This window comes from Ixodes scapularis, unplaced genomic scaffold (assembly GCF_016920785.2).
Source record: "Ixodes scapularis isolate PalLabHiFi unplaced genomic scaffold, ASM1692078v2 PGA_scaffold2__306_contigs__length_199485367, whole genome shotgun sequence".
Taxonomy (NCBI): domain Eukaryota; kingdom Metazoa; phylum Arthropoda; class Arachnida; order Ixodida; family Ixodidae; genus Ixodes; species Ixodes scapularis.
Window position 1 is genome coordinate 177,647,047 of NW_024609857.1, and position 144,179 is coordinate 177,791,225.

Consider the following 144,179-nt stretch of genomic DNA (forward strand, 5'->3'; position numbering starts at 1 on the left):
AAAAAGAGGCTATCATACCCGCAATCTTCTTTGTCACTCGCTGTTCTCCCTCATTTGAGTACAGCGTGCCCTCCTTTGTGAAGCACCTGGGATTTAGTACCGGCTCCATGTCCAGGAAACGTGCCTTGATCCTTACGCACATTACCCGTATCCGTGCACCAGCTTGCATCTCCTTACCCCGGCTAGACACCTCTGGTATCGAGCAAATGACCAGCTCAGCCCCCCGTCCTTTCCATGTTTCTTCCAACTTAGCCGTCAGGTCTTCAACTGTGCCCTGCAATACCTCGTTGAGGCCCAAGTGGAGCACATATTTCCTAGGGAGTTTTCGGGCCTGTCCCTCATACTCCCGGATAGCCTCGTGAGCCTGGTCCACGGTCGCTGCCCTTTGGTAGAGAAATTCAACACTGTCCTTCACCCCCACTTCCTGGACCAGCGCCGACGCAAATCTTCCCACATTTCCATCTCCTGCCACAATGACTTCTCTCTTGACCCCCTTTGGTGGTCTCATTGGTGTCGACCCTGCCCTCTTCTGCTCTGTGGGCTGGGTAGGGACTCGAGTCCGTCTTGGTTCTGTGAGGTGGACAGGGACTCCGGCTGATCTCTGCTCTCCGTTGTTACTCGACTTTGCCGAGTGCTCCTGGCTATCTTTTGCCTTCCTTTCCCTGTCCCTCTTATTCCAGCTGCCGACAAGCTCGACCCCGTCTCTCCCCTTGCACCCTGGTGATGTCGCCTTGTCCTCCTGGCGCCCTGGTGATATCATGTTGTCCTGGGCTTGTTCTTGGCCGGCTGTCGTTGGCACTATGCTTTCTCCCTTCACCTCCGGCACCGTGTCCTCTTCCTCAATTTCTGTCGGTTCTTTAACTTGCATCTCCATCCTCCTCTCCAATCTCGTGTACCTCGCTGCCTCGATCTGCCTCTCGTTCTCTAGACTCTCTATCCGCTGCGCGAGGAGGCTAATCACAGTCCTGTCTGCCTCCGATTGCCTCACTAACTCAGCTAGCTGAGCATGCACCCCCTCAAATCGCTCCTGTTGTCCTTGCCCCAGGGTTGTTCGTCTGTCTGTGTCCATGCTTGTCACTTCCTCAGTGTCTGTCGTTCCTTCATTTTCTACCCTGATTGCCTTCTCCCCGTTCTGGACTGTCGCTTCGCTGTCCTCGTCTACCCTTTTTGGGGTTCCGTTTCCGACCTGGGGGTTTCGTTGATCTGTCAGGGGTGCCATCCATCCCTTTTGCTTGACCCGGTCTGTCTCCTGTATCCTCCCCTCCCCTTCTTGCGTCATGTGCGGGCTCGGAGGCCTCCTTTCCTTCCTCGTCTCACCTTGCATTGCCTCTAGTGTGTTGATGAGCTCCGCAACTTGTTTTTCCAGCTTCTCTCTTTTAGCTTGTTCTGCTGTCCTCAATGTTTTCTCCTCTTCAAAAAGCGTCTTGAGACACTCCTCTCGTTCTCTCCATTCTTCTTTTGCGTTCATCAGTGCATTCTCTAAAATCTCCTGTAGTACCTCGACCAGCGGTGGTGGAAAGGCCGCCCGTGTTTATGAGAATCAGCTTGAACACTAAACATTTACACGGAGACAGGACAGGACATACACAGAGCTGTCTAACAACGAGTGGTTAGCCAGTGTTTGTTTTTAAAAATCCACGTGCTCCGAACTATGCCTAGCTCTCTAATTGGTTGTTCGTTTTGCCGAAGACACCGTTGCCATAGCAACAGCACCGGAAGTCATCGTTTCTCCGTAAGAGGTCGTAACTTTGCTCCTCTCACTTAAGAACGCGTTTGTGAATACCGTTCTTGCCTCATCTTACGAATGATCGTAACTTTACGAACTTCGTAGCTAAGTTGTCGTAGGTAAGAGGTGTAAACTAGGAAGCTCACAAAGAGCTTCTTAGTTTACGACAACTTAGCTAACAAGTTCGTAAGTTAAGAATATAGTAAGAAGAGGAGAAATCGGTATTCTCGAACGCGTTCTTAAGTTAGAGGAGGGAAGCGACGTTCTCGTACGGAAAAACTAGAACTTACCGGTGCTGTTGCTATGGTGACGGCGTCTTCGGCAGTACGAACAACCAATTGGAGAGCTCGGCATGTCGGAGCCGTTCGGAGCACGTGGATTTTATTAACAAACACAGGCGGCCTTTCTGCCACCGCTTGTCTGGGGTTCATGTCCGTGCAGTGATATATACACGATTTAAACACGCCCGAATGCCGAGGCCGGGATGCATAACCGCCTCCTGCTACGAACTCAATTGCTACGAAGTCAACGCAACTGTCGTCGTTGGTAAAAAGTCGTTTGCAATGCGACGTAGATGGAAACAAATTGCCGTGGCATTTTTCGCAGCCTCGGAGAAGCGGGAGCGAGCTGACGTTAAAACAGGTACGTTTGAATTACGAGAGTGTCAGCAAGAGCCACGTAATACCTGTTCACACTCTGAGCGGAAGCGTGCGTTTGATCGAAGTGCTGGATTCGCGACGTGTCAGAATACAAATGGCATACTAATAACAAAGTGTACATACCGTGTTGCGAAGATAATCCATACGTCATTTATTTGAGCTCTATATCACACAAAACGAGGAGATAGAATAGATGAGAGTCCCTTTTCGACGACAGCGTTCCTCACCGCTGCATCGGCAAGCAGATGACAAAAGGAAGAGATTGACCTCTTTATCTAAAATTGAGGTCAGCGATCAAAGGAAGGGTTCACAAGGGTCGCGGGGGCATATTCTATTCAGCACGCCAGCCGGTCGTGGGCAGACGGTCTTGGCCAAGGACCGCCGGAGCACCGCTGCGCCGAGTCGGAGTGCCTGCAAGGCCTATCTGCCGAACTCGCTTGGTCAATCGTGGCCGTTGGAGCTTTTCCCGGGTGTTTGTGGATCCAGCGTTCTTGTTCGTCGTGGTCTGTTTCAAGTACTTTTGACTTTTTTCTTGGACGCGTGAGAAGCGCACATAGAAAAATAAACGTCTGTTGGTTGTCGCGACGAAGTAACCGAGCGGCGCTGTCGGCCATGCTGATTTGATCGTAAGAAGTGCGCCAGACAGCTTCGGAGCTGTCGTAGGATTTCGTTGTAACCTGCGCAAAACTTACGAAAATTTCGTTTCGGAAATACGAATTTGTTCTTAAGTTTTGTTTTACGCACATTTTTGGCGTAAGAACCATTTGAACTGGACCACTTTGACCACTTAGGATAAAGTGAGACCACTTGCAATAGCACTGTAAATTTTCATTTGGGTTAAAATATCCAACGAAAGACAACTGAAGGTACAATTGTACAGTTTGAGTTGGGATAATCAAGTGGACATTTTCGTCCCAATTGAATTCAACTAGTTACAATCGGTGCCAACTGAACTTGTAATTGGTACCAATTGGCACAACCAATTGTTTACTTAATGCCAATTGGATCCAACAAGCTACAATATGCATCAATTGAACTTCAAATTGGAACCAACTGGCACAACCAGTTGTTTACCTACTGCGCATGCCAATAGGATCCAACTATAGCCCGTTGCAACCTAAGAATGAAGTGCGAGGGTAAGACGGGCCGGGCAGAAGGAAGCAGACGGAACGCTGGAGAAGAGAGAGGGAAGCCTCCTTCTCTTTTTAGCGTTCCGTCTGCTCCCTCCTCTTCGTCCCGTCTTACCCTCGCCGTTCGTTCTTAGGTTGCAACGCACTGTAGTTGCAATCGGCATCAATAGAACTTTCAATTGTAATCAACTGGCACAACCAATTGCTTACTTATTGCTAATTGGATCCAACTAGTTACAATTGGCATCAATTGAACTTCCGATTGGGACCAGTTGGAAACAACTGGTTCTTAATGGTTATTTTTAACTGAAGCGCAAGCAAGTGGCTAAGCTCGGAAGCGTGTACGTCACCGAACTTATTGTTTATTTGTATTTTCCAAGTTTTTGACAATAAATAGTTGTCAACCTTCCATTTTGTGCCGTGCTTTGTCGTTGGTGGAGTTAGTACTAGCGGTAGCTGGGACAGATTCCAGCTGGGACCAACTCCAACTGGGGCCAGTTGCAACCGAGACCCGCTTGAACTGGGACCAGTTGCAACTGGGACCAGGTTCTATAAACCAGTTGCAGTTGGTCCCAGCTAGAAATTTTCGCCTGGGATAGTGCGGGGCCATGGGACTTGTACTACACAGACATTCTATCGCCCGCCACCGGACGGCGTCGTGATCAGGGTGTCGAACCGAAATGTTTTTTATTCCGGTTTTCGTTCGGGTTCAGAGAAAACGGTTAAGCTCCGGTTCAACTCCGGAGTGAAAAAATAAAGGTTCAAACCGGTTCATACTCATATGCTACAAAAACAATTGACGGCAGCAAAAGATAAACTATGCATATTTTATAAAAGTGTTACATATAAAAAGCAAAGGCTCACATTACAGTGCGGAACGAACAAGTTAGTGCTGGGGCACCTCGGGACGTGGATGAAAGCGCAGTTCAATGTCAGGCAGCTGACCGAAGCAGGATGTCGTCAAGCATATCCGGGGAAAGACGACACCTCTGAGACGATAAAATGAACTTCAGTGCATAAAGGGCTCGCTCCACGCTCACCTGGGTCGCAGGCACTCCCAGGGCTACTTGCGCCAATGTTCTGGATGGCGTTACCTTCTCTCCGCCCAAAACTGCAACACGTTAGCGTCCTTTGACACCCTCGTCAACCTACAATAACCCAGGCCCATGAAACGTGCCCACCGTGAGTGAGGCAAATGTCACGTCTGGCAAACAACACAACCAACCAACCAACCAAAGCCGCGGCCCCTTGTCTAGCATTTCCAGGAGGCACGCTATATCATGTCGGTTACTGGTACCTCGAACGTGCCCGCCAGCCTCAACTTCTCTTTCATTGAGGAGTGCTTCCTGAGCGTCTTCCGAATCATCTGGAGCCGCCGTAAGTTCAAAAGGAAGGGTAGAGACTTGCTCGGAATGCAGAGCTGTGATCCGCCTCAGTCTTTGTAAAATGCAATCTGTCTCGGTACTTTTGCTCAGGGGTGAGAAGAAGGCGGTAGCGGGGATCCATGTACACTGCTGCACAGAAGACAACCGTGTTACGAAGTTGTCGCTCCCTTTTTTTCATTGACTAGACCAATACCTTTGCTAACGGCGACATTATATTGGAAGTGTTCATGGAACATCTCAGCCATGCTCCGTAGAAATCTTCTACAGTAAGCTGTTCCTTCTGCAATGTCTTCGTCGCCACTTCTGACGGGCGAAGCGATACTACGAGCATTTTGACTTCCGCCCATATACGCCTTCAGTCAACCTGGAGCTTTCTTATTTTAAGAGGAACCCTCCAGCGAAGCCTCTTAGTTCAAGTAGCCTGGTGAGCATATGCTGCGTGGACATCCACTGCGCTGGACAATCAAGCACTAGTTTCTTCAACCCTAGTTTCAACCCGAACCAGCCGAACCGCCGAGCTGAGGGCCTCGCGGGAAAGCAAGTAAGAAAAAACACTGGCACAGAGTTTGACGCTAACGTGGACTGCAGCGAACGTTAGCAGCTCGCCTAGCATATCCAGTGGTAAGAGCCTATATTCCCGGTTGAGCAGCGACGCGTGGAACGTGAAGTTTCTTTGTACTATTATAGCGCTGAATTTTGAGGATGACTCGTAGGATTGGCCGCGGTCCATCATAGGTTGGAGCTGAGCATAAAGGCCCGTTCACACCCTTGCGATCTCTTAAACCTGAGTTCCTTAAAACTTCTTAAACCAAAGAAAACACTGGCGCCATCTATTGGGAAGCAGTGTAAATTCGGCGGTCCGGCATATTTTTCTTTATTTCTCGCGCATTATCCTTTCTTTCTTGGCTCGAAAAACTTTTGTCAATGTTATAAACGAGCCTTTCTATGGGTATTACGCACATTTGACCTCAGAAATCCCGCAAAACTTTCGCTCTTGTGAAATGCAGTTCCAGAGTCATCGCATAGATGGCGCCACAATGCCAGTGTGTTCCCTCATTCTAAAAACATTTAAGAAGTTTTAAGAGATCTCGCCTCTCTCAGTCGTACTCGGTCGCAGGAGTGTGAACGGGCCTTAAGCAACAAGAGTCTGAATGCGCCTGAAGGCCCGTTCACACTCTTGCGACCGAGTACGACTGAGAGAGACGAGATCTCTTACAACTTCTTAAATGTTTCTAGAATGAGGGAACACACTGACATTGTGGCGCCATCTATGCGGTGACCCTAGAACTGCATTTCACAAAAGCGAAGGTTTTGCGGGATTTCCGAGGTCAAATATGCGTAATACCCATAGAAAGGCTCGTTTATAACATTGACAAAAGTTTTTCGAGCCATAAAAGAAAGGATATTGCGCGAGAAATAAAAAAAAATATGCCGGACCGCCGAGTTTACACTGCTTCCCATTAGATGGCGCCAGTGTGTTCTCTGGTTTAAGAAGTTTTAAGGAACCCAGGTTTAAGAGGTCGCAAGCAGTCGCAAGAGTGTGAACGGGCCTTGAGAGTCTGGACAGAGCACCGGCAACTCCCGAGACGCGCCGGCCGCCCGCCGTTAATTAAAAAAAAAAAAAAAATAAGAACACGAGAACGCATTTTGAGGGTGGAAAGGAAGGGGTCCATATCACATGAGCGAATGACATTTTAGCGAACGGCGACATTTGAGCGAATCGACGTTTTAGCGAAAAACGGGGGCGCGCATTAACCCATCTGCCGCGCTGCGCTTACGCCGCTTTGCGGCAACAGTCTGCGGCGGCTCATTACAAAATGGTGAACCCATTTGGCCCACCCAAAAACGCCGCATTGCGGCATCCGACTATTCGCTAAAGTGTCCTTCGGTGAAACGTGGGCATTCGCTAAAACGTCATTCGATCAAGTGAGTGCCTCCCAGTAAGGACAGAAACACCAATAAAATCTCAAACTAAACGCGAAAAAACCCCCCAAAAAACAAGGACAAAGAAGTATAGATAACGCTAGGCGTGTTGTCTATATCTCTCTTTGTCTTTTTTTTCTATTTTTTTACGTTCAGTTTGAGATGAGAAATCAACTAGCCAACTCACCGTTTTACCACCAAACAGGCTCATTAATTGGTCACTTTTGCTAACGTACGATTTGGGTATGTTCTAGTGATAAATTTTCTTTGATAAACCATTTCCGGTCCCCAAGAAAAGGTTGGGAGGAATGAGGGCATTTGTTAAAGAAATACGCTAAGACCGGAAATCCCAGAGAATTTATAGTTGCTCTGCTTATTTCATTTGAGTTCTCGAGACAAACTTAATAAATTATGAGCACGACCGTTATGTAAAAACCTGATAATGGAAAGCTACAGAGCTTTTCGCTATCTATTTTTCTTGCTTTTCGAATTCCCACATGATCGAAACACCAGAAAAATAATTTATCAGTTTTGCCCAGGAACGAAAAAAGAATTATTTCGATCCAGTTCAACTCCAGTTTGCGCGAAAATAATTTTTGTTGTTGCATTATCTGGTTTATTGTTTAGGTTGCTGTGCTTTTTGCCACACACTTTTCACGAGACCCGACTTCGCGTATGAACCGAAAACCGCATGGAAAATATAGCAGTTCCGCTCCGAAGCGAAAAAAATTATTTCGTTCCGGTTCAACTCCGGTTCGCGCGGAAATAACGGTTTTCACCGGTTTTCGGTTCACGGTTTAGGTTCGGTTCAATACCCTGGTCGCGATACGTTCAAAGCTCCAGCCAACGTTACTAGATTAGCTCAGTTACGGAACTGCTCATAGACGCTGCATGCACGAACAGTACCCCCCCTCACTCGCCACGACTCGCCAAGCGTCGCTCGACGCGCCGCCGGACGGCTGCTTTGGTAACTGCAGCGTATTCTATGCATTCTATGGGAATCGGGCACGGTGAAATTGAGTCGGGATCGCTACGTACGTTTCGAAGCACGGCGTCTAGATGGCGCTTCATCTCTGCTCTTTGGAACGCACAGTTATGAAACGAAAATCTAGATGGCGCTTCGAACGACACTTGGCGGATTGAAGTGAGTGAGGGGGTACCCCCTTCCGCTTGAGTTCCACAACTGAAGTAATCTAGCAACGTTGGCTCCAGCGCAGGAGGCCTATGATCATCGGTTTCCGACAATGCGGCTCCAGACCATTGATTTATTACAATAAACGCTAGAGGCTCAGCTGGCACTACTGTCTACAACACTTCTGCGTTGCAAATTGAAGCAGACAACAACCAGTCTACTTGTCCATATTTTTCTTTTCGCGAGAAAATAATAGAAATTAGCGTAGTTTGATTACTCGTAACAGGTACTATGTAGCTTCATTCACATTACAAAAGTCTAATTTATTTAGTTAATAATTTTGTTTATAACTGAGCGATGTTTAAGTTAGCAAAAATTGAGGCCCAGGTCTATGGGGTACTTCATGATATGTTAAAACAATTTATTGTTATTTTTTTTATAGCAACATTCATATTTACTTCAGAACAACAACACAAGAGCAAACAACTCTATGCAGTCTAGAGGTTTTTGCGCGACACAAGGAACAATCACAAGCGAGTAGACACGGACAAGCGCTTGTCCGTGTCTACTCGCTTGTGATTGTCCCTTGTGTCGCGTAAAAACCTCTAGACTGCATCATGAACCAACTAGGCCAACAACAAGTTTTAAATAAACAACTCTGTTTCGTTCTTGTCATCTGGTTTGATTTGCCATATATTAGCATCCTTTTGATGTTTTGTCAAGCTGATTCACTCTGTGTGCTTCATAGCATTGACCATGTGCGTAAATACGTGCCCTATATTATCAGTCTGCAACGTCAAACACGTACGACACATACGTATTGGGCTAATTTAGCGCAGTGTTCGACCTCATAAATTCTAAAGAAAAAAGTTAAAAAACAAATGATCCATTTTACTATTTGAAGGTGAACAACCGGCGAAGCTGTTTAGCACACGACACAGTCCACCTTAGGAAGAGACAAAGGGCCGACTGAGAAAAGTCAACACCTTTATTGACATGGTTGTCCAACTATATTAGTTACATAGTGACTTAGGTTGATCAGGAGGACTGGGGCAATCCCTTCTTCGGCGACAACTGTCTCCTCCAACAGTGGCTGCGGGAGAGAGCTGCCACCAGGGGGACCTCGCTCAGTTTGTGGGCAGTTGTTAGAGAGCCTGCTGGAAGCCAGAAGGCAAACATCATTCTTTGGCAATACACTGCTAGGCTTTCTTTCCAGACGAATAATTACTCAATGCCAACCTTACTGCGGTTCTGAGTCCCTGGCAATGCCAAAGACAGAAGCTGCACGGACCAAATGCTCCAAGGAGTTCCGAAGCCCTGCTGCCACGAAACCCGTGGTTGAGCAGCAAAACGCACAGGGAAAAGTTCAGCTCCTGAGAGTGCCACACAACCCTCCTTAGAAAGAAGATAAACTGATAAAATATAAAACGAGCGCACAGAGCATCATAATCGTGACACGCCAAGGAGGATATGATGATCGGAACACAAATGATTCCTGCCATGGCTCCCTCTGCCATTCGTCTGTCTGACAGAACGGGAGTAACGGCAGAAGGGGGACCCTAAAGAGGCAGGAGGCAACCTTCTCCCAAGTCAAAGTTCCTTGCCCTCAACAAAGACTCCTCTTCCAGTGGGCAAAGGCTCCAGCAATATGCAAGAACCAGCATGTACAGACATAAAAAAATGAACTAGTGTTGTAACTAAAATGTGATCCATGCTTTCAGGCAGTATGCAATCACGAGCCCCGCGCGACATAATGAGGTAAACCGAGCAAACACGACACTTGTTCCACGTGCTCCGGGATATAGAAACAGAGAATGCCAACCAGATAGAAAAGCAAGCTGCCAGAGCCACACACCGTAAGTTTAAGTTATCACCCCACTACAAACTTGAGTGGCCAAAGTCTTACACAAGACACGCTCCAGGAAAGGTTAGAAGAGAAAGGAAAGGAAGCGCCTGCAGCTGCCACAGCCAAGAACTAGCAAAGCCATTCGAGGCACATACAGCGGAAAAACCAAAGGCACCCAACACTCTGGCAGTAACCAAGAAGTCCTCCACTAACAAAGCTGCACCAGGCATTCGAGGAGATGAAGGATGGTGGGAGAAGCACCCTCCGTGGCAAGGTGTGCCAGAAAGTCAGTTCCAGCAGAAGTTGCACCCGGCACTTCGTTGTCTGGGAGTGGAGAATAGGAGAAGGGTTGTTGGGGGGGAATAATGTCTGGGGGCTCGGAGGCTAGGGAGGCACGTAGGGGGGCGGCTGCCGGTAGGTAGGGGCCGCCTTGGGCCTCGTCTGGCGGTCGGGGCGTCCCGAGACGAAGGGCGGCGTCGGGTGCTGGTAGGGGGCTGCGTCGTCTCTGGGCAGGCGCCGCCCGGTCTGTGGGGTGGATCCCCGGCTGCTGCTGCCCCCGCGGGGGTACTCGGGGGGAGGCAGCGGCGGCCGCTCCTCCTTCATGATGACCGGCGGCTTGGCCGGGTCCGGCTTGTCCTCCAGCTCGTCCGCAAAGATGATGGGGATGCCCTTGTTGATGAAGGTGCTGCTGTCCTGCATGCTCAGCTTGCCCTTGCGCTTCTTGCGGTACAGCATGCAGGCCACAAGGGCCGCCAGCAGCAGCATCACTGCAATCACCACTGCGGGGATGATGGTGGTGATGTAGATGTCGTCGTCTGCCGGCGGAACGTCCGATGCGTCCCCAACTTCCGGAGGTGCAGCGGCGGGCGGGGGTGCCACCGTGTGCAAGACCGAGGTCGACGGCAGCCCCTTGTCCATGCAGAGTCCTAGCGGCATTGTATCCGCCTTCAGGATACGGAACTCCGGCTTCATCTCGTCCACCAGCCGCTGCGTCAGGGTGCGGTTGTCGTGCACCAGGCGGCTCATGAGCTGCCGGATGGTCTCTGTCGGGCAGGGCTCGTAGGGCAGGGTGTTGTTTGTCCAGGCGTACACCACGGAGCCCGCGCTGATCGTGTTGACCGTCACGTAGCGCGGGTCCGGGTCGCCATAGAGTCTTGCCAGCTTCCAGGCCACTAACACCTTGCGGCTGATGTTGCGGCTGAAGGCCTCGAAGTCTTCGTCCAGGTGGAGACTGAATTCCACCGCCCACTTCTTCTGGGCACGAGGCTGAACGAGGACGACGAACACGTCTTCCACGGACATGCCGAAACTGTCCTGGGCAACGAGCTGGAACTCATGCCGACGCACGTCCCCGTCGAAGGGAAGCCCGTACAGTTCTTGCGTTCGTGGATTGAACTGCACCCACGAGGACTCTGGCAGCCGCAGGCCGTCCATGGACAGGAAGGACAGGGTTAGGTACCGCGTGGTGCCGTCCTCGAAGTCGTAGAAGGTGTCGTCGGGGATGATGTAGCGGAGGATCTCGCCTACGGTCGCATTGATCTGCCCAATGGAGTTCCGCTTTGTGGGTGCCTTGTTGTGCAGTGGCGGCGGCGCCGAAGACACTGGTGGGCAGACACCCAGAAATTCGACGGACACCTTCTGTACCTTCAGGTTGCCGAGTGCTTTCTTGAAGCCCGCCAGGGGTGACCCAGAGGCGTCCGCCATTTGGTTGTACAGCGCCATCAGCTGCTCCCGGGGGCACGGGTGCTTGGGCAGCGAGTCGTTGGTCCATGTCAGGCCGACCGGTTCGGACGACACATTCTGCACCGTCACCTGGGAGGTGTCGGGGTCCCCGAAAAACCGGGCCAGGCGCTGCACGGTCTTGATCTGCCAGTCAATGCTGTTTGCATACTCCCAGTTTTTAGGCTTGAGCGTCACTCGGAACTTGTGGTGGACGGCACGAGCGCTCGAGTGCTGCCAGACGTTGATGTCCATGAGGTCGTGCACCGTCTCGCCCTCGTTGTCCATCGCCTCCAGGCGGAACTGGTACTTGCCGATGTGTTCGTCCAGGGGTAGCGCCGACAGCGTCTGCTTCTCCGCATCAAACTGGATCCACGAGCGGGGCTCGATGGCCGTGCCGGCCGACGTCAGGAACATCAGCTTAAGCTCGCGCGTGTCCCCTTGCTCCCGATCATGGAAGGCATCGGCGGGAATCTGGAAGGTCCAGACGTTGCCGGCCGTCGCCTTGAGCTTCGGGAGCCGCTTGTTCAGCGTGGGCTTGGTGTTGCCACCCGCAGGCTTCCTGGGGGTCTCTGGTGTGGGCAGCACGGGGGTGGCCGAAACCTCCGGCCCGACGCTCGTTGGCTGCACCAGTTCGGGGCCGAACGTCGGAGTAACCTCTCCAAATGCGCTGTCCACAAACGAGGTCTGCGTTGGCCGTAGCGGTGGCAGAACCGGTGTCATCCCAAGCGCGGCCGTTGGCAGCACCACGGACGACAGGGTGGGCGACGCTGCGATGTGGCGGGCGTGGTGGTCTTCTCCGTGGTGGTGCCTGTGCGGGTGGTGCACGGAGGGTCCGTCGAAGATGGGCGACGCCATCGTGGGAACAATCCTCGTCTCGGGGGTCGCCATTGGCCGCTCGCCGATGACGTTGCCCGTCTCCGTTGCGACGACGGTGGGGAGTGGCGCGGGAACCAATGGTGTGCCGCCAACGTAGTGGGAGTGTGCGCGGGCTCGGCGCACGGCGGGCTGCACGCTGCTGACGTGCCAGCCGACGACCGGGTGCCCCAGCAGGCGCGCCAGGCTTCCGTCCTCAGCGGATGCTTCGAGGCGCTTTAGGGCGGCGGCGTGGTGGGGCTCCACATCACTGCTGCAGCCCACGCGCCAGCGCAGGCGGAGCCCGGCCGTCAGCCGCGACGGGCTGTCCCCCGCGCCGGCCATCAGGGCTGAGTTGTCGTATGCTGGCTCGTCCGGCGCCATGGGCGCCATGCTCGCCTCCGCCACGGCAACCTCTAGGAAACGGGCGAGGCCGGTCAGGAGCCGGGCCCGTTCGTGGGGCCGCAGGTCGTTGGCATCGGCATCGACGGTGACTGTGGCCATCGCCACGGGGTTGCCGGCAGGGCAACTGGCGGCGGGAAGTTCAGGGTTGCTCCTGGAGGACTGGTGCTCCACCACGTCCACCGAAAAGACGTCCCTAGCTTCAGCCACCTCGTCGTCTGCGGGGAAACGGACAGTGGTTTGGAGGCCGAGCGAATGTTCTCTGGAGGCACAAACTGAAGTTTAAAGACGGGAAAACATTTCCGAAAGCATACGAGAGCCCTTTCTTAGGCAAATTGAAATATTTCGATCAAGCATGAAGTTTACAGCTTTGAGGTTTAATTTTGCAGCTGTGCCAAAAGAATTGAGCACGAGTGATTAGAGCACTGCACGGCCCCGGGCCAGCCCGAAAACCCGAGCCCGGCCCGGCCCGCGGGCCGGGCTCGGGCCGGGTAGCACGGATTTTCTCGGGCCCGGGCCGGGCTCGGGCTTGAACAATATATTTTCCGGGCCGTGGCTGAGCAGTCGTGTGCCACAAATTTTAAATTCTTGATAACAAAAAAGGTGCTCATTTATCTTCTCGGTTCAATGAAAACAAACAAGCGAAATGCAAAATTACTAAACTGCTGTTCAAAAAAAAAAAAAAAAAAAAGACGTCTTGCATTTGGAAAGCTTTCACGTGGATAAAAGGAAACGTATAGATTCCTCCACCATAGTGGGAAAGTACGGTCAAGAAACCGAGGGCACCCCAGTCGCAGGGTACAACATGAGTGTATTTTTCGTCTGCGTTTCAAACAGAACACAAGAAAAACAACGTGAGCTTGATTTTGTTTTTGTGCAGGGAGCCTTGCCATGCCGCCAAAGATAAGCTAACTAGATATTTTTATGCTTATACAGCTTTCTGAATATGCACTAGCGTGATTCTGATTATTTATTCACAAAAACATGTAGAGAGGAAAGTTCTCTGAAACGAATCGAACAACGAAAAGCCCGATATCTCTTCAAGAAATGCATAAATCAAGAATACGGCACTTTTTTTCTTTAAATCACTTATACACTGCATATTTCGCCAATATTCTCGAAAATGCACCAAGTCGGGATATTTATTGTGTCAAAAAATCTCGATCCAAGTCCAAAAGAAATTTAAATCAAATATGCTCGCTTTATGCTTAGACAGTTTTTAGGTTAAAGCCTGCAAACTTTTTTGGGCTCATGAATATAAACTGTCGGGCTCGGGCCGGATTCAGGCTTATATTTAAAACATTTTTGTCGGGCTCGGGCCGGGCTCGAACTTCTAAGTATTCTGCCGGGCCCGGGCCGGGCCCGGGCTATGTCTCTTCCGGGCCGGGTCGGGCCGGGCCTAGAAATTAAATATTCTGTCGGGCTCGGGCCAGGCCCGGGCCGTGCCACTGCCGGGCCGGGTCGGGCCGGACCTAGAAAATCCGGCCCGTGCAGGGCTCTACGAGTGATCGTCAGTAGTAGCGGGGAAATTGCCACATGAGGCACTGCATCGCCGGGAATCCTCCGAGAGCGGGAGTGGTTGAACCGCTCCAAACTTCCTATCTCGGGGGTGCTCAGCAGACAGCTATCAGTTCCGAAGATTAATTTCTACTCCATAGATACTGTCATCCATGATCATTAAACTTGGTGCCCTGAAGTCCACCAATGATGGTAAGACAGTGAAAGAAAACAACACCTGGCAGTGACCTTTATCTCCAAAATCCTAAAATGGGCGCACTATTTAAAGCATGGTCGTTCCAATTTGTTTTCAGATTAAACAGTCATTTCGGGAGTGAAGACCTTACATAATTATAAATTTCCCCACTAACTACAGACGGTGACAGGTTAGGAGTAAAGTGGAAGCTCCTCCCACCTCTTTCTACTTTGGCAGAGCCAATGCTGGAGAGGAGGCGACTTCTTCCCCAGAGTTCACTCTGCTGAAGTGGAAAGAGGTGGGAGGAGCTTCCACTTCACTCCTAACCTGTCACCGACTATAGATTGGTGTATAGTTCACATGACATTGATATCCCCACTGAATTTAGTGGGGGAAATGTGTGGACAGATGGACAGAAAGAAATTCGGGATTAGGGAGCATTGCTAAAACGCGCGACATGCGAAAGCCTAAGGAAGAGCTGCGGCCTCTTAAAGTTATGCTTTGGAAATGAAGAGCTCACATTCCCGCTGCAATGGTACAACTGCAGCAATAGATGTCCTTTCGTCGACCTCGCTCATTTGTGCTCATCTCTTTTAGCGTTGACGGTACCTAAAGACAGCATGGTGTGATGGAACTATTCGAGCTAAGTTTCCGTGCTAGTTCATCGTGAGCTCCACTTGTGTCGGGAAGCGGTGCAACATGATGGCATGGATGCATGCTGAACACCTGCGCACATTTCTTTCGTTTAGTCACTTGGACCAGCTGGGGCTTGAGACTATCGGGGGACAGTTGTTCATGAACATATTCGGAGGTTAGAGAGGGCGACCAATTACGCTTCAAAATCATGATTAGACCCAAGAGAACAGTGCCATTATCTCCTGACTATAGCCCAAAAACTATTCAAAGATTTGTTTGTCTAGAATCTATTTCAATTATGTGACTGGGGTTTGTCATTTTCAGTTTTATTTTTCTTATAAATTCGGCTTACTCTAAATGTTTTTTTTGTTTTTTTTATCTTGAAAGGACATTTGCATTTTTTCAACATGACAAAGTCTCAGTTGATGGGGTGCACAATATTTGTTGCACAAATATTGTGCAACAAAAAAGGCGTCATTATAACAGCCTACTGCTGTGCGATTGTAAACCAGAAAGTACTTGTTCTCGCGTCGTTACGCAGCTACTGTCCTTGACTCAACGCCTCACTCATTTGAAACATGCCCATTTGCTGCCCTCTTGCGCATAGGTACAATGTGAAATGGCTCTCTCAATAGCATGTCGGGGTGCACGCACAGTTGAAGTCACTGTTGCTAGCCAATGTGTCGTTCCATTGGTACGTTTCTGGCATAGTTTCAAAGTTGAATAGACATACCAAAAGTCAGCTTCTTATTACCTCCCGCCATGGAGACGATTCCCGTGTCCCTAATCACTGATGTATGAACCAGAAAATTGTACAAACTGGGAACATATGAATGAGGTTCTACTGCAGTAAAAACATAAATTTAAAACTTCAATTTTGTTCGCACAAAAGCAATGGGCTTTCCGTAATCAAGGAAGTCACTAAGGTTCAGACCCGTAAACATTCTAGGATTATGAATTAAAAAGAACAGAACATTCCAAAGCATGAGTATTCTTGATTAATATGTCTGTTGACACTGAATATTTCTTCTCGTGTATCAGCTGGCATGGAAACGAAAAGCAGAACTTCAAACACATAAATTTAAGATGGTGCTAGCATATTTGTTTTTATGATTTTTTTCCTCCGTTTTTAATTAGAAGATAAAAAGTGTGGGAGAGCTATCATTTCCAATATACCGTATTTACTTGCATAATGAACACACTTTTTTCCCCAAAAAATTGACACATATTTGGGGGTGGGGAGGAGGAGGAGGAGAGGGGGGAGCATTAATTACTCAGGGTAAATTTTTGCATTTACAGAGTTTGTGCCAATGTTGTATTAGGTGCCAATATGACATGGCAAAGTACTGTGCCACATCTCCACCGATGGAGGCGCACCAACGGCTGGTCAGGGGCGCGCCCAGTAACCGTGCTTTACAAATCGTAAACTTTTCAGGGCGCTTTCGGCGTGTCACTTGCCAAAGGAAAAGCGCCCTACGAAGGTCACTCAGCATGGAGAGCAATGTGACCGTTCTTAGGCCTAACCACTTTCACTCACTGTCTGAAAGCGGACCACAGATGATGGCGTGTTTGTTGACATCAATTGCATCCGATAGGCGAAGAATGTCCGGGGCTGGGCGATTCCTCGACCAAGCTTCGTCATGTGTGCGCGCCGCTCGGTTTCAAGGTTGATCACTTTTGCAACTGCGCACTTGCGGCCCAAGGTCACTCTCTACTGGGAAGGTACCGCCAAGCCTCTTTTCCCTCGCAAATTCCCGACCCTTTCCTCTCCATGACTCTCCCACTCTTTCGTTTCGACGCTAGCACTGCCTAGGACACCCTCGCTGTGGGACGGCTCGGCTGGTCGCCACTGAAAATGCCGCGAGAATGCGTGTTTCTCGATTGTTTTAGCTGGCACGGTTTTGTTTTCTCCAAGATATGAGTTTGCGATCTCGACGCTATATTTACCTCTGGGTATGTCTTTTTATTGTCACGTTTAGCGCGTGCACGTCGGTTTTGTTGAGCTTCGGGTGCACGTCAGGATACGCTGCTAGTTTTGCGTATGCTCGGATCGATTAGTCGTTCAAGATCATATGCTATGTTTTGCTGTATGAATATTTATTAAAAAAAATTTGAACTCCTTAACAGATACCCATAACATCATTCCTCCATAGTCTGACATTTTAGCGATAGGGTGAAGGTGATAAGAGGCAACCAGTGCAGGCTCCGCGAGTTGGAATGCCAGGCACATTCCAACTAGCGCGAGGTTTCGATCAAAGCCGCTTTCTCGAGCTGTGGACAGGGAATGGCCTTGTTGCTGATTGTTTATACGTTTCATGTTAGGGACCAGCGAAGTGAAAGCTTGCCATGCTCTGTGCCTCCCTGGCTCGCATGCGAGCTGGTGCAGTGCGGGCACCGTTTTTTCAGGCTGCGTGCTCGCGTTCGTAGCTTTTGCCTCGTGCAAAGGTACAACGAAATGAAGTATAGTTGTCCAGAAATAGCCTTCAGCAGTTATCAGAGCGCTGAAACGTCTGCAGCAACCACCATTGTACACCGTGACAAAATGCAAACAACGGAATTTTTTTTTTTTTGTAACCATGTGCGAGTAGGTTACTGAAGGGGAGGATTGTATGGAAGAAATTTGTCCTTGATGACTTCAGCTTGCTATTAATTGCGTAATTATACATACTAAAGGGGTTTTAACGATTTTTAAGCATTAGTATTTTCATAAATGGATTCTTCAGCATACTGGGGAATGATGCGAGTGCAAACCTTAGGGACAAAATTTGATCATTCACTTGTTAGTGATGGAACTAGTCTCAATTGGAAAATTGACATAGCTTTAGATAAGCTATACATGTAAACGATACAGTGCCCATGTTATAGGGCATACGTTGAAGCAGTCCATCGGAAAATTCAATGCAAACCACCAGTCATTTATTAGCATTTCGAAAGAATACAGAACGAGGAAGACATCTAACACACAATGTTCCATCACCTAATTTGGCTCACCGCCGCTCGCATACCGACACTTCTCTTCCCACATTTCTTCGACATTTAGAGCTTTTTGGCGAGGTCCTCGTTTTTCTTTTTTACAAGAATATATACGCACTCTTGTCCTTAAAAAAATGTTCACAATTTTTTCCAGGACAAAATGGCACTTGGGGAAGCAGTTCACGAAAACACAGAATCCAACACTTTCTGCTTAAGCGCTGGCAAAGAAATCGTGTTTATGAGGAAGCTACCCTGTTTCTTTCGAAAATCTGCCTGTGCTGTCTCGACTACCTACAAAACCCTTCCTTTGGATTCGCGAGAACCAAATATTTCTTCTCTTCTTGTTTCGCTTGCCACGTGGAACTCCAAACAGCTTTCTCCCCGTTCCTTGATTGTTCGAGCAGCCCACAGCGAAACAACACGTTATGTTGGCTGTCGCATATCGCTAAGCACCAAAAAAACAAAGAAACCTTCTTAACGCGCAAACGTAAACTATGTAGAGAACTTGCTGCATCGCAAGCGCCGATGGTAGAGCCAGCCTCAAAGTCTGCGAGACAAAGGGCACGAATGTGGGACAGGAGTTGCAACCCGGAACCCTGCGCCGCCCGGCCAATGGGGAAGAGTGGAGAGGAGGATTTTATCGAGGGGGTAACGGATTTTGTAGAGGGCGAGGTTTCAGCAAAGGAATTTTTGAACAATGAATGCCATTACATTCTCAGTATTGAGTGACCTTATTGCGGCCGCTTGCAGCCATTACAAGAGCGGCTTGGCTTGGCCTGACCGCTTGGCGGGAAAAAGAAAATTGGCTTGGTGGCTAGCCAATATGGGTACCCGTTCTGGGGTACCTGCTCTGGGGGGGCGTGTTTATTATGCGAGTACATTCATTATGCAAGTAAATATGGTACTGACTAACAACAAAAATACTGCTTAGAATAACAGAGCTCTAATTTAGCTCTTCCATTACCACACAACTGACTGTTCCTATCTATGCCTATTACACTTTTTTGCATGTTTCCTAAGGAACTAAAGCTGTGAAGTTTTTAGTGTCTAGACACCAGGGCCGGTTTGCTCATCTTGCGGCCGCGGCCAAGAGGGATTTTTCTGTCACGTGACCAGCTCCATGGGGACAAGGAAGTACCTAACATCCCTGCCTAATGACGAAGTAATCCGTATCGCTTCAAGCACAAAAGAATAATTTCACTCTCAGAAACTAACTGCAGGGACTTTCAACTCGAGTCCAACTGACCGCCCCTTTATATTGCAGGAGCGGCAAGTAAAGTTATGGCCAGAAAGGGTAAAAATGAGCCAAAATAAAGAAAAACCACTCAAGATGAAAGCGGTGGCAGAATATTTATATACCTCTGCCAGCGCCGGCGTCTCGGGCCTTCTACTGTGGTCGGGAGGTTAGAGCGCCGGTACTTGCCGTCGCGGCGTGAAAGTCCCGGGTTCAAATTGCGCCAGAAACTCTCTTTTTTTTTTTTCCTATTTGGTTGGACTCCCACTAAGAATGTAGACAAGGCCATACGAGCTCTATAAAATCATTGGGCGGGTAGTTTTGACTCACCAGTTCATTGTTCATGACCTCGGAAGAGCGCATACATGTCTCTGGCTTTCTTTACCAACTTCCGCCACGCCTCCTGCATCTGCCGTGCACTCCGCAGAGAGTTGACAATATCTTCCCTTGCCCGTCTCTTCGTTCACCAGGTAACTGTGCTGCTGAATTTCTCTAGAATTTGTTGTTTCCGTTTTCCAACTGCTCTAATTAAATACATTTGTTGATCCAAAGCCATTTTAGGTGTTTGCGTCAGAGAGAGGGTTTGCGATGTCGACGCCCGATTCATTTTTGCATTCGGTTGCGATCGTCTGCTATTCTAACTAAAATTCAACAAGTAATGTGTTAATATTACAAAACGATTGCCACAAACAAAATGTAAAGAGTAAAAATATCCCTTTTATCACATTCCATGCAAGTAAAAGTATGATCTCTTATTTCGGTTCTACTACTTTCTCACACGTTTGACTTGCTGCCTTGCCTGTAGGATCTCACTCAATCAATGCATCCACAGCTGCTAGTCTTTTTTTTTTCTTTTTGCTTGTTTTGCGAGTCTTTTTTTTTTAATTGTCACAACTGCAGTTTTTATTAGTACTAAACGGCGTCTCCTGTTATTGAAAGGAGTCGTAGCAAGAGCGTTGTATATTTAGAAACACATAAAATTGTAGTTGCTGGGGAAAGGATGCTTGTTTCGGCTTCGTTTGTGTGAAAGCCATACCGATGCTGTTACTTTGGTTTCCTTTTAATGAACAATATGAAATGATTGTATTAGAGCGTTAACTTGCCTCAATCTTTTTTTTTTTTTTTTTTTCCGGTGTTTCGATTAAACAGGTGGGACTAACAGTGAAAACCGAGTAAGGTGCCGTATTACAAGTGAATGATTCACAGAAGGGATCACAGTTAAAAAGTAAGACATGCGTAAAATACAGAGAAAAAAAACAAGTTCTTAGCGCGATTCGAACCCGGGACTTTCACGCCGCGACGACAAGTACCGGCACTCTAACCTCTTGACCACAGTAGAAGGCGCGAGACGCCGGCCCTGGCGGAGGTATATAAATATACTGCCACCGCTTTTATCTCGAGTGGTTTTTTCTTTATTTTGGCTTCTATCTACCCTCCCTGGCCGTAACTTTACCTGCCGCTCCTACAGTATAAAAGGGCGGTCAATTGGATTCCAGTTGAAAGTCCCTGCAGTCAGTTTCTGCCAGCAAATTAGTCTCTTGTGCTTGAAGCGATACCGATTTTTCCGCCATTAGGGAGGGACGTTAGGTACTTTCTTGTCTCCATGGAGCTGGTCACGTGACGTAAAAATCCCTCTTGGCCGCAGCCGCAAGATGAGCAAACCGGCCCAGGCCTCTGATCATGACAAAGCAGTTCAACTGCCATTTCGTGTATTTTATGATATCTTACAATATGGCACCTGAGTGACCATTTTGACATGATCTGTGCCTCAAATCTGCCTGGAATACACAGAGGGCAGGAATCTTGGGCTCTGCAGTGGAAATCTCGGCCCTCTCCAAGGGGCTCACCACCACCCCAGCCTTACCCTAGCCCTCGGCAATCGTTTCGTTACATTTACAGCCAAGTCTAAGGGCTACCATGTACTACTGAAATTTCACGCTTTGAAGCAAGGCCTAATACTCAGCGCTCAACTTAAAGGGGCCCTGCAATCTTATTCAAGAATCTACTTTTATTGCGGTTTCCACATCTCTTGTGGTTCAGGCAGTCCAGCGGGCACGGAGAGAGTGATTAAATATCAGTGCGTCATATTTTAACCGGATGACGCGGAAGCCTCCTCCACCTACGGGAACGCCCCGTGGTACCGAACACGCGCAGCACGAGACGACAATAGTGACGTTGTCAATCCGGCCAGCTCCTGCCTTACGACTGGTCAGAGCTGCTTTTTTTTAGTTGAAATACAAAATATAAGTGGCGCAAACCGTTTCAATTATTTATGAAAGTAGTTTTTGTTCTGTATATTTAGGTCAGAGAAGAAACAAATGTAGTTTATAAAGTACGGAAACAAGAAATGATCCGTTGACATACCCGGCACCAAGCGATGGAAAAGGCGGCGCATGCTAGAAAGGCGTAGTGGGATCAGGCATTGACGAGCGGCGAGCGTAGAAAGGTCCCGGATGTACGCGGCAGCTCTGTGGTCGTATGGGCTTGAGGATCTGACCACTTTCGAGCATTTTGAAGGCCTTCGGCGAGCAGATTTGGCTTGCGGTTTGGCCGTTTGGCTGTAAGGCACCGCACAGTGGCTCCCGTTCTAAACTGATCTTCACCCCGTGTTTGCTGTCGTTTGTGGCCAATGAAGTGTCATGCCGAATTAGTGTTCAATCGCGCAGCAAATGCAATGTAAGCCGCCCTGGTCGCCTGCTTCATCAAGCAGATGCTTTAGTGGCGCCCTCTCGAGCCATGGACACTGAGTGCGGTAACGGGACAAAAGGAAAGACTCGCTCGTTTTTCCTAACTGAAATTTCATGGGCAATGCAACTGTGGCATTGTCGTTTTTACTCTTTGAATGTCTTTTATAAAAAATGTCAAGATTTTGTCGTCAGCATAAAAGTAAAATAAATTATGCTGATGTCACAGCAACATTAACATAAAATAAGTTACTTTCTGGAAATTTTGTTTTTCCAGTTGCACTCTCCAGGCATTCGGCTGCGTATCTAGTGAAGGAAAACGTTGGTATTACACTAGTTTTGTAACAATAATTTTCCTACACAAAGTCAGTGGGTTCCTGATAAAAACAACTATGATTTCTTTTACAATTCATTTATGCAGATGAAACTTTGCACTGCATTCTGCCTCGTAGCTGGCAGTATATACTGTAAGTATCATTCATATTAAGCAAAAGTTGACCTTTTTAGGTAGTGGCCCCCCTTAAAAAAATGCAGAAAAAAAAAAACCTTTTCTGAAAATTTTTTTTATAAATTTTTTGTAAAAAAAAAATTAAAAAATAAAGTATGGGACAATCATTTTTAATGTAAATTTTTGCATAAAAATTGCAATATCTGCACAGTTAAACACAATTTGGGGGGGGGCAGCCCTTCTCTAGGCCCCGCCTATAACGAAAAGTGCCAGCTAAGCATTGTTTCTCGGTTTTCATTGCTTTGAGAGATGATTCACGTGTAGAACATTCATTGTAAAATTGTTTCTCCGTGCCGTAATCATATTTTTATTGGAAATATTTTTATCTTCGCTGCGGCGGAGCTGCGGCGGCGCTGTGATCGTGCCGGAGCCGGGGGATGTGGGCAAAAGCGCGCATGTTTGGCATGCGCGTCATAGCATTTCAGCATGCCGCGAAGCTGTGTTGCCGTTAATTGCACCGAAATGTATAAGAAAAGCAGCGGAGTGAGTTTCCGCAAGTTCCCTGCAGACTCTGAAAGGCATAGAAGGTGGATAATATCCGTGGGTCGAAAGGAATGGTCGCCTCACGCGAACGACTGTTGGTGTGGCAAACACTTTCTTGGAGGCAAGTGAGGCTCCCATTTCAATCTCCGTCCCGAGGCTTTCTTTTGTACAGGAAAACCGTTGTCTGATCGAGACCACCCGGATTTTGCTCCCATGGTGTTCGTGCACAAAGCACCGGCCAAGCGCTCGTCGGAGGCTCGCTACGCCCGTGCTACCAAGCAGAAGAGGATCGGCGACAGAACGGAATTGTTGTAGGCGTTACCGAAAAAAAGTGACAAAATACGTTACTCGTTACTTGCAAATAAAAGGTGCGCATCACTGAGCTACGTTGTCTAACAAGAAACATTATGTTCATGCAGAAACTGAACAGAATTACTTTATTTCTTTTTATGGTTTCACCTAAATACTTACGAGAAAAAACGCAAACAAAAACATGGCTTGATGCCTAAAACACGGAAAAGATTGAAGTGTAATTTCTTTAAGACTTGGGAAGTAGTAAAGAGTAAGGTAACTACGTTTCTTGAAATAGTAACATAAGTACGTTACCCGTTACTGTGTCGAAAGCGTAACGAGTAGGTTACTACGTTACTGAAAAAAGTAACGCGTTACCAACAACGCCGTTACTTGTAACCTGTTACTGCCAAGATTGTAGGACGGACAAAGCGTTACTGCCAGTCATGCCTTGTGGTCATGAGGGTAGGAAAAATATCATACCTCGACTTGAAGACGCTGTGTGTATTTAATCAATTAATGAATACACACACTTCCGCAGACCCACAGTCTGCTGATCCCGCCGGCAGTGCGGAAACCGACTCCAAGTAATCGTAGACCTCGAGAGACTTGTACGCCTGTACCGTGTCGGCCGTGAACTGGCTTGGCGAAAACACTAAATAAACGACGAAGTGAGCCGTCGACTTCCGTGGCAGCAACTTTACGTCGGGAATCCAGCAGGCCTTGTTTACGGCGTACGCATCCTCGTAGGCAACGCCGTCCACGCACAGTTTGTTTCGATACCGCTGCCGTTCATGCTCGGGCAACGAGCTGAAATAGTCGGGCATAGCATACGACATACGTTGTGAGGAAATACGACGCACAAATAAAGATGCAAGCGTCCCTACAACGTCAACAACGAGCGCACGCCATAGAACGCAATGGCGAAAACACGGAGACCTGGGCTGCTTTTGCCCACATAGCTACCGCGCATGCACAGCCTTCCGGCCGTGTTGGTAAACAGAGCCGCTCCGCGTGTCGGTCTATACAAGCGTAACTCGTTAAGCTCGTTTATTGTAGCGTGAGCTACACTGGCCGAGGTCGAGCAGTTCCGCGTGGCTCGCATACTGAGCCGTGCGCCGTGCTGCGCAAGCGCGAGGAGCAGGGACGTCACACAGCGCACAGCTGGCGTGCCGGAGACGCCGGCGCCGCGCGATCTGCTGCGCACGCCTCGCCGGTCTGCACATTCCAGAGGAGTGACGTCATAGCCGCGGCAGACGCACTGGCGCCGCCGCGTGGCCAGCTGTCCACCTCCATTGTGCAGTAGCCAAGTTTGGCGCTGCACCGGAGGGAGCCGCTTGATAGCACCTCTCGTTTTGTGCGCATAAGCTCACGCTATGTATATCCTGGCATAGCCGAGCTAAGCCACCACATTCTTTTTATGTTTCATGAGTGTGAGTTGTTTATTGCGTTCACTAAGGTGTTTAGAGGAAGATCTCCTCAACCAAACTAGTTTGCAGCAAACAAATGTCTCAAGTATGCAGTTTTGAAAGCTCTGTGTGGGTGTTTGTTTTTGTAGCAGGACTGGACTAAGTAGCGTCCTACGTCAACTATTTTGCTCGATCTGGCTTGGTTTGTTTGTTTGCACGTGTTGATGTTGAATAAAGTTGTTGGTTCCAGTAAAAGCAGCCCCACTGCTCTGTGAATTATGCAGCTGTCGTGATTGCGAACAAGCACCCACACAGGCAATAATTTGCAAGCGATTTGGCTGGAGGTAATCGGGTGTTTGCCTTATATCAAGTTTCTCGAATGTTCCCATCAGTTTGCTTCAAAAGGCAAGCAGCTCTCAAGTTTCGCAGCGCACCTAGCCTCACAAAGTGAATATTTTGAAGCGATAGCTTTAAAGGGCCTCTGAAAAGAAAAAAGAATGCTTTTGTAAACAGCCTAGTTGAAACAAGCACAACAAAAAAACTAATTTCCCGCGAAAAAAAAAAAAAAAAAAAAAATTAGAGCGATATTGACGACGCGAGATTTATTTTAAATGCTCCGTGCAAAGTCCATGATGTCACGAAATGGTCATTCGCTCTCTCGTCCTCAACAATATGGTCGTTCGCTCTTTCCGCCTTAACGTGAAGTCGAAGCCGACCCACCTCTCCTCCACGCGCCCGAAATGCTGAGAGAGAAAACAAGTGGAAAGGAGGTGGCTAACAACTAAATTGTGTCTTGCACCATCAATATTGTTCTCAAAGTTGTTGGTTTTTTTCCGTAAAATTAATTTGACACACGTGTCCCAACTAGACTGTCTAAAAAGAACTTAGCTTGTGTCACAGGAAAGTCGGCATCGGTGGCATAGAACGAGAAAATCCTGATTGCTTGATAGGGCACGACGTCACAGCCGCATGACCTCGCGTGGAGACTTCAAACAACCCGCAACACTCGTGTGAAACGTGACGTCACGCTTGGAATGGAAGCGATTACAACGTGACATGTAATGCGAATTAAAGCTTGCCGCATGTCTCAAATGACTACACTTTATAAAGTATTTCATCGGCCTCAAAGAAAAAATTTGAAGAATTTTAGGCAGAGGCAGGATTCGAACCCATGACCCTTTGGCTGTGAGCCAGACACGCTACCGACTAGGCCACGCAGACATGCTTGCACGGCTTGAGAACAAACAGGGGTTTATATTAGCTTTAGCATTATAATCGTGCATTGCAATGCTTGCCCACCTTGCACCCAGATGCCATGCAAAAGAAAAAAGAAAGCAAGAATAGAAAAGTTAAAAGAGTTGCCGACTTATTTTGTTTATTCCTTTTAGATCTCTCAGTCGCTTTTTACCGCGCATCGACAGACACTGACAGACTCTTGCATTGAACCGTGCCTCATGCACATTGGAACGCTAGAACGCCGCGTTTATGGTTGCATCTTGCAAATGCTGCGGATGTTTTTAGAGGGGGGGAGGATAGCAGACGAACGCAAGCAAACACAAATGCCGATGCGCTGTTTTCATGGCTGTGTCTTACGGGCATTGCAAACGACGTTAGACGGTAGTGGAATAGCAGATGATGCCAGAGGCTGCCATGCGTCTGCTCGCACGACTAGCAGGCAGTGTCACACGCCAGACTAGGCTCACTGAATGTTGCGACAGGGAGACGCCAGGTTTGTGAGCGTGCTCGGCCGAGCAGCCAAGCCAATCCTGTAGTATCCGACAGGGCCACTGATCTGTGGGCAGGGTTTAATGCAGGCCGTGAACTCCCCACCTAAATTGCGTCTAACAACATAATTATTGCGGGAAAAAAAAAGAAAGCTTTAGTGAAAAAAGTACAAAAATATTACTTGTCCCATCTAAACCATTTAAAACAGAAACTTATTTTTTTAATTCCACTGTTATTTTAATTGCCACGAGCACGGAAGCAAATGCCATGACGAGCCCAGCCTTAACACCTACGGAACATCCTGCCACCGTACTGGGGATGAAGCGAGCGAACATGATGGCCACCAATGCTCCGAACCACCTTGTTGACACTCAAGACCACCCCACAATCGTGACCACCAAGGACCAAAGACAAAGAAAGATGACGTCGCCACGTGTAACGACAACCGGCCGGAAGCTGCGCTCCAAGCATCAGTCATGATTAGTTTTCTTACCTGTGCAATGTCCTTGCATTATCGTTTAACACAGCACCACAAGCCTCTGTGACACATGTGACTTGCCTTTCTGTGGCGCCGCAGCTAATGATATATATTTTAGCTCTCCCGAGTTAAAATAAATACCACTATCATTGTGAACATCATCAGCAAACTGACAGGTTGTCTCACACTCATGTTACTAATTATTTATTAAAAATTGTTATCACATGTTGCTAATTACATGAAAATTAAAGGGCAACTCCGCTCAATTCCGAAGATTTTGGGATAATGAGTGATTTCGAATAAAAAAAATGACCGCATCTCCACGTGGTGAATGATGTTGATTGGGGCAAAGCTCTGGTGGTGCTGATGATACTGATTTTATTGTTCATAGGTAGTGCTGATGATGCCGATTTTTTTTTATTGCTCATATAGGTAGTGCTGAGCTCCGGGTTGCGTTTCGACTTCATTATTACTGCTTTATGGTCGGTGAAATGCAGAGCCAGTGGTTCTTCTAGCGGATCAGCTTGGATCCGCTAGAAGCCGTGGGAACGCATCTCCACCGTTTAAGTCAACGGTCCATGTCAGAAAGAGAATATGTGGTATGGAACGTGGTTATATACGCATTTGAGCATTTGACCGCAGCGCCCTCTCATCTATAAACGTTGAGCCAATGCATGCAAAGTCGAATGCGATTATATACGCATTTGACCGCAGCGCCCTCTCCTGTATAGACGTTGAGCGGCTACATGCAATGTTTCATCCATGACAGAAACCCCAGCTCTTGAGTTACTACCAGACTTGTACACATTACTGAAAAATAGTAAGGAATTACATTTACAATTACTCAAGGCTAAATTGTAATTTATTACAATTATAATTACCCTTCCATGAAAGTAAGTGACCGTTACCCCAAAAGTAATCCGTTACTTTCGTGGCGTTACTTTCAACAATAGTGTCTTCAATTAAGAAACAAAGGGAAGAGGGTTATTCAAGTTCTTATTGTTGCAACCTGTTCCATTTGAGCACAGGCGGCGGCGGAGTACCGGGTATCGTTAACGAAGTCATCGGACCGATCGACTAAAATTCTCCATTCTCGAAATCTCAAAGCTGTACAAGTCATCATACATCTAGCCAAAACTAGAATAAGAATTGATTTATGTCTATCTTACTATACCGGCATATATTGTCAGACAATAGCAAAACATAGTTGTAACAGTGAGTTGATAATTAAATTGTAAATAAGGTTTGGCTCGATATTCTTCTTCCTTTAGTCCTGAACAGGTCGAGGCTCAGTTGAGACGTTGGTGAATAAAAAAAAGTTTCCAGTAAATAAATATAAGTACTCGAAAAAAAAGGACACTCATAACAACAATTAATTAGAACGTCGGTTAAAACAAGGAAATGTAAACGCATGTTTGCAGTGTGTACTTTTCTTGGTGCCGTTCAAAAACGCACGGAGCACGAATTGACTGCAGTTTACTCCGGTGTTCTCCAGATAGAAGTCCGCTGATGCCACGGGCAGCGAAGGGCAGTGTACTAAGTAAGCCGCGCTATGGCCCCACTCTCGAGTTTCACTCTCTCCTCAAGCCCAGAATATCAAGTCTATGTCTGTCACTATTATGCTTATTTGTAAAAATATCTGCTTCAGATAAGATGCGTCCTGCTGGGGGAAAAGCAGGAAGAAGAAGAAAGGAAGACTATTACATTTTCAAAGTGCTCGCAAAAAGCTGACTTGACTGAGTCGCAGATAAACTGGCTGGAATTCACAAATCAAGTGGGCCAACTCTAGAGGCTGGACTACAAAAAAGTAAGTCGCTTTTAAAACAGGGTAAAATAAGGTGAAAGAAACAGAAAAAAAATGCATCCTGCTTTCGAGAAGATGATAAGTGTGCAGCAACAAACGAGGATGCTTGTAGCAATAGCACCTTCACATACTATCACATCTCTTTTAGTGGACACAACACCAGACGTTGTCTGGTGTTGTGACACAATGATAATGGTCGTAGTCATTATAAACGAGAAGGACATTGTTAATTCTTGCCTGTGCACTTACCGTCTGGAGCTTCTCGAAGAGGTACACAATCACTTCGCGTCCTCTTCTCCCCCGTTTTCAATAAAAAAAAAAAAAAGGACTAAAAAAACCGGATATAACCTGCCGCCCCCCCTCTTTTTCTTTTTTTGTAGAAATGTTTGTTTCGGTTTTTTTACATGGTTGTTAGGCTCTAAAAAAAATAGATTTAGGGGCTTGGTGTTGCAAACAAAAAAGGCTTTGCGGAACTGAAGGGTGCCAAGCTTCCCTTTGCGCGTGACAGTGTCACTGCGCTCGCCTTTACCAAAATAAAAACAACCCTTCCTTTAGAAGGTGGGGGGGGGTTGGTCTTAAAAAAAAGTAACGGATTACAAGGAATCCGTTACGTAAAAAATGTAAGGGAATTACTTTAAAATTACTCTAGAAAATATGTAATCATTCCGTCACTAAATTACTGATAAATGTAAGGGATTACAAGTAATTTCGTTACTTGTAACGGATTACGTACAAGTCTGGTTACTACCACATCTCAGAGCCCCCTACTCGTCCTGCAGTCGCGGCCGAGTGGTTAAGGCGATGGACTAGAAATCTATTGGGGTCTATCCACACAGATTTGAATCCTGTCGACTGCGCAAACATTTTTTCTTTTTATGTGAGCAGAGACGCCGGACGGACGGACGGACGGACAAGGCTAGACTCTAAGGAGCTTCGCCCCTAAAAGTCCTAGTAAAAGACACTACGTCGTTTGCTTCGCGAAAATTGGGATATATATTTTTAAATGTAATTTTAAACACGAGCGGAAATCGGAAGGTGAAACTTTGACTCCGTCCGGCAACATTGGCCTCGGGTTGCCAAGAACATGGCCATCACATGGTACGAGATGTCCCGTGATCCTCGGCCCAATGACGGGCGGGATTGTCGTCTGGCGCAAGTGTCGTCTGCACCCCACTCTTTGCCACGTTTTGGTGTCTACGACATTCAACGACGTCTGCAGAACTGCGGCATAAGTCTGCGCTTGTGATGTCCGTAGTGTCGATGAAACTCCGCGATGCAATAATCACAAACGATGAGACGACGATGGCGGTTGTGGCACTGGAGAAACGGCGGTAATGGTGGGACCACGACGGGCAGCCGGACGGCTTCCAAGAAGCGCGCTGTGCAGGCGCATTACGCCAACCACATGGACACCGCTGAGCGCCGAGAGGTAAAGTTGCTGACGCCATGCGCTACGCTCGATCGGAGAAGTAAAAACAAGCAAAAGGGGGCAATGGTGATGACGTTTAACTCAATGTTGGCTACGCCCATGCCATAGCCTTGGCTGCACTGTTGGCTACGCCTGAATACGCCCGCTCGAGTCAGCGGATTTCGGCAACCGTTTGCCGGACCGTTCAAGAAACATTTAGACAGAACTGCGCTGTAATATTTGACGTGTGGTCTTCCTAGGTGATACTGAAGGGGACTGCATTGTTTTTTCAAAACCAAAAATGAAGCGAAGTTGCCCTTTAAAAAATATTTCAAAAAGAAAAAGTAAAAAACCGTGTCTAAAAAAATAAAAAATTATTGTTTCTGACAAAAAAGGTAAACTATGTTTTGTTGTTCTGGCGGAGTAATCAATGCAGACGATAAAGTATTCCTCATAGGGCTGGGCAATTATTAACTTAAAGGGTAACTGCAAAGAAAAAAAAAGTTTTTTTTTAAATAGCCTAATTGGGACAAGCATGTCAAAAAACAATTTTTCCGCGAGAAAAAACATTTTTTACAGCAATATTCATTGCGTGAGACTCATTTTAGTTTGCGGCTATTTCGTCCGTTTTAAATCGCGCGCCACGAAGTTGTGATTATGTGACGTCAATCCCAAAAGGTTCTCATTGGCTAAGAGTTTGATTGACAGCTGAGATCTTGGTTGTTAAACCTTTGTTATATGTTGCAATTTCCTTTTGAGCGGCATATTTTTACGTTTAAAGAATAATCCATGTGATGAGAGTTATTATTCTTTACAAAAGGTTTTCAAGACCGGCACTTCCGTTTGGATTCATACAAACAAAAGCTTCGCCATTCTTTCATGGCCGCCGAAGTCTCTGCTCCCGCCTGTCTCGCCTACCTCGACTAATCGTTTCGCCGAAGTGATCAGTGTTTCGTCGTTTCGTGCTGACCCAGGTGCTTGAGTGAGACTTCTTCAAGTGAAGTAGTGTGTGTTTAGCAGCTGTCGCAGGTGTTAGTGATAGGAAGCGACGCGGGGTTTTGGCTTTCATAGCGCGGTTCTTTAGTTTTCCTCTTTGCTTGCTTAGAGTGTTTTGTTTTGTTTTTTTCGTTTGTTTTGCTTGTTTGCGCGTGCAAACGCTGACTTTTCGGAGATGTCAGATGCGTGATCCCGACAGTGAGCCTTCCAGCAGCCATGTCGCCCCGAAAGGAATGCTATTTGGCTGGAGGCAATCGGGCGTTCGCGTAGCGACCAACGTGTCTAGTTACGTTCTCGTCATATCGCTCTGGAGGCCGTCGAGATTCGCTCCGTGTGCACCTAACGTCCGCGACTAGACAGAAAATAAAAAAGCACTATGTCCACTACGTAAAAATGGTCTCCATTCATGCATCTGTAGGCAGGTACGAAATTGAGTCCAAATTTATTCACACCGCACGATGCAACACGTCGCTGTGCAAACGCAGTCCAACACGAAGCATAAAAACGGCACATTTAGGACAACAATTCGGAGTCCATTGTTCAAATAAAACAACGTAATTTTGTTGAAAACGCCCGCAGCTTTTTACTCACGGTATGCGTCGGGAATGTTCCACATTTTGAAACATAACGAGGCAGATTTACTTTTAAAAACGCTCGTTGCGTCCTCCCGGACCAGTTTGACTGGATCAGCTGACGACGACGGGAGTGAACTGGTTGAACGTCAACCCCACAACCAATTTGCGCTCCGTTTTAGCACCGCATTACACACACCACGAACGTTTCAGCTCTTTGTCGCATCGCCGTGTTGCACTAAACAGAACGAGATCGCCGAAACCAACGCAGCGCTGTCGTGAACCTTGGCTTGTGGTTGCGCACTCGTGGATTCTGTGACTCCCTTCGCTTTCGGCGCGCACGACGATTACGAACGATACTTTCCGTCTTCCGGGAACATCACAGGGGCACTTCTCCGGTCACGTCTTCGCTACATGTGCTCGCAAACCGCGTCAAACCAAAACAATACGGCGGCCTGGCGTAGTTGCCAGATCTTGCCGGAAGTCGAGACGCTGCGTCGTTCAACTCCGCAACGCAAGGAGAGTGAGGGGCGGGGCGTACTCCTCTTCCGCGGGGGTCGAAAGAGCGGGAGTTTCAAATGTGGAAAGGTTCTGACTCTACTAAATTACGTCCTGTGGCGTAAATATTGATAAAAAAAATAATGTTTTTTGCGGAACATTTGTTTTGTGACATGCTTGTCCCAATTAGGCTGTTTAAAAAAAAACTTTTTTTTCTTTGCAGTTACCCTTTAATATTTTCAATAGCAGATCAAATTACATTCTTCCCTCTGCATTCGCTTCAGCTTGAGTTCAGGCATCCAACAATATCAAATTATTGGACGTCCCGGTATAATCCAGCAAGGGTCCACGACTGTCCGCAGCGGTGCAAGTCGCTGCCCCGTTCAAACGTATAAGCATGACACATCATCTCAAAAGTCGTATTTGTCGCTAGCTGCTTAGACAGCGTGTGTTCAGTCTGCCTTTGGAGTACATTGTTAGATGCTATAGGTGAGAAATTTAACTTGGAGGGAAAAACCAACCAGTTGTTAGTTGCGCCTTTCGTGTGCGAGTGTCGTCCATCTTCGTCCCAGGTACAGTATAGACCACTTACAACGTAACCGCTTATAGTGCAGGACCGGGTATAACGCGGCTTTTTTAAACCACCGGTTCGCTTTCCCATAGAACTCCATGTAATTACATACCGCTTAAAATGCAGGCGCGCGAAGGGAAATACCGGTTATAGTGCAGTTTTTAGAACAGCCCGGCGACCGCGCCGACTGACCGACGCAGAGAGCACACTTCCCTGTGCGACACTAGATAACGGCGTGAGCCGCAATAACACTGGCCACAAGCGGCACTCGCGGGGCAAGGAGGTTGCTCAAAGAAGCGGGGAGAAGCGAAGAGAGAGGCTTCAGTTGCCATAGCGACTGAGGGACGCACGCACATGTCGTTCACGTGCGTGCGTGTCCCTTTGCTGCGTTGGAAACAACTGCAACGACAGACCAATCGCAGGTCAAGAAGAAGTGTTCGCGCGCGTTCATGCCGGTCGCGGGCCGGCCGGCCGGCTGCTTCGATCCGCAAACATAGCGTCGGTTTGATCGTTGACGTAGACGGCGTGGTAGAAGCTCATCGTTCCGCGTAAAAGCGCTATTCTTGACTGTGAATTTTCGTTGTGTGTCGCTATGATAACCCAGCATGTACTAGAAGGGAATATCCACCTACTCGTGCGGCAAAGTTGTGGCGGCACTCTCAAGACGGCAGAAACGCCCGTGTCGTCGTGTTTGTTTACTTCGACTACAGTGGTGCTTTCTAAGCATTTGTGTTTTCGAACATCGCCCGGATTTCTTATTTGGAGCATTTCATGCCTGTGCTTAAGTTCAAGGTATTACTGGCACGCACCGTATAAAGGATGTGAATTTTCACGCATTTTCATCGCCGGAGAAAAGTGATTAGGGTTAGCAATCCTGAACACTCGCAACGTTTGTCCGCAACCCGCAACGCCGTTAAAAGGCTGCGCCAGGCAAAAGTCGCTCATTTCTTTCAAAATGTGTGACATACTTGAGAGAGAAGTGTACTAGTCTGGTGAAATAGACTTTCCTCAAACTAAGCTTTATTTTTCATCTAACATAAAATAACTTCTTTTACAAAGGTAAGTTGTCTGATGGCATGCATTCTGGCCTGAAAAATTGATGTTTTGGTTATAGTGCGGAACCGCTTATAGTGTGGATATTCGCGACTCCCGCGACATACGTTATATGCGGTCTACACCGTAGTGAACTTTAGCAGCGCAGAACAAAAAATAACTCGTCCAGTATGACTGCAGCAGCAGTGATACATGACCGCATGCCAGTATGCTGCTCATTAAGATCAAAACGGGGGGGGGGATTTAGTATACCCCGGAGGTGCAATGCAAACTTTTGCTCCACAGGCCCCAAGCAGCGGTGCATCAACACATTCGGTCGCCGATCATTCGCGACATTGTCAGCAATCACATCTTTGTTCCCATCACTGCTGCAAGAGTGATGCCAGGAAATGAAAGTTCTGGGCAGTTCAAAATCCCACGCTTCATGCTCGACGCACACCATTAATTCAATTTCGAGGTTTCGTTTCGTGACATTGGGGTAAGCATGCTGTGAATCCTTCGAGTCGGCCACATCCCGAGATGAAGGGCGGCATCAAATGCCGCCGGGGGGCCGCAGAATCAGCGTGCGTCGAGCGTAAAGCGTTCGTTCGGGACGTTGAGGCGAGTCTGTGGTTCTCACCTGGATTCTCAGCGATGGCCTTGACCGATATGTAGTGTTGGCCGACATCGGCCACCAGGGGCACCCCGGAGAGGGTCGGCGACTCAAACTGCATCCACCTGGGCAGCTGTCTTTCCCCGGCCTCCGCAACCTGCGAGCCAGTGCACAACCCAGGTTGGTTGACCTTCGCAAAACACCGGTGTTCTAGTCTCAACGCTCCTTTGCCCTGGCTGCTTGCGGAACATAAATTGTACAGCAAACGAAGTTGACTGTGGGAACGTCCCAGGGCACACCTCAGTGTACACTCAAACCCGCGGTTCTAGCGAAGCTGACTGAAATCCAAAATATCTTTGCTGTGTCTGGAATTCTATGACATCTGGACTTCACGAAAAATTCTGACTTCATTATGCGTACAGTGCGTTGAGGTGACACAGCGACAGCTCGTGCTGGTTGAAAAGCATTAAAGGAACACTGACACCCCCAAAAACTTTTTTCATTTTGTGACAGGCGATTCAATATGGTGTCAGAAGACAACCCAGTTAATAGTTTGCTCCAGAGTCACATACATTTTTTAATAAAGCCAAAAAACGAAACTGCTCAAAACCGAAACCAAGACCCGCACACGGAGGTTGGAGAAATATAGAGGAGAGAGTGAGTTCCGGAAGTCACGTAAATACACCCGACCGTGCACTTTTTTTTTTTGACTGCGTACAGCAGACGACATGCATTGCGGGAACAGTTTGTTGTGCGATTGTTTTGAAGTTATGTTTGTTCCACTCGCTGTTCTGCACTTCAAGACGAGTTTTTTTTGTACATTGAAGAGTTGGAAATGAGTAGTGAGTACCCATGGTGAATTCCCGTGATCGGCTCCAAAAAGAATGCCGATTTCTCTTCATCAAAGGCACTCCCTTTGCTCGAAGTCTGGCAGCACCGCGCCAACCATGCATTGGCCACATTCGCACCTACTAAAGAAATCGTACGTGCGCATATTAAAATCGAACTACGCACTTCGTGCTTCACATTTGCGTGAGCGATGTTTTCAAGCCACAATAACGGCTGACGGCTTGAAGACGTCTTTGTGCAAATCGGCTTGGTGGTCGGGCGTGTCGTACGGGATGAATACGAATTCTTTTGATCGGTCCAAAATTTCTTTTTCGAAGGAAGAGAGATTCGCCGGTATTGCGAATGAGAGTTGCGAAGTAGAGGTCCTATGCCAGTCGTCCGCCGCCATCGCCTTCCAGCCCGCAAGCCCCACGATACGCGATACGACGCCATATTGAGAATTACGCAGTGAACGCACAGATTGCTTCCAATCGTGTGTGTGTAACATTTTTTTTTTTTTTTTTCAGTCAACGTATTTGCAGCTTTTTAAAAGCCACAAAAAATGGGTTTCATATGTTTTTTTTAATTTTTAATATTGAGTGTGTGCCTTCAATGACCCGCGACTTTGATTAAATTTGGTGGTCATGTCTAAACCTTAGAGAACGGCCCGAAACGAGGGTCAGCGCAACTCATACCGGCCAGTTTTTCATCGGCGGTTTCCGGGTGGAGAGAAACCGAATATCGAGCCGCAAACTCTGTTCTGGGTAGTTAGGCTCTCATATGCCATGTACAACTAAAAACCTCGGCAAGCATAAATACCTACTCTGTCAGTATCCCTTTAAGATGGCAAATTGGGCTACAGAGGGAGTGAGCAGGTGAGCTGGTTGATGTCGCACATTTCTTAAAAACCGGAGACGACAGACGAAGAAGGGGACAACACAAAAAACGTCTCAATTGAGACATTTTGTGCGTTGTCCCCTCTTTCGTTTGTCATCTTCGGTTTTTCAAAAATGTGAAATTAGGCTAGTTGGTTGTACGTGGATCCCTGAAGTAAAATGCCTAAAAACGGGGACACAAGTAAATAGAGGCCAACAGGACACGGCGTCCCATCCTGTCTCATTCGTTATATTTTCACTGCAAAGTGGCAACAATGCTGCATTTGGGTTTATAATACAATCCCCGACGCATGCACACACATTCTGGCGTGTCTGAAGGTAGGCTTCTCCCTACACTATCTTTTCACTGCGAGAAACCAGTGGAGCTAGGAGCCACGGGTTCACAGGGTGCACAGTATGAGCACCCTGTGAAACTTCTATGGCATATTGTAAATGCCATAGAAACAAATAATACACGTGACAGCAAAGTTTAATCGCCAACAAAAATAAATGTGCGCCAAATTGTGACAGAAAAAAAGAAGTGCTCATTCTAGGCATGCGAAAAAGCACCGACGTCGCGTTCACACAAACTGTGCCGCGCGTTGTATGCTGCACATCTTAGATCTCTTTACAATCTCAACTTCTATGGTGTGCGACAGCGTAAAAGGCCGTGTTCGTCAAAGGTATCGACGGAAAACGATGAAATCAGACGAAAAACAACCCGGTATTTCACTGCAGCTCTCATTCTGCCCGTTCTGGTGCCATCTGCTCCTCCGTTTCGGTGGCGCAGTGCACGAGCTCTTCGTCTGCCAAGGCCTCGGCGGCGACAATACTGTCGTCGGTCATGAAACAAACTAACTCGCAAAGTCGACGTTCGACAGAACGAGATCTTCTGGGAGAGCACTGCTCCGTTCCGATCTTGCATGCTCAAAGACGTTGCTAACAGCCTGCGTTTTCCGTTCCTTTTGTCGTCCGCTTTCTCCAAGACTGAGAGATGGTTTTTTGTTTTGCAGTAAATCTCTGCAAGGCAACATACTTTGCCAATCATTTTAGCAGTGGTGCTCGCGGCGGCTAAGGAGTCGAGTGGCACCAAGGGGAAAAAAAAAACTAATCAAACTGAAGCAATGCACGCCGCACAACGAACAACCATGCGAACCCTCCTCTTTCCCCCTCTGCATGCGCTCTCTCTCCCGCCTTTCACTGCAAAGTTGCAACAATACGTGCCATGTGACAGAGCCAAACCCATCGTGTGCAAAGTGCCGTAAAGTTTCTCGGAGGAAGCAGCCCCACATTGCTAGGGCCGACGCCAAAATGTCGAGAAACTGATTTTTCTTAATTAAACACCCGATGCTTTAGATTTTGACCATTTTGGTTAAATACATTCTCTGCTTTAGGAAACTTTTTTTATTATACCTGCAGCCAGGGACTCGAACTGTAACCATAACCAAAACCAAAAACCGTATAGGAACGACATTTTTTGCACTAACCAGAACCGGAACGAAATGGTTATTTGTAATTTATGAAAACCGTAACCGTAACCAAGAATGATTTACCAGTAACCGATATTAGCCAATATTAACCGAAAAATAAAAATATTAGTTTTTCTCAAGAATGATCTTGAGGAAGCATCTTGAAATGACATAGCGATGTTTCTTTTTATTTTTTGTCATATAGAATACAATGATTGCCGAATAGTGGGGGTAACATGTATGCTCGGGTGTCAAACCATATAATCCAAATAGATGTATGAGCAAGTGTTGGAGTTAGAAATGTGCGCAAATTTGACCAATTAAAAGTACTAAGACGTTTTTTAGTTCTTGTTATTGGGAATGTCCATTGTTGGATATCTGAAAGTATACTTTAAAAAGTTTATTAAAAAATGTATGTCTAGCATTTCAATAAAAAAAACTATTAAAGATTATTTAAAAAAATGGTTTCTAGGAATGAGTAACTGGTAACTGAAACCGTGAAAATTAAAACTGTAAGAAACGGAAATAAAACCGATCTCAACAAGAAATGGTAACCATAACCGAAACATTATGTTTTTCGGTTGAAACCCCTGCCTTTAGCTACAATTTGCATTCTTTCATTAAAAGTGGGCTTACGCCGTATTGAAAGTACAGAAACAGGAGCATGAAATAAACACTGGTTTATTATATCCAATATTTCGCAATAACTGCATTTGTTATAAGAGGATTAGACTGTACTAGCTCCAAGTGAACTCATGTACTCACAAATCAAAATTTAAAAAAAAAAAAAAAATTTATTGCAGGAAAATTATGTTCTTCAGTCTTTTTTTTTTTTTTTTTTTCTGAAGTCGTTTGCAGGCACTTTTGAAACACGTAAAAGTGCGCACATGTCGTCGCCAACATTGATCGAGCTCGCTACGCGCCGCAGCATGTCGACGTCAAGCTGTGTTTCAACCATCGGCAACGGTTGCTCAACGTTAGTTGCAACCTGGTAGCAATCTCTGCTACTTGACACCCCTTGCAATGCAGTCACTTCGTTTATGATTTCCTCAACAGTCCTTAATCCGCAAGTTGCAAAGGTGTCATCCACGATAATAAAATTGAAGGCCGATTCTCTAGCACGAAGTAGGTCCCAGTCCTCAATTGTCAAGTGTTATTCTGCTTACGTAAAAGCAGCCACTGTAGGATTTACAAAGCCACACTCGCGAAAGCGGTTTGATCACTACTAATCGCATGATCAACACTGATTCCGAATGTCGCTTCTCATGTTCACTTGAGTGATTGGGAGTTACTAAAACCCGTTTATCATGTGACAATAAAAATAAGCAGAAACCTGGAGTAGGAAAATGCGAGTTACTCCACAAGTGGAATTCGAATCACTTGACAATGCAGATTACTGCAGCAACGCTGGACGTGAGTACATTTTCGAATTTTGAAAAGCATCCACAGTTGTTGTGATTGCACGTTGCACATGTAGAAAGAATGGCGAGAAAAATTATGCAATAACGCGTGCTACAATTGTAAGAGCTGAGTGATGCCACCTTGAAGGATGTTTAAACATAGTGAATCATCGTTCGTATGTTCCATTGAGGCCGAGAAGGCATTCATTTCGCCAGTGATATTGAAAAATTTGTATCATACCAAAATTCGAATGAACCATGATCGTATCATCGAGATTCTACTGTATTTTCATTTTTTCGGAAAGTACCTCGCAGCATAACAGAAACATAAACGGCCAGCTGTGACTCGCAAAATAGTTCTATTCGACGGACGCGTCCCATTAACCTCTCGGCTCGAGACAACGTCAGCAAAAGTGTGCTAAAATGTATCCACGTGCTAAAAAGAAGGGCTGCCTAGAGATAACCCAGTAAGTATTCGTGATTACAAATACTAAAAATACATGTATTTTAGGACCAAGATACAGATACTGGGATACATTTGTCTTTTATTAGCAGGATATGACCGAGATACCTTTGTGAAATCGACAAGAAAGTATCTTGGAATATACCGTAATATCCCGAGAGGAAACGCACCTAAAATCAAAAGCAAACCGGGTGAATATAAGGAATGAACTAACTTTCAGTGTGTGATAAAAAGTTTGAACCAAATACTGTCCTCCCCAGTCACCAACGTTCGCTTTATCTCTTGCCTTGGCTAAGGAAAACCATTCTGCAATTAGTAGAAGTGGGCTATCTCTCAGTGTGAAAAATAGCAAATTATACCAAGAATAGAGGTGGGTTATCTTTCGAGGGTGGGGCATCTCTTGGATATTGCGTAAACAGATACGTCCAGAAATAAATTTTTTGACGAATAGCTGTAGGTGCAGAAGGTCTGCTGATCGAGGCAAAACTGATTGAAGGAATCAAAGAATTTATTCGTTCAGGATCGCTCTTTGGCTTGTTTGGAGAGAGGGTGGAGGTGGGCGGTCTCTATCTTCAGGTTCTGCTGATGAGTTGGGCCTCCTGGGGAGTACGCTTTCATGAGAAGTTTCCAAAAGTTCAGCAAATAAATGACCTGACTTTACAAATACATATCACTTCGTGAAAATCGAACGGACTCAGCGCTGAGAGCTTTCGTGCAGTTGGAACGGCTGGACGCACACAACCTCGGGAGTTTTCCCTTTCAAGTTCGGAGGCGTATGTGCCGCCCATCTCTTGCCGTGGAAACCTGTCGAGAAAGCGGAGGCAGCCATCTTTGATGCCTACGCGAATCCAATATTTATGTGTGCTGGCAGCAGCCCTCTCCCCCGGCAGTGCTAGATCACAGCAACGTCGACATCGTGCGTTCTGTCAAACACGGGGCTTCCAAACTGCTCGGAGAGGACTTCGCACTGAAGGCACGCTGTCTAATGCAAATGAGCAAAGTAGAACGTCCCCTAGTAAAGTACTTGGTTTTCGTCTCTTCCGAGGGCAAGTGTGGCGTCGGTGCAGTGCCTCGAGTTCTTTGTGCTCTTGAATTGCGAGGAGGCGCTTGTGGTAACCGAAGTAATCACGAGGGGAAGAGGCTTGTCAAAACCGTCAATCAGTCTATTGGCTGCTGCCTGAAGTTGTGACGTTGTACGTCAGCTGTGCTGTCTCTTGATGCATTCTGATCTTCCCCTCGACGCTGTGGGATCACTTGGGGAGCTACGCCTTGTTATTCGAGAGTTAGCCGTGCGCGCCAACGGTTGCCTGTTTGTGCAGGGTCCTGTGAGTCGCACTTGGTCCTCCTGTTAGCACTAGCGCTTCCACCTTCACCCATGGTGCCGAGCAAAGGCGTCTGGCTGCAGATAGCAAGGTCTGGGGTTTAATTCCCGCCAAGCCGCTCGGTAAATCTTGCTTGTTACAGTTAATTGCACCTAATTATGAGTCCATATGGTAAATATAACCAAGGATGTGTTTCCTTTGGATCTATACTCGTAGTCTACTATGGGCCGGGTATACTTTCTGTTGCCTTTGGCCTACACGTAACTCTTGTCCGTCACGCTCAAACGCGACACTTTTCGCATAAAAATCGATCCGGCCCATAAACACATTCCGGGTTAAAGCCCTAACCTTCCCAGGAAAATCATTGTCTCAAGGTTTATCTCGTGGTAGCCCGGAAAAGGGTCTCCACTGATACCAGAACAGGGACCAGGTATTCATGTCAAGAGCATGTTTCCTAAGGTTGGGAGATTCCATTCCCATGCCCTAAAGTTTAAGCCCCAACTTTTTGTTTAATATCGAAAATTCACAGCGAAACATACCGAATCTCTAAAGAAAAATAAACCCCCCAAAAAAAAGAACACCGATTCGAAGAAAATTATACCTCGAAAAGAGAAAACCCTAATTATACCGCAACAACTTAAATTTTTTAGGTTCTATTAGCGAAACTTTTCAAAATTCCTCTTACACGAAAGAATGTTACAAGTTCAACACATTAAGCGATGTTGCCTTGCCACTTAATAATACTAATAATTTGTACTTGTACAGCTACATTTTCGCAATGAGCAGCATGCGAAACTACGCGAAACGATTTTAAACCTTACGCGAGTTCACCTGCACCTGTCGAAACCTACGAAAAGATACCCAAAGGTGGCCTCCTTTTGCTGGTTTTGACAAAAATGTGACAGATTTGGCAAAAATAGCCCATGAGATCCCTTAGCAGAAGCTTCCCAGGTGAATATAAAGTTAGCTAGATACTTCGATTGCACAGCATGCTCTCAGAGCACCTAGCAGCACCTGGCAATGTCCCTACCTCAAAGCGGTGCTTGCCACCGCTGAAGGAGTCCCTGGGGATGGTGTAGTTGAAGAGGTGGCCCGCAGCCACCGTAGAGTCCGGCAGCCCAAACTGCCGCGTCACCGCCCGGCAGGGGTGGCAGCCCAGCACCACCAGCGCCAACGGCACTGCCAGCGCCCACGCCGGTCGGCCACCAGACCGCCTGCCCATGCCCGCTCTCTCCGCCACCCGTCCGCTTGTCTGCAAAGTTGGCACGCACAGTTATGAAGAGCACGGCTGGAGAGACATCGTCAAAGGGGGCTCTGGTACAGCTTTTAGTCGCTAATTTTCCCCAGAGTTGCTTCAACAGATTAATAGACACATCTGAACAAATAACCCGAACTAGAAGGCACAATAAATTTTTTGCGCAAAGTAATTTAGTTTGTTCTACCTGCGCTATATACTGAAAATGTGACGTCAAAAGTCGTGACAGGGGGGTGCAGCACACCTCGTTTCCGGCAGATTACAAGAAGTGCGATCGTGTGAAATAAATGCAGGACCAACTTGCGCCGGCGAAACGAAAAGAACAAAGTGCTAAATATTGTTTTTCAAACTGCCATCCTGACTTACAAGCCATACAACATGTAGCATCACCCTACAGGAGGGCGTGTGAAAATCTGAATGTTGGTTTTGGCACAACCCTCCTTTGCCATTTTCTCAATTAGCTATTTTGGGTTTAGAGATATTACATTGCATGCCAATAAAAGTAAAGTTTGGCCATTCCGATTATATGTTTTTAGCTTGGGGAGCACAGAAAACCGCCAAAGTTCCCCTTTAAGGACTACACGGACTACACATACAAGTTTCGTGTCTGATTGTCAAAGAAGCTGCAACAAAGTTCTGCATGCTCACCAGATACTCTAGCTACTACATCTTATAAGTCTTCAATACTTACTTGAATCAAAACATTCTTAAAGCTACGCGAAAGTAGTTCTGAAAACCCTCCTTTTATGGCACATGCCCTATCTATAAGCGTCTTAGAAAATTTAAAATTACAAGCATGCGTGGTCTTCCCATTTATTAAATGTGCAATGAGCCTCCTTCCTGAGAAATATGTCAGAAAAAAGGCCTTTCAGGATGTTTGGTCACATTTTTAATATAGAAAAACACGGATCACTATAGCAATTGTGGATATTATAGAACATGTTAAGCACATGGATTGAGTTACTGCCTGTGCCCTTATCTGTAGGCCATTGTAGGGTGCCACAAAGTAATTGCCACATGTAATGTGCATTGCCAGAGAAACCACATAAGTGGCTACTATGAAACCAACTCTCATTGCTATGGACACTCCAAGAAATGCATTTTTCGTATATATTGCCGCACACACAGGTGGTCAAACAGGCAGTGCGCTCGTGGCTTAACGGTTATTGCGCTTGCGTTCCACGCAGAAACCAGGATTCGATTCCTGGCCGCGGGGACGCATTTTTGTTGAATTGAACGTAATGTTCTGGTAAAAACGAGAACCGTGTTGCTTGTTCGAGGTCAGAATGTTCTACACGCCGAACCTTCTACGCCGATTATTCCAGAAGCCCACACGTGTACATAAGGGGCTCCGCGTGGCGAGCCGCAGCCAGTTTCCCCCCAGCGTTCGACTCTGCTGTCACGCCGACTTCAACGCTCGCAACGCTCTGCTTTCCTCTATTCCCTTTTTCTTATTTTTGGGCACAAGTTTGCCTCATTAAACGTTTCAGTTTCCCCAGTTATTCTTTGTTTCACCTTGTCAATCGTGACGATATAGCAGGGTTGGCCAGGCTGACCCGGCCTAAGAGCCGCAAACAAAACCACGAAACTTCTGAGAGCCGTGGGGGTGTGGGGGGGGACACACACTTTTGTCTAAAGCAATGAACGAAACTTGAACTACCTGCAATCTATCCGAGTCAAAAGTAGTCCAAATGTACATAAGGTAGCAGTAGCACTAGACTACCAAACCGCTAGCTGTGTTTTGATTTAAAACGCGTTCCATATCTCTTTTGGGGGAAGTGCTCGTGCAACCGGGAGGGTGGCAGGGAGGGGGGGGGGGGGGGGGGGTTACGGAAGGGAGTTGCGAGCCGCACTTCAACACACGAAGAGCCGCATGCGCCTCGCGAGCCGCAGCTTGGCCACTCCTGCAATATAGGGAACTAGGAATTTATTACTCAGCGAGTTCTTACAGTAGCTTGTATCAAAGAAGCATACGAGTCTGCACCCAACACATGTCTGGAGTGTTGCTTTTGTTCCAAGTTTAAAAAAAGCCCGCAGCTGTCGAGAAATAAAGAAATGTTGCCGAGGATTTGCTACAGCAAGTGAAGGTCACAAAACTTCAGGAGACCAACAACAATTTAATATCATTGTGAACCCTTAACAAAAATAACTTGAGGCAGCCAACAAACAACATTGTATTAATTTCTGCGGTGCTACTGAACTGACACAAGAGACAGTGCCCGCTAGTTTTGGTGCCCCCTCAGAACAAAGCGAAGCAGAGAAGGGGTGGGGAGCCACAATGATACTCGTCTTTGCTTATCAAGGTCTTCATTTTTCAAGGTAAAATACTCTTTCTCGTCTGTTGACCCCTGGACCGTCTTGGACGAGCCTAGCTCGTCAACATGGAGCTGTCCCGAAACTGTTCAGGATGAGTATAGCTGGTCTGCTTTCACCGGTTCACACCCTCAACCGTCTTGACTGAACCAGGCTCACTCACGGCTTAGTTTGCGGCTCTGCCAACAAATAACACCAATCTTCTTCTTTTTTTTTTTTTTTTTATTTTGTTTGTGGCTAGAAATTTGGTCTTGAAGGTAAAAAGTTTGATTTAGAAGGCAGAAATCTGAAGGTCAGAAATTCCCAAGAGCTTAAAACGATCAAGGGGTTGGGGGCGGGAGACATAAACCTAAATTTCAAATATTTTTTTAAAAAACTAATTTTTCAATTTTGAGGTTTTTGGTTTTAGAAATGAATAATACACCCTAGCACTAAATTTGATAACCATATGCCAAATAGTTAAGTTAATAAAATATTTTTAACAGATTGTGAGGCGGTACAAAGTAAAGGAGTGCAATGTATGAACGCAGGTTTGTCAATTCCACTTTTTGCTGCAAACTTTATACGAAGGAATCTTTTGTTCGAAGGTAAAAGTATTCTGACACCACAATCAAGATGTTTCTGAACTGAAATTTACTGGAGAATTGGACTATCTACTTTATTTTGTTTTAATTTGAACTCCTGATTGATAAAAACAAAAAAATATGATTTCAATTGATGTCATAACTCTTACTGAAATATTTACATTTGAGTTATAAAACACTAGATAGCCCAAAGTCCCACATCTCCAACTTTATATTTAAGCAGTCAAAATGGTGCTTAATAGTTGCATTTCCATATCATAGATTTCTTAAAGGGACCATGAAATGATTTTAAAATCGAGTTTCATCCACCGCACGTCGTAAAAGGTGTGAAAAGAAACACAAAAACACAAAAATAGGGAGCCCAAAAAAATTATTTGCTATAGAACTTTTAAAAGAAAACTGGACTCTTTTGCGCCTTCCTTCCTTCGCCTGTTCACTACGATGCATACGCAGAATCGGTGCACGTCAGCCGAATCCACATCGCCTATTGGGTAAGAGCCTACCTCACCAGCACCGCGATCGTAAACAATAAATAGCTGGCGAATGTTTCCTAAAAGTTTTGTTAAATAATATTCAGATCCACATTTTGTAGCATAATTAGAGATGTGTGGCGAAAATTGCCAAATTTGATAATGCTGAGAGCCAAGCGCCATCTATCGTGTGGTAAACGAAGCAACTACTGCGCGTGCGCAGTAGGGCCAGAGGAGTGCAACTTCCTATACCGCCCATGGAACGCAAATTGGAAAACCCTGGGAGGCCGCAGCGCCATTTGAATCCCCTGGTATCTGGTGGCTGTACTAAAATCAACATGGCGGCACAGCGAAACCAAAACCGAAACTGCACGGCAGCGCCATTGTGTTTGGATGGATGGGCGGTAGCTTGCGCCACCTAGAGTTAAAAATATATATATTGTAGCTTTTTTTTTTTTTTTTTTTTGCCCGGTGTGCGCGTTGCTTTGCTAGGCTTCTGCTGCTTTGCGGCTGGTTTTCGCATTTCAATGCTGGTTAATTTGCGTTGAAACGCACACAAGCCAGCACTGAAAAGCGAGACCAGCAGCAAAGCAGCAGAAACCTAGCAAAGCAACGAAAGTGACACATACACAAAAAATATGCAATGCTTGTCCTTTTGCGTTCATTTTTATTCAACAGACAGTAGAACATACAGACGAAATTTCTCACTGTTTTGCACACGAGAAACAAAGAAATGAACAACAAAACAGGATAAAACGTTAAGGTTACGTGCGACGAAGGTGATGATATGCGTCCTTGCAAATTTGATTATATAAGTAAGCATATAAGTAAAGACCGACGACGGTGTCTTAATTGCAACTAAAGGAAACTAACAATGAGTACCAAGAAAAACAGCTCAGCTCTTTGGTATTGAGTCTTCATCGAGAACCTGCCCATTCGTTTTTAATATTATCACTTAAATTTAGGAGTGAGTCACTGCTAAACGAAACGGGAAACCAGAGCGGATCGCTCTATCGCTCATCCTCAGTTAATCGAAAAATATTTAGGCTCATATTTTCACTCCTCGCGAGCAGACGCGTGAATCGCTGACAACAGTGCCAAATAAACAGCTCGCAGCAAAAAGTTTGCCATCTGTTAAAGTGAGCATATGTGCTCGATCTTGAAATGAAAAAGTCTACACAGAAGTCTCCAGTAATTTGACAATGACATATTTCTCGCGGCGAGTGAAGAGCAATCCTGAACAACGATAGGATTTGGTTTTGTGATTGGAAACCATAGTAGCTATTGCCAAAATCAAACAATTAATACTCACTACCACTGCGACAGTTAGGTTTTGTTGCAAACATCTAATCAGAAACTTAAGCAAGAGAAGACCAAAAGCGTACCGCACGTCCATTGGAACTCGAAACCATTGATATCCCGGCTTTCGGCAGTCATTGTTTCCCCACTTGGCACATCAGGTGGTGTGTTGATGACGAAAATCCATGCTTGACCACATTACACCATCAAGTTCCCACGAAAAAGAAAAGATAGCCGCGCGCGCACGAACGCGGGACGAATCTCGCGCCGCGACGCACTCCCAGAAGCGAAACAGATCGCCGGCTCGCGTCCCTCGCGCGTTCTAACGGTCCACCGACTTCCCGTCGCCAGCGGCCGGCGCATCTCGAGGCAAGGGGCGCGGGTTCGGAGAGAGAGAAAGCGCGCCCAGACACGTTGAAAGAGGAAAAGAGAAATTTACAATAACTAGCTTCAAAGCCATTCACACCTTCAAAACAACTTCACCTTTATTTCGCATCATTAGATATATGAATCAATTTTATTTAAAATGAAATAACAAGTGCCAACAGCCGCTGGGAGCGCGGCAATCGGAAGCACTTCGCCGGACCGGACAAACGTCATAAGTATACGCGGCGGGACGGAAGTAGCCGAGAGCTTCACCCCACTGGTAGGGCAGGGCCGCCAGTTACTTGGGTGACGGCGACCGACGAACATTTATTTTCTTTGTTTTCCTTCCTCTCAAAACTCTGACTGACTGAACGTTTATTTTTCTACGTGTTCTTCCCGCGCGTGCCGACTTCAAGCAGCAAGAAAACAGTACTTAAAACAGACCACGACGAACAAGAACGCTGGATTCACCGACTCCGACGAAGCGTATAGGCCTAGCAGGCATTCCGACTCGGCGCTGCGTTGCTTCGTCGCAAGACCGTCTGCCTACGACCGGCTGGCGTGCTAAATGGAATATGCCCGCGCGACCCTTGTGGACCCTTCCCGTATTATAGTTTGATCACTGACCTCAATTCTAGATTAAGAGGTGAGGAGGTCAATCTCTTCCCCTTGTTTTCCGAGGCAGCGTTGACGAACACTCGTCGAAAAGGGACTCTCGTCGATTCTATCTTCTTGTTTTGTGTGATATAGAGCTGAAATAAACGCCGTATGGATTGCCTTCGTAACACGGTATGTACACTTTGTTATTGGTATGCCATTTTTATTCTGACAGACGGCACGTCACTGTCGACCCCGGTCCAACCTTTCTTTGCCGAGTGTCGCGTCAGTATCGAGTTGCAATCGTAAAAGAACGGTCCCGAAGCGCTTACCAACAGCGCGAATACAAGACTTCCATCAAGCGCGCGCGTCCGCTCCGAGTGTAAACAGGTATTTACGTGGCTCTTGCTGACACTCGTAGTTCAAACGTATCTTTTTTAACGTCGGCTCCCTCCTGCATCTCCGAGGCCGCGAAAAACGCCATCTACGTCGCTTTGCAAACGACTGACACGGGCCGGCCCTTCTGCCAACAATGACGGGGTGGTGACAAGACTCGCTGCACTTCCCAACAGGCATACCGGCGTATGGGACTAGTCCCATGCTGTCGCTGTAGCGCAACATATCTCATTGAATTTCGCTCAGCGGCGATGAGAGGCGCCGATTCAGGAAATACGTCGGTGACATCAGCGCAGTAAAACCTACCGGCGCACCCCAACTCGTTGCCGCTAACACTCCCATTCTCCTACTGCCGAGAGAACTTCCGGTTCCGGAAACGGTCTACGTCACGGCTCCTTTTGCGGTCAGTTGGAGAGAATGAAAAAGTCGATATTTCAATAATTTTTTGTGTAAAAGTTAATAAACCGAGACGAAAACGGATGCCTGTTCGGCATTCAGTGAACATTGACGGTTTAATGTAAAAGTTATCTGGAAAAAGTAAAAAGGTCATTTCATGGTCCCTTTAATGAAGAGTGACACGTCTTCTTATGCAGGTATGTAAAGTTGTCCTAGATTGCTGAAAGTCTGTACAGTACACCCACATCTGACGTTAAATCTCCCCTGCAAATTTCATTCTGGTCACTTTCTGGTCACTTGGGCAGCTCAGAAGCTCGATCTCTAGCCCAGTGTGCCCCTATAATTAAAAAAGCAAAAGGGCATATATATGTACTCAACTATGCATTGATTTCTCGTTAATCACACAAACAATGCAGAAGCATTGGGCAACTCTGACACTGCAAGGCAATCTGGTACTCGGAATAGCACCTAAATACTGCCACGACAGCCAAAGACCAAAGACTTCCTTGCGACCACTAGGGAGCCCTGTTCGACCCTTGCACATCCTCGGAAAAGGAAAAAAAGGAGGAGGAGGAGGAGGAGGAGGGAACAGGAGCCTTTGACCCTGATTAACCAAGCTCCACCGACCCCCGTGAACCCAGTATAAAAGGCTCTGCCGTGAACGACCCGAAGATCACGATGTGGCTCATCGGCGGCCGCGCCCGCACAAGAATAGTGCCTGTTGCGGAGGGTGGATCGCTGCTGCCGTTAACAAGGCCGTAACGCCGGCATCGCTACGTCACTCACTGGAGGCCTGCATACGGGCCTCCGGATTGGACCCGAGTGCTGCGTCAGCGCTCGGCTGAAACTCGCGTCTTCGCCGGTTGGTGACGAGTCTCGGCCACGCGATGACGCAACACTAGTGCCCAATCCGCGCCCGTCTCCGACTTCTTTAGATGACGTAAGAAAACACGGCCTTCCGGCCTGGCTATCGGAGGCCTCCGGTGGATGATGTGGAAGATCCAGCAGTGCGGCCTCGACGACGGCTCTTGGCGGCATTCGCCCGCGGCCCGTCCCCGCCGGAGGGCGATGCAGATCAACGGCCGCAGCCGTTCTCCCTCTTCCGGTCGCCGACGCGGGACCATTTGCGTTTACGCCGACGAGCGCGCGCCGCCGAGGAGGCACGCGTCAAATTATTTCACGGCGGCGCGCATCGGGCGAGCGCCGGATGACGGGGAACGTTTAGGAAGCACCGACCGTGACACCGCCGTCATCGCGAATGCCCGCGCTAAGGCACGCTTCAGACGTCGCAACACAGGCAACACGGGTGTGGTGTTGCTGGTCGCCGCCAAGTTCAGTGGAAGATGAAAGAACGCCGATTTAGTTGTACACTTTCATCGTCCTATTTCTGCTTCGTCTTTCTCTTTTTAGACGCGACAACGGGCCTCCCTCGTTCACACGCAGCAACCAACTGCTGCAATTTGACATCATCATCGTTACATTCAATTTTCCTTTCTCTATTTAGACACACAGTTACGCGGTATAAACGTGTTTTTGTACATTTAGATAGCGTTGAGAATGCGAACTCATCTTTCTCAAATGGTTTATTTCCAGAAACGATTAATTTCAGACCAGAACAAAGTCTTCAGATGTCACCACCGTCACCGTTGTGAAAGTAGATGGTGGAAGGAGGGGTATCACGTGAAGTTATCGCGTCCCTGATTGGCTGCTGCCGCTTCAACCGTCTTCAGTTCAATTTATCCGAGTTGCTCGCTTGTTTCGAGTCGGACCCGATCTCGGCAATTCGCGTCGATACAGGGGGAGCTGGGCAACAACCCGAAAACAACCACGAAATGACTGGGAACGTTGCCCCGTCTGAAGCGGGCCTCGGGATTTGGTACGGTCACGTGTCTAGTCGTCGAAATTGCACAACATGGCGACGGCGAAATGAGGGTCCCTTTCGCCTTATGAACTCGATACTTCCCCGCAAAGCACCTGCGAGTGCGCATCGCTGCAACTGACTTGCGAGAGCGAATCGCTGCACTGAAGCGTGATGTGAGCGCGTGAACTTTAGCACGTTCGTCACCTAAAACAATAGCGTAGACTTGTTTTCGCCTCGTCGTCAGTCAAAGAACTCCCTCCCAAGTGCTTCAGGGAAGGCACAGATTTCATGTAAACTCTGTGCCCTTCCCCTCCGTAGCTCGGTTTGTATGTAAACAGCGAAGCAAGCGGCACGCATCTGTTATCTACTTCCTTTACGCATACAGGTGCTAATGCGCTCGAGGAATGTGATACGTTAGCTTCTGAACGGCAAATACGGTTATCAAGGGACTTGTTATATTTTATATACATACTGTGCTCATTCAGGGACAAATCTTTCCTGATACCACAACGGAGTGGAATGAAGTATCTCATACCATCGTTTCAATCTCGTCCAATGCTGCCTTCTATGAAAGACTGGCACGCGGTAATTGGGCCGGCGATTTTTTTTTTTTTTTTAAGCATTTGATTTGGGAGCGATAATCTCGGTAACGTTGGTTCCATTGATCTGTCATTGTTCTGCACATTACCGACTGTGTAACTTTTTCCAGGTACAATTGCTTGAACCAGCAGACAACTTAATTCTTTTCCTTGTTTTTACTGTGCGATGAGAAGTGATCATGTTTTACGCCGCGGTACCCACACTCCCCCTGCAATGATGACTCTGGCGATGAGGGGTAACCTGAAATAAATCAATTATGCTCGTAGGTTCGTTGCGGGGGGCTCGTCCGCGTGAAGTAGAACGCGTTTCACATGCAGCGATTTTGTTCCTCTAGAGCGCCGCGATTTCTGCTGCCGCGGCGCTCTGGCCAGCCGCAGCGGCGTCCTCGCTGACCGTTCACAGCGCGGAGGGGAATCACGTGACAGGAGGACAAACACGGGAGAGAGAGAGAGGGGGGGGGGGGGGGGCGTGCGCATAGGACGGCGTTTCCACGTTTCAGGCAGACGACATTCACAGAAAATACGCAGCCGATCTGATTTCTCCTGTTCGTCCTTTTCGGTAGGCCTCTTTCCCGGTTCAGTCGTGTGTCCATCCTTGACGGGGTTGCAGCCTGTATGTCTGAGTTCCGCGAAAAGTCTTTGTAGGGTCGATTCCCTTGTTTATCTTCCCCTTTGCGTCACGTGCATACATTCGCATTCTTTTTTTGACCTCTTTTGTGTGTTTAATATGCCTGCTTAGTTTTGATGAAATACCATCAAAAGTAGAAACGAAGCTGTGAGGTCGTTACTGCAAGCCAGAGAAACAGGCCCTCATGTCGAACTAGAATTCCTCGACATGCTCCCCCGAAAGGAGAGCAGAGTTGCGCATTCGTTTTCCCCGCGCCACCACGCCGCTGTTCGCTGAGATCCACCACGTGAAGAGCAAAGCATCCACCGCCGCGCAGGAAAGCCACCGCTACGCTCGCTCCGCCGACGTTGCACGCGCCCCGGCGTATGTTCCCCTGCTTTCATCTCCTTCTCCTTTTTTGCTTTTCATGCGCGGCGGCGCGCGCGGCGCCGCTATTTACCGAATTCAGTCACGTGACGAGCAAAGCATCCACGGCCGTACAGGAAAGCCGGCGCTAAGGCCACCCGCCGAGGCTGAATGCGCAACTCTGCTACCGTAGGTAGCTATATACAGGAACTCTATGGCGAACCGGGCCACCACGCCTCTAGCGGCAGCGATTTTGGCCGCGGAACCGCACGTGAAACACGCCGAGAAGTGTCCCTAGAATTCACACAGCCGTTCCTAAGCAGTTTAATAAAGAAAAGTTTGCTCAGCAAAAGACGGTGTAAAATGCTATCGAATGTATACGACGCGCAGCGATCTCGGCAGCAATCAAACTTTTGAGTAGCCCGAGCGCCGTCTGCAAACTGTGAACGAAGGGCAGCCCAACGTGCGTCCGCCCTTCAAAACTAGGGCTGGGGTTCGAGTAAAAATTTGAACCCGATAAATCGCCACCCTTTAATCGATTAATAAGTCCACTAATCTGCTTCGTTTATTCCGATACATAAATTTTAAAAAGTCAAAAATTCGTTTTGTTTTTTTTTATCTTCGCTGAATATGTGATACACAGAAAAACGTATAATCTCAGATTTTTAATCAACCCTCATCTGAAGTTGATTATAGTCAAGACACCCAGACTCACAAATGACTACTCCGGCCGCAGCTGCGCTAAACGGACTTTCGCCCCCACAGTTTGGGTCCAAATTTAACCTAAAGTTTGAATTCATACAGGTGTACACGTTTACGTCTGCGTGGTGAAAGCATTGAATTTTAACCTTTTTTTTTTGTTTTGTTTGTCGAAATTTAACCGACGGGTTAAAAAAAAAACACGGTTAAAACATTATTCCATTAATCATAGGTTAATCGTTCAAGTGCCCAACCCTAGTAGAATAGATTGCCATCGTGTCGTCGTATCGATTTGCATTTCTTTTTTTCTGCTGTCCCACAGTATTGGTAGTCAAAAAAAGTATCGTCAAGAAAGACGAAACACGCGCGAAGGTACGTGCTGAATAAGTTGGCGTTGAGTGCACGCGCGTGGTCGTTGTTTATGTCTTTATCAAAAGACGTGGTGAAGATGCCGACGGTTCTTGGCAGAAGCCACCTACCGCGATAGGCGCGTTTCACACTTCCCCTTATCGGCTGCGCTTTCGGAAAGACGCCGGACAACCCTGGCGCGTGCCCCTTCCTGCGCCAATCGTTTTAACGTTCGTGGACGAGATTAGCTTTCCAGGAATGCACGTTCATTTGCCCCGTGCGCTGACCCTTTGCCCCGAAACTCGTCGCCATCAACGCCTGCGAGGTTCCGCTTCTTGTAGCGCGTCTACAGAGCGGATCGTACTGCTGCCGACCACAATACGCAAGAGTCAAGTCACGTGGGTCGACATGTCGTCGGTGTTTTTGACAACACGTTTGCGGTCTGTTCGACTTTACTTTTATTTTATAATGTCTATCTCGTTCGGTTGTGCCTTTAACTCTACAGGATGTCACAAAAGAAAATTTACACTGTCTTTTTTACCGCATAAATAAACTAGGCATCGCCGAACGCTCATTCTAAGCCCAAAGATAGAGCTAGAGGTCACAACCAGATGCCAAAGTTTCAGCCCGATCCGATAACTTAATCAAAAGTTATAAGTGATTTTCTGAAAATTTTAATGGGAAAATGGAGCCCATTTTTGCCCGTTTTCGGTTTCTGGTGCCATAGAACCCCATGTGTTTGAAAACTCCGTCGGCCACCATTTTACCATTGAAATTTTCAGAAAATCACTTATAACTTTTGAATAAGGTATCGGATCGGGCTGAAACTCTGGCATCTGGTTGTGGCCTCTGGCGCTACCTTTGGGCGGAGAATGAGCGTTCGGCGATGCCTAGCTTATTTTTGCGGTAAAAAAGACCGCGTAAATTTTCTTCAGTGACACCCTGCACATACAGCCATGTCGCACCTCCGTTCCCTCCAAAAAAATCAGCCACGCCGTGCGCCGTCCGTAATAAGCTAACAAAAATGCGCCTATTTCCTCGGTTCCTCCCCTAAGATTTCGTCCGTATAGATCTGGGCATTCGTACAAGCGGGAATCATGTGAACGACACATGACTGTAATCTGCATATTACAAAGGTTGCTGTTTGTGAGAAACACGAACGGAACATTATACCTTTAGGGGTGGGCAATCATTCCCACATTGCGGGGCATATATATATATATATATATATATATATATATATATATATATATATATATATATATATATATATATATATACCGGGTGTTTTTGCGAAGACTTTCAAAAATCCTAAAAATCGGGACGTTCGAAAACAAAAACTGTCTTCGGGAACAAACTACCAGCCACGGCGGACGTCAGGAATTGCCAAAAACCTACTAATTAGCCAGATAATTAATTAAAACTTGTTAATTAACTTCTTAATTGGGGGAAATAGACATATGGTTCCAATTAGAAAGTTGCTGAGCGTTATCGAAAACCAGTAAATCAGTCATTTTCAGAAAGACTTTGAGCGCTTGAGAAGAGTAGTAGCGCACTAAAGTTACCACTCGTGGAGCAGGTACAAGGCTAGCGGTTGCGGTAAGGCGCCAGCGCGATTTTTCCGCCTCTTATCTAGCCCCAGCCTTGTACCTGCTCCACGAGTGGTAATTTTAGTGCGCTACTACTCTTCTCAAGCGCTCAAAGTCTTTCTGAAAATGACTGATTTACTGGTTTTCGATAACGCTCAGCAACTTTCTAATTGGAACCATATGTCTATTTCCCCCAATTAAGAAGTTAATTAACAAGTTTTAATTAATTATCTGGCTAATTAGTAGGTTTTTGGCAATTCCTGACGTCCGCCGTCGGTGGTAGTTTGTTCCCGAAGAGAGTTTCTTCTTTTTTCAATCGCCCTAATTTTTAGGATTTTTGAAAGTCTTCGCAAAAACACCCGGTATATATCTTGCTTAGCTTGCACGGACGAGACGCTGCAAAAGAGGCGAAATACTTCCGGTGAAAGGAAGTGAAACAACAAACTGCAGTCGGGTAAAAGCAGAACACGGACCAAAGCTTTTGGTGCGTCGCGATCTCTATGCATGCAGACCATTGCGCGGCTTGCGGACGGATGATGCCGGTTTTTGTTCGAGCCCGGCGCATCGGTCGGCGCGTGGCGACGCGGTGCTCGAGGCACACCCAGATAGTCCGAGCCGAGCTCTCTTCAATCCCGGGCCGCTTCTTACAAAAATCAAACGACGACTTCGTTGCACGGTGGTGACAACCTGAAGACCGTAGAAGTTATTGCTAAAGCGCAGTGATATGACTGGTAGCAGTCATTTTGGGGAGTAAAGCTATACGCACTCCGGAGTGCACTTCGGACGGAAATGGCTATACGCACTCCGCTAAACTCGTATAAAACAAATGGTCTCGACGAGTGTTCTGAGCAAGTGGACGCAGGTTTGATCCGCAGTGGGCCTACCTTTTTTTTTTTTCCTTTTTTTCTTAAATATTTTGTTTTGTCGAGGCATTTGGCGATATTTCGACATTTCTGTTTTTGCGATGAACACTAAAAAAAGCCGAATGTTGTCCACGAAACTTTGCAGAACTAACTGGTATGGGACTCCCTTTCCGGAGGTGCGATTGGGGACAGCGGGGTTTGGGTTGCCGGCTGGACGCCGCGAAGCGGCGTGTAATGGTTAAGTTTTGTAATTAGCAGCCGCATACTGTCGCCGCGAAGCGGCGTCAACGCAGGGGGGGGGGGGGGGGGGGGGGGGGGGGGCTGTGTTAACGAGCTTCCACGGGATACACGCGCCATTCGAAAAAGCTGGCCCGAGCGGCATGAGCTCTCCATGGAGTGCGTATAGCCATTTCCGTCCGAAGTGCACTCCAGTGTGCGTATAGCTTTACTCCATTTTGGGGCACATTCTGTAGGCCATTTTAGAGCACCAAAAATAACCTTTTGTGTCTGTCCCGTGTTCGCCAATCGTCTCCGTTTTTTTTTTTTTTTTTCTTCTTGAAATTGTGTAATTAGCATATTTTTCGCTGTCAGTGTACCGCATTCCATTCTTGAGTGCTTTGCCGACAACAGACTCACTCTAGCCGAGCATGTTTTGATTTGCTGCGCTTCATTGGACGGCAGAAGTCAGGTGACACGTGTGCGGTCGCTCATTGTTTCGAATCGCCGCCATAACGCTATTTAATGGAAACACTCTCGTGTGTGAATGGGCCAACAAGAAAACCCAGATGACAACCTCGGGCGGTTGTCATCTGGGTTTTCTTGTTGATTGCATCGCTCTTTTCCTGCCTTGTGGCACAAAAAACACTACTGAAGCCTTGACAGCACGCTTTATAGGTACGTCACTTGATGGCCCGAGTGAAAGAGAAGATGCATCTTGCTGTTCAGATAGTGACAATGGTGACACAATCATCCTTGGCGTCTCCAGTCTAAAGCCATTGATTTCATCCATTTGTCCGCGTTAGTCATTTGCAGAGATCGCGTCGACTACCAACTGCCTCGAGAATCGTCATGGGGAACTCATTGCTGGACTTCGTTGCAAGCTTCATCCAATCAGCAAAACAATTGGCAAGCGATCAGAAGAGTTTCAGACTACGTTTTATTCTTTCCTGCTCCTGTCCACTCCTCAACATCTCGTATGTAGTTGTAAATAAATTGATAAAATGCTTCCGCGTTTATACGACGCTCTTTTGTACGCACAACAAGAGTAAACAAAAGAAATGCCAGCAGCTCAATGTGATGACAAATAAGCGACTAAGCTATAAGCGACGAAGTTCGCCCTCGTAGAGCGAATTATTAGTCTGGATATTTAGTGAAACATGACTCATCTCAAAATGAGATATTCGGTCAGGGCGGTGTGACTGCCAACCTGGGGTCTTTAACGTGAACCACTAAGTAATGATGACACGAGTCCAGCTAGACTGCAACGTAAACGCTGTCGTAAACGATTTCAGGTGGTTACCTACAGCGCGACACGCTTACCTGAAAGACCTGTCGACAACGACGCGCTATTATACAGTTATCGTGCAGTGTACTATGCAAATATTCAAAATGGCGGCGGTGATATGGATGAATTTGAGCGCCACAGGGCGGAGCTTGGAACTTTTGGTACTCTGGAAACCTATCCAGTGACTCTAGCATACCCCCTTTTGGCCCCCCAAAAAAACAACAAAACTGAATGGGAGATTTTTCTTTTCTTTTTTCATTGTTCATTTGTCGCATCGTGCTATTAATTTATCCAAGTGCCCCTTTCTTTTTCCCTTATCGGATTTCCGTAATTTTAAATTTAAGTTATTTTCTCGTCGTTAAAATGCCCGTCCTGACCCCCGGCTTCAAACTATTGGTACGTGTCACTGACATGTAGAACAAATAGCAGCGACCCGAGTACACACCCTTGGGGCACTTGTGATGACTGATAGGTTATCCACATTTAATCGTTCAACCGCATGCACCGAATGGAGATAAGCCTCTCGCTTCGTCCGAATGTGATTATCGCTAAAGACAGCCTCGAGCTGACGGAGTAGCCATAGGGGGACCTCGACCCTATCTACGAACACTACGTACATTTATCAGCTACTGTCGACTCACAGTGGCGGACAACTAGGGACGGGGGAGGGTTTCTTGAACGGCCGCTCGCGTTTCCCCCGTTTGTTCTGCAACTGTCACTGATAAAACGAGAAAGGTCCCTTGCCTTCCGCCGTGCTTCGGCGTCGCTTGCAGGCTCGAGACGTCGAAGTGTTAGTACCGAAGGACTGGGGGCCGGACAATCGGGCCTTTTCAAAATTCAGTGCCATCTGGTGGCTCAAACAGCAGTTCCACTTTCATATGGCACCGTCACCTTCGCACATCAATGGCGGATGAGAACTGGGGTTTCGATCGCCTTATAATTCTATCTTGGTTCGTTTCATTTTTCGATGGTGTGCACGTAAGAAGTGACGAGAACAAAGCGGGGGCCCGTGAGACCCTCGCTTAAAGTTCCATCCTCAAATGGTTTTAGAACCCAACTTGGGCCGAGAGATTGATTGGACCACACTCCGAAATAAACGCTTACGTGACCATTGTATCTAATTCGTGCGTTGTGTTGTACCGACGTCTCAAACGTACAGGCCTCATATATCCCCCGTTTGGTAGTATCTTAAACTTCTTGCTTCGTCAGTCTCAGGAAGGCCACCTTTAGTTTGGAACGGATATAAGCAACGTTAGTAGAACACTCAGTTGGGAAACTCACAATTAAAACCTGGGCCGCTGACGGCCACCGAGACCCCGCTAAATACGATAACAGCGCCACGCTTTAGCGACGAGTTGAAACATACAAGTTAATAATAATAATAATATATATTTTATTTTCCATTTACAATGGTGGAGGCCGAGAAAAAAAGCCGCACGAAACGGCTTGACGAGCTCTCGGCCCCCGAACTACATTCTGCAGCAGTGACAAGGCAAAAGAGAGACAAGGAAAAAAAAAAAAAACACGTTAAGAACACACGCCAAAAACACACACACCAGAAACATTAGTCGTCTACAACAAAATGGTACATCAACGCACGCAATTCTTTCATGCTTATAGTGCCTACGTCAACATCACTGTGAATAAAACAATTAAGCAGTTTAGATAATTTATAGCACAACATTTCTTTTCCTAGGTTCAATCGGCAAGTAGGTACATTCCAGTAATCAGGTTTTCGAAATTGATAATTGGGGGCGCGTTGGTTTAAACCAGACAGTTCAATTATATAAGTACTGTTACTGCACAATTCATATTTATACTTTGTAGACAGCCTATAATTATACATGTTGTGGATACTTAATATATTATAAATTCCGAACAGGTTTTCTGTATGCGAGCAGAATGGCACATTGGCAATTATACGTAACATTCGTTTTTGAAGTAAATGTATTATCTTAAGATTTGTTGCCGTGGTAGTACCCCAAACTAGGTGGCAGTAACTTAAATGAGCAAAAAATAGAGACTTATACAGTAATAATTTAACCGACCTCGGAAATATATATCGATTCCGATATACCAGACCTACAACTTTTGCTAATTTATTTTTTAAATACTCAATATGATGGTCCCATGACATGTTTTGTGAAAACACAACGCCAAGCGTTTTGAATGACTCAACCAATTCAATATTTACTGAGTTTATATAAATGTGTTCTAATGGAGAAATAACTTTATTTTTCGGCCTAAATATCATAGCTTTTGTTTTATTGGTATTTATTTTTAAAGCGTTTTTATCGGTCCATTGTCCTAATTTATCTAGTACTGTATTGGCCATAGATATAAGTTGGTCTGCCTTATCAGCAGTAAAAAGAAGCGTCGCATCGTCAGCATATATAACAAATTTAGTTGTCTGGTCAATGTTCACAATATCATTGACATAAGCGTTAAAAAGAAAAGGTCCCAAAATACTGCCTTGAGTTGCCATATATGGCCACTGCTAGAGTCACTGAATATTCCCAGAGTACCGAAACTCCCAGGCTCTAGGTGCCGAGATGGCGGCTCAATAGTTTTTCTTTACTTTAGTCACCTTGAGCTATAGAAGGCATGTTTTTGCGTAAAATCAAACTGGAAAAAACATTTTGTCGGAACGTTGATTGGAGATCAGTACAATATAACAGGCGCGTGATGTTTGCTAAAATCTTCAATTTACAAGATTTTGCGGCACAATTAATATTGTTTTCATACAACCATGTCTCATCGGTGATTTCAAGTTGCCTGTCCCGACCAGGGCGCATCCTAATTTCGTTAGTAATTCGCGGCGCGTCCGCCTGGGAGACGGAGGTCGGCATCCCTGAAATCCCTTCCACCGCATATGTTTCGGCGCCAAAATGTACGATTAAGGCCCAAATAGCGCAGCCACAGTGGACGCTATCGAATGCGATACTCCCGAACCAATACAAGCAGCCGTGCAGTTCCCCGCGTGGCCGCTGCGGGAGAAATGGCGGCGTTGCGATCGCCGTTAGCTCGGTTCTCGAGTACGGATCGGTGCTACTTTTTCAAAGCAGGCTCTATGGCAGTTTTCCAAATGAGTTGTTCTAGTAACGTTGGATATAATACACTGAGATGATGATAGTCATCAAAGTTGCCAGACTTAATTTCGAAAAGGGTCTACCCGAAGACCGCCGTTCTCACTCTGCCAATAACTTAAAAAGTGGGGAAAAAAAAAACTTAACGCGCTTTTAGGGCAGAGTTGCGAACAGCATTTAACGGCGGACAGAAAATTCTCAATCGCCCTCTAAGCATATCCCTATGGGCCGTCCGAGAAGCCCCCTTCGATGTGGGTAGGGGCGCAAACTCCTCGCGAGAAATATTACAAATATACACGTAACCGCCAGGTCTGGAAAGAACACGGAAAGCGGCTCTGACTCAAGGCGCCACCGCTAGCTAACGAGACACGCATCGCTTGCCGGCCTTCTCGGAAAGAAAGCACAGGCGTGCGTGGTGCAGGCACGAACCGCTCCACACATAAGAGGGAGAGAGAGGAAACAAACAAACGCGGCATCCGAAGAAAAACAGAGGGGAAAGGGAGAAGAGTATATTTACGAAAAAAGCGCGCGACGGCGGAAGCACGACCGAGGAACGTAGAGCCTCAGCGTCGGGGAATCTTCCCCTGGAAGCTGTTCGAATACTTTTTTTAAAGTTTGGCGGCCACCTCCTGGCAAGCTGCCCGCCGGAAGTGCACAGCCTCGAACTCGCCGACCGCGCAACCGGCCGCGGGGAAGGAGTCTCGCTTTCCTGCCACCCCCGACCACGCCGACCGAACGCCCCCGCACGACCCGATCGGCTGAGGAGGCCCGCCACGAGGCCCGTCTCTCGCAGACAATAGCGAATATTCGCTGGCGGCGTGCGCGACAGCTGAGCGCGTGCTGATGGCACGCTTCCACAGTTCTCTTGTAACGTGCATTCCGCACCCATTAAGATTGCCGGTCTTAGCAGCCTATTAATGTGGGCTTGTTCAGAGCATGCGCTCTAGACAGCACCCACAAATATGGCGCCCAGTGAGCCTTCACTGGGCGCCATATTTGTGGGTGATGTCTAGAGCGCATGCTCAGAACGAGCTCACATCAATAGGCTGCTAAGACCGGCACTCTCGATGCTGCAGAATGCACGTTGCAAAAGAACTGTGGAAGCTCGCCATCAGCACTCGCTCAGAATTCGCGCACACAAATATGTTGCCAGTGAATACTCCCTATTAGCGGCGAGATGTTTCGGTGGCGCCCTCCCGTGGTTACCTTTCGTGACGTCATTACCTTGTGAACAACAAGTTCGATGGTGTTTGTAATGGGCATGGTGGAAGCCTGAAATCACAGAGCTCTCAAAGCAACACTGCCAACACCGTCAAAATTGAAGTTCTTACATTCCTCTTATTTCCGTCGACGAGACATCCGTTGCTGACGTCAGAGTCAGCATTCGGCCAATTGCGGTGGGCCGACCACAGCGACGCTTTCGGTCGCTCACGTCGCCAATAGACCCTTTTACAGATTCAGTGCCATCTAGTGACTGAAATACCGGTCCGAATTCTTGCGTACTCGTGACGGATACAATCTGGTCACCTATTCATCGGCGGTAGATGTAAGAAATTGACGGTGTTTTTCGATGAACAGTTATTTCTCTACTTGATTCGGTTCCCGAAGGTGTAAAGAAACTACCACTCTGCACAAGGGGCGTATAGACGCATTCAGCGCGCGCCAGAATGAGCCGCCATAGCAGACCTTCTCTTGTCTTACCCAGAGCCGTATATGTAGAGAGTTTGGCCATTCGTTGGGAAGTATAGGAGACAAATGAAGCGGCGCCATTGGCCGAAAGCGGGCTGGGCGTGTTCCAGGGCGTCTTCAGAAATTCGAATGTGACCAACCAGAAGCCGGAAATAATACCCTGGCGGTGGTCGCGAGAAACAAACCTGATAACTGCATTGGAGTAACTCTTGATGGCTGAAAATATGGTACACGTGATGTTTCAATCACACTAATCTAAAATGATGGTGGAAGAGTGCGACTAGCGGAAAGATCGACATAATCCTTACGCCAAACGCCGAGCGCCGGGAATCTGCCGTCAGAGCGGTCACACTCTGTCCGCGCAAAACAAAGTTGAGCGGCGCATTCGTTTCTTACATCTTTCTGCATGATCATAATGAAACAACACGTGCACCCTATTTTCAACCACAAAGAGTTACTACACTTCACTCTTACGCACTTATTAAAACCATATACGAACATAGACCTTCGATGATCGATCGGCTCAGAACTGTTTCTCGCTACCACCGCTAGGGGATTCTTTTCGGCTTCTGGTTGGTCAAGAGAGCATGCCAAGCCCTCTTTCCGAGTCTGCCGCACGCCCTGGCTCTGCCGGCTCCTCCCATTGACCAAACTCTCTACATATACGGCTCTGGTCTTACCGAGAGGCCGAGCCACTGAAGCCAGTGCTAAGGCCTTTGGGGGCCCTGGGCCGAGGCTGTTATGAGGCCTCTACCTATGATAATGGTGGTGGTGGAGGTAACGATGACGACGGGAATATGTATATTTTTGAACTTGTTAAATCTAGATATTTTTCATCGTATGATTATTGTCGAGCCTTGTTTAGATCCGTAGATTCAAGGGAATTCCAGTTTTCCTTGCTGGCACTGAGGCGGATGAGATTGTTTAGAAGCTTCTTCACAAATAATCAACCGCTCTAGCAATTTAGAATACAGTAATTTTGAGGTACAAAAATGAAATCAAATAAACATTGCGAAATTAGGATTTGTTCTTCACATCCAGCAACTTAACTACAAAAACAACAACAACAACAACAACAAAAAACGCTAAATTGCTTCTGTTTAAAATGTTGACTCCGTTCATGAATTTGTTTGACTAGAATTACAGCTAGATTCATAGAGTACATGCCCGGGCCAGTTTGTACAACTTGGTCACGATGTCGACTTGTAGCACAGGTGACCCTCTTGCTAACATGTCGAGTGACACCACTAATTACACATGAATTGAGTTACGCAGCAACCGAAAAAGTACCTGCGAAATTCCCATTCTAATTTTGCTTCCCCTAAATGGCAAGCTCGCAAATCGACAACTGCCACGAAAATCTAGAGCCCTTATTCTTGCAATTGTTCCAAATGATTGGAAGTGTTTTAACTTCTAACTAGCCCCCTGTTAATTAATTACTGGTGTGAACAGTGAAGGAAGTGGCATAGGCAAGAAAGAAATTTCGTTGGTTGAAGCAGTCTTTATCGGGATCAAACTACTTCGTAAACGCTCTTCTAATAACTGAACCCTCGTTTCGCAAACAAACACGGATTTCCACATTTAAAGCATAGGAGAAACTGCGTGCGATTCTAAGACATCGACCGCTGTCGTTCGGGCACATTTGTATTTAAAGAATTTATCATGAGAATTGAGATGTTTCCTTTTTGTATCTACACGCTGTCTTTTTGAATGGGGAAAATGTTTCGCATCAGATTTAGTACTAATCTTGTTCTTTTTAAATGCAGTAATTTAGACCTCAGCGGCCATTTTGTTTTGTGACTCAACGTTAAAAAATAAGGGGTTATATATACCTCAGAGGTTGTTGAAACCATTGCAGTATTCGTATCAGTCGCTAAAAAGAAGAGTGTTCAGTTGCACTGGCAGACCAGATATCGGCTCTAGAGCACTTCCTTGCAGTCAGTACCCTTCGAAAACTGTTGAGGGGCGTCTTAAAAGCCGGCTCCTTGAAACGCCTCTTTGTATAGAGACGGTGTCCGGAAGATTTACAGGCACCTTTTCGCTTGTTCCAAACTTATCGTTCTGGAATGAACTCCATATGGAGTTTCGCGAAAAGGTTTAAAACATGTGCGAACCATCTGCATTGCCTTGCTTAACGCTTGCTTAACTTCCTGCACACAATTGTCCGTAAAATACGCTAAGGGGGCCCCAATACAAAAGAAAGCTCCACAACCGTCTTTCCATCAAGCTCCACTTAAAAAAAAAATCTAACAAGGGGCACGGGAGGCCGTGTTAAATTTTGTTGTTCTGGCACGCTCTTGTACACATTGCGACACTGTTAGCGCGAACACGACATCGGCGCATTTTCACATTTTACTTCTAAATAGTATTAGCGAGCACGAAATTTTATCGCTTATATTAAAGAACTAAAAATGAGCTCTTTCCGTAGCAATAATAACTTGGATAACATCCTTTAGTTTCAAAGAGAAAAATTGAAAAAACCGGCGATCGCTTGTTCGCGCTAACAGTGTCGCGACTGTACAACGAGCTCACAAATGCCAGCTGATCTAGAGACGGGAACTTTATGACATCTTTGTTCCCTGTTGAGAAAAAGAGAACGAGAAGGCCATGCGACAGATGCCGTTCGGAGTGTTTATTCTGCTTTCTGCCTAAACTTTCTTAAAAAAAAAAAAAAAGGAAAGACGAACGTTTTTTAAATTTTCGGGGGCCAGCATGGGGCCCCCTAACAGCCTGGGGCCCAGGGCTGCAGCCCCCTTAGCCCGTACCTTAATACGGCCCTGACTGAAGCGGGCGTTGACGAGTGTCCACAAGGGACAGTGCTGGGGAAAAGGACACATTAGCACTTAAAGGGCAACTCCGGCCAAAACTCAAAATTAAATAAATTACTGGTATCGCTGTAGTGACACAAAATACGCCCCCAGCCAAAATATTACGTCCGTGGGACGCCGCATTCTCAACTAACGCCGATAATAAAAATGCGAGAGCCGCCGCTCCTTAGCGGGCGGCCAGCGGGTTGCCGATCGCTAAAGCAACATTGGGCCGTAACGTCAGTATCGTTCTCTTTTTTTCCTCCGGTCCGGGCATTGCGCGGAGTGCGCTTCTTTGAGCCGCTACCACCGCTACTTCGGCTTGTGATTGCGTATTTAGCCGTTGCTTTTATCTGTAGCCCGTGTAGCTTCGGCATAGCCTTCTGTTTATTTGCTTGTGAGGACTCCAAGACTCGTTTTAGCGAGCAACTCGGTGCGCCCCAGACAGCCCAGCTGTTCCTCGAAAGATGCCGAGTACAACTTGTAGCGCTGGGGGCTGCTCAAACAACCCGGAGGTGCTTTTTCACAAGTTTCCAACGGACCGGAAATTGGAGAAGGTGTGGGTGAACGCTGTTCGACGAGTGGACTTTGGATTTCGGCTTTTACGCGCCTGAGGAAAAAAGAACCAAAAAACACAGGTGTACAGCCCAGCACACGTGTGTTCGGGCGCCGCGGCCCGCGCCGGAGAGCCTCAAAGCTTCGTGTCACGGACTGACCCGCAGCGCGAAAGCGAGAGGGCCCCAATACTGTACGTCACTGGCAGAGCGGCGTAGAGCAACGCCACTCCATCCAGGGAGCCCCGATGACAATTTAGGCCTAGTACGGAAGACTGCACACACGGCGGCGAGAGCCGGCGAGTACGGCACCGAACGAGTTCACTCGTTTTCCAGTCGCTAGCTTTTGGGTACACAAGCGACGAGTACGGCAGAGCGCACGCACGGCGGCGGCCGCCGAGTACGGCACCGAACGAGTTCACGGGTTTTCCAGTCGCTAGCTTTTGGGGATAAGCACTAACTCTCGCTACATATGCTGAATAACTACCACGTATACGGAATTAAAACAAAATCAGCTTACCTCCTATGTTTAGACGGCTAGCGCAACAGAGGTAGGTGCCGCTCGGCCTGCGTACTCGTTGAACGAGAACGACCCTGACGTCACGTCCACATAGCGGCTGATTTCCAGTGTTGCCGGGGCCTCGCGCGGCTATGTTTCGGTTTTGTTGGCCGTATACCCCAAACAAACCTTTGAGGCGTCGATATCTTTAAAACTACGCACAATAACGAGAAACAAATTACACCTTGCAATTCAGGGACACTGACTGCACTTAAGACAGTCATAATCCCAAAATGGAAAGTATGGACCTGTCCTGCTGTGGTAATGATGAAGTGGAGCGAATGGAATAAGAGGGAACAAAAACAGGAGTTCGCTTATGGCAGCGCCCTTGCACAACTGCCTGAAACAGTCTAGAGTTGAGTAAACCTCTCGATAAAATTAACATTTCATTGTCACGAGCTGTCTGGGGCGTGCCGAAACCGAGCATGCCGAGGGCTTACATGACAGTTTCAAATGCGTAGCGCATAGAAACTTATAGACCGGCACGCTGTTTACAAACAAGCCCTCATTTGCCCACACCAGGTGTGGGCACTGCGCGCGCGCAGAAACCGAATTTGGGAGGAGTGAATCGTCTGCTCATGCGCAGTGCCGTCGACAGCGCCACCGCAGCTCCGCAGCAGTTTCCGTCTTCATATTCTTTTTTCATGAGCCACCAGCAAAAGGCCACCATTCGCATGTAGGATTATACATACTTAGGTGATGATATCATGATAGCTATCCAGGTGCCCAGATTGAGTTTCGGAAAGGATCTATCGTTTAATGGCAGCTAGAGCTTCTCTTCCCTGCGCCACACGCTGAGACATAGGCTGAGACCATCATTCGACCGCGATGATAAGCTGCGGGAAAGAGCGGAATTACGCTGCATCATGGTCTTCGCTCGATCGACAGCTAAGAAGCCTTTTCGAAGGCGCCAGTTTTGCGTCCCATGTCGTGCACTACACAAGCTCCCCTTAGCTAGCAGCTCCCGGGCCTTTCCCCCGACCTATTTCAGTAGCGCGGACGTCTGGTCTTCACCCACTTTTTCCGGCCGAGCGAATCGCATTGCGGCCCGTACGAAAAAATGGGTAAACAAAGAGCACATGTCCACTCGCGCCCACACATCGCCACTCCCGCCCCCGGTAATGCGCGGCTCCCTGCGATGGCAAGAAAGCACCTTTCACGCTCCCTTTTCGAAAGAACTTGGCTAACGGTGCACGTGGTCGGGCACCACCGAAGTCCACTTTCCCGTAAAGTGCCGCATGTCACGTGCCACGTTTTTTTTTTTTTTTTTAATTTTAATGCGAAAGCATTAACTGTTCCATTGAGCGAGCTGACGTCATCAGTGTGAAGCACAAAAACGGCTCTAGTTTCCGCGATCCCAAAAGGAGCGATTCGCCTTTGGTTCCATTGGCTGGCGCGCGCCGAAGGGGCCCCCATTTGCCGCTGCGCCATGGCCTCGCGCTAGTACGCAGCAGACGACAACGGGAGCGGACGAGCGGCTTGCATGCTTTCGCATTCACAACTCATAAGAAGTGCTTAGGAGTACCTCGATTTTTTTTTTATTATTTTGTGAAGTTATACGTTGAAACAAGCTAACTTCGGCGAAACTTTCTTGCCGTGGACTTCTACAGCATTTTGTCCGTTCGGCGCTACGCACACGGTCGCGCAAAGATACAGTCGGTGTGTCCGCTCAATAGATGATGTCACAGTTCAGACCTAAGTACGTAAATCCCACAGTACCTGGCAGAAAAAACATAAAACAAAAATTAGTAAAGAAAACAATTAGTTAGAGGGACAAGTTACGAAGAGGCGCAGTTCACAACGCGTTTCGTTCTTTACCCCACCAGACCAGAACACGAACAGCCGCTGAAGTCGCCAAGACGTCATCGGGTTGACGTACTTCAGTCCCCACGAACTGCGTCCGATTGCCGTGCTCTGAGAGGGCATGGGCAGAGGTTACTTTGTTTGGAACAAATATGATTCGTATAATTGTTAACCTTAAATAAAGGTGAAGTTGTTTCAAACGTGTGGGTGGCTTTGACGGCTGTTATCGTAACTTTCTCTTACATTCTTTCAACGTGTCTGGGCCCGCTTTTGCAGAACAGGCGACAGACACGAGCTGTTTCGCTTCTGGCACCGCAACACGCCTCAAATGGTTTCGAGCTCCAACACACGGGAGGCACGCCGTTTTGGTCTCCTTCTGCGGCTTTAATTTCTGCTTAAACGACCGTGACAGCAGAACCTGACTGTCGCAGCAACTCGACAGTTCTATCTAATGTCAAGGTCGAGCACATGCTCACTTTAAAAGATCGTAAAATTGTGTTAGTGATATGTTTACTTGGGATAGTTGTCAGCCATTCACGGGTCTGCTTGTAAAAAATAAAAACAAACTTCATTGTTTTTTTTGTTTTTTTTTTACGAATTTAGCTATTTGCGCAGTCCTGTTCGAAGACCCTGCGTAGTATTAGCAAATACAATAAAAGCTAGTGCTGGAAATTCCTTCAAAAGCCATTGGAAGTAGTTGTGAATGACGACGGTGGCACCTCTAGCGGACCTGCAGACTATGGAAGTAGAGGACATAATACGTTTTGTAAGCCCCATTGTGTTTTCCGAGACGTTGAAACAATTAATTTAGTCAGTCCGTTTGAGCCACGGAATTAACTGATCACAACTGTGACAGCGAAAATATAGGGTCTCAAAAGGAGACATTTCTTTAGATATCATGCCGTCAGCATGCTTATTCTACGTTATCCAGGGAATTACATACGTTTGAGACGTCTGTTTCATGAGACGTCCCAAACGTTTCCCGGAGGAGGGAAGAGGGGGGGGGGGGGGGGGGGGGGCAATTGAGAACTTTCCGCCTATGTCGAGATCATGAACCTAGATCTCACGTAAATTTAGTGGAATGTTTCAGCAAGAACCCGTATCATCACGTTCGCCACGTGTAACCAACGCTTTTGATCCTGTTTCGTTTTTCTTCGTTGCTTCTAGAGCGCAGCTCTTAGGCGCCCGTTTCCGGCTTGAGCGGCGTCGCCGTCGCCGTCGGCGTAACCGCGCGGTGCATTATGGGTAAATTCCCCGCTAAATCTAGCGGGAAAACTTCCCCACTAAATCTAGCGGGAAACTTTCCCCGCTAAATTTAGCGGAAAAATTTCCCCGCTAAATCTAGCGGAGAAATTTCACCGCTAAATCTAGCAGAAAAATTTCACCGCTAAATCTAGCAGAAAAATTTCCCCGCTAAATCTAGCGGAAAATTTCTCTGGGGGTTACGTGACCTGGGGGTCACGTGACCCCCGCCGAGGTCACTTGACCCCCAGGTCACGTGAGCCTTTCCCCAAGGTCACGTGACCTCGGGGGGCAGGGGGGTCACGTGCCCCCCCCCCTCCCCGAGGTCACGCGACCCCGCCCCCCCCCCCCCCCTCCGAGAACCCATAACCCTCAGTACCCTTCCCTCCTCCTCAAAAGCTGCGCTCTAATTCGGCGTTACAGGGAGTTGTAAACGGCTTTCATTTTTTTTTTGTTAATTTATTAGATTCCTGTGTCTAAAATACTGCAGAACTTCTCCCGTATTTTCTACTGCCCCTGAAATTAAATAAACGCAAAAGAACAAACATAGCATATTTGTTGTGTCTGTGTCTCTCTTGTTGCTTTGCTAGGCTTCTGTTTTGCTGCAAGTTTCCGCGTTTCAATGCTGGCCTACGTGCGCACACAAGCCAGTATTGTAACGCAAAACCAAAACGGGCAAAATTAAAAAAAAAAAGGAAAAAAGAAACAGTTGATTTTTATGCACAATAGCGCTGTCCTACGGTTTCGGTTGCGCTGCACCGCCGTGTTGGTTTTAGTACAGCCTCCGGGCACCAGGGGATTCAAATGGCGCAGCAGACTCCCAGGATTCAGAGCGGTATATTGGCAGAGTTTGGCAAAGGCCGCCGCCAGCGCCGAATATTCCTTCCTCCCCTCCCCCCTCCCCTCCTCCTCCTCTTCCTCCCCGCAGTTCAAGCTCAAACAAAATATGCTACAATGCGTCGACCAGTCAGCAAACCGCGACGTCACAATATTGAAAACAACACTTACATCGTGAAAGAGAATCGTTCCATCTCGGCGTCTGGTTGACAATAGCGTCAATAGCAAATCAGCAGCAATGATCGTTGAGTGACCAAGGTGTGGACGCGTTGACTGCGGCTACCAAGGAATTGTTCAAATCGAGCTCGTAATCGAGACAGTAGTCCGGCTTCCGCGCTTCTTTCTGGACAAAAAATATGACTGGTGAGTGAGCGCCAATCTAATCGAAAAGAGAAAACGTCGGGATCTCCGCTAAACAAAACGGCTCTGCACTCACAGCCGGTTTCGCGGAGCGTAGTGAAAAGAAACACGCAATTTTCAGAATCCACAAGTCACAGGTGTCATGCTATCCTGCGAGCGCGAGCACCCCGCTTTTATTCCCTGCACCGGCGCTCGAGTGTTTGTACTGGGGAAGAATCTTTCTAAGCTACCAACTCGCACTTGTAGCCTCTGCGGGCAGCCCATGTTTGGTCGACGTATAAATACCACTTCCACGTGTTGCGTGATCCTCTTGCTTACCGAAGCGGCAAGCGAAGGAACCGTGCGGACTGTTTGGCTCGTGTGTGTTGCGCACGAGAAGAGTCTACCACGAAACTTGTTGACACGCCAGAAAAGGAGCCACACAGAGTCGGGCACTAGTCGGGCTCCGCACCGCAACTACGCAGTATGCTCCGGTTTGGAGCGCACGTCCGTTTATTCTACCGTTGAGTATGGACGCGAAGGAAAGCTCACATGCGCCAAGTTTTCAGTCACCAAGAGTTATACCTTTTCACTCTAGCGATGCTAAAACGGCTGAAATTATTCGGGTTGCATTCTTAAAGCTCACAACCACCTAGAGGCTGTTTCGCGGCCTGTGGTTGACCACGATATGTTCGCCTATTGAATCCAATTAATGGTCCATCTCTTTCAATAAGCGGCTCTGCCACGATTTAAAGCCCCTGGATAAAGGCGTTTCTTAGAAGCACCGCCAAGCATCGGTGTGGAAATGCGCGAGACATGTGCCACGAGCGGGAGTCTCGCCGCCATTCCCTTCCAAGGGCCGCTCGAGACACGGGCCTCGTGCACTGGCAAATCTGACGCTACTCGCAAGAAAAACGCGAACACATCGAGGAGCTTTCCGATGGTTGGCCAGTTCGCGTCCCTTCCTGTGACGTCACTGCGACAAGACTGAACGCGGCGCTCGAATCGGTCACGATCGCGAGGTCACGGTTCGCTAGGACTCTCGTCTGATCAACGCGTTAGTCACGGCTCAAGCACGCTGACATCTCAGGGCGGATCCAAACCCCGAAAAACATCAATTCGTGTTTTTTTTTTGTTTTTTTTTTTGATGGTGCAATATTTTTGAGTTATCAAGGCCGTCTAGTGCTAGAGCATGTACGTCATCCGCTGGAGACCAGAGCGGGGCAGATTGAAAGGAGTGCCGCGTCGTCAGCGTTCGGCTGCAACTCGCGTCCAATTAGAGAGGAGCCCCACCCGAAGGATCAAGCAGCACTCGTGCCTATCCAACCAGCCCCGCGTTAGCCCTCGCTAGATGACGTAGGCGCTCCGAGACTACGGCCTTAAAGGCAGCGTCGATCGCGGCCTCCGGAGGGGCAAAGCGTGACGGATCTCGGCCAATCATAGAGGGAAGGAGCCGCAGCGGCGCTTTCGATCCCGGATTGCAATACTCGAAGGAATTTGCCGGGAGGGAGCCACAGGAACGCAACGATCCAGGCAATACACCGACGTCACTTGGTCAGGCATAATCGCTTGGGGAGGGGGAGGCGGACTGACGTCACGTGCAAGCGTCCTCCGCATGCGTGACGTCGACATAACTGCAGTTCAGAGAAGGCAGGTGCCAGTTGTCGATACAGCTCGTGCCGCCTCGCGCAGACCCTCAGCGGGGTTCTGGCGCCCGCTCTCAGTCACGTGGGTACCGTATACCTGGTATGAGAGACTAAAAGATAATAGGGAGTTCTAGAAGACCGTGTTTCCCCCTCCGCTACCCAGAACTCTACAGCCAAGGCCATGGGCAAGCAGGCGCAGTGGCGGTTTCTTCGTAGCGGAGGGGGAAACACGGTCTACTAAAACTCTCTATTAAAACACTTCAACCTGAAACACGCGAGAAGATATAGGTGAGGCAAAGCAAGAATGTGTGACGACAATCACGCATTTTTGTGAACACCTTCCAGCGGCGTGGATATGTCAAAACGACGTTTCAACGCATACCAGAGAAGTGACGACATTAAAGGGACCATGAAGGCAGTTTCGAAGTTTTATTCGACGATTGAAATGGATGGCAGGCACGTCTCACATACTGTTGACCAAGTTCTAGCCCGAACAGAAGTTTGGGTGCCGCACCAATCGAGCAAACAGGCGCGGTAATAATAGCGCCGGGAACGATGCCTGAGACCCCACCGAGGCGGCGGCAGAAAAGTGAACTAAAGTGCGCCGAAGCGTGACGACAACGGGCACCTCGTCTGGCGATTGGTTCAAACGATAGACGCGCTCTTGGTTTCGAATTCGGTGGTGAGATGTGATGAAAATTTTTTATTTCAACGTTGGATAATCTTTTGAAGTTGTAGTTGGGAATTCATAGGTTTCATACCGTGTATAAGAGCATAATCTGAAGCGATCCCTCCGTTTGTCACTGTGGAACGCATCCCGCACTGCTACCTCGGGCGCGTAAAAAGCATCGAGCAACCATGGACAAAAAAAGAAAAAGGTACGAGCGCCGGGGGCGGCGGACTTTTGGTTTTGGTTTCGTGCGTCGTCTCGTGTTCGCTTTGTGAACTGGTGTCTCACCAATCATACCGCGTTTATGTGCAGTAGTAGGTTGCGCGAAAGGTCGGCTAAAAACGTACGGTCGATCGAGCGACGTTAGTTTGCATAAACTGCCGACCGATGCTGCAATGCGCAGCATTTGGTTGCGCGCCGTCGTCTTGCGTAGAGTTGTGGTCAGCGGTGTCAGGATTTGTTTGTTGCATTTCCGACCAGAAGACTTTGAGCAGCACCTTCACGTTAGCCGGAGTCTGGGTAAAAGTGGGGCGGGGAGTCGCTCTGGAGGCGGCGACCGCGGAGTTGGTGTTAGGTCTAGGGCGCCCTTGTAAAGCGCCAATCCAGAGTTCTGCGTCCTTAGCAGCATCTCCCGTTCAGTCGGCGTGAGGTCGCTGAACAGGAGCTCAAACTCGTTTGCGAGCGCGACGTTGTCGTCCATTTCTTCCAGGTTTTCTTCACAGACCGCCGTGCACTAGAGCGAACCACGGGAACCACACTGAGTGTGCACTAAATCCTACCGATGCCGACAGTGCTCCCTGACGTCACTTCTCTTTCCAGAGGCGAAAAAGGGAAGAAATCGGAATGTTTGTTTCGGTTTCGCAAATTTATTTGCAGGTACAGAAATAAGAGTCACAACGTTCTAGAAAAAATTGTGTGGCATGCCAGGACCCCAATGCTTCCGAAAACACCTTCTTTTTAAAAAAGAATTAAATTGCCTTCATGGTCCCTTTAAGATGGCTGCACTTTTGTAGAAAAGGTCTAAACAAGCTCCGTTCGATTTACTTACACCTGCTTCACCAGTGCAGAAAAGTGTAGGGCACTGTACTTCCGGTATGTGTATGGAGATACGACGGTAAGTGCACCGCAATACACTTTTCTGCACCGGTACAGGAGGAGGCGCAACGAAACTGCTGTGCTATTGGTCTATTTCTTGCCCAGAAGATGGAGAGAATGAGCTTTGTTCACACGGAGGAAACCCCACGGTTTGGGTGTCTCTGCCGGTTATGGGGTCGGAGTCGCCGTATGGTAGGAGCGTCAGTAAACTCATCCAGGCTGGCGCCTGCTCGCCGTGCGCTTGTTACGTTACTGATGGAAGGAATAATAGTTGCACTCCCCCGGCTGCGAGGAAGGAACGACACTATAGCAACATCTGCCTCAACCACGATGCAAGATAGGTATAGATATATAGGTGAGGACACTCAGCACGCGGTCGCGGCGACGGGATCGACCACCCCATGTGGCGGGTTCGAATCCCGACCGAGGTGCCCGCAATCTAATGGAGGCATATAGCGGAGAAGGCGCCGGGTAACCGAGCTTTCGGTTGCACGTCAAAAGATCCCCAGGTGGTCCAAAATAATCCTCAGTCCTCCGCTGGGCCGTGCCACATGCCCGTCGTTCGTTTGGCACGTAAAGCCCCCAAATTTTTGACGGGATCGACCAGATAAAGTGCTCCCGACGCGCGCCCCAGTAGCCTAAAGGCCCGTTCACACACATGAGGCTCAGTTGAGACACGCGAGTCGAAAAATAAATTTTAAGCGCAAAAAAAGTTTTTTTAGAGCAGTATTGACGGCGAGAGATTTACGTGAAACTTTGCGGGCGAAGTCCATGACGTCAAGGGTCATTCCGGAATGACCATCTCGGGCGTGAAGGCGCAGCCGATCCACCTCTCCTCCACGCGCCCGAAATGCCAAGAAAAAAAAGTGGAAAGGAGTTGACTGCTGGCTAAATCGCGTCTCGCATTGTCAATATTGTTTCATTTCATTTTTTTTTTTTTTTGAGCGTAAAATTTGTTTTTGGAAACGCATGTTTCAATTTATGTGTTGATTTTTTTTTTTCAGGGATACTGAATTGAAGTTACGATTTCGCAAAATAAGCCCGCAGACGCGTTGAACGCGACGCTACGAACTTGAACACATCACTCATAACACCGATATGTCAAAGCAGATGGCCGTATTTTTGGAAAGAAAGAGCGCCATAGAGCAAGGACTACGTCTTTCACGATGGTGGTAATCAGAAATTTCCATACAGCGTGCAATTCGCGTAACGAGCGTCGACGAAACGTGTGTCCCTGAAAAGTTGTCCACGACGCGTAATTCCACGAAACGAGTTTCGACGAAATGATAGGCTACGTTTACATGGATGCGAATGCAGCGCATCGGATCCAGTTAACGAATCGAATCGGTCCATGTAAACAACTCGGATCGGATCGGAGTCGATCCGATCCGCCGGGACGGGGTGGTTTGAGGTGGTCAATCCGCATCGAGACTCTCCATGTATACGCTAGCGGATCGAATCGAGTGCTCGAGCGAGGGATTACGGGAGCTTTGCTTCGCCTGCCGCTAGGCAAACCGGACACCTCGAAAACAATCTGAAGGTCACGAGATTTGCGTTGTGATCCTTCGACACGAGGTGCCGCTGCTGGTCGATCCGAATCCATGTAAACTTAGTGGTTGAAGTGGATCCGATTCGCTAACTGGATCCGATGCGCTGCTGTCGCATCCATGTAAACGTAGCCATAGGGCTGCGTTTACATGGAACAACCGAGAATGAGGGGAGCTGGCTTCGTTTCTCTCCTCCTTGCTTCGGTTCACCAGCTCGAGGGGAACAAGCGAAGAGGAGAGAGAAGGAGAATCGTGACGTCTCGTCGGCCGTGTACAATCGCGCGCTTCTTTTCCAAAAAAATACGGTCATCCGTTAGAGATATCGCAATATGAGTGATGTTTTCGTGTTTTGGAACGTCAAACTTATCGCTTCAGCCTGGTTTCGTGAGCTCCGAAATTTCGGCTCAGGATCCCTTTAAGGCTCGTTTCACACAGTTGCGTTAAGGCCCGTTCACACTCTTGCAACCGAGTACGACCGAGAGAGACGAGATTTGTTGAAACCTCTTTAAATTTCTTAGGACGAGAGAACACACTGGCACGCTGGCGCCATCTATGCGGTGACCCTGGAACTGCATTTCACAAGAGCGAAGGTTTTGCGGGATTTCCGAGGTCAAATGTGGGTAATATCTATGAGAAAGATCGTTTATAACGTTGACAAAAGTTTTTCGAGCCAAGAAAGAAAGGATAATGCGCGAGAGAAATAGAAAATATGCCGGACCGCCAAGTTTACACTGCTACCCAATAGATGGCGCCAGTGTGTCCTCTCGTTGTAAGAGGTTTCAAGGAAGTATGAACGGGCGTTTAGGATCGGATGCGCTAAGACGTCGCAAGAGGCTTAAAAACCGGTCTTGACTCTCTCGGTCTCGATTACTATGTGTGAACGGCGCTTTAGAGTGCGACTGCAACCGCTTGCGCCTTGGTAAGACTGCTTGCATGGAACTGTTGCTATGGTGACCCTTCCGACGAGCCAATGGGGAGGCGCTCACGGAGCGCAACGCAGTTGACGCGACTGTGCGAACCAGTCTTTTCGACCGGCTCCGCAGCAGCGCATCCGGTTGTAAAGGTTAGTGCACAAACTTACGAGAGTCCGATCGAGTGCAACTGCAACGGCTTGCCACGTTAATCCTTTCACAAGTTGATATGACAACAGCTGCGTCGGCTCCACCTAAACGGGGGGAAAACCGGTTTTATTGGAGCCGACGCAGCTGTTCTCATCATACCTCGGCAAACCTCACTCATGAGGGCCCCCACTCACACTCATCTATACACAGGTGAGGTGAGGGTGAGAGTTTCTGAGCCAAGAACATTCATGACTGTGAGGATGAGTGAGGACCGTGAGGCCATGAGGGGTGTGAGGGCTGTGAAGGGTATGAGTGCGTGAGGGCCATGAGTGCGTCAGGCTCGTGAGTGCGTGAGGGGTATGAGTGGGTGAGGGTGGTTAGGCCCGCTTCAGACGGGGCAACTTTTCCAGCAATTTTGAGGTTGTTGGCGGGTCGTTCCCTAGCTTTCCCAAGATCGACGCGAATCGCTGAGATCGGGTCCGGCTCGAACAAGCGAGCAACTCGGAGCAATTCGAAGACGGTTGAAGCGGCTGCAGCCCATCAGAGGCGCGATATTTTAACGTGACACCCCTGTGGTGGTGATGATGACAGCTACAGACTTCGTTTTGGTTTGGAATGGATCGTTTTCGGAACGATCCATTCCAAACGCCCAGCTACGCGTTTCTAGCGCGTAGCTGGGCGTCAAAATAGTGAAAAAAGAATCAAATTTAATGATGATGATGGAAAGTCGGAGCAATTCGGTTGCTGCGTGCGAACGCGGGTGGCCCGTGTTGCTGGTGTTGCGACGTCAAATTGCTGGGTGAAATTGCTCCGTCTGAAGCGGGCCTTAGTGCGTGAGGAACGTGAGGACCATGAGTGCGTGGGAGCCGTGAAGACGGTGAATACGTGAGAGGCGTGAGGGCCATGAGTGCGTGAGGGGTGTGAGAGCCGTGAGTGCGTGAGGGGTGCGAGAACCATGAGGGCCGTGAGTGCGTGAGGGGCATGAGTGCGTGAGGGCCATCAGTGCGTGAGGGCTGAGGGCTGTGAGCGTGGGGGGCTATGAGTGCGTGAGGGCCATGAGGACGGTGAGGGTGAGTGAAGGTCCGAAAGTGAGTGTAGCTGTAAGGGTACGGGAGGGGCTGAGGGTGAGCGTAAGGGGCTTAAGTGAGTATGGCAGTGAGGGTGAGCGAGGGCAACCTAAAATGCCGGCCTCTGGTTGTCATAGCCAACCGTCTGTCACAAGCCGTTGCGGTTTCACTCAATCGAACTCGACGCAAGTGTGCGGTCGCCCTTACGCCTTCGCGAGAGGCTTAAAAACCGGTCTTGTCTCAGTCCGTCGTAGTCGTTTGCAAGTGTGTGAACGGGCCTTAAGCCGATGACAGCGTCTCCGCCGTCCAGACGGTATCAACTGTGGAAAAAAGAAACAAACATAACCAAAGAAAAGTGTCTCGTCCCGGTCGTGCGCACTTCACGCTCACAGCGTCTGCTCCGACCTAAAGTCGCTGGGTACGGCGAAAACGGCGCCAAAATGCCCGTACAAACACCATTTTGGTTCGTAGGATGAACAGCTTCTCCTTAACCTTCCATTCTTGGGGAGTCGATCCCAATTCCTCGTGACAGGTTGCTTTATAAAGACGTTTCTTGAATACCGACAGTTTGTTATCCACACACCGGCGAAACAAGCGCACATCTTTCCACCGCCACCGCATGGGACGTCGGTGCTTAAGGTCTATTCACACGATGCATCTTGTTGGCGAATCTTGTGTCGCGAAACTAGGTTTCGCGAAACAGCTAGATTCCCCGTCTGAACGCGACCAAAAAAGTGGCGCGCCTCCGAAAAAAGTGGCGCGTCTTCCTCGCTTCTGGAGCAATTTTTCGCTGAAATCTCACTGAGGCCTGTCAATCACCCGAAGGAGAAACGCGGGCGCTGCCAATGGCCGCTCGACTTTGCTATGACGTCTGACCTTCGAGGAGGAGCGAGCTTTTGGAGGAGTCTGATATTCGGCCGATTTCGTATCCGAGCCAAGCCGAAAGAAAATAAACAAACATGGCGAGCGACAAGGGGAGAAGCGGTGCGTACGGGCGACGAGTCATCTCTATGGACGAGTCTTGGTCCTACTCGGTTGAAGGTGTGTGAACGGCGCCTACAGTACGGGTTGGTGGCGCGGTGCAGATTCATCAATAGTCGCGACGAGTGCAAGCACCGGATATAAACATGATGACTGGGAATAAATTTCTCTATTAGCGGTGCAAAAATGTCCGAAATGCTTCGAGATCATCTGCCTGTTCTTTGACGTTCGCGGTCTTTCCCGGGTTTGGCAGGACTAGTAAACCCAGTGAGCCGAATCTGACGAAGTTCATTGAGTGGTATTAATAAAACAGACTGTCTCTTTATACTGTGCGCACTTCATATCATTGTGATGCGAAACGCTTGGTATTCCAGATACAGATGACAAGGTTTGGCGAAATTCTCGTGAGTCAATACCCGTCACAGGTTTCGCACGTCAAACTCCACGCGTGAACAGGTCGATTTCGCGAAAGCTTGGTTTCGCTAAACTGTGGCGCGTTGAAAGGATGCATCGTGTGAATAAGCCTTTAGTGCCATTGAAAAATAATTGTTCTCGGAATATTGTAAGAGACCTGTGGAGATAAGCATGCTTGATAAGCTCCTTGAGTGCCAATGACGCTTATAAAGGCGAGAAACTGTATCAGTAGTATGCTCCATAGCGATCTTGGCGAGATTGGTTCGGAATGACCCATTCGAGGCTTCGAAAATTTGAATGGACAGAAATGGCGATCGTAATGGTAAAGAAAACCAATCAGCCAATCCCATTGCGAGGTATGGACGTCTGCATGTCAGTATCTGTGTCCAGACAGGAAAGGCAATGGAGCTACTTTCCCAGGATCCGGTGATTTCCCTGACCTTGAAGGACGCTTGCTTGAAGACCGCGCCAGATATCGCCCCGCTTCGACGCGTTCTTAGAACTGCTATTGCTGCCGTTGAGGCACGAACCTGGGGTCAACGATGAAGCGGTGTCAAAGCAAAACGCGTAGCGAAAGTTCGAAATTTCACATGACGTGGCCCACCCAGGAAACAGTTTTGAAAAGAAGCATGTCTCCCGTAAGGAAGCATGGAAAACCGGGCCTGCGACAGGTTGCCATCGGCTACATATCGAGGAGTCAGCTGGTGACACCGCTGACTCTCAATATGCAAGCGTGTACCGCCTAAAGAAATAAAAGCTTTACGCCCCCCCTTCCCCAAATTACACACACACACAAAACAGGAAAAGAAACCAAGGCACAACATTTCGAAATTCCTTCCACACGTGTCTTCGCAGCTACATCCTTTCATTAAAAGACCTACCCTTCTGGGGTAGATCTTCGCCAGCACATAATTATGCACAAATGGAGCCCAGCATCCCAGATGAGAGGACCACGCCTGGCAAATCGACGAATGCCCAATGTCAGTACTATACTCTACAGAGAATGGTGTCCGTTGTTATTTCCAGGGGCAATGCAAGGTGAAAAATGGAAAGGTGGTCCTAGCTTGACCTGCCAAACCGGAACTGTATATATGGCGGTTTTCGCTCCCATATACATCATGGCTCCACCGTCTAAGCTTTTTCAGTGCTTTACTATCGTTGCTCTCAACTAGGGCCATATTGCATACAGTGTCTTCCTTTGATTTTTTTGTTTCTTGTTGTTTCTGGCCATTTGACTCCGTGATTCGTATTGAGAGAAACTGAAGCGTTGGTGTTGGCTGAAGCATGCACGGTGTTGAAGACGTACACGACCATCCGCTCGCGCTTAATGACGACAGCGTAAACAAAAACGACGACATTCGCGAAAACGACCGTGCAGGTCTGTAGCACCCAGCTCTTCTCACGACAAAGCCCTAAAGCGAGCATTTTCTGCCAGGGCGTTGGTTCGCGATTCGTCCCGGCATTTCGGACGCGAGCGGCGCAGATAAAAGCGCGCCTCCCAAGGAGCGGAGCAAAGGGTAGCCCCCCACCCCGATTCTCACGGGCCCTTCAGAATGCTGTGCGGAGGGGAACCTCTCCGTGCAGCAAACGGTCAACTTACTCGCACAGGAAATCTCCCTATCAACGCTAGCGTCAGTCCTTGTTTTGGTGTCTGGCAAAACGGTGTAACACTCTCCTTCCTTTTCTAGACCAGTCGGAGCGCTACAAAAACAAAGCGGGGGATAGCCTCTTCGCCGCCCACCCGACTCGCAGAAACAACACAGATGTCGCGGACAGTTGCAATACGACCTGAACGCCTGCACGAGAGCCCGTACATTCATTCGAACCAACAGATAAGAACCAACCAACAAATCAAAATAACAAAAAAACATAAAAATCCCTGCCCGTTTTTGAGGCTTTTGTGCGCGCTAGAGCCACATCCGTGACCCCATCTTACCGGGGGGTCGGCTCACGCCTACGCAAAGGAGCTGACCACCAACGCACCGCTTAGAAAAAACAGGGCACGCGCCCCGCTCGTCGCCAGCCGGCGAGTTTTCTTTTTTCAAGAGCGCCGGTTCCACCATGTGGACTCGCGACGACCCCAACTGGCGACCAGAGCCCGCTGACAACGGGTCTCAACCTCACGTAATAAACGAACGGCACCGCAGAACGCACGCGCGATACCGGCCACCGTGTTATCTGGAAGATGCACCGGCGACGTGTATTCCCTCGTCGGGTTAGCGACCCGTGCAGTGCGCTCCCCCAGGCATGCACACTGCGGCGCGGCGATATCTAAGAAGCGCTTCAGAACGCCTTACCGAGGACGGTCAAGAGCCACCGTGGACGGAACATCGGAGCGCGTCGTATTGGATTACTCGCGGTCTTCCGTGCTCGCCCCTCCACCCCGAACGAGACGCCTCCCGAAGGAATTCGAGACCTCGCCCCCCACCCCTCCCCTACCCGCAGCCCCGCTAAGCTTTTCGGGCCCTCGGTCACGTCGACTGGAGAAGGCCGGATACATCGACGGACCGTCATTTAAACAACGTCGAGGCACGCCGCATCATGATGGAACGCATTCTCGGAACGTAGTACGGACCGTACCGAGCCAAGCCCAATCCGCAGCGGCCGCCGTCCGCACAGCAGTGCTCGGCTGCTGGCTGCCGCCGCATCACGCCGCCGCGCCCTCGCCGAACGCGTTCGTTGTTCTCGCGTATTCGTCAAACTCGTTTTAAAAGCCGAAATTTCGCGTTCTCGACTAGGCTTAGCTCCCGAGGAGGCGAGTTTTGTTGAACGGAGACGGCAGGGCACCAACACACCCTCGTCGGCTCGGCGACTGCACTGGCGAAATGCTCGCGGCTCATACACACGCCCGCGGGGTGGTACGGCACAGCGTCTGCGACGATGCCGAAGGTTTTCGTTGCCGCGTGGTGTGATTTGAAACTCTGGCGTGGACGTTGAGAGCTGCGGCGATACCGCCGATGAAACGAGGACTCACCAGAACAGCTCAATGCCGAAGCGAAGCCGATGTCTCCGCCATGAACCAGCGATGGAGGAGCAGGAGGGAGCGACGGAGAGACGGTGACGCTTTCGTGCGGACAGCCGGCTGATTAGGGTCTACGAGCACCGGTATGAGAACGAAAGCGCTGCTGTCGCTAGTGATGCACGGGTGCCCGTTATCGCTTTTGCTGTTTATGTCGTATCTGAGGATAGACTAGAGAAGAGTGGGCTTGGATTGGATTCGACCTTTCGTGCAGTAAGCTAGGCCAAAAAATTCAGCAGTCCTTACCGGCATTGATGTATGCGGATGATATCGTGCTAATGGCTAACAATAGGATAGATTTGCAGGAATCAATGAGCATCTGTGGTAGGGAAGGAGGGGAATTAGGTTTCGAATTCAGTAGTAAAAAATCAGCAGTCATGATTTTTAACAATGATGAAGTTGAGATTCTGAAGAGACAGAATATTACAGTTGAGAGAGCTAGTAAATACAAGTATTTAGGAGTATGGATATGTGATGGTGCAGAATGTCTCAGTGAGAATGAAAAGTATATAATAGGTAAGGGCAACATAAATGCAGCTATAATGAAAAATATAGCACATTGGAATTACAACAGGTATGAATGAGGTGGTGAGAGAGATTTGGAAAGGGGTCATGGTGCCTGCCTTGACTTTTGGAAACGCAGTGCAATGCATGAAATTCAAAGTGCATGCAAGGCTAGAAATAAAGCAGCGCGGAGTAGGTAGGCTGGCTTTGGGGGCATATTGCAAAACCCCGAACCAGGGAGCACAAGGAGACATGAGATGGGCGTCACTTGAGGGCAGGGAAGCTGTGAGCAAGATAGAATTTGAGGATCGGTTGAGGCAAACGGATGGGGAGCAATGGGCACCAAAGGTTTTCAGCTATTTATACATGAGGGGTATAGACACAAAGTGGAGACAGCACACTAGGAAATTAAGAGGAAAGTTTTTAGGCTGTAGTGGAGTAACGGAAAAGCAGGTTTCAGTTAAGAAGAAAGTTAAGCCCACAGAAAGAGATCGGTGGCTAGAGGAAATGCAGACAAAGACGGCTCTGGAAAGCTAGATTAAACAAAACAGTTATTGTCAAAGAAATCATTTATGAAAATTCTAAGGGAAGCTCATTGTTGTTTGAGGCAAGGGCAGGTGTTTTGCGAACCAGAACAACACCTCCTAGATAGCTATCAAGCCTGTGCGTCACGTGACATCTCGTCACGTCCCGGAGGTTTGCGCGGGAGCTGATTGAATGCGAGTGCCGCGTCAGCGTACGCGTGGGACTCGTTTACTATCATAGTCCCACGCAAACGCTGACGCGGCATTCGCATCCAATGAGCGCCCGTGCAGGCCTCCGAGACGTGACGTCATGTCACGTGACGCGCAGGCTTGAAAGCTATCTAGAAGGTGTTGACCAGAACATACAGAGCGAAGTACCAGGAAATGGATACAGTGTGCGCTGCTTGTAGAGAGGGGGACGAGACGGTTGAGCACTTGTTACTGTACTGTAAAGGGCTTCACCCTATGCCTACCGAAGACAACATAGATTTAATAAAGTCATTGTGTTTTAGAGACAGCGAAGGAAACGTTAATTTCAAGATAGTAGAGATTACCAAGCAAAGATAAGTGAATGGTGGCAGAAAGCGAGAGAAAACTAGGTATTTTCTTATTAACTAATGGCAAAGGGTTTTATAGCCTCACTTTCTTTTCAGTACCGAGTGAATATAGTTTTCACATTTAAATATTCTAAGCTTAAATGGTAAAACAAAATGGCTAGGTGGCATAAGCTACCGCCCGATCCAAAGGGCTCAGCCGGATTCATCCATCCATCCATGACCTTGGTGGTGTTTGGGGGACAGCTGACTGCATAGGGCCGAAAAAGGGGGGGGGGGGGGGGGGGGGTGGAGCCAGTAAGCGGCAAATTGTGAGCGCAGTTATCGGTGGTCCCGAGGGAAAGAAGCACTGTTCGGAAGTACTTTAAGTAGAAAGTGTCAAAAAAAAAAAAAAAAAAAATACACGGTCTTTTTTGTTGCAAAAATAGACCAGGCGTCGCCGAACGTTCATTCTTTGCCCAGAAGGTAGCGATAGAGGTCACAAACAGATGCCAAAGTTTCAGCTCGATCCGATAACTTAATCAAAAGTTATGATTTTCTAAACATATCAATGGGAAAATGGCGGCCGACGGAGTTTTCAAATACATGGGGCTCTATGGGCACCAGAAACCGAAAACGGGCAGAAATGGGCTCCATTTTCCCATTGAACTTTTCAGAAAATCACTTATAACTTTTGATTAAGTTATCGGATCGGGCTGAAGCGTAGGCCTCTGGTTGTGACCTCTAGCGCTAGCTTTGGACGGAGAATGAGCGTTCGGCGATATGTAGTTTATTTTTGCGCTGAAAAAAACCTTGAACATTTGTTTTTTTGTGACACACTGTTCATTGAAGTACTACTTGAAGTGCGTCTAGAAAAATTGCACTTTACTTGAAGTTTATACATTCTCCAAGCTTGTACTCCCACTTTTCTTAGTCTTTTTGCTGGTATTTTCGGAGGAAAGTTCAACCAAATACTACACTCTAAACCCGGTAGCGGATGTATCCGCTATTTATCCACCACTTTTTTGCAAATTCGTGGTGGATATATTTGTGACGAATATATCTGGGTCCGCTTGAAAATGTTTTATCTGGGTTACCTTGGAGAACTTTTATCTGGGTCACCTTGGAGAACTTTTATATGGGTCACCTTGGAGAACTTTTATCTGGGTCACCTTGAAAATCTTTTATATGGGTCACCCCAGATATTTTTTACCTGGGTCACCTCGAAGACTTTTTATTTGGGTCACATTAGATACTTTTTTATCTGGGTTGATTACAGAATAGTTCACCGCTACGAACCTTATTCGATACAAAATAAACCATTCTTTTAGGGTTACTAACGTCATTCACAAAGCCTTGAACATATGTTTCCAATATAGTGATGCAGTCGGCAGCAAGCATAGTATGCATTTAAGTGTTGAGGACGGCGCTAGTGACGCTAAAAATGAATGAAGCTGAATTATATCTACAGCTAGAACTTTTCTTGCACCTATAGCACGGGGTTATCTAAAAGCTTCAAGAATACGTGAGAAGCAAGAAATAAATAGTACGGTTTTTCACATACGATGCTATATTTGTGCATTTGACATCATGAGAGAAGGACATGCCTCGTTGCTACATTAGGTCATTTAACAGGCGGCTGTTTGCAGTGAGCGCATCGGATCGTTCTATGCCACCTCAGACACAATATGTTGCTCTATGTAAACTCCAGGACACTGTGAGCACGGCTACGTCAGTAATTTTTCGTACCAGGGCTGTTTTTTTTTTCGACTTGCGACAAATTGTGTGAAGAAGAAAGGAGCGATTAAAATATTTGCGTATGCAGATTGCAGATACATGCTCTAGCCACTTTACCACATAATCATGGCATATATTTATGCAGCCATTATGATATTGCACAAGCTTTCGTATGCACCCCACTTTACAACTAAAAGGGGAGGGCATACGAAAGGGAAGAAGCATACAAAAGCTCGTGCAACGTCATAATGACTTCTATGTGGTTAATATTTGTAGGAGTATCTCGAGTATGTATCTACATTCTGTGCGTAAAAAGATATTTTTAAGCACTATTGTCTTGTTTACTCAGTTTTTTGGAAGGGCTGACAACCCTGGCGGAAGCCTCCTTGTGGGAGGGCATCGAAAAGTTTGCACCCCGTCATAATAACAGCCTTAAACATTACAGTGATTATGTAAAAAGGTAGTCAGAGTACATAGCTACTATTAGCGTATATTAAAATATTTTAATCACTATTGCTTTTTTTACATATTTATTCGCAAGTAAAAAACAACAACAAAGAACTAATACTTTATACGGAAGTTTGTGGGTATAAAATATGAATGCTTAGGTTAATGCGCCCCAAAAACCATTTTCCACCAAACTACTAGTTTTGAAGACAGCCCTTAGGCTTTAAAAGGGACAAAACAAAAAAAAAACACACAAAAAAAACACAGCGATCGCGTGTTCGCGCAGTGTACTTAATCAGCTTCCTCCAGGCACTACATTAGGATGTCTACCAATATGACACTTTCAAATTCTACGACTTTTTCAGGTTTCCCCTAATCTATCATAATTCCCTGCTGGGTTCCAGGGGGAGGATGTATCTGGACCCTTAAGCACTGTTTATATGTGAAAAACACTGGTATATCTGGCGGCCAACAAAGCGTTGGCCAACCACTATATCATACTACCTTGTCAGTCTATTCTTTGATATTTCACCCAAAATAAATCCTTTAGCGCGAGCACAAGGAGAGCACCTCATCTTAGTACGAGCACAAGGATAGAAGCTATAGTGCGAGCGTTTCAAGAGAATGCGATTGGAGTTGCACAGATTTGCGTCGGCACGCCAGCCGAGTTTCATGCAATTATGCCACACCACACGCGCGTGATTTTCGGTCGCTCAGGGAAAGAAAAGCTCAATTTCCCGGACTGCGAGGTGTATATTCCCCGACTTTTCAAACTCGCCAAATTCGCTGAAAATTACAGGTTTTCTGTTTGCCAGGTTGGTAGACAGCCTGTATACAAGGTAGATCATAGGGATCTTCAGTGTTTGTGTTTTGTGTAACTGTTGATAGCAGGCACGTAGCCAGGGGGGAGGCCCATGGGGCCCGCCCCCCCCCCCCCCCCCCCAAAATCATTCATTTTGCTGGAACCTCCTCTCCCCCCTCACCCTCATACAGCATTTCGTCATGGGCGGCCCTCCCCCCCCCCCTCCTCCTCCTCCTCCTGCCCCCCCCCCCCCCCCCCCCCCGAACCAAAATCCTGGCTACGTGCCTGGTTGATAGCCTGTTTGCATTAGAGGGGTACTGAAAAGTAAGGCATTAAACTAAACCAGCCAAAAGAACGTAACAAAAAGATACGTGAAGCACAGGTTAAACAATGGGAAACGTATTTATTTGATCTTAAAATTTTGGCACAGTGAATCCTGGTGAGCTTCCAGAAATTTTATATGCCTATAAGGAAATGTGATTAGTTTCAAAAATTTTATAGTAACGTCTATCAAGCTTCTTCACTCTTTCTGGCTTTCAAAGATTTTAAGAGGGCCTTCAGAGGTACCCTTCTCCAACTTTGGCGAAAGTTGACGTAGCCCGCCACCACTATTTGGATTAGTGCCAGGAGCTGAGAAAACGCCACCGGGTAGGTTATGTTTCTTGCATAATGAACTCCCAGGCAGAGCACCAGTGCTCGCTCCATCGATGTTGTCTTGAGGACGATCTTTTTGTCACTTGAACACCAGATGACTTTTCGGTCAGTGCCAAAAAATAGTTTCGGCCCAGGTTCCACGACGTTGTCCTCTGGACATTCTAGCTGCAATATTGAATAAACATTTCCCCTCACTTATACCGAATGCAAAATGATCGTGTCATGGATGAGTCGATTCATAATTTACAATAATATTTTTTAAGCTATGTGGTTTACCAGACTGATGAGATCAAAACGGGTGTTCTAAGGCCTCATATGCTTGTCGATGCTGACAAACGAGCTGGATTCATTTCCTTGGTCTCGTCGAAACACCGAACACCCCTTTAAGCCAGAATGGCACAATAAAGACGTCTCTCTCTCTCTCTCTCTCTCTCTGTCACCCAGTCGACGGGTTCACGCAGTTATGAAGACGACGAACTCTCAATTTTCCAGGCCGTGCGGACCTCCGGAAACGCTTTAGAACGGGCCCCTATAGTTTCATCAGAACTCGTTTCGTGCGACCTGCGTTTCGTGGACAACTTTTCATAGACACTTTTTATGTACACACCTTTCGTCGACACTGCATGGTTTCCTGGAAGCTCGTTACGTGAACACATATCCTCCTGCAACAAAACGTCACAGGAGGATATGTGTTCACGAAATGCGACCGTAATACACATTGCAACGAACTGTCGCGAGGAGTGTCGAAGAAACGAACGCGGAAAGCCTTACGATAAAACAATCTAACGAAGAAACGTCACACGTCAACGAATTGGCGATGAATGACTTCTCACCGCTTCAAAACAGGTCCAACTAGTTCACTTCATTTCCACAGGCGCTAACGGATTCCAGAACACTATTTACTTATATCCGCCACACCTTCGCTTGGCGAGAAGACAGTTCATTTCTACAAACATACTTGCAAAATCAGAGGTAAAGAAATGAACTGTGAAAACTTACCCAATTCACGGTGCGAAACCGGGCGGTCCCAGTAATCGATGCAAGCACCGAGTGGAATGTCCGTTGCAAGCTGAACTAACTCTATCGTTCTAACGTTAGCGGTCGCACCGACACTTAGCACAGTTACCGCGCAAAGCGCCGCGGAGGTCACGACTTGTTGCCTCCATTATAGCTCCTTTTGTCTAAATATCGCTTCTCTCTCTTGGTGCATCTCCCGCGCTTTTGAAAATTCATGACTTCCCATTGGCTGAAGTTCTCCCGGGACCGGCGTCGGGTTGTGGCGTGGTTTTGTTTTTTCTGTCGGCTTGAGGCTCTCTCTTTACAGCCAACTCTTCGTCTCCCTCCTTCTCCCTCCCCTTCTCCCGACGGTGCGGTCAAGGATTCAAAAACAAAAACGAAACAAAAAGCAAAAAGAAAGAACAGTTGGCCGCAGATTTCACTTTGTTTCTTCATTTTCGTGCACAAGTCAGGGTTCGCCATGGGCTTTGCTGTGCGCTCCCAGATTCATCCGCTACCGATCTATTTTAACCAAAACGCAAAATGTAAAAAAAAACAAAAACAACAAGGTCCCTTAACCTTGAAAAATCCTTTCCGCAACAGCGTGGGGAAAAAATATTCGCTACGAAAGGATTGTATCTTTTTTGATGGATTCATTCGCTACGAACCTCTTTTTGTACGTTAGGTTGCTCGACATTTTGTTGGTATCTTACTTTTGTTGTGTCTGTAGCGAATGCAGGACTGTGGAAGCCGGCTTTTTACCGCTGTTGTAGCGAATATATTCGCTACGAGCGCTTTTATTCGCTATATATTCGCAACAGAGATTTAGAGTGTAGTAATGGGGAGAACCTAAACTTCGGCACCGAATCTTGGAATTCTGCAGAGATAAACTTCTGCCGAACTTTTCTGAAGATTCGGGAAAAATACATTGTTACCAGACTTAATGTTGATATTTAGTTGTTTTTTTATATTTTTTTCTGGCAAAAGAAAAGGTTTTTTTTTCTTAACCTAAATGCAACATATGTGATGCATATTGACGCAGGTATTACTAAATAAGGTGATATTCTAAATCTAAAAGATAATTCCAGAATTGATAACAATATTATTGTAAATATGCTTTTTTTTTCGATTTGAGTCACATGACGTCAGCTTCGCATGAAAGTGTGCGTCCCATATTCGCAACGTCTCGTTTTTAACCCTTAAAATGCCGGTTTCTGATGCTAGGACACACACGGACTTTAAAGACGATGGGAACAGTTAGGAATGTCGGATGCGCAACGTCGAGCATGCCATGCTCGACATTGCGCACCTAAACACAGAACTATGATAGTTCTGTGTTTAGTTTTATGCAGATGCATGAATAACGGTAATTAAAAAGCAATATTATGATGTAGCTTTCATTTCCGCGGAAGTAAACATTGCAGCTGACCTAGCTTCATTAGTTCTTTGATCTTATATCTCACGGATTTGCAGGGGAGGTTTTCTTATAACCGTAAAAAGGCTTAAAAGCTCTGCATCGGATAAGGGCCCTGCAATCATATTTAAGCAACTACCTTTTTTGCGGTTTCCACGTCTCTTGGGGTCCGGGCAAGCCAGCGGGCACGGAGAGAGTAACTAAATATCAGTGCGTCATATTTTAACCGGACGACGCGGAAAGCACCTCCACCGACGAGGGCGACCCGCGGTACCAAAAGCGCGCATAATCTGACGTGTTTGGTCCTAGGCTTACTACTGGTCAGAGCCGCTAAAAGCTTTTTCGTAGTCGAAATACAAAATATAAGTGGCGCGAACCGTTTTAATTATTTATAAAAGAAGTTTTTGTTCAGTATTTTAGATCAGAAAAGAAACAAATGCATTTTATAAAGTACGGAAACAAGAAAAGACCCGTCGACATACCCGCCACCAAGCGGCGGAAAAAACGGCGCATGCTCGAAAGAACTAGTGGGATGAGGCTTCGACGAACGGCCAGCGTAGAAAAGCCCCGGATGTACGCGGCTGCGCTGCGGTCGTATACCGGCTCGACGATCCGACCGGTTCCGAGCGTTCCGAAGGCCTTCGGCGCGGGCCCTGCTGGCGATTTGGCCATTTCGCGGCATGGCAGCGCGAAGTGGCTCCCTTTCTGAACTGATCTTTACCCCGTGTTTGCTGTCGTTTGTGGCCAATGAACTGTTATGCCGAAATAGTCTTTAATCGCGCAGCAAATGCAATGCGAGCCGCCCCGGCCGCCCGCCTCTTAGAGCCTATCCAACATATGCTTTAGTGGCGCCCTCTCGAGCCGTTGACCCGGAGTGCGGCAACCGTGAACGCTCGATGAGCTCACTACCCCTCCTCTAGTTCACGGCCACTCAAGCCAGGACCTACTACGTCATGAAGGAGGTTATTTTTTGCTTGTTTTTGTAATTCTAATTCGCCTATAACTTTTAAAATAAAGCGAAATTTGAGAAAAGAAAAGTTTGATTAAGTCACTACGTTCAGTGCGCTCAGGTTCGGTACAAATTAAAACCAGTCAAAAAGTCATTGCAGGGCTCCTGGGAGGCTAGGCGCAATTTTATCGGAGTAGTCAAAAGCTTATCGAATTAGATAAGTTTTTTACTACTACTTTTTTAGCGGTGAGCTTTCTTCATTACGGTCATGGACATCACAATACCATTTAAACTTATGCGAGGGGCGTCTAAATAGCGACCAAATATATCGGAGCCCAAATGCCTGTCAAGAATGGACCGAATGTAGCAAAAAGTAAACTATTTATAGCATACACGAGAGGCCAACCGCACCATCGTGAAGAAATCTTACAATTTGCTGCCCCTCCCAACCGTAGACATTCCCGGTACCTCTATGCCCCACCGAACTTTCTGTCCCCTTTTCTCTCCGATGTCAGGAAACAATTAATTTAAAAAAAAAGACGTACTTTTTTTTAAGGCATTTTTAATTAATTGAAAATCACCAATGCTCCAATCCCATGAGTCGCACAATTTTGTTCTGTCTGTGAAGCTGCGAGTACATCACACATTTTGCGGTGTTCGTGTCGCGCGCTCAACTGGTCGTGCGCTCTCGTGACATACTCTCTACTGTCAAGCTCGCTACTGTCGCAGCGCCCTCGGTGTCGCGCGCTCTAACGTCGGCGCTCCGTATCGCGCGCTCGCAAAGCGCTCTCCCCTTCCCCTCCCCTCCCCCCTCCCCCCCTCCCCCGCCCCAATCCTTTCATACAGTTGCCGGCCGACCCATTGCACTTTGGCGTTGGTGCACTTGGTGACGATACTTGGACAACTCGGACACCCCTTGCCCGGGCCCTCTCGACGCGCCCAACCCTGGATATTGTGCTCTGTGTGAGTGCTCTGTTCGCCGTGTTTGTGCGGACGCCTCAACGACCGCGTGCTCGCCGGAATTCTACAAAGGTTTCTTTCCTTGCTCGGTTCTGCCGCTTCCTTCAGCCGCGCTTCGTGGCTCCTCGCGCCCCCTTGTTGGCTTTGGCGAAACACAACCCTCCCCTCTTTCACAATTTTCTCTTCTATCAGCTGTCATCCCCCCAATTAACGATTACCGTTCGGCCCTTGAATGTAACTCCCATGTTAGTATTTCCTCTTCCGCAAGTCTTCTCTCTCTATCTCGGGCAAACAATAAAGGCGAAAGGGGACAGCCCTGTATGACGGACCAAAGCTCCGGAATTTTCTTCGTGACATTATTGTTTATAGCAAGTCTGGTGGTACAACCCTTGTACGCGATTTCCACTCTCTTTTGAATCAGTTCACCTACATTAACAAACGTTAAAATACTCTTTACGACATCGTGCATGACTTTGTCAAAAGCTTTCTCCAAATGTAATTGAACCATCGCTACTCTATCCCCCCCCCCCCCCCCCCCCCCCCCCCCCGCAGCTTCAAAAATACTTCTCGCTACATGAATATTAATTTGAATAGATCTTCCTTTTATCCCACATGTTTGATGATCCCCGATAAGCGTTCCAACAAACTCTTAAGCCTGCGCGTTATAATTTTCGCAAAGAATCTTATAATCTATATTACATAACGTAATGGGTTTGTACCCCGTTACCGTTGAAACCTTTCTACTTTATCTTCCGACTTCGGAATCAAGACCGTATGGGCTTCCGCAAATGAATGTGGTTAACAGTTTTTTTTTATATATGATTCGTTAAATACACTTCTACTGTACTGGGCTAATGGCTTCTTTAAAGGTCTGATAAAATTCGGCACAAAGCCCATCAGGTCCGGGAGTTTTCTGCCTCACTAGCGGACCTATGGCTCGCCGAATTTCTCCTAGGGTGATCTCCCGCCTCGAGCCAAATTTTTACTTTCTCGTCAATCTTCGGAATAACTGACAAGAAATAATTAAATTTAGAGACTTCTACCCGGGTCGGTGCTTCCCCGAAACGTTGTTCGAATTGCTCGACAAAAGCTCCTTCGAATATATCTTTGTCCTTACTGACTTTACCTTTATACTCTCTTTTCTTAATCTCTCTAGTTAAGTTGAACTCCTCTTCCTCAGCCAGAGTTCGTTTCGTAGGCATCTCCCCCAGCAAAAACTTCTGCGCGCGAGCGCGGACGACCGCCCCTTTATATCTCGTGAGGTACACTTTTTTCCAGCTCTAGTTGAACATTTCGGATGTCCTCGGAGCCGGGTCGTTCACACTGCACTTGACAGAGCGCCTCCAGGTTTCGTCTAAACTGTCTTTCACGGGTTCGACCCTGAAATCTGATATTGCTTGCTCTTTCAATCGCAGCTACTTCCAAAGATGCTCATAGAAGGTCTTTTGTCGGTGATAGCCCGCGAGAGTTCACTAACTGTGCCGACGAAAGGTTCGTCATTTAAAAGCGACGTCCTGTTTAATTTCCAAACCTTCCTGTTAAATTGCTTTTTTTTTTCTTTCTTTCCTCACAATTTTAACACTTCCGAGGCAATGATCAGTAAAGAAAATGGGCAGCACACGATACCTATGCGCTAGTCTAAGTGCGCCTGCTGAAACGTAGATGCGGGCTAGTCAAGCGTGTGAAGTATTTTGAAAATTAGTAAAACAGACCCCCTCTCTTCAGCGTAAACGGAAACATGCTCGAGCGCACACTTGTCAGCAATTCCTTTTAAAATGCTTGCACTGCTGTCATTGTACGGTGTCAGCGCAGACGTATCCTTCTATTCTCTTCACATATACAATTAATGACCGACATCAAAACAACAACATTGTCACATTCCACGTAATTACGCCGAAACTGAAGAAAAAAAAATCCATATCTCTCGCGTTGTTGGGTGCATAGACGCAGATCACTCGCCACTGCACTCCTGACAGCACAAAATCACAAGAAATAAAACGACCACACGCGTCCATAACTACCTGCAAACTTTCACAATTCACGGCCTTCTTTAAAAAGAGAAAACACCCCCCTGATTGTCCCACAGCATGACTTACAGCTGTTTCGTATCTCCTAAGATAAGGATTCAGTGCTCTCTCGATGTTATCGTCTGTCTGCATTTTGGTTTCTTGTACCGCAAAAAAGTCCGGCTGCTCGTCTTCTACTAGTCGTTGCAGCTGGTATTGCTTTTTTGACGAGGGCAACCCTCGGACGTTTAAAGCGGCGAATCTAAGAGCCATTGCGGTGCCACTACAGACAGACGGCGACGCTACGATACAAAAAGCCGCTTAAGTCAAATCGTTAAATGATGACGAAAATACAACACTCTTACTTGAAATCCACCTAATAGTACGACTCAGGTTCAGCGGTTACAGTTTCTTCACTGCGGGACCTTCGACGCGTGGCCCTCCGGTGGTCCCTGAGGGGCGGCGTGGCACCGTCTCCTGCAGGTTGACCCGGGCCCTGGGTTGGTGTTGGTTCCAGGGGACGCTAGGCAGAACCGCTTACCGCGCCCATCTCGCCGCCTTCCTAGTCGTCTTGCCCTTGACTGGCACCCAGGATCGGCTTGCGGCGGGCGTATTCGTGCTCACAGTCATCTCCCTGGAGGGCCGGACCGCGTGCAACGTCGTAGTCCACTGGTTTGGGGACGTCCGTGTCGCCTGCTGGAAGCTTTACCGTGGCCGAAACCTCGGTCGGTGGGTCGTCTGCGGGGGTCTCAGCCCGCCCCTGAGGCTGGCTGCCCTCCGTTCTTCCTCCTGCCACGTCCTTAGCTTCATCCTGGTCAATGATAAGCTCTGAGGTGTCGTCTGGGGTGCCGCCGTTGGTCACATCTGCATAGGTCTTCCTGCAGTCGTCGCGTAGGTGGCCGAAGCGCCGGCAGCTGTCGAAGCGTGGCACAAGGCATTCTCTACAGATGTGGCCGGTTCGAGGGCATCTGAGGCAGAGCGGGGCTCTACCCTGGGCCAGCACCAGGGCCGTGCATCCTGGAAGCCGGAGTTGTTGCGGTAGCTTCTCGAGCGTGACGCATTCCTTTAGGGTCGGCCTCATGACCATTGTTGTCGACACGCCCTCGAAACCCTCGACGCGCCAGGCTTCACTGCCGATGTCCACCGCCTTTCCGTACGGTTTCAGGTTCTTTTTCACAACGTCGTCAGATAGGTGGAAGGCAGCCAGTGCAACTTCAGCTTCACCTCAAATTTCTCCGGGTCGATGACGACGCAGCGCTTTCCCTCGACTTCGAATGGTGCGGCGCTGACCAGCTTTTACTTGGCCAACGGCGTCTTCAAGGTCACCATCCACACGTGGTTCGTTTGGTACGAACCACATGCGGTGATTTTGCCGAGTATCCCGGTTTTTCGAGTCCTTTCTTAAAATCCTGGATGCGGTAAGGCCGAGCTGTTATGTCCGCATCTAGAAAGAGGGCGTGAACACCCGCGGGCAGGGGAGGCAGAGCGATCCTGTAGCCCTCGTTCGATGAGACAACAGATCTGCGGCTATCAGTAGCCGTTGTTACCGCTCAGGCAGAGCTCATATCGATACGTCCGTTCGCTTCGGAAACCAAACGACGAATTAAGACTAATACAAGAAACTAAATCAAAAATACATCGGGTTGGCGGGAGACTCAGAAGTGGCGCCATCTCTTTGCGAGGAGTGGTCAGTCGGGTGCCAAAAATTAAATTGATATCAGTCATGTGCTCCACTGTTTTCATCCCTTACACAATTGTCAAAAAATACATAGTTATCGATTGAAATTGAGATACACTTCGTTATTGCACTGTTGCATTAATTGATGTATTCCAGAAAGTTCATATGCAAATCAATAAACTTGTTTGCATATAGACTCTGTCTAAGGCTAATGTTGACTTCGTGTAGGCTATCAGTAATTATTTCTAGTCATTTGACTATTTATCTTTAGCGCAACTTCAACTTATTATCAGCTAAAATTTAACTATATTATGTTAAACGTGTTCTTATGCTCAAGTGGCTTATATTGATTTTTTGGGAACTATTCTTGATTAGATCAGTTTCACTTGGCTGTGAATAACTTTTACCAACAATTACTCCCACTTCTGAGGCATTGATGCGTCAGAGAAGGGATTAACTTCAAAAGGATCTTATTAGCTATTGGTATATGCTCTTGGTCAGACTGGCTTGAAATGGCAATTCGTGACTCTGAGTCGCTATTATTGACATTTTATGCAGAGCTGGCCAAATTACTCATATTTTGTAATTAAATTACATTACTAATTACTTTGCTGAAAATTGCTGAAATGTAATTAAATTACATTACAAATTACCACAGCCAGAAAGTAATCAATTACCATTACAAATTACTCTTAAAAGTAATGACATTACTTTCGCATTACTTTTGTATACTTTTAAATATAAAAGAGCTATTCATAACTTCCTTTTACAGATAACTTTATTTACATTACTTACACAGTTCATGGCACACAGCTAGAACTCTCTGTTGCATGTTTACCGATGGACAGAGGAACGCACGCGACTGATCCGTTTCCCACCCTAACCCGGACAACTATTTTTGGAGATGACTGAGGACCCTACGCGGATTATCTCTGGGAGAGGGGAGAACAATTGTCATTGTTCGCAAAATCGCGTCGAGGGCCGTTCCACCAGGGGCCTTAGTTCGACCTACTTCCCCTCCTTCGTTTCCCGAGATTGTCGAGCAGAAAAGCTCGAATGGAAGGCACTTACCAGCCCTATTTCTCACAGTGGAAGATAACACAGAGAGGGTACGCAGTATGCATCAGAAAAAGTACGCGGAAACTTTCAAGAGGGGCCAGAAAACGTCGAATGCAAAACCGCAAAACATAGGTAGAGAATCGCGCTGAGCGGGTTTTCACAGTTCAAGAGAGTGGCAAAAAATGTCTAGCTGATAGCGGGCGCGAGAGTCGCACCAGCCGCATTAGCATCAGCAACATAGCGGCGGCCAAAGAGCGTTTTTTTGGAAAGGTGTAGAGGAAAAAGAAAAAGTAAAATAAAAAGAAAAGCCCTCTTGTGTATTGTGGACACAAAAAATATGCCTGGTGCGAAAAAGTAATTAGGTAATTTAATTACAATTACCGTCGCTGGAGTAATTCATTACATTACTAGATTACCTGCTACAAAAAGTAATGAATTACATTACTAATTACTGGAACAAGTAATTACATTACTGTAATTTCATTACAGTAATTGCATTACTGCTAGCTCTGATTTTATGCGATTGGTGTGTTCACAGATTTGATCGACGTCATCTGGCTATTATTGGCTATATGCGTCTATTATTGACCTGATTGACTTGAATTGACAATTATTGCCTGCAGGCATCCACTCCCGACCTGGTTGGCTCGAATTGGCAAAAAATGGCTAATAGTGCTTATTAATCGCAATGCTCTGCTATTTCCGTACTTGTGAATGAAAACGGCTTCAAGTGGCTATTGTTGGCAATTAGCATATCTTAACAATATCGCCTTAAATCGCTTCATAATGAAGGTTAGTGACTATTATTAACATGATATTCATTGTTTTAATATGAATTGATTCAAGTGGCTGCAATGGGCTACAGACGGTCCTTGGCGAAATCAGCTTCAGATGGCTATACATAGCTAGCAGTGACTATTATTGTTAATTTATGCAATTGGAGTGTGTATAGATTTGATTGTCTTCAACTGGCTATTGCTATACTCAGCATATATTCTTGACTGACTTCGATTGACTTTTCTGTTATTGACTATAAGCATCTATTTCTGACCTGTTGGCTTCAAAAGGCTACCGATTGCTATAAGTGCAGTGCTCTAGAGGTTGGGTAGTGGGATCACAGCCCTATCTCCCCTGTGTATTCCGCTGAAGCGGCCGATGTTGAAAACGCCGGAGTCGCAGCAGTAGATTCCTCCTGAAACTTCTCCCGCCCATAGCCCGCGATTGGTAAGAGCCGCTTAAACGACTTGGTCTGGCCAATGCGCGCTGGAAAGTTTCAGGAGGAAACGCTTACAGCGCCACCGCCGCGTCGACATCAAACGCGTCAGGCCGAGCCGTCCCGTGAGCCCACTACAACCTAGGCCACTGTTCTAGAAGTGACTAGTATTGCTAATTATTAGCTATTTCTGTGTCTACAAACATAAATGCTCTATTTGGCTATTGACATCTATATTTTAGCAGACTGGCTTGAAATGGCTACGAATGGCTATTCGTGAATATGATTGACACATATGTGCTATTTCGGTGTTTATGGATGAAAATGACTTTAAATGGCCAGTATTGCCTATAAGAATCTATTTTTATTAGAGCGGCTTGAAATGACTATACATGGCTATTAGCAACTATTATTTACAATTTATGCAATTGGAGCGTTAAATAACTTCAACTGGATAATATTGGCTATAGGCATCTTTTCTTTACCTGGTTGGTTTGAATTGGCTACAAATGGCTATAAGTTACTGATATTTATAATTAGAAGCTATTTCTTTGTCTACAAACTGGAATGGCTTTATGTGGCTATTAGCATCCATTTTTGTGTACAAACTGGAATGGCTTTATGTGGCTATTTTTGGCTACTTGAATCATAATTTTTTTTTTTGCCAGATTGGTTTCAAATGGCTACGAATGGCTATTCGTGATTATAGCCGACAATTCTGTGCTATTTCGGTGCTTATGGATATAAATGACTTCAGGTGGCTTTTATTCGCTATAAGCACGCATATGCACTGATTCCATAGAAGCGATTCGGGCGATGCGCGCGTGCCGCCTTCCCGAGGATTTGCGGGACGACCTCTCTTCCGCCTTTTCGCAACTTTCCCCAGCCCCGGTCTTAGTGGTAAAGGCGCCAGGCCGCACAGGGATGGCCGGTAATGAGTAGGCTCATCAACTTGCCTGCGACACTCTTATCCAGGCGCCGGTGGTCCCATGGCCTTTCCCAATCATGACGGACGAGACACATTTTAGAATACCTTGAAATAACACTACTTCGACACTCAACGCAGACACTGCCTACACCACATCCCCAGGTTACTACCTCATAAACACACACAGTGAGAGCCATCCAGCTTAACACACTCACTACTTCCGCTGGACTTTTCCTTTGTCGTTTCCGATCAGATAACTCGATCCTGCCCCAATCGCCCCTGCCTTTACGCGAAAATTTAGCATCTTCTGTCAGCTTCCCCACAGCCATATGATCTCCCCACTAGCCCAACCCCCATCCTCCATACTGCCGTGTTTGGCTGGCCTCGGTGGCTCACGTCGATCAGGTAGCTCTGGTCCACTTAGCGGAGGAGCACCTCTACGGTCTTTATTTGACCCTAAATAAAGTAATTTCCATCTCTCTCTCTCTCCAGTCTTCATTAGATTGACTTGAAATGACGACAAATTGCTATTAAGAACTAGGAATGATAATTATGAACTGTTTATATGTTTACGAACTGGAATGATTTCCAGTGGATATTGTTGACTAGTAGCATGTAGACGTCAATATCTCCAGCGTCGACACCAACAAAGATAACGACGCTACTCGTTGGCACAAGCGAGACGGCACGTAGATGAAACATAATTTTTTCACCTATACTCCATGTCACTAGTGTGCAGTGCAGGCTCAACGAAGAACGCGCTAAATAGCATACATTTTATACACGATTGGCTTTAAGTGTCGACCAATAGCTGAAGCAAGAACGAAGCAGCATAGAAAGAGTGCCCTTCAAACGACAATAATAATAATTATTAAAAACTGCCGGATATCCGCTGGAGACTCCGAGGCACAGTGGAGTAGTCGTCACGATAAAAAATCTGAAGAAACAAAATAAATAGCCTAACGGTCGTCGGCGGCGTCATAAGGCCTCGCCAAGTGCGGAGTATAACGGTCTTGGCATACGGTATGTATTGTGCATTCGTTATTTTCTTTTCTTTTCTACCACGTCAAATTCTGACGCCAAGACTCTCTACCTCCTCCGTTCCAACGCGTTGCTTGTTATTAATTTAACAAATCAGCTTCGAATAAGGGTCGTGCCACCCTGTAGAGTGAAAAAAAAAGAATAAAAAAGGAACATTCCGACCAGCCAGAGCAGCACGGCTGCTCTGTCCGCTCTGACCAGAGCAGCTCCTCTCATCAAAGAAGACGCCGTCCGAAACTCGAACGGCTCCCTTCTTATTTTTTTTTTCTTTTTGTTCTGTTACTTCATTTTGTTGTTGTGTTCGACTGCTCCCTTCTCTGTGACGATGCCGCCCTTGGACATACGTTAGGCGTTTGTTTTGTCACGCGATGGTGTGATCCGACCGATCAACCAATGAGTTTGTTAGAATTGTGTCACGAGGTATAAAATGGCGGATGAAATAAAAATAATAAATGCAAAGAAGCGCGCAGTTTCCCCTCGGCGCCTTATTCTTCCAGAGGCGAACATCGCAGTGCTTGGCGTTCAACTTTTGCCGTCTTCATGGCGGCATGAAAGACCCTCTTGAAGCAATTCGCTTCAGCGCGTTGGCCTGCTCCTGGCTCCTGGGTTTTCGTGCGTGTCCAGAGTGCGAAGCTGCGATGACAAGCTGCAAGTCCGCGCTAGATCTGCGGATGGCTACACGGGGGGGGGGGGGGGGGGGGGGGTGCGGTGTGTGGATGACTTGTGAGGTGCCCAAGAGGAAACCGGTCAAAGTTCAGTGCCGGGGCGAGGTCTCGGTACGGAGCGGTTCCGTTTTCGAAGGATCGCACCTGACGCTTCTCCAACTCATGAAAATCATCCTCCGGATGGAACCTACCGTGCGCCGTCATTCAGCGGGAGGCTGATATCGCAAGTAAGACAATAACTGATTGGGCGAGCCTTTGTCGGGAGGTTGTGGTAAATGCCGCCTCTAAGCATTCAGACATCATTGGTAACGAAGGCGTGACTGTAGAACTAGACGAGAGTATGTTCGGTCGGCACAAGTACCATCGCGGGTAATTAAGGCCTGGCCAGTCGGTTTTAGACGGTGTGGCGCGTTGCAGCGGGTGCTGCTTTTTTTGTTCCCGGGGAGACCCGTGACGCTAAAACCCTGCAAGGGCTAATAGCCGCGTGGGTCCGCCCTGGAACAAGAATAATCACTGATTGTTGGGCTGGCTATCACAAGCTTGCAGATGACACTCGCTTCACGCACCTCACCGTCAACCACAAGCTGCACTCTGTCGACGTGAACACTGGTGCGCACACCAATACGGTGGATTGCACCTGGGCCCACGTCAAAAACTCTCTTCCATCTGGACGGCGGGAGAGCCACCATTTCACTGGTCACCTTGCAAAGTTCATGTTTTGGAGGAGAGACAAGGCGCGCGGAAACACTGATAGATTCCAGTCGTTCGTCGCCGCGGCCGCCAAAATCTAGAGCCCCGACGCAGACAGGGCGAGGATTCTGACGGCCCCGGTGATTTCGAGTGATCCGCTGCGCTGAGCCCGTCACCCGCCTTCATGCATAAAGACGACTTATGCGCCAACCGCTCGTCAAATGCTCGTTACGTCAGTTATAGGTTCTGGTAGCGGTCTAAACGGTCCTTTTCAGGGCCCCCATATTTTGCAAACGGAGCTGTGTTTTGAATGCGACACCCCGTGTCTCTGTAAAAAGTTCACAGGAAAGACCCAGCAAAGGTATGTAGTCCCCAACTTGGATATCGGGTGTTATGATTCAAATAAAAATTGTCCTTGCTTATTTCGCGCCTTTGATCCGAATAAATGCCGCAGTTGCAGTCGTCCCGTGGTACTGTTGCTCGTCCATTCGCCGTCGGCGTGCCTCAGGCTCAGCTTCGTCTTCTTTGCTAGCGGCGCACCGGCGAAGGCGGCCTTTGATCCGAATAAATGCCGCCGTTGCAGTCGTCCCGCGGTTGCTTGCTCGATCGCTGTCGGCGTGTATCAGCTTCGTCGTCTCCGCTAGCGGCGCAACGGCGGAGACGGCTGATCAGGTGGAAGCCACGAAGCGAAGATTAGAGAACTGGTGGATGCTAGTTCACCAACGGGGATAACCGAATTCCCACTGGCTAGGTTCCAAACTCTACGGGACCGCCCGATTCAAAAGGGAACAGCCGCAAACCATCATCATCATCATCATCATCTGATCTGACACACCGCGTTCGGCTTTGGCTAGCAGACGGCGTTCGTAAAATGGCGTCAGCTGTTGCTGGCTTCACGCGGCGGTACCGTGCGTGCTTCTATTCATTCGGCGTTCGTTGCCATGGTGACGGAGAGGAAAGCAGACGAACTTCATGTTACGGAAGAACGCTGCGGCGCAGCAATACCAGGTGCGTTCTAAGGCCCTTCCCGCATGCATTTGAATGGGCGGAAGGCGAACAAAAAGAGTTCGAAATAAGGACTTAACGCAGAAGGCTCCATTTCTCCAGCGCCTCGTAATTTGACGAGCCTTAAACGAAAAACGCGTTTTTTTGGCCATCCCGCGTCCTGTTTTTTTTATCCGTAACATGGGTCTAAAGTATCAAACTGCCGAACTTTCATGATGGGGTCCCAGTAGAGCCTGACGCGAGGCAAAGCAATGACACCCATCAGAATATGGATGCCAACAAGCTTCCTTATTTCGTCAGCTGTCGTGTTCACATTATTGTGGGTTTCTGAGACGCTGTAAAGATTCGTCTGTTCCGCTATGCACTTGAAAATAGATTCTGGCACGTACCTTGAAAAATACGCGTGCGGCGTACACGTTTCGTCCGACTCAGGTAGGCAGTCGCCGTGGCCGCTGAAGTCGATATTTGGTGGGGGGTCGAATCTTCTCTTTTTCCACTGAAAGTTCTTCACAACATTTTCCTCTGGACCTCTGTCTTTCAATAGTGGAGTCTGGTGCGCATTTTCTTCGTTTTCGCGTCCAGAGGTTATGCTCTCATCGATTATTCCTTGAGCAACATCATCTTCGTCATCGCTTTCACCGACGTCGGATGTGTTCCCGGAAGCAGTCTTTTCTAGTAATCGGTCGGCCGACTCTTTTGTCGCAGCATGGGGTTTTGCTTAATAAAAAGATGTGCCAGGCATTTCCAGAAAGCCTCAAAAGGTCATAATGCGGAAAATTGGGCAGCGCGTTTGGCGCACGGTCATTTTTTGCTTCAATTGTGACGCTTTGTACACAATTGTAACCATGCACTAATTGCGCTGTTGGCAAGGTGCTTTTTGGGCTTAGGCGAAATTATTTTGACCATACACAGGAAAATCCTTACAAATAGCTTTCATATTTTATTATATCCTCGGGACAAGAAGGAAAGTCAGCAAAAATTGTTAGAATTGCCTTACCTGGCGGTGCTGTCCCGCGCGCTGCCATGTTGTCTGTTTACATGTATCTTTGCTTCACCACTTACTAGATGGCGCTGTAAACGCTTAGGTTGTCAGATGAATAGTAGACAAATTGTCTAAATTCATCAAAAATGCAGAGTTTCGGAAACGCTCGTTCTAGAGGCCGCGGTTTTGGAATGTGCACAATTGTGTACATGGCGTCTGAAAGGAACATGGAAAGTCGGAGAAACCCGCAAAACTCAACTCAAAACGTGAATATTTATAGCAGATCTGATATCTGGGCAATTAATTATTCCGTAGATACATTTGTACAGGAAAACAAGATCGCGCTCACGCCGTCTGGAACTCTAAGTAGGGCATTTGCATTGTTCCAACAGTTTCACATAAGAATAATAAACAGTGCGACCGATGTAACGATCGTAAATAATTAAAAAAAAACGCTTTTGAACATTTTCAATCATCTCTTGGCTCGTAGAGCTAATACAATCTAATACAATTCCAGACTACAGAGGAAAACTCCAACTTAGTCCGGATTAACGAGAAATATAACCGCAGAACACAGGTTGATGTGAAGAACTCATATATATATATATATATATATATTTATATATATGCTCCCGGGAGACGCACCTATTCTTGAACTCCCTGTCTTCTTTGTTACGTGACACATAATCTTTTTTTTTTTCAGTTTTGAAGCCAAATAATTTTATGCTTCTCTTCTTTTCAATGGGAGCCATGATCGACGTGCAACCTGGGAAAGTAGTACCACTAAAACACACACGTAGACCCCAATGAAAGCACTTTTTTGTAATTAATATTTTATTTGGAATGAAAGTCAAACTTTAAACAACAATCACAACAGTTTTGAAAAAGAAACAACAAAAAACAACAACAATGACACACTCTTCTATTTAGTTAAAAAATGAGGCCTCCAAGAGGAAGAGGCAACATTGTCAATAAAAACACAGAACAAGACATGATCAAGAAGAAAACATAAAAAAAGTGAACAAATCAAAGTTTTCACAAAATTATTCAAGTTTAGGCAATCAACTCATATCCCTGTTTGTGCGAGCAATTCAACGGTCTTCCGACCTAGCGTCTTTATTTGCGACTCCAGCAAAATTAACACACCTAGCGGCTAGAACAGAAAACAGAGCGGCAGCTTCGTTCGCCTGCCTTCTCGAGCGAGTCAAAGCTCCTGGTGGTTTGAACGCGAAGCCGTGAAAGCAGCTTCAAATACAACTGATCAAAATCGCCGGCAGAATAGACCGATCTCACCAAGCGTTCGGCGCACGCGTGACTCAGCTATAGCTTTAGTTTACAGGAGTGCAGTGAATTGCGAGAAGTAGAAGTAGTAGAAAAAGCAGCGGCGGAGTCAATCGGCCGTGTGAAGCCAACGGTGTGTAAAGGCGCGCGTGGCGCTGATGTGCTGAAATCGCGATGTCCTCGTGCTGTGCCCTGTTGCTCTTCTGTGCCCACTGTTTTCTGGCGGCCATATCCGTGTGCGCTGCTGCTCAGCGCGTGCTGACGGCGAGCTTCCGCAGTCCTTTTGGAGCGTGCATTTAGCACCATCAAGGTTGCCGGTCTTAGCAGGCTATTAATGTGAGCTCGTTCTGAGCATGCGCTCTAAACATCGCCCTCAAATATGGCGTCCAGTGAATACCTCCTATACGGGGATTTCTACTAATCTATAGTACCACTACTACACTACTCTACTACCACCAGTAATACTACCACTTTACGATTGCTACTACTATTACTACTACTACTCCTACTACTACCACTATTACTTATACTATTACTGTAAGACTACTACTACTACTACTACTACTACTACTATTAGTTCTACTGAACGAATTTCTGTTGTAGTAAAGATTACGGCCTGTGCCTGCTAAAAAAAGAAAAAAAAAATGAGACGGGAACGCTTTGCACAACGCTGACGGCACGTGGTTGTATGCCAGGGAGGCAAGGAAGTGCTCGGGAAAAGAGAACTATCGCCACTTGGCAGGTTCAACGCGATTAGCCTCACGCCGATCCTTGCCTCCGAGATTATCTACGAGAAAAGCTCTCCTCCGGCCTTTCCGATCTGCCTCACGACCTCCTCTATACCTAGGACAACGTCACCCACAGTGCACCTAAGTGGAGCGCTCTCCCCTGATGCTGCCCATATAGTTTCGAGCTGTCCCTCTAGATGGCGCCATTACTCACCGGTGGAAGGAGTGCTAGAAATGCTTGGAATAATGTGCACGTGCTGCTTGGCACGGTCGCAAATTGTTTAAGAATGGTTTTCTTTCTTTCCATTAGTCTATATGAATTCACCGAAAGACACTAGTCTTAAAGCACCCCTGAAAGGGAAAATAAAGCGCTTTTGTATTTGAGGAAATGCACTTAAATCGACTTTATTTCGCCTCCAGGATCACGAATATCGATATTATTCTTTTTTAATTTGATGCACGGAGGCTGCAGAAAATTATTTCCAAAGTACCGCTGAAGCCTTCCCCCCTTTTTCCCGTAAAGTGACGTCATATGTAGAGTTTCCGGAATCTCCGCTCTCGCGCATCTTCAGCGCCTATCAAAGTTATGCACGCGCACTCTTGCTATTTCCGAAGAAGCTAAAAAAAGAAAAAAAGACGACACGACTGGTGTCAGTGCGGGGGAATGTACCTGGGAAGCTTGCAATTGCACGCGCCGCTAACATGAGCGACACGCTCTTACCGCTCATTCACACTGGAAGCGGATCCGCGTACGCAAAGCGGTTGCGAACGCGGTTGTATAAAGACCCAGTACAATTGCACGCGCACCCGATGACATCAAGTGCGCGTGCAATTGTACTGGGTCTTTATACAACCGCGTTCGCAACCGCTTTGCGAACGCGGATCCGCTTCCAGTGTGAATGAGCGGTTAGCGTCCCAAAGATCCTCCTATGACCAAACGACTGGTCGGGGATTTTTCGTGTTCTGCCGCTTTTAGTTGCACCTTTGGGGGGAAAACTAACGTGATATTGTGATCCACGGGATAAAACTACGCTAAAATCAACCTCTATCTATTAATTAAGTAAGTGTTTCAGCGTACCCTTTAAAAAAAATTAGGTAAGAAAAACAGCCCATACACGGAGTAATCTTTTACTCTACAAAGTGTCATAAAAAAATCGTACAAATATGCTAAAGAACAGAGCGCCATTAAACTTTTCCCATAAATGTTTTTTGATGGTGCATTTATCATATTCAAATTTCGTGAGTGTAGGTTTCTAGAAAAATATTTAAAAAAAATTGTTTTTTTTCTATGCGTGGTAGGAAACCGGAAGCAAAGCATCGGATTGACGCTGCTACTCGTTTAGGGTACTGCAAACACTCGGAGCCTCTGTATCTGCTTCAGGGTGTTCATTTCTAAAAAGATTTTGTTTTTGCATCATGTGGTGCGATATGTGAATAGCAGCGTGGACCCGACGGCTTGCTGCCGTTTTCCTATACTTCGTTTCAGCTTCCATCCGAGCGCAGCCAAAGCTACGTGTGGCCGGAGCAAATCAGACGCCGGCAATAGGTCAAGCGATTTCGCCTGCACCTTTGTATCACTCCGCTGCGCCGCTGGTCGTCCGCGCCGCCCGCGCTCGCCGAGTATTTCGTCTGCTACGGGTGGTATCGTCTGCTACAGGTTTAAAAAAATGCCCTTTCACGTTCTGAACGTTAGTCACAGGGGATGCCAGTACGTAGGCTGGCCGCTGCCGTCTGTGTCCGAGCTTTCCACCTGTTCGGCGTAGTTTCGAGATGTAAGTACAGGTTCCAAGGTGCCCGATGACCCGGCCGTTGGTGTTTCGTTCTATTGTCTGGATATGTCAGGGCTCGAGGCGCAGTCCTTTTCACTTCACCAGCTTCTCGGCGTTCAATGTGATCGGCAGGTAAAGGGGTGCCCTGAGTTCGCCGCGTATCAGTGACTTGTAGTGGCCCGGACGCTTTTCTTGCTTACAAGGCATTCGCGGTACGATGCGGCCGGAGTCTCCTGCCGAATTTAAAAGCAGACATTCATCACGACCTTTCGCGCCTGACGCCCAGACGTGCCTTTGCGAAAGGACGTTTTGAAGCGACTCGCTGAAAAAAGCAGCGAAGCACATTATTCGGCCATTACGGTATATTACGGGAACGAAATCACACAGAAAAACTGAGCGCTGCAGCCGGGCTGCCAGCGAATGTATGTTCTTTCACCAAACCACATGCATTTACATATATTAATAAAATTATAAACTTCACTTCAGATATCTAATTCCTTTAGTCGCAAATAATTATCAGCAGTAGATATCTGGAATATTGTGCACTCTTTACGCACAAAACAGTTATTTAGAAAAAAAAGCTTATGCGGACTACTTTGTGGTGCGTAGGAATGCTCTTCTCGAAGTTGCGAACCGTCCCTCAGCCTTTGGCTGTGCTCGGACGGAAGCTGGAACGAAGTATAGCGCGGATGAGGAAAAAACGAGTTTTTATTTCCTTGCATATTTTCCCCAAAAAACCTACACTCACAAATGTTTACCATGAGCAATGTACCACCTAAAAGCAAGTTTGTGAGAAGTTCTATGGCGCTCTGTTCACTGGCTTAATTATACAAAAAGATTGGCGGTTTGGGATAGTTGCTTGGTCATTTCATTAAACTTGTGCGTACGCAGCAGAGACGAGCACGAAGGGAGGACGGAACACAGAAGAGGCGCAATTTCCAGTTTAAAGTTGCACCTTGTTTGTGTCCTGTCCTTCCTTCGTGCTCATCTTTGCTGTGCACTCAAATGTTTTGTGTTATTTATACACAGTTCTTACACCCGAATTGTCTCGAAAGCAACCTGTAGAATGTGAGATAAACTTAAGAAGATAAAATATTCACGTTTCTAAGTTCATGTTGAATCCACATTTTACCAAATCAATGTTTCAGGGATTCTGCAATGAAAAAGCAAGTTCGGTTACCGTGAATTGACTACAGACAATGGCAGATATTCAAGCGGGAGGCCCGTGCCAGCTTGTATTGTACGCGCGTTCTTTGCCAACACACCTCGACCCGGTGATTTCTGTAAAGTGTGAATTACTTCGAAATTTATCCGTTTGTGGAGTCCAAACGAGGTGTAATGGACTGAACCTGGGGGTGGTCAGGAGAGGGGGGATACCTTTCAGATTACAGCCGCGCTGCAACACCGCCAATTTTTGAGTTTTGAGGTGCACACTAATTTCAACATTTGCAGCATTCTCCAGATTCATGACGAACCCGACGAAAGGCAGACCCAAGTGTGTAACCCACCACAATTTACCAGGTATCTATATGAAAAGAGGAATGTGTTTCTTTCTTTTTTTCACCTCAAAAAATTAACTACGCGCTAGCGGTTGGAACCAAATCCTAAAGTTACAGAAGTCACCGTTATTTGATTTAAAATTATTAGCGAGTTTCTGACGTTTCCAATGATGAGGAAGGGGGTGCGTTCCCTCTAGCAGACCCGCAGGTTTCCTTAGCCGCCACTTCTCCGTGGAAAATGTACGAAAAGTTTCTATGACCTTTAGATTACATAACGGAACGTTTTGAGAACTTGTCGTCTTCCCCCAAAGGTAGACTAATCGTTCCGCCTTGTGTAGAATATTTTGGGAATAAGGAAACCACCATTCACTTTTCTACCCAACACACGATACGTTTGCAATAAGTGCCATGGACGGAGGATGCTGGCGCTTAATCAGTATTAAGGCAACACACGATTTGAGAGAACGGAGGCCAACGCGGAACAAAACGCAGCATCAATACGTGTAAAAGGCATCCGAAGACCATACAACTTCCGACGATGGTAGCGGAGGAGCAGACGAGATGCACTGCCATCTCTCGAAGGGAGTGCAAAGCAGGGTGCGACCATGGTGGGCGCCGTCCGCTGTCGTGGCACTCGCGGGTGGCGAGGTCGTAAGCATAGAGGAGAGCGTGGTTTATCCAGCCAGCCCAGCAGAACGAGCGTATTGCACAGCTTCTTCTGAACTCACCAAGACGGGGTAGATACAGAGCAGTTCATGAAGCTAATACCAGCATCATGAATGATAATGACGACGATGACAGGAAGCATTAGAGAGTGACCACGGCGTTATGTTTCTTGCACTAGACATGAATGCCCTGGAGGTGGCAGTCGTCTACTTCGACGGAGTCACCTCATATAGCTCGCTGCCTTTACCGAAGTGAGCGAACTCACCACCAGTCCGACCACTCTGCCAGTGCGGTATCTCCTCGGACCTTCCTTGAACAGCCCGCAAGGTCACTTTCGCTTGCTGGCTGACTCGCCTCAATCGCCCCCGAAGTTCCAAAGCTTAGGCAGCGGTTTTCGCCATAATCAGAACACGTCGTCCTCATCTTGTATATTCTATCGTCACATAATCACCGTCATGTAGACGCGGCACCTCGGGCCTCCGTGGTACGGGTGTAACCTTTATGTGGTGCCGCGGCTCTCGTGAACCAATAATAATCCTTATTGATAATGATATATATTCATGAAGCGTTAAATGTGCGCACGCGGTTTAAAGATCTTATGTTCGTTAACATTACGAAGGCTGAGTCCCGCGAGCGTGTATATATATACGCAATGCAAGTGCAGCTCAGCTAATGCGCTGGCTCTTGTTGTGCTTTCTTTCAACCAGCTTTTGCTACGATGCGATTTCTAACAAGTAGGCTCGGATTATTGAGAAAGAATGAAGCACAAAATTACACTGCGCTGAAGGGCCGAAGCCGTGAAAGCCCTGCTGGGAACAAAGTCATGGCGAAACGGCGTGCCAGGAACACTTGAGAGAAACGAGAAAAATGACAAGACAAAAACAATAGGTAAAATTAAACGAACAAAGATATCACAAAAGAAACAATGTAATTTGAAGTCCCAAGCGAATTACAAGACAAAAATACTCGAACCTCTCTTACCTCTTTTTCAGTAAAGCAAAGTGCGAACGAATAACGAGCATGATGTTTAGCCTGTTCGGACTCGCAAAGAAAAAGGTATTTTCGGAAGAGGAACTTTAAGGAGACTCGTTTTTGACGGAACATTACTCTTTGTTTAATATGATTGGACGCGCAGTTCATCTAGAGACAATCAGGCGTACATTTTTCCTATGTCTTTCCGGTTTTCAATGAGAAAACACTCGGATTTCAACATACGGCTTCGTGAAAGCAGTGATGTTTGTTGTGGTGGAAAGCAATGAATTTATTTCATGCAGACAGGCGCTTTTTTATGTTGGCAGGTAGCCAAGCAAACTCGACGATGGTTATTCTTACCCCGTACCAGCACCACCGCAATGCAGAACCAGCTTCAATCATATTTGTGTTCTTTATCTCAGCATTTCCCAACGAATGGAATGACCGGAGGAGAGATTTGCGCGCCAAGAATTTGGAAAGACATGGCATTGCGATCCCCGTTTTCCAAGACGGAAAAAAAAGTACATCCGCATCTTCTTCGGAATTACTCCGCGCAGAAATATCTAGGTCAATTTTACTGCCTGAGGGGATATGTGGATCACACTCATGAGTACAAATCTGTAAAGTGAAAAAAAAAAAAAATTTAGAACCGAAAAGTACTGCATAGAGGAAATTCAGCGTCTTTCTTATTCCCTATGTGTGTGCGAGAACACAGAATATGCGCTTTATGGAACTCGAACCCAGAAGCATTTCGGGTTCTCTTCTAGGCAGCGGTGAAGCGGCGAATCCGTGTCGAACGCCTCTTTAGGGGCGTGAAGCACGGCCCGCCCAGCGAGGCTAGAGGACCTACTGCAACCTCGCAGACGAACGCAACGACAGCCAAGCCAAGGCCGACGGCCAGGAGCACAAATACGGAGCTGATGTGGTTGAACTGGAGGGTGTCCAACTCGCCCGTGGTTCCCTTGGGACATTGGGAGGGATCCCCTCCTCGGCTCACCGTGTCCTCGTGCCACTTGTTCATCAGGCCGGCTTCTTTCACCCATTTCAGCCTGAACGGGAATAAGAAAAAAGGAACGGCTATTTATTTAGTGCGATTTAGGGCTGCGCTCAGAAGAATACAGTGTTCTACAGCACAGCATTTCAAGGAACGGCTTTCCTGGAACGCGTTGCTCTTAGGAGTAACAGAGGAACTTTTTATCTTGGATCGGTAGAACTGGAACGAGAGCTCGTTACGCTTGTGATGGCTAGAGGAACGGCATTCCGTTTTTTCTAATTTTTTGCCGTTTTACTCGAATTTAGTAGGAATCTGGGCTTTTTTATGATAAACTATTTCTTCCTCCGACTTCAAGGGAAGTGGAAGTGTCAAAGAAATCGTAAAAAAAGAAACAAACTTGAACAGATGTGATTGTTGATACTTGACACGTAGTTTGAAATAGTTATTTTCACTGACTTGTCTTAATAATTAAAGCGTTAGCATTAGTACCTACCATGACAGCGAAAAGCTGACGGCGTCCGTCTGTCGACAAAGCAATCACAAAGGAAGCGCGCCGCGTAGGGAGGAGGAGGGTTGTGAGGGACAAAGGCGAGAGGGAGGCGACGTCACGGCGCGGAAACCAATGAGCGCGCGGGAAACCGGTGAACAGCGAAAGCAGCGTCAAGCGGTTGATGCCGCTGCTAAGCGTGCAAGGCAGGCGGACGAGACGGAGAAGCTCGGCTGGATGAAATGCGGCGCAAGAATCGACAAGCCGACGCGGGTGTCCGGGTGACAGAGGCTTGGGGGAAGCGGGCTCGGCGAGCTCGCTTCGCCGGAACAATTTCAAAGAAGATCCATCGATGAATTCCTAGGGAATGAGTTCGCATGACCCTCGGGAAACGCCAGAGACGTCCCCCTTTGGGAAGCGCTAACACAGAACCCCGTAACGGAGGCAAAAAGAAAGCAGCAAAAAATAAAAGAACCAAAAGAAAAAGCCAGAACAGAAAAATGAAGTGGTCAGCGTTAGCGTTTCCCAAAAGGGGACGTGTGTGGCGTTTCCCAAGGATCGTGCTAACGCAATCTCCAAAGCTGGGGTCAGACTGCTTATACGGTTATACCACACACAAAATATGTCTGCAACCAGATTCGAACGCGAGTCCCCGCGAGATCCGTGCTTCGAAGGCCGCATGGCAATGAGTTCAGGGAGAAAACTTGGGCACGCGGCATTCGAACCACGGATATTACGGTGACGGACGTTTGGCAGACTGTCTTTTGCGTGATGTATGAGCAGTGTGACCCCGGCTTGACAGTTCGTCAATTGATATTAATTTAATTTTTATCAACGGATTATTCGGCACAATATTTCATTAAAAGACGCAAATGTAAGAATCTTTGACGACACCTTCCAATGCTAGAAAAGACTGAGACCCTTTAAGCATTGGGACCTTGTAACGGGGACCGGTTCTAGGATTCCAAAGGAACGAGGTACGAGCTTTTGTTCCTGTTTTAGAGGAACGTGTACAATACGGGGAGAATATTTATTTCTCATTATGAAGGAAAGTTTTAGGCGCGGTGTATTCCTATGGGTCTGATTACGAGCAGCGCAAGATCGGAATCTAACAGGCCTTTTAAAAATGGCTCTTAAACAACACTGAAGGCCGTCATAGTATGGGCATCGCTTCCTGCGCGATGATCCGAGTTTATGCAGAGCACTGGTGCTGACCTGGAGCCGAATCAAATCAAATCAAATCAAATGAAATCTTTTTTCAACATCGCACAGATGTTGGGGGCACAGAGAAGAAGCCTATAAAAGACTTGACTAAGGGTCTGCGTCCCCTACAAAAACTTATTTGATTAGAACTGATTTGTAACCTTTTATATTCCCAACGTTGACGCTGCTCAGGCGTCCAATGCGTGCCAGCAGTGAATGCCCAAGGTGCGGTTTCCTCGGCATATGAACCAACGCACTGTTTACAAAGAAGACCGCTTCGCCCCCACCAGGTGTGGGAACTGCGCCGGTACAAAAACCGAATTTGGGAGGAGTGATGCCTCCGCGCATGCTCAGGGCTGACAGCGGCGGCGCCACAGTAGGGTGTCGTGAGAGAGTTGATTTGGTCTATACCTAGTGGAGGGTGAGTACTTTTGGAAAACGGCTATTTGGTTTTTATGAGAGCGAGCTAAGATATCGGAAGATATGTTAGCTCACTTTTGCTATCTCTGCTATCTTAAGGTAACTAAGATAGCTATCTTAGCTATCTTATCTCCAGGGGAACTGCCATACTTTGGTCGCCATAGTATGGCAGTTTGAGGTTATCCTGCCTAACATAATTATAAAGGCTGGGCTAATAATAAACTACAAGCTTAGAAAATATGCGATAATAATTAATGACAAGATTAAAAGAAGATCTATCAATGATTGTGAATGAAAGATCATTGTACAAATGTATGTCAGCAACCGCACTTTAGCATCAAAATACATGCATCCTATCTCTTTGTATTTTTGGGAATACTTGTTGGAGTGTTTGTGTCCAGCCATGAAGTTAACGATGGTGCAGTTTGTGGCTAACGCAAATGGTGGCGCTCCTAGAAATTCAAACGGAGCCGCCGGGTTACCTGCCGATTGGTAGTGTCTGGTCGTCGTCGTGTCTGAGTAGCTAAATTTAACGGAAACATTTCTACACTAATTTCAACGGGGAAATTTAGTATCCAATGTTCACTGTGAGTCCAAGTGACCAGAGTAATCTAGGCGTCAATTCGGGGAACTTATGGTCAACTCAGTTTAGTGGTCGGTATTCACGTGACGTTAAGGGGCACCGTGACATCACGTGACAGAATGACGTGACAGTCTCAGGTCATGAACTTAAGTGACACCTTGCGGTAAGTTCAGCGGAAAATATTTCTCGCAGTCTCAAGCTCAATGGGTGAGATCCTTCTTGCATGGTGGGACGGTACGATGCGTAAATAAAGCAAAACGGCTACCTTCTCCGCTTGATTTGCAGGATAGGACAAAGGGCGTAAACAGTATAACTTTTTATGTTCAACAGATTTCCCTACAGAAAAAAAAAAGAATGACTCATCACTATCTGGATTATAAAACTGGAAAATGGAACTGGAATGGTCCCTGGAAACCTGAAATTCGGGTTTCAGACAAAGAAACAACTTCGGAACGTCTGAACTCCAGATGGAATCAGGCTACATTTCTAGTACCATGATCCAAATAGCGAAACGTTATACTGAGTATTTCGCTACGGTTGTTTATAAAAAGCCATGAAATCTACACTACTGCGGGTTATAGAAGTGAGTTATGCGGTCAGGGGGACACAAAAGAGTGGGCTAATCGCCACGATATATAAGACAATTACCTATAATACAAAAATTACTTTTTAATTAGTAAAAATAGACCCATGGATCCAATTAGAAACTTGCTGAGCCTCAACGAACACAGATAAATCAATATTCTGAGAATTTTGAGCAAATGGGAAGCTCAGTAGTGCGCTGAAAGTACCTTTCATGCAGCAGGCACAAAGCTAACTCTATATTAAAACACAGGAAGAAAAAAATAACACGGGGCGAGGTAATTTTTTGTCCCTGCTGCAGAAGTGGGAAAGGTATGCGCTTTGTTGTGCTTCACACCTGATCCAGGTCTTCCTAATATTGAGTGATTTAGTGATTTTAGAGTATGGTTAGCCAAACTAATATTACAACGATAAGTTTATTTTCAATAATTAAAAGTTAGTTATCATACTTCAGTTAATTAGCCGACTGACCGTTACGAATAGAACTCTATATGTCCCCCTGGCCGTTTAACGCGCCTGCACCAACCGCATTAGAGTGGATTTCACGGCGGTATTTTTATTAACATATCTATTCTGGGAATAAAAGGAGGGTAAATCACGTACCCTTTACGTCCGGAGATCGGTCCGGTGTTCAAAGGGGAAATCCGATGCCCGTCCCATCGCGCGGCCGACGGCTACCAGCGCGGGCAGTCGCCGCGCCGGGTTCGACCAACGCCATGCCAACAACGATGATCCCGGTATCCAGCAGCGTTTATTGAGTACCAGGGGTCCCCAACAAGACACTGAGGTCAAGCGAGCCGCAGACACAGAGTGCCCACGAGCGCCCGCCGACCTGAGAGCCAAAGGGGTCATTGCGAGCGGAGTCATCGCCGGTGGGCCGAGCTCACGCCGCTACCCGTCGTCGCAGGAGTTCGGGGCCAGGGCTCTTGGCAAACGGACGTCCACAGGTAGTGGGGACGCCGTCTGTCAGAGCCGGGGGGAACGCTAGTGTCAAATCATCGCCGGTCAGACGAGATCGTACGCCGCGACTCGACCCGTCGCCCGGAGTCCCATCTAGGACTCCTCGACCACACGGCCGTCCGTCCACTCGGAGGGCAGGCCCGACTCTTTCCCCGCGCGGTATCGCTGGTCCCCCGAAATCGGGGAGACGCGCGGAGGAGTGCGAGGGAGTAGGCCAGCATAGTGGCGTGCTGTCCCCGACACGATACGGAACGAACCGGCTCGAAGCCAGACGGCTTCGCCCGGCACGTCCGCGGCTTACGCCTTCTCGGGGGAGGGAAACCAGTGGCTCCCACACTAATAACCGTCAAAAACAACACCTTGTATTTGGTTTTCGGGAAGAGCATGTTTTCGTGTCCCGCTCAGTCCCTTACTACGTGCTTTTTGGCTGTTCAGTTTTTCTTTAAAGGATCACGTAGTGCTTGCGTACCATTGAGGAGGCGCATTTAACTGTGGACATTTCGGGGTGCCAATTCCTGCCGGTTTCGATTGGGATGAGCATCGTAACGGCGTGTGCTCGTCTAATCACTATTGTGTGATGAGCGTTAGCGACTGCATGTTTGCGGCCCTACAACGCTGGTCAAATAGTTCATCCGCGGAAGAGGCATTAAACGCCCTTGATGTTATTGAACATCCCGCTACCTGAACAGACTCGAAAAATAAAATCGCGACTTCGCCAACGTTGTGATCCTTAAAGGAGCTGTGCAACAATTTCAGGGCTTTGCTTAAGTAATTGTGGAAGTTGATGCCTGACACTTCTGTAGTGAACTACAGAAAACAGATTTTGCCTGGATACCTTAGTTTTTATAAAAAAATAAAAAAAGATCCAGGTTTTTGCCGCCTCTCAACTCGTACATCGTCTTCCGGGTCACGTGCGCAGTGACGTCACTTGAGAAGGCGCGGGGTTCCGGAAAAGTTCTCTCTTTAGAGCCATCAGCGAGCAGCGAGAACTCATCCGCTCGCGACCGCGTGACCACGTGCTGGCGGGCGCCCCGCAAATATATACGGTGAAAGGAGGAAAGTCTCATCCGGGTCCGGCCATACCCGTCCTTGCCCGTCCGGCGCTGTCCCCCTCCCCCTCCGGCTTCTGGCGGCTATTCGCGGTTTTGTGGACCTAGGATAGATGGCGCCGCTAAAACTCCGTATAATAAAAGTTTTGTCGATGATACCAGGGTTTTGACGCATTTAATATATGCTGGAACGACAAGATTTATAGAAAAGTTACCTTTTATCGAGCAGGTATTCACACAACTTGCTATCTTTTTTACAACTACCAAGCGACGTCACGCCGCTTGTTTCTCATGGCCGCCGCTCGTGGCTGCTGGTCGGGAAATATTCTAAGTTTTGCTTCGCTATTACGCGGCGGAATCGCAACATTTCGATGAAAGGAGGTGTGTTTTCTGCCATTTGTGACACAGTGAACAAAATCAAAAGCAGAAAATGCCAATTCTTTCAACGTTAAAATCGTTGCACAGCTCCTTTAAGGTTACTTCGGCAAGCTTTGCGAAGGTGAGACAAAATGAAATAATATTCCGCTTCATTCCTTGAAATTTCACCGCGAAAGAAAAGGGTATCTGGCAAAGTGACGCTGCCTGCGGTTATACTTGGGTCGTGTAAAGTGCGTACATTCAAGCTCAATATGGTCTTCTAATTCCTTTAAAGTTAATTATATATTATAGCGAAGCTGTATACCTCTACCAGCCAAGGAAATTTTCGTGTTCTTGTTGTAAGCAAAAAACTCTGGCAAACAATTGAAGGCAAACCTTTGAAATCAGTCATACAGCATAAAGATCAGTATCCGTTTCAATAAAGAAAACAACGAAACAAGCGTCGAAACCACATGATGGATGATAAGGCACGTGTGAACAATAGGAATACTCTCCCTCGCGTTCTGGTAAAGATTGGGTTTGCAGCTGCTTCTAAAGGGGTTGACGTCATTCGAAGCCCTCGTGTAAAGTGCAAACCGCATAATGGATGATAACGGCGCCTGCGAACAATGCGAAGCACGTTCCTTTTCCCCGCGTGTGTTTTCGTGTCGGCGGTATCGCGGAAAAAAAAGACTTCAGAAGATTGAAGCGAAACGTACAAACACCACGCATACAACATACAGTACAAAATTTGTTTCAATAAAGAATAAGCACCAAACCGAGCATGCTAACTCTAACGTGACGGAGGCCGTTGCCTGTGATATATTTTCTTGGTTTCGCTAACAAGTGCCGCAACCGTGTTCCCCTTAAAACTACCACTTTTCTCTTTTTTCTTTTTTATGTGTGTTTTGTTGGAATGTAGCTTTTCATGCTAAAGTGTTTTTACTTGTACTATTATATATATGACTTTTTTCTTTCGCTTTTTCCAATGTTCCTCCTCTCCTTTGGTTTCTCTAAAAGCGCTTTGCAACTGTATTTTCTGCACACTTGAAGAAGGGAAGTCTCTTCCCGAAACGTCGTGTATTAAAGCCTCTACTGCTGTTCAAACATTTTTCTACGTTTACGACTTTCTTGGTGAAGACTCGTTCATTAATACAGTTAATATTATGACTGATAAGAAGCTCCTGAACACAAGGCGAAGCACGTAGCGCTCACCGCATATGTTCCCGGCGAAGATTACTGTAGCCCAAGCTGCCGCGACGACGGCAGCTTGCGACGTTGGGAGTGACGTCACTAGCCTTTCATATATAAAAGAAGAACCCGCCTGTACCCCTTTTCACCCTACCCCCGGATGCAGCGGATGCTACGAGCTATCTTAGCCAATCCTGTTCTGTGGACGTGGCCCGTGATACGCTTTCCGCGCGTCGCTGTGCCTTCTCGCTAAGGTCACGTGACACTCACACGGCCTCCGATAGGCTCCGATGGTTCGTAACATCCGCCACGCTTAAACGTAATATGAAACGGAGTATATCAACTGATTTCGGTGTTGCTGCAGCACAGCGATGCATAGGCCACGCATAGTTAGGACTCCCGAGGAGCAGCGTGATTGCTAGGAGCGGCAAAGGGAAAAGAAACGGCAATACGACCAACGGCGGCATGCTGCGACCGGCGACTGCATTTCGTATAGTGCAGTAGGTAATCGTTGCAGGTGGCACCAGAGCTTCACTGACCAGCCACCTTCACAGCGTGGATTGGAGCCCCAACTTTTTTTGTCACCAGCTAACCTCGCGGCACCTCGGGTACTGGGCTGGAGCGTAGCTCCTACTGTTTTGTTTAGCATTCTATTCCGCGCATGTATCCAGAGTGGTGTAGAAGTGGCAAAATGTGACGTCACAGGAAGCGGCCTTTCTTGCTGTCGTACATCAAGATGCAGGTAACTGGTCATAGAGCTTCTGGCAGAACGTTTGAGCGAACACGGGTGCCAATGTCATCGTCGCGACCCAATTCGTGGTTACTAAAGCTTTGGCGGAATGTCAACCTGGAGAACCACCTGCGTCAGAACAGATGTCTACCGGATCCACCTCCCCTATTTTGTTACCGGCAGGCAACAGCAGGACGTTTTGATGAGGTCCTTAGGCGGAAGTAGAGGGGCAGCGAATGAGGGCACGGTAAACACACCAGTCAGACGAGCTTTGCAGGAGCTATACGGCGGTGTTGTGTGTCTCACCTGTCACTGAAGGCCGACCCGACATCGCTTGCTGTAGAACGGCTGTAGTAGACCACCATTGGAAACCACATAAGCCTCTCTTTTACGACGTACATCTCGGTGTTCGGGAAATCCCGGCAATGTATGGCCATCCGGTAGAGCACCGAAGTGCGGGTCGCCATGATGACTGCTTGCCCGTCAGCCACCTCGCGTAAGGTTTCTTCCGACCACAGGCGATTGTTGCTGAGGAGTGAGTAGCCCTTCAGCATCCGGTAAAGACGGCGAAAATCCTCATTTTGGGATATCTGCAAAGAGTCAAGAGCCGTCTCGGACATCTGAAACTGCTGCCCGCTGGTGGATGAAAATATCTTTCAAACCTGTTATTTGGGTATACTGGATGGAAGGAAATCCCGCTTCGAATACGGGTATCATGCTGTCCTGATTTTTGATTATGAATAAACGGTTTGGCAGACAGTTTATTCGGTTTTACCTGATGTGCTAAAAAATAAAAGCCTATTGAGGCTTTTATTTTATTCTAGTTCATAGTCCTCGAGTTACAAAGAATGAATAACCGGTTTGAGTTGAGCTAGTTGGTACATCACTACGAGGAAACACTTACACACAGACAGGACAGGACATACACAGAGTTAACTATCAACCATTTATTACTTCTTCCTCCACGTCCTCTTCTTCTTAGTCTCTTAGAGCATTTCACAATTGCGAGATAAGCTGCACTTTTTAGAAATTTTAAGGGAGGATCCGTGGCCAAGTGGACTGCCGCACACCAGCTCGGAGTAGGTGGAGCGAAAGCTCGCGCTGCAGAACCCAAGGATCCTGGGTTCAATCCCCACCCCTGCCCATTTAGATCTGGATGAGCATCCTACCGGAATGCGGTCGTGTATCACTATTGCGTGGTGCACGTTGAAGACCCCAGACTAGCGGTTTTACTGCACTGGCTAAATTGCTAATCTACAGCGAGGGACTCGTCGCAACTTTGAAATGGCTGAATAACTACACACTCTGTAGACCTTTTCTTTAACGGCGCCGCCTTGAGAATTGCGGCGCCGCCGACGCCGTCTAGTGGCTTAGAAAAAGAAATACCGGCTAGTTCTGGCAGCACAGCAATCTGGGTAGGCAACGGTGTGGGTATGGGGGGAACTTGGCTAGACTTGGCTATGGTGGGCTGCAATAACTTGGTTGGAGCTTGTGCGGTTGAATCCAGGTGGCTACTCACAGGCCATCCACCTTGCCTCCTCTAGAGAACGAGGACGAAGACGGTGGGGTGTTTTGATTGAGTTTCCACAGCGAAGTATATATGAGCAGTTTAATGTAGTCAATGCAGGTAAGCTCTTGGCATTTGATAGCTCCATCTTGAGTGGTGGCATGAAGACTTTTCCGTACCTTTCAGATACCATGGGGCTTGCAGTGATAACCTAATTGGACCACCTGCGCCGGGAATTAAAATCGGTCCTCTTGTCGTAGACGAAGTGGTCGTGAGCTTAAACGTGACATGGAGTCTGATACGAATCTCTCGCGATTCAAGCTCGCAATCGATTGACTTCATAAATAAGGATTCTTGGGGAAAATGCGAAGCTCGATAACATTGCATCCACACTCGCGCTGCAGCTTCTTGTGCTCATGGCACACTTTCTGTTATTGTTCTTATGCTTTTCAAAATTATTTATCCATGCGATGACCACGCTGCGGTAGCCAGACAACCGTAGATTTTCGGAAATTTCAGCACGGTAAAAAGGAGCACTCGGAACTAACTCATGCACGATGTCCGCTTTTAAGCTTTTTCGCCCATACCCTTGGCGGTTGCGTACCCTGTGTCAGCGGGCAATCCAAAAATGCACCAGGTCGAGGGTACGTCAGTTTCTGGCTGGTTTGAGGTTATGCGAAAAAGGTCCATAAATATCCACATAACCCCAATTATTTAGCAACAGGCCACCTGTCAGCCCACTCTAATACATGTGACTGTAACCTAACTTTTACCAGCGTGACTTTGCTAAAAAAAAAAAAAAAAAGAACCCACAAGCGCGAGAGATGCTCGAGGCACTAGCCATGAAAGCGAATGGAGAGGAATGTGTCAGCAGTTTGTCCATCACGCGGCACAGCAAAGGTAAACAATATCTACGGTGTGTTGCGGCTTTGAGCCCCTAACTCGTGAGGACAGTCATGGGAAGAAGTTCTCTAAACAGCCGTGGGATACCTATGCCAGTAACTTGAAATGGAAATGCATGGGGCTTGTTAGGGCATTTGCAGATCTTTTTTTTTCTTTCGATTTTTCACTTTTCATTAATACAGTAAATTTTCTTTTTCTATTTATTTTCGTCCATGATTCATTTGTATATGTACTCCTTATGCTTTCTTCTTTTAAGAAAATCATTCTAAAAAGTGCATCTTATCTCAGAATTTTTATATGTTTTTATTTCCAATACTACTAATCCCATTCGTGATTGTTGTAGGGTGGTACATCATACTGAAATATATATCTTTCAATACACATTTGAAGATAATGGTATGCAAGCCTATGTCGACAGGTGCGCTTCCAGGTTCCTAAGAAACTGCTCTACACTAGTGGAATGCACAATGTTTCGCGGCAAGTGATTCCATTCGTTGATTGCGCGGGGGATGAAGGAATATTTGAAGCAATTACTGTGGGTTGGAAGTTCTTCGTAAAGCTTACCATGGTTATATCTTGTTAGCCGTTTACTAGTAGGAGTTAGATCATTTTCCGTGGGGATGTTGAAGTTGCTGTTAGCTAATTCATATAAAAATTTAAGCCTTGCAATTTTCGCCCTTTTTTCTAGTGACAACAGTTCCAATTGTTTACATAAGTCGGAGGGGGAACCATGCCAACTATATTTGTTAGATATAAACCTTGCAGCCATTCTTTGTATTCTTTCTAACTTACTAACACCAGAGGCCGTGTATGGGAACCAGACGACGTTGGCGTACTCAAGCATAGGGCGGACTAGCGTCTTGTAGGCTAATAATTTCGTCTCAGTCGATCCACTTTTTTAGGTTCTTTTTAGAAAATTAAGTTTGTTTAGCGCTTTTTGAGTTGCAGAGTCTATGTGTAAGTCCCAACGGAGGTCATGGCTTATATGTAGGCCGAGGTACTTGTACTGTGTGACTTTCTCCAGGGGTTTATTGTTGATGTGGTAGGAAAACGATTTAGGTTGCTTTTTGTTAGTTATGGTCATATATACAGTTTTATCTAAATTTAACAACATCTGCCAGTCATGACACCATTGTACAATATGTTGAAGTGCATTGTTAAGGTTGATTTGATCCTGTTCATTGTTAATTTGTGAGTACAGTGTACAATCGTCAGCAAAAAGACGGATTTTTACATTAACGTTTTGAACTATGTCATTTATGTAAATAAGAAACAGGAAAGGTGCCAGTACCGATCCCTGTAGAACACCAGATGAAACTTTTCCCTTTGACGATGAATGAGCGTGAATTGTCACAAACTGATAGCGATCAGAAAGGTAGTTTCTTATCCAATTAAGTATTTTGCCTGCTCCCAGAATAGTTTCTAGCTTGAATAGTAGTTTTGTGTGGGATACTCTGTCGAATGCTTTCGATAGATCTATAAATATAACGTCAACCTGACCCCTGTTGTTAATTACGGTAGAAAAATCATGAATGCTTTCGGTCAGCTGAGTAACAGTCGATAACTGACGCATGAAGCCGTGCTGGAATGGGGTTATTATATTATTGTTCTCGACGAAGGTTGAAATGTGTTTTAGTATAATGTGCTGGAGTATTTTGGAGCAAGTTGAAGTGAGAGATATAGGCCTGTAATTAGTAAACTCCTTTTTGTTTCCAGATTTATATATGGGGATTACTTTAGCCAATTTCCAGTCCTCAGGAATTTCCCCTGTGTTGAGGGAGTGTCTAAAGATGAGTACGAGATACTTTGCTATCCATTCCGCGTACCTTTTTAAAAATTCATTGGGTAGATTGTCAGGGCCAGCACTCTTTTTACTATTGAGGTTAAGTAAGAGCTGCAAGACACCTTGCTCGGTAACTACTACATCGTCCAATGTGGGCAGAGCTGAACAAGAGACAAAAGAAGGTATATTATCATTATCCATAGTAAATACAGAAAGAAAGTACTCGTTGAACATCTTCGCTAGATTGGTTTTATCATTTGACAGTGATTCTAGGTGTGACTTAGTTTTAGGGTTAACGTGACTCCAGAATTTACGAGGTAACGACTTAATAAACGACTGAAGTGTCACATTGAAAAATGAATGCTTAGCTGATCTAACTTTGAGGCCAAGTTCTGTATTCAGCTGTGCCAACTTATCTTTATTAAGAGGTGTTTTAGTTTTCTTTGCACATTTGCGCAGCCTGTTTATTTTACGTTTCACGTGAATAATTTCCCGCGTAATCCAAGGGTTTTTTCTGTCAATTCTTTTCGTCTTAGTTGGGATAAAGTTTGAAATGCAGAACTGAATGGCTACTTTAAATTCGTTCCAAAGGGTATCGGTAGTGGTAAGAGCGTTGGAGAAGAGTAATTGGAAGGTATCAAAATGCATATCAAAGTAATCGAGTACACCAACGTCGTCTGCATTGCTATAGTCCAGTACTGTAGAAACTTGCGGCGCAGCAGAAGCTACAGAGTTCATTTTAAAAGAGCACAAAACCATTTCGTGGTCAGATATACCATCTAAGACGTCGATATTGTACTCGTGGCTCAGAAAATGATCACTAACAAAAACCAAATCGAGCACTGTTTGTGTCGAGCCTTGAATACGAGTGTTTTCGGTAACAATTTGAGTTAGGTTATAATGAAAACATAGTTCTGAAATAATATCAACACCATGGGATAATTTCTGGGGTTTAGAAAAGGACCAATCAACTAGAGGTAAATTAAAGTCACCTGCTATTATGATCTTACTGCTCATGTTAAGATTCTTACGCATATAATCATACATATTACAAAAGAACTCTGGGGCTGTGTTTGGGGGTCTGTAGGCCACAGCAATGAAGCAGCAACTGTTCTCATAGCCGATTTTACACCATAAGCACTCAATTCCCTGGGAATCGGGCAGCAATGTACATGAAATCCCATTTCGAGCAAGAATCGCAACTCCGCCGCCACGTGATCCCCTATCTTTGCGCAAGATTGTGTAGTTGGAAGGCGTGATTTCGCTATCTTGTATACTGTCTGACAGCCACGTTTCGGTGATTACAACAATATCAGGTTCGGTATTCAGAATAGCTGTTTCAAGTTTATCAGTTTTATTCACGATACTCCTCGCGTTTAAGTTGAGTAGGCGAAATTCGTAATCATTATTGATACGGCTAGGCTTTAGTCATGGACTTGAAGCCTGTGCAACATCAGCTATCAAACTCTTGTCGTTTTTGACGTCGTCCCAAGTATACACTTTTCCGTTTATTTTAACTTAGTCGTACATCAAATTGACCTTTTCACCGGTAAGCTTATTCGATTTCGAGCTTCCGAGCAGTTTTTTTCTGATTCCCTGAACTCGTTTCGAGTAGTCCTCGCTGATTGATAATGGTTCATTCTTTAACCTATTACAGTTACGTAGAATTTTCATCTTGTCTCTGAAGTCAAGTAGTTTGAGAATCACTGGACGAGTTTTACCTTCAGTTGGTTTTCCCAGGCGATGTATGCGTTCAGTTCCATTGGTTTTTACGGACAGTTTGTCCTCAAGGACCTCCTTTGTTGCTCGCTCTTCGAGTTTGCTGCTGTCTTCGTTTGGCAGCTCAGAAAGACCGAAAATAATTAGATCATTTCTTCTACTGCGATTTTCTAAGTCATCAATCTTATACACGAGTGATGCAACAGTAGATTCGAGTTGTTTTGTCCTGTCTTGGTTTTGGTTCACAGCTGACCTCAGACCTTCAAGGCTTTTAATTTGCAACTCTATGGTCTCTAGTCTGGATTTTGTTTCCGCTTGGCTCAATTTGATTTCCCTGACGTCAGCGGAGATAATATCTAGTTTTTGCAATATTGTTTCTAGAGTAGGCCCGGGATTTACTTCTACATCACCACACAACAAAAGTAGGTTTTTCGGCAACATTCCAAATTCACACAGCACACTCAAACAGCTCCGTGGGCACTGTAGCAGGAAGAGATAAATATTGTTACTGCGGAGGCAACAAGGATATTGTTTCCCTACCTGTGCAATGAACACGAAGTGGTTTAGAAGCGTCATCTTGACGATGCCACCGTGCCCACGAAGAAGTGCAGGTTCCGGCCAGTCTTTTATAGTGCCGAGCGGCGCTAGAGTAGCTGCTGTCACTGTCGATATGGGCCGTGGAAAATCCAAATGTCCGTTGAAGTTCCACAGGAAAAAGTTGTCCAGATCCGTCACACTTCGCTCCGCGTTATCGGCTGGAACGGCGAAGCCGCCGCGATGATCAGCCGCTTGATAGTGCTCGGAGACGCCCATATCCTGGTGCAGCGGCAGAAGCAGCATCTGTGCAATGAACACGAAGTGGTTTAGAAGCGTCATCTTGACGATGCCACCGTGCCCACGAAGAAGTGCAGGTTCCGGCCAGTCTTTTATAGTGCCGAGCGGCGCTAGAGTAGCTGCTGTCACTGTCGATATGGGCCGTGGAAAATCCAAATGTCCGTTGAAGTTCCACAGGAAAAAGTTGTCCAGATCCGTCACACTTCGCTCCGCGTTGTCGGCTGGAACGGCGAAGCCGCCGCGATGATCAGCCGCTTGATAGTGCTCGGAGACGCCCATACCCTGGTGCAGCGGCAGAAGCAGCATCTGTGCAATGAACACGAAGTGGTTTAGAAGCGTCATCTTGACGATGCCACCGTGCCCACGAAGAAGTGCAGGTTCCGGCCAGTCTTTTATAGTGCCAAGCGGCGCTAGAGTAGCTGCTGTCACTGTCGATATGGGCCGTGGAAAATCCAAATGTCCGTTGAAGTTCCACAGGAAAAAGTTGTCCAGATCCGTCACACTTCGCTCCGCGTTATCGGCTGGAACAGCGAAGCCGCCGCGATGATCAGCCGCTTGATAATGCTCGGAGACGCCCATATCCTGGTGCAGCGGCAGAAGCAGCATCTTTGCAATGAACACGAAGTGGTTTAGAAGCGTCATCTTGACGATGCCACCGTGCCCACGAAGAAGTGCCGGTTCCGGCCAGTCTTTTATAGTGCCGAGCGGCGCTAGAGTAGCTGCTGTCACTGTCGATATGGGCCGTGGAAAATCCAAATGTCCGTTGAAGTTCCACAGGAAAAAGTTGTCCAGATCCGTCACACTTCGCTCCGCGTTGTCGGCTGGAACGACGAAGCAGCCGCGATGATCAGCCGCTTGATAGTGCTTGGAGACGCCCATATCCTGGTGCAGCGGCAGAAGCAGCATCTGTGCAATGAACACGAAGTGGTTTAGAAGCGTCATCTTGACAATGCCACCGTGCCCACGAAGAAGTGTAGGTTCCGGCCAGTCTTTTATAGTGCCGAGCGGCGCTAGAGTAGCTGCTGTCACTGTCGATATGGGCCATGGAAAATCCAAATGTCCGTTGAAGTTCCACAGGAAAAAGTCCAGATCCGTCACACTTCGCTCCGCGTTATCGGCTTGAACGGCGAAGCCGCCGCGATGATCAGCTGCTTGATAGTGCTCGGAGACGCCCATATCCTGGTGCAGCGGCAGAAGCAGCATCTGTGCAATGAACACGAAGTGGTTTAGAAGCGTCATCTTGACGATGCCACCGTGCCCACCTGCAATGCTCGAGGGGACTGAGAAGAAACGGTGGTGGAGGAAGACGAATATTAAATAGTTGATTGTGAACTCTGGGTATGTTGCTTGTTTTCTACATAGCTCGGTGTTTACCCAAAACAAGGCCTCTGTATTGGAGTAGTTTCGACATTTACGTCAATCAAGCCCGGGACATTCAGTGAACAGGAGTTGTACGTCAGTGTTCGGCTGCGACTTGTGTTCAATTCGCGTTTCACTGATTGAACACGAGCCGAAGCAAAGCTCTGAAGTGGCATTTCGGCTACGTCAGCCAAGCACTGCGTTAAAAACGGAAGCAATCAATTTATGTTGTAGTCTTCCCCAGGGACGCGGTTCTGAACTTAGCCACCAGAAGCGCAATAGTCAGATGAATTAATGATTTCCGCATATTCCACTTAATGTTCTAAATATGCCGGAAACAGAGGTGAAACACCCGGGTGCAATGGCAAACATTTTGCTAGGCCGAATATTCTCGATTCAGGTACAGGAAACCGCATAGGAATATTTAAATATTCAGAAATTTTTATAACCGAACTCCAGAGTAAAGTGAATGGTTATTCGAATATTCAGTTCTTTCATCCGAATAACTTGCTAATGCAAAGAATCGGATGATGGGTTTTCCCAAGACCAGGCCTGTACTGTTGCCAGTATTACCCGCAATGAGCTTGAAAGGTGAATTGTTCCCTCTGATAAAATTTAACAATGAGCCGGACGTACAGCAATACGTCACCTGCAAAAAACACCAACAACAAAAAAAAATATCAAAAATGACAAAAAAAAAACAAAAAAAAAACAGCTTAGTGCGAGCTGTCAATCGCACGAAGCTGAAGCGAAAAAAAAAAAAAAAGATTTTCTGCTAGAAATTGCTTTCCGCGAGACACCGGATCACAAGCCAGCATGCATTGTAACTTTCTGATATTTCACGGAGGAAGTTATCGACAACCCATACTTTCAAAAGTTTTAAATGGGTTTGTTGTCGTACAGTCGCTAAAATCTACCGACGACATCAACTTGCTCGGGATAAACGCATGCAGCAGCGACCGCTAGAACTCTCTCGCGGGTGTACGCATGAAAATATATCGCCAAAATATGACCGATTGTGGACTCGCGAACGGACACCATTTGTTGATAAAACTCGCCCAACAGAACCTAGATGCCTAGCCGAAAAAGGTAAACATGGGGACTTTAACCAAGGCTTTGGTAAAATCATTATGTTTAACATTTACTTACACCAGTTACTTTACGCCAGTCTTAATTAGTAACGCGTTACTAGTAACGGGTTACTGGTACTTAGATACTTTTTTGCTAACTTGTAACAGTAACGAGTTACTTATTAAAAATGTAACTTGTAACTGTAGAACTATTACTTTTTCTGAAGTAACGATGGAAGTAACGACGTTACTTTTGTCGTTACTTTCCAGCTTTTTATGAATGATATATCACTGAACGAGGGTACAATTTAGCTATTCCTCGCACTTTCCAAATCGTCTGTTCCGACATTTCGAGTGTCAAGTTGGCCTTGCAGAAACTTGTGAATACGTTCTTTCTCGCACGCGTAGATTTGGTGAAAAAAATCTAGTTATCGTTACGCACGCGCTTGTACTTTGTGACTGAACACTTACATCTTAGTGTCTTGAAATACTATCTATGTTGTGTTTTTTTTTTCTTTTTTCTGTGCAAACGGTTTTTAATCCGGTGAATCAACCGTGAAACAATGCACGCGGAGGGCACTGCGCATGTTTTGTATTTTGATTAGCGCCACTACTCCGCACTGCGCATGTTGCGTATTTTGATTAGCGCCACTACTCCGCACTGCGCATGTTTCGTATTCTGATTTGCACCACTACTCTGGCGTGGAAAATTTCAACACTAATTTCGAGAAGCAACTGCTGATAAGTTACAATATGAGGTAAAAAGCGTACTTCTTAATTTTATGCAATAAAACTTGGTGAGGGGTGTTTCCTAGCTTTTCCTAAGTTTTTTTTTGTGTTATAGAAAAGTAACTGAAAAGTAACGTCGCTATGTTAAAACTTGTTACAGCTATAACTGTAACAAGTTTCTCTTTTGTTGCGATAACTGTAACTGTAACTTCGCTACTTTTTTCTGAAAGTAACTGTAACTGCAACAAATTACTTTTTTAAAAGTAAATTACTCAAGACTCCTTTACGCCCTCGTTTTTTGTTTTTGTTCGAGAACGCTCTTCATTTCTCCGCATTAAGAATCAAAGCTGACGCAGCTGTACGCCTCCAAGGATCAAAATCGAGGGTGACGCGAAACGTACTGGTGGAGGTTCCAACGGATTCGTTTGAAACCGTATACTTTCAGTGGTTCAGGCTTAAAACTGATCAAACTTCTGCCCGATTAGTGTAGACGGTGATTTCTCCCGTGTAAACAGTTATACAAAACTAGAAAGATTTCTCGCCTCTTTTATTTCTTACAAGTCGTTTTGTTGCTAACTTTTGGCATCGCAAATATTAACATTGCAGCGTCCGCACTGTCTCGCCTTCCCGCCTGTTATGCGGAACACAAGGATACTAGTTTCCGTCTGAGATCGGAACTCACGCTACACCATAGATGGCAACAACATCAGCTTGCACTCTGCAAGTTTGTAAGGGCTCGGGTCCTCGTACGGCACTCCGCGGGTGCGATGCATTCTGGAAAAGGACCTGGGTTTTACCAGGAATTGAAATTAAGGCGGGTGCCCGAAATTCTTAGGGGGGGATAGGGGAGTGCATTGAGGATAGAGGAGTCGTTGCAAATTAAGATGGCGCCTTCAAAAAAACAAGGGGGGGGGGGGTGTAACCCCTCCCCTCTAGGGGATATGTTGGAAAATCGCTGGAGAGAACTCGCATGGTGTCAAAGCGTGTAAAACGTACTCACTATTAGTCTGTCGTGTTCTCTCTGACGTATTTCCTAAACTTTTTGCTCTCCTTGCAGACCTTTGTCTTGTGGCCTACCTGGTGAGCGTCGGGCACAATGGGAAAAATGGGGACTTTTTTTTATGGGCTGTTGTTCGTACTCAAACTGATATAGTTGAATGGCGTCTGCTGTCAATATTGTCATACGCTTAAATATGCAAATTTTCCAAACCCCCCGCAGTTTGCTCAACATCCGATTTAGGACCTCTGCTTGCAAGCGATCGCGCTACCACAGAGCCACGACTGCTAAGTGAACTCGCCGCCTATAGCCGGTGACAGGTAAAGAACCAAGTGGAAGCCCCTCCCATCTCTTTCCACTTTAGCAGAGGGAACGCTGGAGACAAAGTCGCATTAGGGAGTTTTCGTAGACCGCGTTTCCCCCTCCGCTAGGCTCTCCGCAACGAAGAAGCCGCTACTGCGCCTGGGCACCCATGGCTTTGGCTGTGGAGTTCCGGGAATGGTAGCGGGTTGCGGAGAGCGTAGCGGGACGGCGAAAACCATCTACGAAAACTTCCCATTCTCTCCGGCGTTTGCTCCGCTAAACTTGAAGGAGGGGGGAGGAGCTTCCACTGGTTTCGCCCGGAGAACGATTCAAGCTGGTAGTTCTACGCTCGTGGCGACCTCCTATCGGAACGGAGCAGGAGCGTCCCCTGCTGCATTGTGGCGAATGGGACAGCTGGCGACGGACAGATCGACATTGTCTGCCGGCTTCGCTAGAAGAGCCAGCTATTTCCGGCACCAAGAGAGACGGACGGCGAGGGTCCCATCATTACTTACGGCGCTTTCGGACGCTACAACGAGGCCACTGCGGCAACACCAATAGCAGCACCTCAGAAGGACTCGACCAGAGTGCTAACCTCCGTCTTCCCAGTCCATCGACGAACACACCACGGCTGACGTGGAAGAACTCATCTCTGAGGCCCATGAGATTCCGAGTACCGGAAGTCCTCTGAAGTCCGGGCCTTTAGGGCGAGAGTGTGGGAGACGAGGGTGAAAGACGACGAGACAGAGGGCCCGTGAAAAGCGGTCGGTCGAAGAGAAGCGAGTTGGAGCGTGACAGACGTTCTGTGCGAGGCTGGGACGTGGCAGGAACGGTGAATCGTGCCCAGTACTGGATAAAATACTTGATAAAAGTATTTAAGTTAAGTTACTAGATATCTGCTTCAAAAAGCATTTAAAATACTACTCAAGTTACCTTCACCGTAAAGTATCTTGAGTAGAGAACAAATACTTGGAAATGTAATTTAATTACTTTTCAAGAAACTTCCGGATTGCGTAATTTGTACCGATTTCAGTGACAGCGACAATTATACAGGTGCGCAAATCTGGTTTAACAGAATTGTTTATTAGCAAGTAACAACACAAAATGGCAAAAAAAAAATCGTAGAGCTATTTTATGCAGTCCAACTATAAGGAACAGAATATTGTCACGAATGAGAAATGATGAGGCGGCGAATAACTGAAGAAACTAAACTTTTAACGGGGCGACCTTGTGCCAGAACAAAATAGAGAAAGGATAGCGTTGCAGGCGTCGGTGTCGGCGATGTCGGCGAAACAGCAGGATCGAGCGCTGGGACGAGACTGACTCTCGACGGGCACGCGGAGCACCTTTTGTACCCGCATGGGTTTCTGGAACCTTCGGCGTAGAACGTTCGCTGCGTAGAACATTTGTAACTCGATCAGGCGACAAGGTTCTCGAAGTCACGAGTATGTCAAGTTCAAACAATAAACGAAATAGGGGTCTGCCAACTGGAATCCAACTCGGAGGCTTCGCAGAAGAGTCAAGTGTGGTAACCATACGGCCGCGCTCGCTCGGCAGCTCGCGTGACAATATCAATAATGCAAGTTACAAAACATTTTTGGGACAGAAATAAAGAGGTCGCTTTAGCTATAGTGACATCGCTGAATATTACGCCGCGCGGCGCACCTTAGACGCATCGTTGAACTATAATTAAGGCTCCTTGTTTTCGGATAAATCCGAAAAACTCCGAGAAACACCCGCGGGTAAAATTTTTGGCAATTCGGATTTATCCGATAAACTCCGAATTGTTATGTGCCCATGCCACCCCCCCCCCCCCCCCCCCACACACACGCACACAGCAAAAAAAAAAGTTTTTTTTCTCCTTTTTTTACATTTTGAGCAGCGCAGGATCACTGGTCCAGGGAAAATGACACCATAATTATCGTTCAGGCCTCGGACCGTTGCCAAAAGGGGGTCTCACGGCTTGTCTCCTCAAGGTTGGTTCAGGGAAACAGGTCATCGCAGGCACGTAGCCAGGAGGGAGGCAATCGGGCCCGAGCCCCCTCCGAAATCTTTTATTTTGCTGGAACATCCTCTCCCTCCTCCCCCTCACACAGCATTTTGTCATGGGCAGGCCCCCCTCGAACCAAAATCCTGGCTACGTGCCTGGGTCAATTAACATTCTTGTCACGACAAAAGCCACGTCTTTTGGTTTCCAGTTCGGGCCATGGGATTTGGGATTTAGAGAAAGGAGAGGGTATGTTTTTGGGATTAACAGTGAAAGCTATGGACGATAGAGGTTGTATAAAATTGGGAAGAGGGGCAGTTGAAACTTCTCTATTACATCCACCTCGCGCGGCAACGGGATATATTGATAGGATGACTACGACCTTCCTTGTGGCTATCTCCGGCAGTTTATTGATTTTAAGGTATCGACGTTTATCGAAGCCACACTTGTGTGCCACTTTTGTCGTGGGACAAATTAGTAATTCCAATGACACCAACGCCAAATTCAACTGAAAAAAATCTTAATTGATACAAGCGCGTTTTATTTTTTATCTGGCACACGTTTGCATCCGGTTATTATTTATTATTTTTAATAGAAAACACTGCGAAATTAATCTCCGAATTTCGGAGAATCGGGGATTTATGAAAAATAAACTCCTATAAACACCGAATTTTTGCTAGCAAATAAGCATAGGAAAACACCCTCCGAATTTCACGAAAAATAAACTCCGAAAACACGGAGCCCTAACTATAATCCATATTTTCTATATGAGCAGTTCACTATAAACGAACTTGGGGTACGGATATGAGTAAATGGATAACAAAGAGAACCCGCATAATAGCCACGGCACTGGCCGCATCTTTTCAAGTAGGTTGCCTTCAGCAAGGCAGTCAACGTTGGGGGCACTTTGTTGGAATTTTGGGAAGTCATCCAGCCTTTAGTTAGTTTTCTGTCCTGTCCCCTGGTTATCAATGTTCCCTAACAGATAGTGTTCGCGAGAGCAATAAGTGACGGACTGACAACAAAAGGAAAATAAACACAAGAAAACCTCGACGTTTTGCCGTAGCGGGGTTAAATATAAGCCAAGAAAAACAATTTTTTTTTTCTGTCCACTTCTCATTTTTTTATTTGTTATTTTCTTGACACTTAAGTCTGCATTGTTGTCGTAGGTCGTTTCCCGGTCTGCGCTGGGCTTCAGTGTCGCAATCTTTACTTGCGTACAACCACCTCTTTTGTTTGAGGATTTCTTGGGGGAAACTCTAGAAAACGAAACGAAAGTTGGGAGAGCGAGGGGAAAACCTTCATTGCACGAGCTTTGGGCTAAAATATGAGTCACAATCGGCAAAAAGCAAGGTGCTTTTTTTTCACGAGCTCAATCAGAGTAACCGTAGCTAATCGGAGCTAGCAACATGATTTGGTTGCTCGAAAAAATCGTCATGTTTGCTCGTGCCATGCCCACGCCACTTCATACCGAAAAACTCGAAAAATGGCGGAATGTAAAAAATGTATTAGAGATAATGAGTACAAAGTATTCAGAAATGTAATTAAAATAGAGTGTCAAATACTCTCGAACAAAAATATTAGCAAGATGCCAGGATACTTCAAAAAGTATTTGAAATACAGTGTCTTGAGTAGAGTATTTGAGATAGGCACAAGTCTGATCCTGCCGGGCCCTTTTGGATTGGATCAGGACCTGGAAGAACGGCAAGCTTTGGTCATACCAGACCAGGCTATGACGATCCTAAAATGGTTCCGCAGCGAAACTTGGGCTATGATAGCCCGGAACTGCTAGCTACGCAGCGTTGGCGCGGAAAATACGATCCGCAGGCCTGGACACGGAATCCGACTAGGAGCTCTGAACAACGGGAGACAACCAGGGTCGGCGTGCCCGAATTGCCGGCTCTCGAGGACGGGCGACCGGGAAGTTCAGTAAATGCATTCGCTGTCACCTAATTGTGTTGTGTTACCCCGTGGGAGACGAGCGAAGCACATACTGATTGGGCGACGATTATAGGTGCTATTCTTATGACGTTACTCGCTAGGTGCGCTGCGCCGTAGCTGCCATCTTCGATGCCTTTGTTATCCCGCGTAGGCAGCAGTGCGTGTCGCCACTCGTCTGATCGCTTCTTTCAGCGGGGTTTAGCCGTGTTTGACAGGTTTAAAGGGTTTTAGGTGACCGTAACGAAGCCGCCAAAACAAAAACAAGTCTCCAAGATGGCGGCGTGACCGAGGTGCTCCCTGGAAAAATCGCATGTGCACATTCAGTGAATACCACCTATTATAGAGTGACCCCACGAGCTCAAGGGTCTTGTGGCGAAGTTCAGTGTCCTCGCACACCACGACGAAAAAAAGCCTCTATTTCCATCCTGCGAGGTATCACCATATGGAATGGGAGCAGCCCTCCCACAGCACGATGCTCAAGAACGAGATGCCCCAATCGCGTTCGTGTTCAGAACGTTAGGTACTGTAGAACGTAATTATTCGCCGCTTGACCCGGAAGGCCTCGCCATCGAGTACGTAGTTCACCACTTCCATCAGTATATCAGCCGAAGGTTTGTGACAATAATCACCGATCATCACCCTCTCTTAGGTATCATCGACACCGACAAGCCCGTTCCACAAGCATTATCGCTGAGGATGACTCGATGGTACGTGAAACTGAAGCGTACCACTAGGACATCAAGTACAGACCAGGGAAGCGTCGCCAGAACGAGGACACTTTCAGTCGGCTTCCATTACCGCACACTGTGGACGAGCTAAATCCACCCGGTGACATCGTGATGTTTGAAGCCTTGCTACGTTTTTTGAATAGAGAGGAGGTGACAAGCGACAGCGACTTAAGTGTACTTGTGAAAGTGTACCGAGCTATTCAGAAGTGTGCACTACATCGACTTCTTCGCGAGACTTTAAATCATACACAAAAACGAAGGCGGCAGAATAGTCGACGCTACAAATTGAGTGACATTATGTAGACGCATTGTGATCCCTACGATACTCAAAACGAATCCGTTGGCATTAATTCACGCTGGGCATTGTGGAATTGTGGCAATGAAGGCGAGCGCGCGGGGCTATCTCTTGTGGCCCGGCAATGACGCGGACTTAGAGTTACGCGTTGAAGAATACAGCGTCTGCAACTCAGACTGGAAGACACCGCCAAAGGAGATAATTCCAGTTTGGAATAAACCCTCTCAGCCCTGAAATATTATTTACGTGATCTTCGCGGGCCCTATTGAAGGTCAGGCTTTTTACTGGTCTTAGGTGCGTACAGTAAATGGATGGAGGCACATGTTTTGCACAATATGACGTCGACCTTCGTTATAAGTACAGGCAGTCTTCGCAACATTGGGCGTGCCGCCCCAAATTGTTTTGGAAAACGGTACTGCGTTTGTGTCCAGAGAAATCAAGACCTTCTAGCGATACAACGGCAGCATTGCCGTTAAAGGCGCGCCATATCATCCACCGGCTAACGGACAGGCTGAGCATACGGTCCAGCAGCAGAAGATATCCTTTGCTAAATGAGGGAAGGAAGATTTTATGCGTCAGGTGGCTTGCTTTTTATTCAAATAGCAGACAAAACATCACGTGGCAGCAGGCAAAATCCATACTTGGATGCTACTTGTAAGAGAAATTCTGATGTTCCTTGAGCGCTTGAGAACCTTTAGCCCTCAGGCACCTGAAGGCACAGTTACCTTTAGCAATCCGTTTGAATTGAGTGCGGGACAAGCAGTGTGAGCCAAGACATTCTTGGATGGTAATTTTTGGATTCCGAGGGCAATTGTACGCCAACTGGGACATTGTTTTAGTTAGTTCGAGTTGATAAAGACTCTGTGCGTCGACATACTAACCATTTACGCCAGCGGAAAACAACAATTGTTTTAAAAACACCTCAGTCAGCTTCAACTTCATTACGGGACATCAGTTTTGAGGATGAGATCGCTCTACCACTCGGATCATAATTATTTTCTGTTCCTCCATCTACAAATACCGGCACTTGGGGAATTCTGAGCAGCACCATAGAACGGAGACCATATCAAAGATATGGAGACGTCATATAGTGGTGGCATTTTTATGTTGCACGAGACACTCGGAGGACTGCGGGCTTCGTCCTCTTCACTTCGAGACTGGAGTGTGCTGTGACAGCACGAGCACACGCTGATTCAGCACGCTACGATACAGATCGGCCGCCATGAATCAGCCACAATAAACGCACAATATTATAGTTAGGTAATCAGTTCCTGGAAGCATGCGACTTGACAGTAACTATCGCCCATTGGGCCCGCAACGTTTTGGGCAACGAAATGGCGGCACCCCCAGGACAATCACAGAACGGAGTTCGGATAATTTAGGGGTAGCTTTTCACTTGACTGAGGTAAATTTGGAAAGGGCCATCCCCAGGCTGTGGATGCTCCTTACCGCCAGCAGGAGAGGAAAGCGTGGTCCCCTGATTACGTAGACCTTAAGGCCCTCAATACGGACCAGCTGCGCCACTGAGTCGATGCGAGGATGCGGCTGGTGCACTGTGAGGCCGGCTTTCATGTTGCCCGTGAACAGGTTGGTCAGGATGATGAGCGCCAACCACCATGCGGCCATCAGGGTTCTTGCGTAAGAGTCTCTCGGTGGGGAGTCAAGGGCTGAAAAGATAAAAAAAATAAAAAACTTGTTGAGCGAATTTGAGGGAGTCCCATTTATTTTCACGTCTCGTTTGGTGTGTTAGCTTGCCATCAAACCGATCAAAATGTAAACGTTCGCTCCCAATATATGCGCGGTACTCGTTCAATTTTAAAGTACTCTGGTTAACACGCGGTATAGCGCGGTTTTACGTGACGCACTTTTGAGTCGATCTTAGGCCGGACTCTATTCAGTAATGCTTTTTTCTATGTGTTTTTATACAAATAAGCACTGTTCCCAACCTCACTCGAGTTCTCTTACCTTGTAATTGAATGCGTTTTCCAGAGTAATCGGCAAATTAAAAAAAAAAAAAAAAAATACTGGCTGGTACAGCATTTCTATACGCCAAGGAAGAGTTTCAAAATCTGCCTTCGTTTTCTCGGAAGGCAAAAAGGAGCACGCTAATGAAAGGGTAACATAGATATCACAGAAGTAACGCGCGCAATAACGAAGCAGACAAGCGCTCGTCGTCATTGGCTAAAGTCGGGGAAACAAACGCACTTTGACCGTTTGGACGCAAACAAACTCACGTGGTGTGCGAGAAACAAACGAACTTATATGCGTTATATACGCTTTCCAGCAACTGTGCATGGGAGCCACCACTACCGACCCTCAATTTTTCTTTCCTCTTCGTTACTTCACTTCACTTCATTATTACCATAGCAGGCCAGGTCATCGTAGTATTAGGCACTCTTGTGTTTTTTTCCCAGCGTTGGCCTTCGCGTAGGCTCGTCAACGTTCTTTTCAGTGGCTTGGTATATTTTTGTAACAGACGAGATGGTCGGAAATGGTGGCTGTAATCTGGCGTGTGTGTAAAGCGCCTATATGTAGGAGTCTTTAATCCTACTTAAAAGAAGCTGGCGCCCAGGAAATCCTGTAATAGGATGCTGACATTGTCTCAAGAAACACCACTGAGGCGATTCAGGTAAAAGGAAAACGAAATAAGCGTAGGTGTATGCGACACAAATACTTCTCAGATTGAGCGCTTTGAGTTGTGTTGTCAGCACAGGTACTGGCCGTCCTAGTAAAGTTTACCAGCAAATCTTGTCGAGCGTTTGTTTAGACAGCGGGCGTTCAGTCAGTCCGAATGGGCGTCTGGTGTCTCCATGTGAGAACAATTGCTCTGCGATTTCCAGCCTCGGATTTTTCACTTGCGTTACACAGTAGCAATAGACGGCCGCATGCCAACACAACGCTAATTCAGACTGAAATGGTCAGGGGTGTTTATTGCTCCCGGAATACGTATGTACCTTGATTCCACAGCGCCAGTTTTCTCTATATCCTTGCTCCGAGCGGCGGTGCATTAACGCGCTCAGTTGCCGATAGCTCGACGGTAGTAAATAATCGCTTACATGCGAACAAGTGGGGCAAATGTTTGAAAAAGTTCAGCAGCATGACCGCTCGCGGCTCACCGGAAGCTAAAATGCGTTTTGTGAATCTCTCGGTACCTAGAAGAGACGTGTGTTTACCACCAACAAAGGTAGACGCAATTTTCGCTGCTCTGGTACGAGACAAAAAAGTAAGTGATCAAGCGTAGTTGTGCGTACATTCGAGAAATGTTGCCTGAACGTAGTCGAAGAAGTTTTCGTAATAGGCCTGGAGAAATGTCTTGATAGATGTAGCTTTCAAGGTGCTCACGAATATCAGCACAACCAGGGACACCAGAAGTGCTGCCCAGACCTGAAAGTGTAAAAAAGCACGCCTTAAATATAATTCGACGAGCATAAGGGGGTACACAGATTCTCCCCAAAAAATGTCGGGACTACATTCACAAGAAAAAAAGAATAAATATTGCAGGTGCACGTCAGAGGAGTTAAACTTTCTTGAAATGACATTCTGCATCAACACGCTGTGGCCAGCGCTTCTGCTAGGCATGGTATCCCTCCTGGAGATCTGCAACCGGAATCTCCTTCACGCACTGCGCCTAAGCCGCTTGCAAGCCTTCCATCCTCCCACAAAAATATCATTCCGGGCCTCTTTTAATAATCGGGAAAAGAAAGAAGTGGGAAGGGTCCAGGTCTGAACTGTAGGGAGGTGAGGGCTGCCACGTTGTGATTCGCTAGAAACTCCCTTATGCGTAGTGACGTGTGACTCGGCGCCTTGTCATGATGGAGAATCAGGGTACCGACGATCTCCCTTGGCACGCGACAGACGCTTAACCTCAATCGCTCGAGCACTTCCGAGGAAACCTGACCGCTCAATGTTTGACCTGCGGTAAAAACTCAGTAGCGCGGCTCCCGAGGCCACGCTACCGCGTGGCCTCGGGAGCCGCGCGACATAAGAGAATATATGCCTTTTGTCAAAGTTCTGAGCCGGACGTCCCTTTTTCTTCTCCGGCGCTTTCGAACACGCCGCCGACAAATTGGTGACCCGGACGTCCGACTACGATGAACCAGAGCGCAGGCAACTCCACCGACGACGCAGGCTTGACCACCACCGTTCAGCTCCGCCTTTCAGTCTTCTGGGCGAAAAATCCACGGGCCTGGTTTTCCCAAGTGGAAGCACAGTTCCGCTTGTGGCACATCACCACCCAGTTATCACGCTACTATCATGTCGTGTCGGCCCTCCCCCCAGAACTGGCTGATGAGCTGGACGACATACTGGCGGTGCCACCTCCTGACGACGCTTTCGACCACCTCAAGCGCACTATCCTTGCCAGGAAGACGGAGCCGGAGACGTCGCGGCTTCAGCAGCTCTTGAACACTGAAGAGCTGGGCGACCGTAAACCACCCCAGCTGCTCCACCGCATGCGGCAACTGCTGGGTGAGCAAGCGTCTGACACAAGCAATCCCATTTTACGGGAATTGTTCCTCCATCGCTTGCCCCAAGGGATGCGCATGGCCCTCGCCCCAGCTGCAGACTTAAGTCTTGACCGCCTCGCGGAGATGGCCGATCGCGTCGCCGAATACGCTACACCTAGCCTGTCGAGCGTCGTGGACATTTCACACCAGTGCTCCTCCACCCGAGCCCTCGAAGCCCGCGTTGACGCTTTAACAGCAAGCGTCGCGGCCCTTAGCACGAGAAGCAGACCGCGTGAACCAAGAAGGCGCCGATCATCTCGACGTCGCAGTTCATCGCAACGACGAGAAGGCGATACCTGTTGGTACCAGCAGATATTCGGCAGCAGGGCACGCAAGTGCGAACAACCATGCAACTGGCAGGAAAGCCCTCCGGCCCGTCACTAGAGGAGGCAAGTGACCAAGGCCCAACAGCAAGCCGTCTGTTTTTCATCACAGAACGTATTTCAGGCCGCCGCTTCTTGGTCGACACCGGAGCTGAAATGTCCGTCCTTCCTCCAACACTAGTGGAAAGACGACACCCACAGCCCGGATCACACCTCGTTGCGGCAAACGGATCCAACATTCCAACATACGGAATACGCTCGGTGACTCTAGACTTGGGATTACGCCGAGTCTTCCGATGGATTTTCGTCATAGCCGATGTGACCTACCCACTCTTAGGTTCTGACTTCCTTTCCCACTTTGATTTGGATGTCAGTATGCACCTCCGTTGCCTGACTGACAACAGAACTCGCCTTGCGGTCAATGGAGCCTTCACCAACTTAACTTCATTTGGCATTCGAAACATCCTGCATGCTTCCAGTTTTGCCGATATCCTAAAAGAATTTCCATAGATCACGAAGACGTCTAACATATCAGAGCTACCACCACACGGAGGAGTGACACATCATATTGTCACGTATTGCCCACCTACTTTTGCTCGCCCTCGTCGTCTATCGGGCGAACGCCTCCGCGTAGCCCGACTAGAGTTCGAGCACATGCAGGAGCTCGGCATCATCCGACCATCAAAGAGTTCCTGGGCCGCACCCCTCCACATGGTCCCCAAGAAAAATCCGGGAGACTGGAGGCGGTGTGGGGACTACCGAGTGCTGAACAATTAAACACAGCCCGATCGGTACCCATTGCCTCATATCCACGACTTCACACAGCACCTGGATGGCACATCTATTTACAGCAAGATAGACTCGGTGAAGGCTTATCACCACATCCCAATAGAACCTGCGGATATACCGAAGACGGCAATCACCACCCCCTTCGGCCTCTTTGAGTATGTCCGTATGCCCTTCGGGTTGTGCAACTCCGCGCAAACCTTTCAGAGGTTCATCCACAAAGTCCTTCATGGACTTCCTTTCATCTTCGCCTACGTGGATGACCTCTTGATTGCGAGCGCATCACCTGAAGAGCACAACGAACACCTACGCCTTACCTTCGAGCGACTCCGCCCATACGGACTGACCATCAATGTGGCAAAATGTACCTTTGGGGCAACGGCTTTGGAATTTCTCGGACACCACATCACACCTGCTGGCATTGAACCTCTCCAGTCCAAGGTACAAGTGATCCGAGATTTCCCCCTACCAAAATCTTTGAGGAAGCTGCGAGAGTCTCTTGGGCTCATAAACTTTCATCGAAGATTTATTCCACACTGCAGCAAATGTGGGCAGAAAAAAAACGCGAAAATCATCCTGAGCCAAATGGCGAGACACATGCATAACAAAACCACCGACGCGTTGAAAAATATAAAATTGCCCGTGCGCCGCTATTGGATATTTCAGAGGCCAATTACACATATTTCAATGTGATCAGATTTATATTGTCCCGAATGAAGGTGACGAGAGGACGAGACGTGAACTGAAAAATAAAGGTTTTATCGGCGAACGTGTGCCAAACAAAAAAAGTAAAGAAAGAGCGTCGAGGCCGGCAGCAGAAACATGGCGGCGATTCGGCAGCGTAACAGAGAGCGAGAGCGAGAGTGACTCGACAATGTCGCGGGCAGCTGCATGCTTATCTACAGTGAGTCACTATCTCGAAAGTTCGGCAAAGAAAGTTCGAGCGTCACGTGCTCGGGGCGGGGATGAACTGGCACTTTCGAGAACAAGAAATCGGGGCGAAAGTTAAGTCTGGTGCAAGAATGAACGCGAATCTTCTAGAAGTCCGTGACCGAGCGTTGCTTTCTCGGCTCTGCGGGCGGCAACGAGACGGGTCGGCCCTTTTGTCGTGCATGTGTTTGGCTCTTCGTGGATTTCCAGGAAAACGTGATGACGTGACAGACATGGGTTTCCAAAAATTCTAGCTTGAGAAATTAACTACCTAAAATATCAAAACAAATAAACTATTTTTTGGGCGGTCAGGTGTCTCATTTAGGTCGCTGGGTGTTTAGTTTGACCAAAACCACGAGGCTGGAAAACAAAAAATGACACTCAGGTTTAGATGTTGAGTTTGGTAAACCCAAAGCAGGACTGGTGCAGGAGTTATAATAAAAAAAAATACCGAGGTTAATAATTCACTAACAGCAATAAATTATAATAATTAATTTTAATACGAATCCAGTGATAAATGCATGACTGGCCAGGCAAAGATTCTGGATATGTGGATAGCTTTTGCATATAGTTTAAGCAATGTACAGTCTGTCACAAAAAAAAATTACAGGATTTGTTTTTTTTTGGTTTTTTACCGCAAGACTAAACTAGGCATCGCCAAACGCTCATTCTCCGCCCAAAGGTAGCGCTAGAGGTCACAACCAGACGTCAAAGTTTTAGCCCGATCCGATACCTTATTCAAAAGTTATATAAGTGATTTTCTGAAACGTTCAATGGGAAAATAACGGCCGACGTAGTTTTCGAATGCATGGAGCTCTATGGCACGAGAAACCGAAAACGGGCAAAAACGGGCTTTATTTTCCCCATTGAAATTTTCAGAATCACATGACTTTGGCATCTGGTTGTGACCTAGTGCTGCCTTTGGGCGGAGAATGAGCGTGAGGCGATGCATAGCTAATTTTTGCGGTAAAAAAAGAAACTAATTCTTTTTGTGACATCCTGTACCAGTCTTCATTTGGTGATTTGTGCGCGCAAGTAGTGGTGTGCATAAATAAAAAAGATGCAAACGGGTAGAATATGACGTTGCATAAAATGCAGTGTAAGCACGCACATCGTACGCTGATTAAGACTGAAACAGCGCTACATTTTACGCTAGCGTTGAGCGTATCAAAAGTTAAGCGTGCATCAAAAGCTAAAGTTTGCACGCATATACTGCTCATGCAGTAATGTTTGAATGTTCATAGTACTTTATTACCCTAAGATTTGGTGTAAGTTGTCTCCTGTTTGCTTACAAAAGAAAGAAGGAAACATTCTAACTGTGTTGATAGAAAAACTCCACCCGCTGACAGCTACCAATCATCTCGGCGCCGATTATAAGTATTCACTGCATGCTAACGGTCGTGTGCTTAGAACGAGTTTTTCCCACCTGATTTTATACAATCGCAATTGTTTTTGACAAACAATAATGTTTACTCAGGCCAGCGGTCACATGTGAAGCTTATAAAATATATTGTATTGATTGTGGCTCCCGTGTCCAGTTGCATAGTTTTTTTTTTTTTTTTTTTTTTACAATCTGCGAAATCGAATGCTTCTGGGTTACCTTGGTATCTAATGCATGTAGCACACAAAAAAAGCACGAAATGAATCGCAGTGGGAAACGAAAACAATAATGATAAACAAGCGTCCGTGTAATCACGCGAAAACTGAGGGCCTTGCACATATGCAGAAGGTAGCTTTGTTTCACTAAATACATTACCAGTAGAGTATTTGATTTTATCGTGTGAGCGAGGCGGAACATAAAAGTGCGAGCATACTGCCCTGAACTACACTTCCAGTGAACAAGCGCACCATCCAATGCATCGAGCGTGCTTTTATAGCCTTTTTGGTGCACTCAAACCTTTGAAAAGACAATTATAATCAATTCTATTATTTCAATTATTTTTATTAAGTGCTCCTATGTGTAGGTTGTTGTTGTTGTTGTCGTTCTTATTTTTTTTGTCTCTTGCGTTCACTTGCCATTTTCCTGGTTATATAATATTTTCCAGTAGTCCGACAACTATAGTCTGTTACATAAGTAAGAACCGCATAATCAAAGATGTAGAAAAAAAAAAAAAAGAACGCGAACACGCGAACACACATTAAAGTGCAATGTAACGGGGCATTCAGAATTAGTCGTTAGTTTTTTAGAGAGCAGGAGTTCCGTAGGGCGACATTGGGGAATTGTAGTAGACCGTTTCCGCAGCCCGCTAAGCACCCGGATAGCGCTCCGTAATCCGCCATGAGACCTTGAACTATGCAGATAAGGCTGGCGGCGCGCATGCGCAGCTGCGGCGTTTTCTTCGGGGATACCGTAGCGGAGGAGAAAAACGGTCTACTACAATTCCCTAGTGTTACCCGTTGAAGATTATAAAAAGTGCTGTACAACTGTCAGTTCGGTGTCTTTAACATGCATTACGCAGTATATGTGGTACACGATCGCACGACGGTAGGATGCAGATGGGCGACTGAACCCAGGGTCCCTGCCAAAGCCCCTTGGTAAAAGCGTTTTTTACAAGTACGGCCAACCATTAGGGAGTTTTCGTACATCGTTTTCGCCGTCCCGCAAGGCCCTCCGCAACCCGCTACGATAGCGGGAACTCCACAGTCAAGGCTATCGGCGCGCAGGCGCAGTAGAAACTTCTTCGTTGCGGAACGCTTAGCGGAGGGGGCATCGCGGTCTACGAAAACTCCCTATTGTTGTGGAAACGCGCAAGACACGTGCCACGAGTGGGTGCTCCACCGCCATTCTTTTTCAAGGGCCAGTCATGTTAGTGCTGCGCCGCCACTTGCCTCCAAGGGTGGCTCGAAAGACGGGCCTCGTGCACTGGCACGTTTGAGGTTACATGAAAAACAAGCGCAAACGGCATCGAGGGGATTTAGTACCCACAGGTTTTGCAGCGTGAGCTCCGTGCCCTGAAAGGAGCTCGCGCTCGAGCATTTCTCCACGTGCTCTGGTCTGCGGTGCCACAACACGCTCGGTCAACGATTGCCCAACGCACTTGGTTTAGCTAGGGTGCCTCAAGGTTTAGCTAAAGCCCCTTCATGTTTCAAAAGTAGCGCAAGCTTCGTCGATGCACGAGGCACGTGCAATGTGCAGCTATTGGGAAGATCACGGCGGCACAGCGCAGCTCTGAGCTAGATTTCAGACGCCATGAATTTCCCAGAAGTGGCGCGCGGCACGTGCCTCGAGCATTTCCACAACAATGAATGGCGCGACTTTTCCCAGGATGGAGGGGCTTTAGGTTTAGCTTGTGAGGTACACCAAATGAGCTACGCTTAGAGTATCGGCACTTGTCCTCCCGATATTGTTGTGGGCGCTGCCATCTTGTTCGTTAGTAACAAATCAAACGCAACGGCTGATCGTCATGATTCAAAAGTGCGACTTCCTCAGCATTCGGTGTCAGGTAGCTCACGTAATATTGCTTTGCTTTTTCTCGAACTGTTTAAACATTTGTGGAGGACGGAAAGGCGTTTCCTGTGATTTCAGATAAAGTTTCAGATAACTGACAACCATCATTTTAAGCACCAAGATGTGTATGAAGCGTAGCTTATTTAGTGGCTCTAGTTTATCCCGACCGTATAGGCAAAGAAAGAGCACGAACAGTTTAACCTCGCGCTCTTTGCGATGCTTCAGTGGCTTCATCAGCCCGTAGCGTTTCCTGCGCTCTGAACTAAGTATCTCACAAGCTAAACCAACAAAAAGTGCTTAACACGCCCTAATAAAAAAAAAAAACAAAAAAATGCGGGTTTATTTTGATTAACTGGAGATCTTTTGACGTGCAACCGAAATCTCAGATTGGCCCCCGTCGGATTGTGGGCACCTCGGCCGATATTTAAATCCGAAAAATATAGATTAATGGGCCAGCGCGTTAGCTCAGAGACACCTAGACGATTCAATGTTTTGTGTTTTGTT

The 144,179-nt window shown here is 47.2% G+C and overlaps 3 protein-coding genes across 3 annotated transcripts in view; all 3 read right to left on the reverse strand.

Moving 5' to 3' along the window:
* LOC8042271 overlaps positions 1 to 1,468 on the reverse strand; it is a 2,092-nt gene extending 624 nt beyond the window's left edge. The window contains exon 1 of the mRNA XM_029992915.4: positions 1 to 1,468. This exon is cut by the window's left edge and continues 624 nt beyond it. Within this exon, the coding sequence (XP_029848775.2) occupies positions 1 to 1,468 (1,468 nt within the window).
* Positions 1,469 to 8,925: 7,457 nt separating this feature from the next.
* Positions 8,926 to 81,394, reverse strand: LOC8042268 (dystroglycan). Its single transcript, XM_029987922.3, has 4 exons — positions 81,226 to 81,394; positions 41,773 to 41,994; positions 34,413 to 34,542; positions 8,926 to 12,995 (listed from the first exon to the last, which is right to left on the reverse strand). Exons 2-4 carry the CDS (start codon positions 41,962 to 41,964, stop codon positions 10,186 to 10,188), a joined length of 3,132 nt encoding a protein of 1,043 aa, XP_029843782.1. The 5' UTR covers positions 41,965 to 41,994; positions 81,226 to 81,394; the 3' UTR covers positions 8,926 to 10,185.
* Positions 81,395 to 123,239: 41,845 nt separating this feature from the next.
* Positions 123,240 to 124,465, reverse strand: LOC115326989. The gene has a single exon (XM_029987921.2). The coding sequence runs from the start codon at positions 124,314 to 124,316 to the stop codon at positions 123,240 to 123,242; it is 1,077 nt and encodes a 358-aa protein (XP_029843781.2). The 5' UTR covers positions 124,317 to 124,465.
* Between the last annotated feature and the right edge of the window lie 19,714 nt (positions 124,466 to 144,179).

What these genes read in the sequence shown, in the direction of transcription:
- LOC8042268 (XM_029987922.3), bottom strand. Translation starts at nt 41,964, where the DNA reads ATGGGCAGGCGGTCTGGTGGCCGACCGGCGTGGGCGCTGGCAGTGCCG. An exon ending in GTGGCAAGCACCGCTTTGAG is followed by an intron (nt 34,543 to 41,772) that starts GTAGGGACATTG and finishes ACTGGCTCGCAG; the next exon opens with GTTGCGGAGGCCGGGGAAAG. An exon ending in GGCCATCGCTGAGAATCCAG is followed by an intron (nt 12,996 to 34,412) that starts GTGAGAACCACA and finishes GTTTCCCCGCAG; the next exon opens with ACGACGAGGTGGCTGAAGCT.
- LOC115326989 (XM_029987921.2), bottom strand. Translation starts at nt 124,316, where the DNA reads ATGACGCTTCTAAACCACTTCGTGTTCATTGCACAGATGCTGCTTCTG.